At 39.6% G+C, this 144,179-nt stretch overlaps 3 protein-coding genes across 11 annotated transcripts; 2 read left to right on the plus strand and 1 right to left on the minus strand.

Moving 5' to 3' along the window:
* Positions 1-4,797: 4,797 nt before the first annotated feature.
* Positions 4,798-32,745, plus strand: LOC137298944 (glyoxal reductase-like). Of its 8 annotated transcripts, none has more exons than XM_067831337.1 (8): positions 4,798-4,910; positions 7,558-7,650; positions 10,105-10,308; positions 11,945-12,073; positions 12,571-12,678; positions 13,202-13,420; positions 29,948-30,095; positions 32,539-32,745. In XM_067831337.1, the coding sequence occupies exons 3-8, from the start codon at positions 10,109-10,111 to the stop codon at positions 32,596-32,598; spliced, it is 864 nt and encodes a 287-aa protein (XP_067687438.1). In that variant the 5' UTR covers positions 4,798-4,910; positions 7,558-7,650; positions 10,105-10,108; the 3' UTR covers positions 32,599-32,745. The 8 variants fall into 8 exon arrangements, with proteins under 8 accessions (XP_067687438.1, XP_067687436.1, XP_067687435.1 ...); XM_067831335.1 differs by having other exon boundaries at positions 4,855-4,910; positions 7,467-7,650; XM_067831336.1 differs by having other exon boundaries at positions 4,881-5,077.
* A 294-nt stretch (positions 32,746-33,039) lies between these two features.
* On the minus strand, positions 33,040-57,486 carry LOC137298715 (endoplasmic reticulum resident protein 44-like). 2 transcript variants are annotated; one of them, XR_010957763.1, is made up of 14 exons: positions 57,327-57,486; positions 47,868-47,931; positions 47,251-47,290; positions 44,362-44,431; positions 42,497-42,542; positions 41,399-41,583; positions 40,948-41,063; positions 40,362-40,419; positions 39,479-39,595; positions 39,098-39,209; positions 38,391-38,538; positions 37,218-37,329; positions 34,273-36,985; positions 33,040-33,415 (listed from the first exon to the last, which is right to left on the minus strand). XR_010957763.1 is itself a non-coding variant. In XM_067830994.1 (13 exons), the coding sequence occupies exons 1-13, from the start codon at positions 57,381-57,383 to the stop codon at positions 36,836-36,838; spliced, it is 1,275 nt and encodes a 424-aa protein (XP_067687095.1). In that variant the 5' UTR covers positions 57,384-57,475; the 3' UTR covers positions 33,040-36,835. The 2 variants fall into 2 exon arrangements, 1 of the variants encoding a protein (XP_067687095.1); XM_067830994.1 differs by having other exon boundaries at positions 33,040-36,985; positions 57,327-57,475.
* Positions 57,487-61,512: 4,026 nt separating this feature from the next.
* LOC137298067 (protein PTHB1-like) lies at positions 61,513-115,356 on the plus strand. Its single transcript, XM_067830118.1, has 24 exons — positions 61,513-61,702; positions 63,127-63,249; positions 67,014-67,173; positions 67,929-67,993; positions 70,360-70,473; positions 71,318-71,492; positions 72,323-72,401; positions 72,748-72,835; positions 76,533-76,628; positions 77,209-77,338; positions 78,722-78,903; positions 79,310-79,386; positions 79,864-79,920; positions 80,120-80,222; positions 80,481-80,585; positions 84,808-84,948; positions 85,358-85,453; positions 85,970-86,136; positions 86,835-86,987; positions 87,401-87,583; positions 92,549-92,738; positions 93,633-93,863; positions 95,106-95,238; positions 111,728-115,356. Exons 2-23 carry the CDS (start codon positions 63,138-63,140, stop codon positions 95,225-95,227), a joined length of 2,826 nt encoding a protein of 941 aa, XP_067686219.1. The 5' UTR covers positions 61,513-61,702; positions 63,127-63,137; the 3' UTR covers positions 95,228-95,238; positions 111,728-115,356.
* The last annotated feature ends 28,823 nt before the right edge of the window (positions 115,357-144,179 follow it).

Genomic DNA, 144,179 nt, shown 5'->3' on the forward strand with positions numbered 1-144,179 from the left:
ACAGTGAGCGGCAACTGATAATAACTGTGTAGATGTCATGCTGTGTCCTTTGTACATCGTCTACATGGGCGGATCCAGGAATTTTGAAAGAAGGGGGTTCAGTGGGTTCGAAGCCCAGTGGGTTCACACACACACTCACTCACTCTCTCTCTCTCTCTCTCTCTCTCTCTCTCTCTCTCTCTCACACACACACACACACACACACACAGACTAACAACTTGTCTCAAGTTCATAGTTAAAAGAAAAATAATATAATGAAATGGAGCCCTGAGACTTTCTTCATTTCCAGAAGCTGAGGGAATCTAGACTTTCCACAATTTATTGGATATATTTCATTTGCTTCAGGGTTTGTTCGACAGACTAACACACACACGGGCGCACGCACGCACACACACACACCGGATCCGCCAATGCGCCAGTGGTCTCTACTTGATAATGAACACAAGATATCAGGTATTATATACAATGTCTTGTGAACACACATAGGTCGCCGTGTCATGTTAGTCACGAATAGCCTGTCTGTCTCTCAGACACAAGGGAGTCGTCCAGTGTAGAAATAAGCCGAATACCCAGCCAGGCATGGCCGAAAATGGGCTTAACCAGATCAGACACCAAGATATGGTGAATTTACTCAGATATAAGAAACACCTAAGTTTTTACCTGACCATCGGGCTGGTTAGCTGTAAATTGAGACCGTCCGTCAGAAATCTAGCACGTCTTCGGCGGTCAAACAGGCTTTATTTCATACACTGGGTCTAGAATGATTTGAAAGTCAAGATGACCTCAACTGTATAAAACTAACGATTGTTCCCGTCTCGATTTGGATTTGTTTTGTAAATACCGGTACATTTTAATACGATAACTACCAGGTGATTATGCATTATATGACACGACGAAACAGTAGAATGCGAAGGTGAAGGTCATCTGTTGTCAATATGTTGTATGGCTTCCATGACAGTTCAGAACTCCTTGGCATCATCGCCAATCGGAACCAATCAGAGTAGGACGTTTGTCCCTGTAGTGCTTGAGCCAACTGACGTGATGACAGATATTGACAAAAATATCATATAAATGTTCGAATGGGTTTAGATCTTTCTGGAGGCGAGTACGTAGGTGCTTTGGTTCCTCAAAACGTCCGTTGTCAGTCGTGTCGAGTTATGTCGGGCGTTGTGTTGCTTGTTGCATTGGGGGAAGGACGTGTAGTAGAATAATTTCATCTGTGTAACTTCATATTGTTAGACTGGTCTGAACGTGTCTCAAATGTGTTCTAGCGGTATGGGAGATAAAGAGTTACATCGTCACAACATTTCCACTTCCTATTGGTAGATTCGATCCTACAACGTCTATAAAAATGTCGTCTTCAGTCTGAAGGGAGAAGGATAAAACGCGACACGTCTATAAACCAAACAGGTCTCCATTACTGTTTATGGGCATACTCTGTGTGCTTGACACTGTTGACGTCGTAGCCGACGATGTTGATGAACCAAAATGACAGATCGGACTGGTCGTCTCGAGCGAATACCTGCTTCGGCTAGACGGGCCATCTCTGTCTCTGCTGAAATCGTACGCAGTCCTGGCATAACTTTAGCTCTAGAAGTGGTCGTGGTGACACTTAAAAGAAGAACTCGTATGAACCTGTTCTGCCGAAGAGACCTTGGTACGGGTCACTTACTGATCGCTGCGTCTGATAACGGCACAATCAATGCTCTAACGTACAAAATTACTAGTTTAAACGGCAATTCCTAAAAAAATAATAAACAACAAAGTGGAGTCATTTTTAACTACCATTACATCAAGAGTTGCCTCTTCGATGGATAGAAATACTACACATCCATGGGCTCAGCAATCAATACAGCCGTGGAGAAAGGCTGGCCTGTAATGGTGCTTGACGAAAATAAACTGGGCCCGTACTCTCGAAACGTTTCTAGTTTTTAACTTTCAATGGGCTTTAGAAGTTGAAAGAGCTACGAATGTTTCTAGAACAGCTACCCAGGCAATTCAACCGTATGCGTGCAGTCGGCCAATGCCGTTGTTAAGTTGAGTTTCTGTCAGTCATGTATCCACTTTTCACCCTTGTATAATGATGACAGACAACGAAAAACCCACATTTTATGTCGCTCGTCATTGGCGTAACTATGGAAAAAGAAGTTGTATGCAAATAGCAACGGTTACGTTGGGAAGAAAATTGACCGCGAGCACGTAGCGCTCGAGCGTGTTTGACAGGTTCGGTGCATTGCGAAACGCTCTGAAATACGTTTTACTTCATTTTGAAACGTAAATTAGCGATGTTTTCAAGAGCGAACTAGCATAATCTAATCCAATTTTTTTCGGGAACCACTTTTGGGTATTTCTGTGGATATGTTAAGATGCTCTCAGTGTTTTCCTGACGTTTTATTTGACTGACACATTCTAAGACATAGTATATCCTGATTTATCTCAGTATTCATCCCTAAAGATAGATAGTACGATTAGTGATAACGTTCAATAGAAATTCAAAAATAACATCAATGTCCACAGAGACTGAAATGATATAGAAGTGTGAATCATCCAGATACAAAGTTCATTTATTTACTGCTCGGTGAACAAAACAGAAAAAATATTCAAACATTTTGAATGTACACGATGTCATTGGGTCAGCTGTCACGGCTTTGTTTGAAATAACTTTAAATTTATGTGTGGTTGCCGCTGCACGCTTCATTTTACTGACTCAAAAACAGAAACGTTGCACGTCCTCGCATTACGTGTAAAGGGAGGCAACTCTGTTGACACTGAGCATACTACTACAGTCCGTTTGAGTCAGAAACGGACCGATGAATTGCAAATTTTATGACTGAACAAAATTGCCACATAAATGTGAATAGTACGCATGTTTATCATTAACTAATACCCAACAGCTTTCTGATATTTGGAAAGTTGTTTAAGAAACTGTCGTCATTGAAAACGCTAAAGTTGTTATCTGTCACGGCGGGGTGAAACCGCAGAAACGAAATAGTCAGTCATGGTGGGGGACATCACAAACACTATTCCGGGAGACCTGTCGGTTCCTCGTCTGTCGGAGTGTCATAGTCACTTCCTCGCGCTTCCTCTTTAGTACCCTGAGAAAATTATTTCTCAAGCGAACAAGCTCAAGCTTTCGCAGTGTACTGACCTGTTCTCCCCCGAAATTTTCTTATAACGATACCCGAAAGAGTGTAAGAGTCCCCAGAGTGTGTACTTTGATACTCTGAGCTTGTGTTCTGATTCAAATTGTGTTCTTGGTTTTAATTTCAGCGATATGTATACGTTTTCAGAAGAGAGCTTGTGATTGACTGCCTTACAAGGGTCTTTTGAAAGTTGTCCAAATGTTTAAATTTGTGTGATTTTGACACGACCCTACCTATTTCGCATCACCCTCACAATGTTTGCGTTCCAGAACACTTGTCAGTAACCTTGCTCATACTCCTAAAGCTTTTGAAGTGCGCTTACGGAATTTATACAAGCATAAAGTGGTTTGCCCCTAACAATTTCATCATCAACTGTTTCACGTCAGCATTCAACTTCATTTTTCATCAGGCACGAAGAGATAGTGACTGGTCAGTTTCTGCGGTTTCACCCCGCCGAGACAGATATTAATAATTTTTACGTTTTCAGTGATGAAAGTTTCTAAAACAACTCTTTTGGTGGAGTCCGGAAAATGTTCAAATATCAGAAAGCTGTTGGATATTAGAAAATGATAATCATGTGTATTATTTATATTTATGTGGCAATTTTGATAAAAATTACAATTCATCGGTCCGTTTGTGACTCAAACAGACTGTAATGTAACAGCGGACCAGGTGACACCGACTTGTGACACTCTCGGTGGCCTTGTGAAAGGCCTTTTTTGCGTATCAGGGTCGAAACAATGCCAAAAAATACGTTGTTTGGGTAAATCATCATGAAAAATTATGGATTGACAAAATTGCACTTTGTGTAATAGAAGTAACGCCCATGCACTTTCATTCTACGTTTGGGTGTTTTGCGTTTCTCCCATTTTATCGGTATTTTTCGGTATTTTGGGATGTATTTTATTCCACCCACGCATATCACTCCCGTTGCATGCAGACTTGAGAAATGCATACACCCTTCAAAACAAACAAACAATCAAAGAGAAAAAGAAAAGACAGAAGATAATTTTAATGGTAAAAAAGGTGAAACTTCACACGTGTGTTTCTGTTTACTTGAGTCCAAAGATGGTGTCAAAGTCAGTGCTTTGTATGGCCACCATTGGTAGTAATTACCACTCGGTACCGTCTCGGCACAGACTTGGTAAGTCAAAGGAGTTGTTCTTACGGAATTCTTTAACACTCTTCCTGCAATGCGGGGGCCAGTTGTGGAAGTGTCCGAGACGTATTTGGGCCTCGGCTACCACAACGATCGAGTTCGTCCCATCATGTTCTATCGGGTTTAGATCTAGTGGTCGGCAAGACACCGACGTAAGAATTAGTAAGGTAGCGGGCCGTGACCCATACTGTAAGTGCAATAGCGTTGCTATGCTGGATCACCTCCCTCTGTCGGTCCACAGTCGGGGCATGTGAGGAGCAAGCACTTTGCTGATCTGCCGATTTGCTGTCAAATTCAGCTGAATCGCCTCTAATGAGATAGTTTTGAGCTGGATATCCCGGGTTAAATTCCCCTAGCTGATAGGTACAATGCATGAAGCCGAATTCGTTTGTCCAGCGCCCTGATATTGCTGGAACATTGTGTCTGAACTCATACTCACTCACTCACTCACGACTATTTTCCAGTGAAGCGCCAGGGCACCATATTCCAAGAACAAGTTTTGCAACTTTCGCCGGGAAACTTGGAGTGATGTGATATAAGGGACGTAACTCTGAATTACAGATCTAACATCTTCCTTGTCGAGTCGCTATCACCTGATCACAACATAGGTAAGACAGGCAGATGTTCACGTGCTGAAAATAACTGCTGCAGATATTGCTAGTCCAGCATATAACTAAACGACTTTGCACTATACCAAGGTGTGCTCGATGTAGGCCTTGGCTGAAATACGAGTTTATTCATATGAACTACAGATATTGCCAGCCTGGGTATTGAGGTACAGCCAGTATATTAATAACCATTTGCTGATTTCTATCTATCCTCTGCACTGTAGTTATGTAAACTCAGGATGCCAATGATGGTGTTGACTATTTGTGGTGACGTCATTCGACTCATTGTCCGTTGACCTTTGCCGAGTGGTTAGTGACAGACTCGTGCCAGTTATATTGGGCTGCTTGACGTGATTTCAATAGACTTACATGTTATGTCAGTCCAGGATAAATTTTTCTGAATTCAATGTTCTTAAGAGCCAAGAACATCACATAATTTCTGTTTATTTTTCCGTTGCTTATTTATGGAATGGCAACAGTTTTATCAGTATGTGTACAGTGCACATAACACCTTTAACATGGCAGCCTTTGAGATTGTGGAACCAGAATGTACAGATAAATGTTATGTCATTTGTTAAATAGTGGTCAGAGAATCCAGGGACCGTATACCGATATAGGGTCCCTGAAGAATCGAACTAAAATTATGTGCGCAGTGTAGAGATGATTTCAAATTTGCCTGTCAAATATAACAAGATCCTACATAAACAGTCAATTCATGAAAATTCTTTATGCTATACTGAAATAACATTTAAGCCAATGGAAATTAATTCAAGTGGCCGAATATAACTAGCACGGGTCTGTAAATCATAAATGGGGTCAGTCTGGGACCAATGCCATCCATATTTGGTGTCTGAGTCAGCGAAACATAATTTCTTGACGATACTGCTAGCACAACCATGCTTGATTGTGAATACATAATGCCATTTACAAAGTTTTCAAATATATATGAAATCCGTGAAGGTCATAGAATAGACCTTCAGCAACCCAAGCTTGCCAGGAAAGGTGACTATACTTGTCTAAAGAGGCAGCTAACAGGATTGGGTGGTCAGGCTCTCGGACTTGGTTGACACATGTCATCAGTCTTGATTTTTTACAGACTGCCACCATACAGCTGGAATATTGCGGAGTGCAGCGTAATACTTAACTCACTCATTCACTCACTCAAATATATATGATGATTACTGAGAAAGTGTAATCCCAACATGTGTTACATGTATTATTGCTTTCATATTCAAATGCAGTTATGAATAAGATTATTTGGCTTAATTCCAGAATTTTTAGGTGTACAAATGCAAGCACAGGGGCTTGTAACTGTAAATACTGCTATCAAGTTATATACTGTCATGGATGAGGTCGTAATACTATGTAGAATCATTTTGCATATTACTAAGAGTAAGTGAGTTTAGTTTTATGCCACATTCAGCAATATTGCAACTATATGACAGCAGTTTGTAAATAATTGAGTCTAGACCACACAATCCCGTGGTCTAGAGCATGAGCATCAATCTGCACAATTGCAATCTGCACCAATGACATGTGCCTGTCAACCAAGTCAGCGAGCCTGACCCTGACCACCCTATCCCGTTAGTTGCGATATCTATTGCAATATATTGCAAAATGCTTTTTAGCAAAAAACTGCTTTTTATCAAGTTAATGCTTGATTTATAAAGCAAAAGCACAACACAATCACTATGCTTGATTCAGCCTTAATTAAAATGTTACTCATGACAAAGTAACTATGTAACAATATTAATGGCACAAATGCAACAAGGAAAAAACTATTTATTATCACAGAAGCTACTAGTCTGAACCACTGTCTCCACTCTCAAAAAGGTCTTGAGGTCTTAAGCAGCAACTTGACCTGGTCAGGACAAAGATTAGAGATTACTGGTCACCCATGAGTAAATATTTAAAACAATCAGAGCCAAAACACTGCGAAACACCTGGACAAAAACTATGAACACAACTTCAAACAGACCTTAACAATCCAGTTAAATGTGATTTTCACCACAATTATTCCCAACACAATTACCACAGTTGCCATATGATGAAGATCCTCATCATCACCACCATCATCATCATCATCAGCAGCAGCAGCAGCAGCAGCAGCATCACACCATTCCCACAAACATCACCATTAATCACAATAAATATCACTATCATCATCAATGATCATCATCACCTCACTACTGTTTGTGTGAAAAACAGAAATATCCAAATATTTCCCTGTGTTACAAAGTTTTGCGACTGCCTGTCAAATACCGGTTTTTGATCTGAAGCAGTTAAACCGGTTGGTTATATTGCGCTGACCTATAAATGATAACCGTGTGATATAAATGCTGATATTTCCAAATTACAACCCTATTTAAACCCTATTTAAAACACACAATAGCAGTGCCACTCTTGAAACAGTCTTTCTGTCTATTGTTAGTTACATGAAATTTCCTGTTTTCAGTTCAGTTGAGTTCAGTTTAGTGAGTAAGTGAGTGATTATCTAGGTGTGTGATATTAGAGGCCATTATATGCATTTGGAATTTAATTTTACGCCGCACTCAGCAATATTCCAGTCATATGGCAGCAGTCTGTAAATAATCGAGCCTGGACGCAACAAGACAGTGATCAACAGCATGAACATTGATCTGCGCAGTTTGGAGCCGATGACACATGTCAACCAAGTCAGCGAGCCTGACCACCCAATCCTCTAGGTTGCCTCTTACGACAACCATAGTCACCTTTTGTGGTAAGTATGGGTTTCTGAAGACCTATTCTACCCCGTATCTTCATGGGTCTATGTATATGGAAAGTAGGCTTTGGGGTCAATCAAGATGGTAGAACAGATTTCAGTTATAAGAACTGATTTGAAACGTGGGAGTTGACAAGCCAGTGGAAATTATGTGTGCATGGGACGTTTAATCTCCCTAGGTGTACTTGACTGGTCTAAGTCCACGTATTATCACTGTATGTTTCAATTTCATTATGTCACTGAATTGTGTCTGTTAGCAGCATTTAAAAATTGTTATAGATGAACAAGACATTTTTATGGATTTCCATATGACTACTTGATATGGGTTATTTGTCATTTGCTCGGTCGTGCATCAAGGTGAAGTGCAAAAGTCGGCCATATAGGAGCACATGGCACATTACCCAAATAATGTCATCATTTGGAATGACATCAGGGTGTTTCAAGCAATAAAAATGAGTAGTTTTAGAGAATAATACCAGTGGATGTGGATATTAGAAGACATAAACTGGCAATAAATCATGATCAAAGCATCTACCTGCCAAGCACATCAGATTTCTTGATTAACTTTTGATGAGCCCTTGATAAAAGTGATGCCCAATTTCTATTCATTTTGTAAAGCCTACAATCATGTAACCATTGACTGTGTATTAACAATACAAGTTTCAACTGTATTATCATTAATCATGTAGTTAACAGTTCTAGTTTTTAACTTCACCTACACTGCACTCTTTCTTGTGGATTGTGATGTCACATGCATTGTCAGAGGCCCAGATAAGCTACATATCTGGGCAAAATACGCATAGAAAATTTCCAGTTACGCTTTGAAAAATAATTGTTACCAGTTACGTCTCTAAACTTTTTGATATGCAGAAAGTTTAAAACATACATGCGTACGTAGGATATTGATTATAATGGTTTGCATGATGAAAAAGACATTGATTGCAATCTGTCTGTAGTATTAGTATAGAACTAGTGTTGTACTGTCAGTATAGAACTAGTGTTGTACTGTCAGTATAGAACTAGTGTTGTACTGTCAGTATAGAACTAGTGTTGTACTGTCAGTATAGAACTATTGTTGTACTGTCAGTATAGGACTAGTGTTGTACTGTCAGTATAGAACTAGTGTTGTACTGTCAGTATAGAACTAGTGTTGTACTGTCAGTATAGAACTAGTGTTGTACTGTCAGTATAGAACTAGTGTTGTACTGTCAGTATAGAACTAGTGTTGTACTGTCAGTATAGGACTAGTGTTGTACTGTCAGTATAGAACTAGTGTTGTACTGTCAGTATAGGACTAGTGTTGTACTGTCAGTATAGAACTAGTGTTGTACTGTCAGTATAGAACTAGTGTTGTACTGTCAGTATAGAACTAGTGTTGTACTGTCAGTATAGAACTAGTGTTGTACTGTCAGTATATGATGAGTGTTATTTTATGAAATAATTTCCGTTATGTCAAAGTTGGCTTCTAATTAGATATGATTAAGACAGTACATGCCTGTTTAGTAAACATTACTCAATGACATATATACATAGGTGAGTATAATCGCTGAAAGTAGTGGGTAACAGAAAATGTGTTACCCACTCAACATGCATAATACCCACTCACCCAAAATACAGTGGGTACACTATGACCTGAATCTTATCTGGAGCTCTGCATTGTAATATAAGAACACAGTTGTCACATTATGGTGTGGATGTCATAGTGACAACTGTCACTTCACCTGATAAAGGTATCTGTTACGATCCCAGAACGTTGTGTGGGAAAAAATAAATATAGAAGCTTACATCCATTAAATATCTTGTCACTGAATTGTTAATATGTGCGGAAAAATAGCTGATTTCACGGATTTACAGTATGAAAATTCCTGCATAAAAATTGACAATGGACCCAATGAAAGAGATTAACGGGTCCACATGGACCCAACGAAAGAGATTAGTGGGTCCACATGGACCCAACGAAAGAGATTAGCAGGTCCACATGGATACAATGAAAGAGATTAGTGGGTCCACATGGACCCAACGAAAGAGATTAGTGGGTCCACATGGAACCAACGAAAGAGATTAGCAGGTCCACATGGATACAATGAAAGAGATTAGTGGGTCCACATGGACCCAACGAAAGAGATTAGTGGGTCCAAATGGACACAAAAGAAAGTCCAAATTTTTTAAATGTTGATCAAGTAACAATAAGTTATCACTGAGTCTGCTACTAACCGGGTTATGGTATCATTTGCAGTGTAATGATCATGATACACAATACAATAATAGTAACTGAATTGCAACAGTATAATGACATAGTATTAATAATAATGTTTAAGTGTCTATGATCCCCATTTTGTAGTCCAGGAACCCTGAAAATTAAGAGTGTGAGTCCCAGGGACCCTCAAACACAGGACTGTAGGTGGTAAATCCCTGTGGTTATATTTTTGTTAATGTTTTTTTGTCTTTCAGTTTGATGTCCAGAACTTTAAGCACAATGGTTACAATATGCAAGAACCTGTCCAGCACTATTACCCTGAATGATGGATATACCATGCCTATGTTTGGTTTGGGGATGTACCTCAGCAAGTCAGGCTCTGGTGCTAGTGCTGAGAGAGCTGTCACTTATGCACTGAAAAACGGGTACAAGTTGATAGACACTGCAGAATTTTATGGGTAAGATCCAAAACCTAAGAGACATTTATAAATCTGTCAGCATCTGTGAATGTTTATCAAAGTCTGTCTTTTGGTGCCTGGACAGATAGATGGTTATTGAATTTAAACTTTGTTTTAAAATATTTAAAATCCATTTACAGTAACATGATGGTAGTTATTCTAAGTTGACGAATACCTAAAGTAAAATCTTTCATTGTCATATTCACCTAACAGCAAGCATGTCAGAATTAGTTGCATGTACAAGGGAGTATATACCGAATATTACTAAAGATAAACAGACCCCCTAACTTGACCCTTAAAATCAGTGTCAGAATGGTATATTTGGTGCATAAGCCAACCTCCACTTATCACGGAGGTCCTAATCACAGCCAAGACAACTGACAATTACCATTTTGGATGTAAAATGTGAGAACTGAACAGAGGTTCAAAATTTTTTTAAAAGCGTCTTGCCACAGGGCAAGTGACTTCAAGAAAGTCACTTGCCCTGATTTTATGACACAATGTTTGATGTTAATGTTTACTGGACTATTTATCGAAGAATTTCAAAGAATGATAGCTCTAAATTACTATTATTGCGAAATGTAATAGCTACATTATGAGCAGATATGAAACAAAATCCAAGTTTATTGGCACAGTAAGTGGAAATTATCCAGTAGTCAAGTAAGATACTATTATTTGATTACCCAACATGAAAAATGACCGATCCGGGCATCGGGCAATGGGATTTTTGAACCCCTGCTGAACCCCAAGCGATCACTGTTGGTATCAACAACAAGATGGTAGTTTTCATCATAATGTTAAAAATGAATATTTATGAAAACATATTGCGTTTACTTACAGCTTGAAATGAAGTTCAACTGACACACAAAATGGACACACATGCTTTAAATCATGAAATTAAAGCCTCCCAAATTTAATGCAAATGTACAGATCATTCCTTTTCTTTTCACACTTGCTATTTACCACTTAACCTGAACTGAATCTTGTTAAGAAATAAATGATTTGAGCTGACAGTGTTTTGATTACACTGCCCTGTTTCATCACATGATTGCTTGCTTATACTTGTTTTATAGCAACAGTTATAAATGTCATCCAAATGGTTGGCAAAGACTCTGAAATGATCCTGCGTGATTGGAGACTGTCCGGTCTGGCTGAGATGCTTTAGTGACCTCAATCAGTGACCAGTGATTGTAATCAGTGATAGACACATTATGACTTGAGATATCTGTAATGAGGAAGTGACTCGGGTAGCTCAGTGTTTAAAGTGTTTGCCCATCAAGACAAAAGGCCTGGGTTTGCTTCCCCACATGGGTGCAAAGTGTGAAGCCCATTTCTGATGTCCCAAACTGTCCCAAATTGCTGGTATACTGCTGAAACTGGTGTAAAATTCTTAGCATCAGTTCATCACATGAATCAGTCTGTTGGTAGACTATTAATCCAAAACTGATATGTCTGCAAACTCATCATCAAGTACATGTTTTATGTTTTTCATTGACTGAAATAAGTTAGGAATGTTGAGCGGGGTTTACTGAATGATGATGATGATGATGTATTTTTAACAGAGGTTTCCGTTTGACCAGGATCAACTTACATAGTTTGTTTTGGGAACATATTTGAGGGACATATTATATTTTAGGAATGAAAGTGATGTTGGCCGAGGCATCAAGGCATCAGGACTTAGAAGAGAAGAGTATTTTGTTGTCACGAAAGTCTGGACCAATGGAGCAGACGTGTGTCGTTCTGCATTCACAACAAGTCTTAAGAAGTAAGTTTTGAAAACAAGAACTGCCTTGTAGCAGGATTATATGATACAATCTATTTTCATGCAATGATATCTAATCACAGAATACTTCTCAGTCATTATTTGAGAATACACCCATGAAGGTCTATATTACAACTGATCTTCAGTAAGCCATGCTTGTCGTGAGAGGCGAGTAACGGAAGGATCAGATCGATGCTTATGCTGTTGATCACTGAATTGTCTGGCCCAGACTTAATTATTTACAAACCCCTGACATATAGCTGGAATGTTGCTGAGTTCGGCATAAAAACTCACTCACTCTTTGAGAATAATTCATTACATATTCTTTCACCCAGACCACTTCACTTTTGTAATATTCACTTGTTAAAACACAAGCCACATGACAGTCACTGATGTCTGTTGTAGATAGAAAAGGAGTTCATTTTTTTCATCATGTTTATGTCAAACTTGTTGAGTATGTTTTAATTTGATTAACATTTGTTTTTCCCATGTTTGTGCAGGTTGGATATTGGATATATTGATCTCTACCTTATCCACTCTCCCGGGAAGGGGAAGATAGTTGAAACCTATAAAACCATGATGGACTTTCAGAAACAGGGACTTGTCAAGTGAGCCACCACACTGTTACTATTCACTTTGTTTGTTTGTTTGTTTGTTTCGTTGGTTGGTTGCATGACTGGTTGTTTGGCTGTTTGCTTGACTGACTGGTTGGTTGGTTGGTTGTTTTTTTCCTTTGTTTGTTCAATATTCTGATGTCAATAAAAGTGATAGGCAATCAAGTTTGACAGTTGCTTAGCTCAAATGTCATCCTGAACATTATTCCAGTTAATCATTTACAACTAAAGTAATTTGTTAGCCATCCAAACAATCACAATGATCTCTTACATAAATGGTGATTTGGGGGAACAGCTTCCCTTTAAGTTTATCATAACATTCAGCTGATACTGACAGGGTGGTCAGGCTCTGTGCTTTAATATATTGCATGTCAAAGAGCTCCAAAGGTTGGAATGTTTCACTTTCTACCAATCATTGTTTTGCCAGATCGAGACTTGATATTATCTGACAACCGTGGTGTCAGATATCACCAATGGAAACACTGAATTATGTTGACTCATTCACATCAATTATCAGATCAATTGGTGTGTCCAACTTTGGAGTGCATCACCTTGAAGGAATGAAAGCTGCAGGTTTGCCTACGCCAACAGTCAACCAGATCGAGCTCCACCCTTGGATGAAGAAGAAGGACATTGTCCAGTACTGTCGGGCCAACAATATTGCTGTCATGGGTTACTCACCCCTTGTGAAGGGTCAACGATTTAATGAGCCAAGTTTGGTGGAAGTTGCAGAGAGGTATGGAGTGTTTGTGTCCATTTCCTAATATTGTTAAGATGATGTGATACCTGCATTTTCCCTTGTATTTCATGTGAAATGAAGTGTATGATCACCAGTGTGATCCATTGCTGCTCATTTCTCTCTAAACAAAACAACTGGTTCAGATAATGTCACTAGTAATTAGGACTACCCGATGTTAACGATATATCACAATACACTTTTCAAACGATACACAATGCAATATTTTTTTTGAGAACCGGTATATTGGCTAAAGAACACATATGAAGTTTTTGTGCTTCTCTTTATGAATCAAAATCTACATAGATTTTCATTCACAACAAATATTTTCCTTTTTTATTCAGTGACAAAAACAGCATTCTGTAATACTATAAATTGTAAGACAAAGAAAATGGAATCATTGACTATGCAACCTTATTTTGAGATCGCTGTTATCAGAACTATTACATATATGTTAAGGGATTAATCATGTACAAAATAGGACTGACATGCACAATTAGTGTCACTCATTGTCAAACACTCAAGTTCCTAATATATAGCAATACAAGGACATGAATTGCAATAAATTGTGCTACAATTTATTTACACTTGCACAATCCTCATTATAATACACTTGTTAGAGATACAAAATATCTCGTCTGCAAGGAGACTTGGCCCATGTTCTAAAAAATGTAAGGCTGAAGAAACATAGCTTCTGATAGAAAGCTTACTTCAGATCGCTTCTACATACTATGATTAAATAGAGTAGTATAGGGAATGACAGTTCTAAAACACTTTCAAGAAATGTCTCTACAAAGCCTTATTTAGTAAATAAGGCTTTGGTTGGGACCTTAGCTCTTGCTACTATTACCCCTACTACAAAAAGGTTGGGTGTCTATGAAACAGTTTACCGTGTATTGGTTGGGGGTAACACTGTGCCGTACGGTACGATCAATAATTCTTCTCTTACAAACCCCCTACCCGGCCCACCCCTCAAGTAGTACAAGTTAGGTTCGTCGGCTTTCATATCCACTTTATCTATGTTGTAAGTTTTGACTGACCATATAGGATCGGTGGCTCGCTTACGGCTATCGCCCTCGTGTTCCCCCGGCTGGTATAGATACCTCACTTTGGCGGCCTATGTCATGTTTATATCGATGAAACAGTTTAACGTGAACCGCCTACGATCTCTTTGGTGTTCATAATAAAGGCTTGCTGGGCTTTTTGTATCCCCTGTTCTATGTACTTTTTTTTCTCGTCCTCGCTGATAGCAGACTTACGAGACTTGGACCGAATATCTTGTTTCATTCCGTTATATTTTTTGAGTTCAGATAGGATTGAACGAAACTCCTCTTCTGAGATCTTACTGTCAGAGAGTGCCGTGGAAATTCGCTCACTCACTGTGTTCAGCTTTGCTTCGGCCAGAACCCTGATCTCGTCGTGTTTCAATGCCTTACGATTAAGTCTGCGTGATACTAACTTAAGCGCCAACCCTGCCAACCCTGCCACCCCAGCTGTTATTTCAATACCTAGCACTATAGGTGCAGCCACGATGGTAGCTAATAATCCAACGCCTGCCGCCCCTAGTCCCATGCTGGTTGCCATAAGGGTAGTGTCAGCCCCGTCCACGATATTGAAAGCTCTATTGTACTTTTTACATAGTGCTTTCCGCGTGTCACGGTCTTGTTCTAGTTGACGTTTCACATCACATAACTGCCTCAAGCGGAACCCATCTACGGTTTCCAGCGTCTTCGCTACTTCCTCTACGACTGGGTACAGACCCATCCTATAATATATATTTTGAAAGATATTTTAATTGGGTTTCAGTTAATACTCTATTAATGTATTTGAAGTCTACAAGATCTAGACTACTACTCAGGGCAATAGGTGAGAGGTCAATAGACTTTCCTGTTGTAATAAAAACCCCACTGAGGCTTATTAAGCGGTTTATAGGACCCGTGGGGGTATCCTGTTGTATAACAATACGACAATATTGGTCTAGGTGTTCTTTATACCAGTGTATTGACACCCCGGGTAAAATTTGGTGTACTCTTGAGGTGTTTTCATTGTCTAAAACCCAAAAGAAGACTTCTATGATGAGTGTGAAAGGGGAGTATATATCAAGAGTTATGTTTAAAGAATACTTGATAAATACTAATTTATTTTTTACTACAGACCTTAACCTATTTTTTTCGGTATTAGTAGTTCCTATGAAAACCCCTTCCGGAATGAAATCCCCGATCCAGACACCGTTGTTCCTAATCTTAGAGATAAACTCATTTTCGTCTATTATGATATAAGGTGAGGCGAGTGTTAAGTTGATCAGCCATTTGGGCTCTTTTAAATCTGATAACGGCACCAGTCTGTACACGTTGTCTTTGAAGTGCAGGATGTATAATTCATCTTCCTCACCAGGCTGATCGAATCCCTCCGTATCTCCTAGGTCGTTAAGCGTAGTGTTGGGACGATGATTGGCCATTATTATACTATTACGATATAATTTCCAACTGGTTTTTTGATAATAATTCAGGGGTGAACTTCATACCCATGAAGTGTATGTTGTCAGGCAGGAAGATCTTGGTTAGTGATATCTTGTTTTCCACGATCACGTTGACCCCCTCCATACTGGTGTCGGCTCCAACACCCACCCGCATGTAAACGTTGCAAACTTGATACTGGTGTCGTTTCACCCACCCGAGTTTGATCCCCTTCACGATCTCGACATCATTCACCGATGGTTCCCCTAGGTAGACTTTGATGATCAGTGTTGAGTTTGCCGGTAGACTCTCTAGTATCTTGACCACGCCTTCGAATTCAGACACCAACTGCAATGTCACGTTTTGTATGGCCGGTTTACTCGATAGCATGTGGGCTGCCATAGTGTTGACTGGGCTGACGACTACGCTACGTCTCTGAGTTGGGACATAAGCCACAAGCAGGGTTCCATTGTTCACGACTTTATTTAGGTGGTTGTCTTTGTTATCCGTAAACACGTAAGGGGAGACGAGTCTAATATTGAGAAACCAGTCGTCGTTATCGGGTAACAACACCCACTTGTTATCTTCAGTGAAGACGAGCATATATGGTTTGTTTTGGGCGACGGTAGTGCTCTCAACATCGTCTAAGTCGAACAGTTTACCACCGAACGATGGGTATATTATCCAATTATTATCACCGGTGTTGACAAGGGCGTACTTAGTGTTGACTGTTGCTCTTGTGGTATCTATCATATCACTTAGGGTTCCACCGGAGGGGACTTCAACGCGTTTGTAAATGTTGTTTTTCAGTTGCAAGGCGTACGATTTACCATCTACTCCGGGAGCGTCGAAACCGCGCGTGTCTCCGAGGTCGGAGATCCCGATATTGACGCATTTTTTCACTCCGGGCCCTTGTGCGCTGGTCATTTTACATGAAGCGTTAAGCTGAGGTATCCTATATTTACAGGATTATGATTTATATCTAACACCGATATTGTCAGCTCAGGTATGTTGCCCTGGGTTAATCTCTTATACTGCCGTGGTGAAAACGACTCGGTTCTACCGTCGTTGTATTTCTCAGTTTTCACCGGCACTGCTCTCAGTATAGTGGAAGGGTGACCTCCTTGAATGTTATACGTTGTGCTCACCTGATCGAGATGAATGTACAGCTCTCGGTACGGTACTAGGTCGGGTAACTTCGTGCCTGTGACGGTTGTTGTTGGTTTTATCTCGTCAGGAGGCATACCGAGTATCCTCGCTAATGGTCGGCCGAGCCTCAAGGGGTTTCTTCCGTTGTTGATTAACACCACTGTACCGTTTGAGTCGTTCATCTTGAGTTCGGCTCCCAGGGGTTTGAAGACCTCGTCGTTTAGAGAGCACACGCTGTAGTAGCCGTCAGTTATCTGACTGCGAGTTCCACTGACGAACAGCTTATTGTTGCTGATATTAATGTTAGTCCATTGCGGTAGGTAGGTGATATCGCAGAGTGCGACTTCGAGTTGACCTGACGTGTTATCGATCGCGTGCGTCAGTTGAACGGCCTCACCGCTCGTTATTCCTGGAAGTGTTATGTACATGTTAGAGTATATATGCTCATTATATAATAGTTTTAAAATGTATTCCCCTGGTGTGTTTTACCCTAAACTGGACGTAGATTTCACCCCCATGAAGATCGTGGTTGCTCCTGGGTTGTATTTCAATGCCCAGCTTTTAGATGTGTTCGATAAGTATAAGCTTTCGGTGACTAACGTCAAGGCAGTCCACGCTTGGTTCAACAACCCTATGCAGTTCTGGCAGAATCAATTCAACTTTGCCGTGTGGTGCGCTACAACGGGGTGTGGTGTGACATTGACCGACACTCGGCGTGGACCGCTGAGTCAGTCTGTGTTCAAGTTCCACGTGTACTACCAGGTCAGACGTATCCTTAAAGAGATCAGCGTCCCCCTCCCACAGGACAAAGCGTGGGACGCAACAAACAACCCGTACGATAGACGGGCCTACAAACGTATTTGCAATGAATTCGAAATAAACCCGAAGACGGATTGGCGTTTGCCGGGGCAGAACCACGGGTTGGATATTCCTTATGATGGCGCGCGATCAGTGAAAGAAGTCAGTGATGATTTACTGAAACGAGATATACTACGCCAGGACTTTGCTTTGTCGAGTAATGAATGGAGGGATGATCGTATGAACTTTAAAGGTGGTGTTGCTTTCACAGTCCAGAAAGTGGAGCAGTCAACCGCAGACGGGTGGAAAATGTTCATGCTGGACACGTCGAAAGGATTCACTCGTGCCGGGGTAGTCAGGTTGAACGACTCGATTCGAACGTACGTGTGGGCGCTGTTGGGTGCGCAGTCTATGACGCGTTCCAACATCCTCGGTAAGGGAACTGCTTACGACGCTCAGAAACAGTTCGTTTCCAACGTTGAGGATGCTATCAATTCTCCAGTTGATCTCCCACGGGCCATCGACCGTTACCAAAACGTGTTAGAATATGCCAGATCGAAAGTCAATTACGTGTTCGGCGTGGGGTTGTACATGGCTCCGAGTGATATGCAACTGAGAATAAAAAAAGTGGTGGGTTATAACAACAAAATAGTCATAGCCACGAAGGATCAAAAGTTGGGTATCAACCCCGATATTAACACCCCCTATATCCCACACATCCCACCACGTGAAAAGGGTATAGTGGCGCCACCCCCGGAGTCTAAAGTTCATGTGCCCCCCACACACCCCCATATACATGGGGGGGTACCTATCAGCAGCATATTGATAATAAAACAGCCCTAGTGGTTGGTGGGGTAACTTTGGGACTTATTTGGTTAAAGATTTCTTAGCCGCTACGTACACCAGACCCGCCACGGCGACGATGGCTGCCCACAGGTTTTGACTGAGCCACATGGCAGTTTTAGACAGAGCGCTCAACAACCACGAGACGATGCTACCCAGGATACCGGGAAGGGCTTCGGCGGCTTTACCAGCCAGTTTAGCTAGGCCTTCCCCGAGTTTTTTTATCCAGTCTTTAACACCCCCACCGCCACTTGGAGTTCCCCCGCTGCCAGGTGTGGGGGTTCCTCCCACCAGTGACACCACCAGGGTTGATATAATGAAACCCAATGCAGTCAGAATGCTGGCGATGGTGATCCCTTGCTCCCGGAACAATATCCGAATCCTGTTGGCTAAAGTTGTATCCTCATTCAGTATTCTATCGATTGTTTCCCGAATACGACTGATCTGGGATCGAAGCTGTTCACGATTCGAGGAAGCGGCTTCCAATCGTGTACGTCTCTCGTCTTCTAAATCGCGTAGTCGTTCATTGATACGACGCTTCATATCATCGTTTTCAGTTTCGTTGAGTTTGGTTTTTTCCCTAGCGATGTGCTCGTCGATTTCGTTCAGTTTCCCCATGTTGTTCACGAGTTCTCCACGCACGCGTTTCACGGCTTTGTCTAAGCCGCGCAGTTCCCTTACCGGAAAGTCAAACCCCGGTAACGGTTTGTCCCAGTAGGTGCTCAACAGTTTTTCTATGCTGTCCGAGGCTTCTGTAGCACGCTGTGGTGTCATTTCATCTCTAGTGGTGAGGTGGGATCTGGTAGCTTGCAGATCTTCTTTAACGGCCTTAGGTATTGCACCACCGTAATCATTCATGTTTAGATGTTCACGGATAAATTCGACACCATGGCGGCTGGCTAGAGTTGACAAGGCCAGTGGTTTTTTATTGCTCTTGTTAAAGAGGTCAACCCCTGGGTCAGACTTAAGGCGTAGAACACCCTTTGTATCAATAAAAAAATTCTTATGGTATCGACCCTGTGGTTCAACGTAGGTTTTATCTCTTCTTAAACTTTCGTAACAATCATTTACCGTTGTTTCCAAGAGTTCTTGGTTCAGTGGTGAACTAGTAAATGAGGTCTCCTGCTCATCATCGAATGCCTGGGCACTAGCGCCCGGCATCTCCGTCATATCTATGTCTTCATCCATTAGTATTAAAAATATATTTCTTTTATATAACAATGTACGGTAGAAAATTAGATCCTTTCAGAAGATTGAGAGAGCCATTAGGAGCCAGAGCCGTGCGACAGTCGGTGACCATCACCAACAATCCCAGCAAGATAGACCAGAATCAAACTCTGCTGGTTAGATTTCCAAACCTTGGTGAGAATGACCTCATTGTACCAGGCACTGTTCGACTGGCGTTCAATATCACGTTGACCTCCGACAACGACAAACGCGAGCTAGTGCGTAACGTGGGTTGAGCTATCATCAAGAAAACGACCGTCAAGATCAGCGGTAACGAGGTGCTGAGCATCGACAACAGCGACGTGTTTCACTGCTACAGGGATCTCTGGAAAAGCGAGGGAGAACGAGTCAATGATGTGTACCAGGGTATCAGCAAATCAACCCGGGCGCGCATAGGGTATGTCTTCACGCAAGACCAGCAAGACAAGCTATCGGACGGTGAAAAGGCCATCGCTCGAGCATACGGGAATCGATTCTGCGTGCCGCTAGACTTCGAGTTGCTCACGGGACACGCGCCGTTTTACCAGGCCGCGCTGGGTGATAGGCTCGAATACGAGCTCACGTTTAACGACTATAGCAAAGTAGTGCGTACGCCGAACGGTGATGAGGCCAGTTATGCCATAGACAACATCTCTCTGGAGTTCGACATGGTCACTAGCCCGGAGCTGGCCAGGCAGGTTCGAAGCCAGTACTCTGGGAAGATGGCTATCCTGTACGATCGCGTACTGAGGCATAGATCAGTCGTGCGAGATAAGAGCGACACTGTGTGGAATATCAACCTGAACGTGCCGGCGCGATCGATGAAAGGTATCCTGGTCGTCCCCGTGGAGGATTACGATCCATTCCGGAGGGACAGCGAGAAGTTTTTCAACCCCGAGATTGAAAAGGTGGAAGTGACCATCGAGGGCGTGCCCAACCAGCTGTTCAGTCATGGTATGAGACCACACCAGCAGTGGGATGAGATAAAAAAGCTACCAGTTGGGGACTACATAACAAAGGACCTGGACCTCGGCTCCGTGCAGATCGGTGAATACCTGACCACCAAGTACGCCCTATGGTTGGACATGCGATCCACGGATGATGATAAACTGCACGGTAGCGGACGCCGTATAGATAACGGCAGCGAAGGGATAACCATCCAGATTACTAAGAAGGCTCAAACCGCTGGTAAGTTGAAATTATATCTGTACGTTATTATGGACGCGCAACTTAATATAGACAATGGGAGATTCGTGCAAGCCATCTACTAGTGGGGGAGACCCCCAGGGGTACCCACAACTACCCACTGACCCACACTGTGCCATAGTGTGCGGGCAGACTGGCTGTGGGAAGACCGTTTTCGTGTTGGATATGTTGGAGGGTTACTACAAGGATGTGTTCGATAACATCGTTATCATGTGCCCTACTCTGAGCATGAATAAAACGTACGCGCGACCTTGGGTGATGACGGACCCGGACGTACACAAAATCGACCCTGGAACACGCCTGCAGGACTGGTTGAAAGCTCTTCACGAGAAATTTAAAGGGGAACCGATGCTGTTCATACTGGACGACTGCAGCGCTAATCGCGAGATAACAAAAAAGAGAGACATGCTATCGTACCTGGCCTTCTCCGGCCGGCATGCAAATCACAGCGTCTGGGTGCTAACGCAGAAGTTCAACTCGGTGTTGAAAGACCTCAGGGAGCAGACGCGATGGGTGGCCTTATTTCACTGCAAGGACAGGGATTCGTTCGAGGAGTGTTTGAGAGAGAACGATGTGATGAGTAAATTAGAACGGGAACGGGTGAAGAAACAGCTCGCTGAAACTAAACACGCTAAGCTCGTGCTCAAGACCGACCAACCAGTAGCATATATAGTATGCTAAAGCTAAGCAAAGCTAAGCTAAAGCTAAGCAAAGCTAAGCTAAAGCTAAGCAAAGCTAAGCATATAGCTATGATATTCGAAGTGTTTGTCGTGTGCAACTTAACCTTCATTTCTCTGTGTTTTGTCTGCATCGGGTATTATATAGTTAAAACTAAATCTTACTTGTTATATTATAAGATGGAGTGTGAGGAATTGCTCGAACAGTTGGGGGGTACCCCCACTGTGGGGGATTCCCCCAAGCGAGAGAAACTGGTGGCGTTGGCTGTTGGCGGCAAAGCCAAACATTACTTTGGAGACTACACTCCGGATAAAATTCACAAAATGTCAGCCGAAGAAATCGATAAGCTGTATGCTAGATACGAGTCCCGGCTCGGAGCAGAAATGACAAAGACAATAGGATCGGCTATGACCCAGATATACACCGGTATTGTATCACACTTCCTTCCCATTCCACCAGAGCGCCGACTTTACCTGTGGGAGGACCTCGAGAAAGACCCTTTTATCGAACACGCCGTGAGCTCTATCAGCTGCGGGCTGTACCACAAATATGGTATGTTGTTGGCTCCAGTGACGGCGGCGATTATCACGGCAAAACATTGTCAATTTGAGAGAAAGAATAATAATAATAGTATAGATGGATGCTGCTCCCGAGGTGACGGAAGTGACACAGGAACCAGTGAGGGAAACCCCTCCCGAGGTGATACCCCCAACAGTGAGGGAAGTGACCCCTTCACAAACAGTAACCAGGCAGAAGAATCCTAAGAGAGTAGCTGCCGGTAAAAAATGGTGGTGTAACCAACATAAAGTGACCAACCCCCGACTGTTGTTGGCTGTAGGCGTAACTGCTGCCTTGGCTATCTCGTGGTTATATGTGGGGGTACCCTCCCACAGTGAGCCACCACCCAACAGTGAGCCCCCCACCCCCACTATTGACCCGCATATCATGTTATAATTTTAATATTTTATATCATATACATAATGTCTGAGGGGAAAACGTTCGTCAACGATGCATACCACGCCACAGTGGTCGCCAGTCTAGCCGTAGGGTACGCTCGGTTGACTAAAATGGTGCTTAAACAACCAACTATCAAGCTAGATTTCAACCTGCAGGATATGGGTATGCTCATAATGAACCTTGGTATGGCGATGGCCACAAAAGACATCCTAGTAAAACAAGGAATAATACCTGATAATATAATGAAATAAATATAGGGATGGCCACGATAGCTATGATGGTCGGTGGGGCGTTAGTGAATGCCCTGGCATTTTCCGGGAGTAATTTCCTCTTCTCGAAACTACGAGATGATCACGCGGCTGAAATACAAGAAGAAAGGAAGCGGCACGATCTCGCTACTGAGAAATTACAAAGGGCACAGGCCGAGTACGCTAAAAAACGCCTCCAGAGGATCGATTTTATTAACGAACAACTCCAGCGTGAAAACCATTCCGTTCAAACATTCAACGATGTTGATGAAGCAATGAAAGAATACTACCTACTAACTGGTAAACAATTGGAACCGCTCAATAAACCCACACTCGCTCAGTACTACACACCATCCAAGGGACAAATGAATCATGAACTGGGCTTCATAGTGTTGGGTATAGCAGCTACTGCGTTGGTTGCGAAGCAATTAAATTAAAATACCTATATAAGTAAACATGAGACCCGCTCCATACCGATGCGAATACATACTTATGGGGAAGACCGAGGCCTGTGGTAGGAAATGCAGGAATCAGGGGTTCTGTTGTTTCCATATGGGAAGTCCTAACTACACGTGTTCTGTGTGTGGTATCGGGGTTAAAGGACACTACTGTCTATGTAAAGCTCACGGAGCGAACGTAGTCAGACATCAACTCATCTACGAGAATAAAAAAGGCTACATAAAAGAACGTAGGCGACTGCTCAAGATAGACTCCAGTGCGTGAAAGGGTTACCTCCCTTTACTGTGAAGCAATTAGACATTGGTTCTCTTAGGTGTAAACACTATGTCTACTGTACGCGAGCTGAAGAGGGTCGCAAAACAGAGAGGTGTGATCGGGTATTCTCGAATGCGGAAGTCAGCATTGTTGAGATTACTAGGTTTAGAAGCCCCTCCTTCAGTAACACAATTAAAAGCTCAAGCAAAACAGCTTGGATACACGGGTTATTCAAACCTGGGGAGAGCCGGGTTAACCGCATTGTTATCACATGCCCCCGTAGCACGTCCCACTGTAAAACAACTGAAAGCCGAGGCACACAATTTGGGTTTAGGCGGGTATTCCCGTATGAGAAAACCACAGCTTGTAGAATTATTACGACAGAATAGAGCTATTGACCTACAGTTCGTGCGCACTGAGCGCGCTGTAGGCAACTATTTGAGAGGTTGGCGCATGCACGTTGATAGAAACATAGACATTACAGATATCAAACCTCTGATAGCTGATAAGGTCAACCAGGAACTAAATAACCTAGGAAGTATCAAGTTTCAGATCACAGTGAAAATGTCGCTCGATAAGCAGGTTGGGAGTACCACTGAGTATGTTCAGCCTTACTTCCGAGGTCAACAAGAGGTCGCCACACATACAGAGACCATTGATACATCAATCGATACCAGTTTTCAGCAGATACGAGAATACCTAGAACGCTACACACACTTGGGGTCCGGGTGGGCTGTAGATAAAATCGATAATGTCTATCTAGACATAGCTAACTACGTGCCGTTCAGAGGCGGGTCATACCTAGCCTTGCCTCCCTACTATAGGAACAAACATGCCATAGTAAACGTTAAGAATAGAGGAAACGATTGCCTGAGGTTAGCTATCAGGTCAGCCTTATTTCCAGCTGACACTAATCCGAACAGGCCTTCTAATTATCCTCAGGATGATGGGCTCAACTGGGATGGTATAGATGAACCCACCCCCATATCCCAGATCACTAAAGTAGAAAAACAGAATAATCTGGCTATAAATGTCTTTGGGCACGAAGGTAACAAAACAATAGTACACAGGGTCAGCCCGGTGAAGGATCGCCAAGTTATCAATATATTCATGATCCAACGAGTTGAAAAGTATCACTACACGTGGATAAAACATCTCAGCCGGTTGTTGCACGACCAGTCGAAACACGATGGGGAAAAACACTTTTGTGTACGATGCCTACACGGTTTCAGTCGAGCTGATTTATTAGAATCCCACCGGGATGATTGCCAAGGTGTGGGGCAGACGGCCATACGAGTCGACATGCCTAAGGAAGGTGATAATATCCTAAAATTCAGTAACCACAAGAACCAAATGTCTGTGCCTTATATCATATACGCCGACTTCGAAGCCTTAGTTGTGGGTGGGGATTCCCCCACACCCCCCAGTGGTAGCTTCACCCACAAGACACAAGAGCATAAAGCCTGTTCGTTTGGATACATTGTCGTCCGTTGTGACGGGGAAACGAAAGCTCCGGTAGTGTATAGGGGGCCTGACGCGGCTGAAAGGTTTCTAAAGTGTTTGCAGGAGGAAGAAAAAATTATTAGGAATGCATTGTATAAAATCGCTCCCATGCGTCTGACCCGAGTCGACAGGCTAGCCCACGCTAGTAGCACTAACTGTCACGTGTGTGACTCACCACTTAACGGTGATTCGGTGAGAGATCACTGTCACATAACTGGTAAGTATAGAGGCGCCGCTCACAACGCGTGCAACCTCAAGCTTAAAATCAACCCTAAGACAATAAACATCCCCGTTGTCTTTCACAACTTGAGAGGGTACGACTCACACTTGATCATGCAGGCCATCGCGAAAATCGATGGTAATATAACGTGCATCCCCAACAACATGGAGAGATACATCTCCTTCAGCTTAAACGGACTTAGGTTCATTGACTCGTTTCAGTTCCTCCTGTCGTCACTCGACAGTCTGGTCAAGGCCAACAATACCTTCCCTATCACCGATCGATACACAGACGCCGAGACTAGACCCCTGCTTATGAGGAAGGGTGTGTACCCCTATGAGTACATGGATAGTTGGGCCAAGTTCACCGAGACCAGACTACCCCCTATTGACTGCTTTTATAGCAAGCTGAATGAGGCGTCCGTCTCACGAGATGATTACTCGCACGCGACTAACGTATGGAATAAACTGGGTTGTAAGAACCTGGGTGATTATCACGACCTGTACTTGAGGACAGATGTACTGCTGTTAGCCGACGTGTTTGAGACGTTTAGGCGGACGTGTTTCAAGCAGTATAAACTCGACCCCGCATGGTATTACACCAGCCCAGGTCTGTCGTGGGACGCCTTGCTTAAAAAGACCGGAGTTAATTTGGAATTGCTCACAGATTACGACATGCACCTATTCATTGAGAAAGGCTTGCGAGGTGGGATTTCCATGGCATCCAAACGATACGCGAAAGCAAATAATCAATACGTGAAAGGTTACGATCCTAACAAACCAACCAATCACATTCTCTACCTCGACGCAAACAACCTGTACGGCTGGGCCATGAGCCAGTATCTACCTACAGGGGGATTCGAATGGGTACCCCACGTTGATGTTATGGGGGTTGCACCAAATTCGAACAAAGGGTATATCCTCAAGGTTGACTTAGAGTATCCCAAGGAATTACACACATCGCACAACAGCTACCCCCTGGCCCCCGAACGTATGAGGGTTAACCCAGACTGGATGTCTGAGTACCAACATAACTTGTCAGGTGGGCGTGTGACAGACGTTGAAAAACTCGTGCCTAACTTAATGAATAAGACCAAGTACATCGTTCACTATCGCAACCTACAGCTGTACCTGTCGTTGGGTATGAGGCTGACCAAAATACACAGGGTGCTCATGTTCGACCAGAGCCCATGGATGGAGCCCTACATCAGAATGAACACAGACCTACGAAAAAAAGCCACCAGTGATTTTGAGAAAAATCTCTACAAGCTCATGAACAACTCGGTGTTTGGTAAGACTATGGAGAACCTGAGGAAACGCGTGACCGTGAAGCTGGTTCGGTCGAGTGAGGAAGACAAGCTCAGGAGATTGATAGCCAGTCCGGCATTCAACCGTAGTAAGATATTCACAGACAACCTGGTTGCCCTACACATGAAGAAAAGCCACATAAAATTCAACCGGCCTGTTTACGTGGGGATGAGCATCCTCGATTTATCCAAACACCTGATGTACGACTTTTACTACAACGAGCTCAAGAAACAGTACGGTGACAGGTGTGAAGTGCTGTACACTGACACGGATTCCCTGCTGATGGAGATTCGAACCGAGGACGTGTACGAGGACATGAAAAAACACCTCGATTTATACGACACCAGCGACTACCCTAAGACCCATGCCATACACAGTACGGTAAATAAAAAGGTCCTAGGTAAGATGAAGGACGAGTGTGCTGGCACGCCCATAGCCGAGTACATAGGTTTGAGACCTAAGATGTACTCCATACTGAAAGCCGACAATAGTGAGATCCGGAAGGCTAAGGGGGTTAAGAAGTATGTGGTGAAACAACACATCAAACACGCCAGATTCAAGGAAGCCCTGTTCAAGACCCGTACCTTTAGGCATAAAATGAACACACTTAGAAGTGATGGACATAAGATATACGGACTGACTATAAACAAGACGTCCCTGTCGCCTATGGACACGAAACGTTGGATAGCTATTGATGGGATAAACACATACGCGTATGGACATGAAAAAATTTGTGGCTATTTACTACAGCCCGCGTGGGTACTGGAAAGGAGCTAGCGCAGTAGATAAGCTAGCTAAAATAGCGCGAGTACCCCCGGAGGAAGCCAAAGCGTGGCTTGAAAAACAAGCCCTGTGGCAGATCTATTTGCCGGCACCACGCTACGTGCCTAGAAGGAGGTTCGGTATTAACATACCTAATAGCGTTCACCAGGCAGACCTACTGTTCCTACCCCACGACAAGAGGTACAAGTATGCCTTAACCGTAGTGGACGTAGCCAGTCGTTACAAGGAAGCCGAACCCTTGACCACGAAAGATTCGGCCCAGGTAGCCAGAGGATTCGAACGCATATACAAACGCAGCCTGCTGACGTGGCCAACAGAGCTGCAAGTTGACCCCGGACGGGAGTTCATGGGTGCCGTGTCACAACTGCTAGCCAAACACGATACAAAGGTCAGGCGTGGCACAGCCGGAGCCCATCGCAGCCAAGCCATAGTTGAGAGATTTAATAGGACTTTGGCTGAGCGCTTGTTCGGCCATCAGTATGCTAGGGAGATGGTCATCCCTGGAAAACGATCGACTGAATGGGTCACGAGGTTACCCAAGGTGGTGTCGGCAATCAACCATGAAGTCACCCGTCTCAACGGTAAGAAACCGGCAGACGCTATCAAACTAAAATCAATAGTTGCAGAGTCGGCCGCTCCATTGCGTGGGAAGGAGAAACAGATACCAGATAGGGCCCTAGTGAGGTATCTATACCAGCCGGGGGAACACGAGGGTGATAGCCGTAAGCGAGCCACCGATCCTATATGGTCAGTCAAAACTTACAACATAGATAAAGTGGATATAAAAACCGACGAACCTAACTTATACTACTTGAGGGATGGGCCGGGTAGGGGGTTTGTAAGAGAAGAATTATTGATCGTACCGTACGGCACAGTGTTACCTCCAACCAATACACGGTAAACTGTTTCATAGACACCCAACCTTTTTGTAGTAGGGGTAATAGTAGCAAGATCTAAGGCCCCAACCAAAGCCTTATTTACTAAATAAGGCTTTGTAGAGACTTTTCTTGAAAGTGTTTTAGAACTGTCATTCCCTATACTACTAATAGCACTTCACATTATATTTTCATGTAGTTTTCATGTATGGTTAGTTGGTTTAACACTGCACTCAGCACCATTCCAGCTCTTATGTCTGTAAATAATCGAGTCTGGAATAGACATTTCAGTGATCAACAGCATGAGCATCCATATGCTCACTTGCATGGAAACTGATGACATGTGGCAACCAAGGCAGCGAGCATGAGCACCCAATCCCTTTAGTCACTTCTTACAACAAGCTTGGGTTACAGAGGACCAGTTCTAACCCAAAACTTCATGGGTGTATTCTCAAATAACGACTGAGAATTATTTTATGATAAGATATCATTACATGATGATAGATAGTATCATATTATGATCCTGATACACGACAGTTCCTGCAAGAACACAAAGATCATATCAGCTTCCAAAACTTACTTCTTAAGACTTGTTGTGAATGCAGAACGACACCTATCTGCTCCATTGGTCCAGACTTTTGTGACAACAGAATAATTTTCTCTTTTATGTCCTGATGCCTTGATGGCTCGGCCAACATTACTTTCATTCCTAAAATATAATATGTCCTTTGAATATGTTTACGAAAAACAATGCATATAAGTTCATACTGGTGAAACTGCAACCTCTGCTACTGCATCATTTTGTGAGCAAAATCATCATTCTGTAAATCCTGCTCAACATTCTTTACATAATTCAGTCTATGAAAAAATAATGGATGAGGACAGTTAACATGGAGATGGTTCTAAAAGTGAGATGGAAGTTCAGAATGTATGAAGGTAGGCGAGTGGTGTTCCATGTTTTTTCAAACATTAGTAACACTATATATGCAACAGTCTGCTACAAACCCTGAAAACTGTCATCTGCCTACAATGGATCCCAAGCCATGTAGGGATTATTGGGAACGAAAAGGCTGACGAACTTGCCAAGCAAGCATCTGAGTGTGGCCCTCTGTCATCTCTACCTAGTTTGAAATGCAGAGTGAAGGAAACCTCTAGTGATAAATGGTCAAATATCTGGCTCAATAACAGCAAAGGTCGAAAGTACTTTGAACTGCAGGAAAAACCCAACAGAATTTTCTACAAAAATATCAAAAGAACGGATCAAGTTACCATCTCTAGAATCCGACTGAACCACTTTCCCTGTCAGAGCTATCTAGCCAAATATCATCTGGCAACTGACCCCATTTGCACATTTTGTAATCAAGAAGAGGAAGATCTTGAGCACATCTTATTCAGATGCCCCGAATATGATGAAATCAGGTCAACAGCCAACAACAATCTTAAAGAAGCCCTTGAAAACAGAAATAATGAATGGGCTCAATTCATCAATATAATCAAGAGGAGAAACGAGAGGGTACATGCAAGGGCCACGACGCCAGAGGCATGCTCCACTACCTAACCTAACCTATATGCATAATGTTTCAGGTTGGGTAGGACGACGGCTGAAGTTCTAATCAGGTACAGCGTCCAGATGGGTTATATCACTATCCCCAAGTCTGACAAACCTGAGAGGATATTGGGCAATACCTCAGTGTTTGAGTGGGAGATTCCTCAGTTGGACATGGATGTCTTGGTAAATATCTGCACTATATACTCTAGTCCTCAGGCCCCCCTAAGTAATGGAAGGAATTATGGCAAATTTGAAGGAATTGCATCTCAAATGTAAACAAACGCAGCCCACTCGCAAAACAATTGCAGTGATATAGGTATTTTAGCGGTAATAACATAGACACAACGCCCCTATCGGAAACAATGTTGGTAATACTTGAAACACGCTCGGCTATCTTCGGAGATTTCTCGGCTCAATTCCGTGATTTGTCAGTCTCTGAAGATGGCCAATTCAAGTCAATTGTGTTCAAAGCTTTGACCAAGATATCAACACAGAACATGGGCAATTTTTTTTTAATTATTCTTATTTTATCACAGTGTATCAAATCTGTAAATCTGCTGACCCCAAACTTTAGAAAATAATAATAGATCAAGTGTATACATACAGGTCACGATGTCTGAACATAGGTCAATATGGGGTCTTTTGCATAGGGTTATTTTCATCACTTATGTCTTTACAAATGATTTGGTAAATAATGATAAATTCTAACAGAGGGCAATAAATCTTCTTTTGAAATGATATTTACAGTTGGCCCTTGTAGTGTATGCCATGTTTAAGCTTGCACTTTGTTCCAAAACAATTACATGTATGTAGTTCTGAAATTCTGAACCCCAACATTTATTAGTGTTTTTACTAAAATATTAACTCATGTGAAGAAATTAACTTGAAAGGCGCCATGATGAACTGTTTGCCATGACCTTTTATGTGTGAAAAATTCCCGATATCTTGGATAACATCACATCATGGAAGACGCAGCATCTGTGCTACTTCCCACAAATGAACTGTTCAATGTACAGTGCCATAGTCTTCAGTTATGTTGGAGATGTAATTTTCAAAATAATGGTGGATAGATGTTATTGACATGACATTACTGACAAGTGAAAACAAATATAGAACAGAATATACCAAGGAACTCAAGTCAGTCCAGTGAATTAACAGGTATAGTCACATCGGCAGTACCTTGGCAATGTCGAGTGATATTTCAAGATGAGTTTTTATCCCCCTTGGCACATATTAAAGTACCCTTTATCCATGTGTCCATCCATGCACATTTGTGTTTTCTTTAAAAACCGTTCCATATTTCTACACCGAACTTGGCACTCACAGAGATCTGGTGACCTTTGGTAGTTTTGCATTTCTGAATAAGACATTTTTTGCTTTTTCATGGCAACAGGTTTGACTTAGACTGAAATTGACATGTTCATGAATTCAGTTGTTTATGATGCAGTGGTATATTTACAAGACAAAATAAGATACTTAGAAAGTGCCCATGGATTTGTATGGTAAGAGGAAGATAATTCTTCTTTCATTCTGATTTTGAATTTACAGTGCACTTATCATTCATATCATAAAAGGGTTGTTGTCATGGCAACTGGCCAGAAAGTCCTGCCAAACTTCCATTCACTCTTTCAAACATTATCCACAATTTAGTTTCGATTTGCCACACATTTAGCACGGAGAGGGGGATGTAGTATTAGCCTCAGTCTGTCCGTCCGTACGTACGAATTGGAATGTCTTAAGAAACAGTCACTAGAATCTGTTCTTATTTGGTACCTAGGTTCATCATAGTGAACGACAGGTCTCAGTCAGGTTTGATTACCTTTACCTTCATTTCAAGGTCACAAGGGGGCTTTAACCTTTTACTCTTGTCAGCGAGATATCTCAAGAACCATTCACGGAATTTTCTTCATGTTCTACACCAAGCATATTCAAGGAAGCTACAGGGCCCAGTCGATTTTGGTGATCTTCACTTAATTTTTAAGGTCATGGCGACACTTGGAAGATTTCAGCATGTTAAGCTGCATGTTAAGTTTGTCAGTGCACAGGCAAACTGTAGCGCAAATGGGGTTGCGCAGCATAGAGAATATGACAAGTCTTCTTATATGCGAGCGAGGCACACATGAAAGAAGACTGGTCATTTTCTCTATGCTGTGCAACCCATTTGCGCTACAATTTACCTGTGATCAGTGAGATATCTCAAGATCCATTCTCAGGGTTGTCTTCACATTTGACATCAACATTCGTCAGGGGAAGGTGCAGGGCCCAGTAGATTTTGGTGACCTTCACTTAATGTTCAAGGTCATGGAGACACTGATGATTTCAGCATGTTCATGCTGTTCAGGTTAAGTTTGTCAACATGATATCTCAAGAACTGGTCACTGTATTTTTATATCTTGGGAAGGTGCATTGAACTTTATCTTACACTACTACCTTCATTTTCATTACTTTGTAAATTAATTTGATGTGGCGGGGGATTATGTCACCTTAGTCACAATGTGTGTTTGCTTTAATCTAAACAGGTTATATTTATAGATGAAACATAATATGCAAGTCATTTATTTCAGTTATGCAGTAGCTGTGTCATCACCTAAACACTATACTGAAGGCTCTGTGATCTAATTTACAGAATTCATTTCCTGAGAGTTCCTGCACCTGGAATCCATGTCTGTTTCCATGGAACGGATGATTGCAGCAACACCTAAAGTGTTTGGGGGAAAGACTGGCACTGTGTTCCTATTCCTATCTCAACAATTATCCTTAAAAAAGATGCTGTAGAAAGATTATTGTGCCATATGTGCAAGGGTTCTAGCCCTATAATAAAATATGTACATAATTTTATGATTTTCAGAATGATAGCAAATTCATTCTTGCATGCTCAACATCTGATTTAAGACATTGTCTTCGAAGCAAAGGAGTTACACTATCATTTCACATTTTGCATTTTTGGCTATTCATATGACTGATTCATCATCAAATCACGTCCCCATCGAAGGGGCACAAATGCAATCAGGTTTTGCATAAACCAGTAGGTTTTGGCTTGGTTGTTGTTTAATGCCACTCTCAGCAGTATATATTTCCAGATGTACATATATACATATATATGATCACAAATAGTGCAAACTCATGCTATTTCTTGAAAGATTTTATTAGCATTGTATGAAGTCCTCCCCATTAATCCATGTGACATTTGATAGAACAACACAATGCGTCACAAGACAAACAATAACTGATAGGACACATGGCCCAGCAGCAGCAGCTCATTGTCTGCAGGTTAGCTGAGGCACCATGATACTTCGTAGTGCCACTGATGATGACTACCAGTCTCATGGCCACGGGATCTTCATGTTTGATCCAAGTTAATCAGGCACAAGCTGACATCACAAGGCATAGACACGGACCTGTGTAACATGTCTGACTTTATTAAATGGAAACTGAATTCATAAACAATGAAGATGTACATTTACAATTGCATACACCAGGCGTATACACAAGTCTAAAAATAACTACCCCCCCCCCCAGCATATTTTGTACTTGCAGATTATGAAACTGATTTAGAGAGCAATTGGATATATTTAATCCTTACAGACATCTTTGTCAATCAGGACAAGTGGCTACTGTACAACTGCTTCTGTTGCCTTTGGTTTAGTTACCAGTATATTTTGGGGAAAACACTGCATTATGATTCAAAGTAAATTTCCCAGATGATGTGGTTGAGGAATATCTGTGTGGTAGTTTCAAGTGCACAACAGCATGATTCCAGTCCTTCCTGAACAAATTGTTTGATTCAAAATGGCAAGAGATATATAAATATATTTTTTTTATCCTGATCAGGCTATAGTGTATACAAATACAGGTATACAAAATTCATATCTAGCGACTAGTATGTAAATATCTCGCACAGTTATTTTCCAATGTAAAACAGTATCAAATAATGCCAGCTCTTAAACTCCAAAAACACCTGTATCACCAAAAACTTCAAGCCATAATTGGAAAGAAACCGCTAATTGCACACTACAAGTAATAACGAAATATATATACCAACGACCAAGATTGATAATGAAAAAGAATCCAAAGAAGTGGAAGGTTCGGGGCTGTATAGGTCTTGCTTAGTAAAATGAGACAATACAATACGCAGCATAGACGTTTTATGGGGAGTTTATTCAGAGAACCAATCATTCAGAAAATATTCGAACTTCATCTTCAGTAATGATGAGGAAAAGAACAACAAACCAAAGCAAGTGTGGATATTTGATACCTGTTTTCTTGCTCAATAAATACCTCGCTCTTTGAATATATACAAATGAGTTGCTGGGAAAAAAAAAATCAATGTTTTCACCACTGTATCCAAGCAAAGAAGAACCTGGGAGAGGACACACATGCACAGATTGTTACCTTAAAGGCTCCGGTATCCAGCTAAGTGTCTCAGCAAGGAATAGTGTTCATTATGTCCAAGATGAGGTCAATGAATTCAGTGCTCAAATTAGGGAGTGAAGTGAAACAAAAGAACATAGAGACAGGAAAGATAGAATCATACATTCGAGTAAGTTCTCAGAAACACACATTAGCAATCAGACAGATGGTGTCACGGATCACACGTTGGGTAAGGATCACACAGTTAAGTGGCCTCAGGCTGCAGTATGTACACCGAACTATTATGTCCAAAACTGTTTAAGTATTCTGCTTTGAGACCAGATGCCGTCGACATTAATCTTCTCTGAATTTATTTCACATGTGATGGCATATTTAAGTTCATAAATATTTAATACACATTATCTAGTTAGTTTCTCCGAGATATTTGATACTGACTGTACTACATACTACAACTCTGGCCTTGCAACAATTGCCTGCACTGCCCCATTTAAATGTTATATGTACAAAACAAATCTTCAACAGTAATAGGTAGTTTATGATTGATTATGATTGGTAACTTGGCATTAAACAAAGCATGTGTAGAACTACATCACTTCACACCATGGTATAAATCATGCTCCATTGTCCAGTGTTATACTGTTATTCTATTAGAAATACTGACATACTTTCTCACCAAAAGCTTCGTTTCCAAAGTTATGTCACAACTGCATTCATTGTTACCAACATGGCACAGAAATTCTCACCCTCATGCGACTGAATTCATTCATCTTTGAAATAAGTATCTGAGCAGATGTTCAGGAACATAACCTCACAGGATGGGCATGAGACAAATTTTTAGTCTGCAATTTCACCTGATCTCATCACTATTTGACATCCCTAGTTTACACTGAGGTGACGTACAACAGTGGTATATATGTTAATATACTGTAAATGCTTGTTTCAATAATAAGGGTCAGTTAGTGAGCATTCAGTCCTATGCCACTTTTACCAATATTCAAGCAATCTCACAACAGGGGTCACTAGAAATGGGCTTAGGTGTGACGAGCAAACACAATAACCACCAGGCTACCCTTCTGCCCCCAGTAATTAAAGAAACAGTAGAACTGAACATTGTTGCATTGTTGCATGGAAATATAATGAACTGGACAACCGAGGATGTACATAAATACACAGTTAACACAATTACAAGAATACAATGCCATGTTGATGATGCATTGACCTGTCACAACGTTTCACACCCATCAATATAACCTGCAGTCTCAATATGACGATGGACATTAATCTGTTCTTACTCAGCCATAACGTTCAGGAACACAGTGTGATTTCTTCACAAAGGACAAATACGCTGCAAGGAATTGTTTCATTCCTTAAAATACACATGGTTGGTGTTTACTGATAGAGTGAAAGCAAATTCATTGCTAAAACCTTTATTGAATTCTTCACTTTATAATCACCAATGAAACTGATAGAAAAATTGGCCAACTATCTCAATCTCATTGTATTTCATAACCATACACAACTGATTACAAAAACATGCTTCAACTTCAATATAACTGCTAACAAAGCAGCAACACAGTCTCATCTGAATAACAAACAGCATAACAGTATGATCCCCTGTTCATTGTTCATGCAACAAAAGGTAAAACAACATATACTACTCATCCATGTCATCATAACAAAACGGATCTTTACAACTTCAGGTCTGAATCATTTTATAAAAATTGAATAACAGGAAGAGCCATTTGAAGAACTCAGAATATATCCTTAAATAGCAGACAATACCAATCTGCTGGATTTCAGCAATTGTTTCCTCTTGATGCCCACTTACATTGACACCCTCAAATGACTTCGAAAAACATATAAGAATTATGATGAAACAACATAACACTGATGTACTCATGACTGGGATATTCAAACATCATGATTGATACCATACATGTTTCATATACATTTCTAATGCTAATGGGACTGAGAGTTGTCAACCAGCTCTGAGAGATGGGAAACTAACTTTTGTGTAATAAAGGCAACTACAGCTGCTACTTAATTCTGGCTGGGTATTACTCATGTATTTACCTGAACTGAAAAGTCAACTCCAGATAAGACAAACTTCAAAAAGATATTTACTTGATAAAAACAGTTTGTTGACGTGACGGGTGACTTAGATAAACGTGTTTATGATTTTAACCCGCCACAATATTCTAGGCCGGAGAATAATTGGTCTCAACAAAATTTCCATGTGGGGATTCAAAACCTGGGTTTTCAGCAAAGTCTGGCAAATCACTTCACCTTCAGTTTATTACACCTTGCTAAGGTTCGTCTGCGTTCATTATATCTGGAGTTTAAACAGCAGGATCTGGTGAGTCTGATAGAATTACATCAACATGATACACAGAAACATAGTGAACCCTTTACAGAGGGACACATAAATCATTAAATATGAATCCCCAATTCGTACATACACAATCAGAAGAATATATACACCCAAACTGGTTCACTCACTTTCATACAGACTTATAAAATCAGCTTTTTATTTTGAATGAGATTTTTATGATCTATAGCTCATCTTTGAGTATAGTATATCTGTTGCTTGAGGGGGCAAGCTTTCTAAATGTTGATTCCGGGGGCGATGTTGGTTTTTTAATTGGTGGTACTCCACCACTAACTGTTTCCTTTGGTACATGTTTTGTATCTCCAGGCTGTTCCTGAAAACAAATCACACAAAAATTAGTCCCGGGAACCCATGAAGTGTGTAAATCAACAAAAAAAAAAAAAAAAAAAAAAAAAAAAACATGTCGAATTTGTCAGCTAAATGTCAAATGTCAGATTCCTACTGCACAATTACCTTTGTGGAATCATCTGTCATTGACAAATAGACGGTAAAGTGAATTCTTCCTGAGTAAGCATACAGGGGAAACAACTCCTATGTATACTCACATTAACAATCTGGGCTGGTGTAGCCTCTGTGGGGTCGGGCCCATGGTGAAATTCTCGGTGAAGTTTCCCAGAATGAAGATCTTCAATGAACTTTTTAAGAAGGCCTGGCTTGCTATAAACAAAAGGTTTCAAGAATAAAACAACACAACCAGCAGCACAAAAGGAGAATGTAATGTTACATTGCTGATAGACAGCAGACGAAGAACACAAGCTTTCCATTATCCATATATTTCCAATTATTATATTCAGTTTATACTAAAGAAAAGAAACATGGACCCTGTTCCTATCAGGAAACCTAACACTAGTGCAAAAGACAAGTTGTATTACATCACAAGTAGTGACTTTATCTGCCTTTTCGTATTCGGAACAGTTCATGCAACAACAAAGTCACCTGTTTTTAATGATTTGAATTTTACATTAATTACATTTCAAAGACAGGTAAATATGTCTTTGAGATGCTGTACCATGACTAATGTCAAATGATGCTTAGCAATATTCCATCTATAAGATCGCAGCCTCAATAAAAAGTCAAGTACTGACTGCACATTTCACCGATTGAAATTCTTAAAAAGATCTGTTGTCATCAAGTTTCACTACAAGAACTGAGCTATTAGGATGCCAAACAAGCTATTAGGAGAGCCTATTATATCCCATATTCTCTACTGAGGTGAAATACACGTGACTTAAAGGACATGATTTCCGGCATCCTATACCCATTAAATGGACACATATAGTAACATGTCCACTGTGACACAGATAAAGTCAAAATACTTTTTTGGAGAAATTTCGACTGACTGGGTTATGGTATCATTTGCAATTTAATTACTACAACCATATGATGATCGTGATACACAATACAATGACAGTAACTGAATTAGGTACAACAATATGATGATCATGACACACAATACAATGACGGTCATTGAATTAGGTACAACAACGTGATGATTGTGATAAACAACACAATGAGAGTCATTGAATTAGGTACAATATCACAACATAGTATAAATAACAAGATATAAGCGTCTGGGATGACTAAATTTGTCCAGGACCCTTGAAAAAAAATGAGTATGAGTCTCAGGGAACCTCAAATACTGGCCTCAAGGTAAATCCCTGATATACACTGAATAGTTCAGTCCTACAAAGGATGAAGTATTTGGAATCTGTACGTACTCTAAATCCTTATTTACATCATGGGGGAAGAGGTACATGTGCCTGAAGCTGTCTATGGCAAGGACAGGCAGATCACTCATGGTCTTGCCAATATGGTGGAGAGGGTGGGTGAATTTACTCCCATCAGCAGTCAGGAAATTAACGTTTGCTGAAAAACAAATCAGTGTCATGTGACTCCAGTAACAAAGTTTTAAGTTATAAAAGCACCAGAAAACATCACAAACACCAAATAATTTTCGACAACATTTACATGACAGTATATGATGGATGCTTGCCGTCACCATGCAAGCACAGTGAGTGAGTGAGTGAGTGAGTGAGTGAGTGAGTGAGTGAGTGAGTGAGTGAGTGAGTTAGTTTAGTTTTATGCCGCACTCAGCAATATCCCAGCCATATTGCGACAGTCTGTAAATAATCAAGTCTGGACCAGACAATCCAGTGATCAACAACATGAGCATCAATCCGCGCAATTGGGAACCAATGACATGTGTCAATCAAGTCTGAGAGTCTGACCATCCGATCCCGTTAGTCGCTCTTACGACAAGCATAGTCGCCTTTTATGGCAAGAATGGGTTGCTGAAGGCCTTTACTACCCCGGGAACTTCACCAGTCCCATCCAAGCAAGAAACTAGACAACTGAATAATCAAGAATGCAATGAAACTGGCATCTGAAACTAGACAAGCAGATAAGTAACCGTGTAGATAATAACCTTTCTCATGCAATAGCTGTGTAGAAACTTCATGAGTAAACTTTTCCACCACAGCATGGTCATCAGGGTTATGGAAGAGTATCAGGAATGGTAAACCCTCCTCTGTTAATTCCTGACAAAGAAAATCATACATAGTCACAAAACAGACTCAATAAAAAGCAAACTTACTGAAACTTACTAAACTCAATTTAACGAAGCAGGTCAAACTGTCTGATCAAGATATCTGTTAAGCTCTTACTACCAATACTGCTGTAAGGGATTCGTTTTCTTCCCCAGAATGCCTAGAAGTAAAAACTTTGTGAACAGCATTCTTATTGTCCCATCATCAAATCATATAGATGACGTTTATCTGACTAGGTCAGCAGTTTTGAAGTTACAAACCTCTGCATTTTCAAAAGTAATCTCTCTGACCAGGGGCACGCACTTGTCCTGGACCCACACTTTCAGATTATCAAAATCAGTCAGGCTTCCCATGAACATCATGTCTTGTTTGCCAGTCTGAAGGGACAAGAAAACAGTTATTAAGCATTATTCCACAGTCTCAGCATCATGGGTGTCAACTTAAGAAAAAGTCCTCACAGATCATCAGTCAGACAGGTCCAATTCATAAAGAGAGAAAGAGTGACAGAGGTAGTCAAGAGTGACAACAGGCACACATAATTCAGCAGCTTGCTAAGCAGCCAGGGCTTACATGCACAAAGCAATCTTAGCGCTACAACTATCTTAAGCCCATTTTGGAGAGTGGGAATTACAATAATTGTAGCACTAAGATCGCTTTGTGCAAGTGGGCCCAGGATGCCAGTAGTCTCCATGGTGACAACCAACATCTGGGATGTGTTCAGGTGAGGAGTTTCTTTTGAACCTGGAAACAGGTCAGACAGAAACACACTAAAGTGGGCTCAACGACTATGAAAAGTGGGCTCAAACAATTTGCAACTCACAAACATGAAATATTCTTCACAAAATGAGGAAAGCTTCACCTAGACAATATTGGGACAGGGGATGTAAGTATGAAGAGGGGCATCTGGGGAATCAAGAATCATACAATGTACATAGCTGTAGACTTACCTCTGTTGTTTGTACTTTGAATCTGGATTTGGTTTCTTTTCTTAAATTAATTTTCCACTAAAGAGTGTAACAAACGACCCTTTAATATACTTATGGGTTGGGTTTACACCTTCACACAGGTACACAGTATCAACTTGGTTAGTTTTGCAATTGTTTATGTGGGTATTTAACTGTAAAAGTATCTCAGAATACTCACACCAGGCGGTCTGAACACAACACGGTCGCCAGAAGTCCTCTCAGCCTCAGATGCTGGACTGCAAAAAATAACATGAACCATGTCTAACTTGTCTGCTCTCTCAGGTTTAATGATAAATGAAGCAGTAATTTTTTTTTGTAAAGCAGTGTTTCACAAGACACCAATGATGCCTACAGTGGACATACACATCCGACTGGTCCTATCTCCTGGTGATGGAATATTCTTCGAAGTCCTGCCTTTTTTCAGTTCAGTGGGTCCCAGTTCAGTATGCAGGACTGCACAATTGTCTGTACCACCAAAACCTATTCTGCCTTAGACCACGTTGTCACCAACTAATAAAGACCATACACTATTATGTTTCAGTGGCGTGGAGATGCACCCTTCACCAGACCAAATCCACATATCCTCCTCAAAACCACTGTGTCCCTTTCCACTACAGACAAGGAACTCACCATGGGCCCCTCATTTCAGAGCCCACTGACCCCAACCTTTCACACAGATATTACTAACACCACAGAAGTTCAACTTAACAGAACATGGCTAAAAGCCTGTAAGAATTTCAGGACAATTTTCTCTACTGACTTACCCAAACAGTGCATGAAATTTGCAGTCATCTCTAAAGGAACTTGCCACTCTGGCAAATGTTTTGTATGTGTCAGAGTTCTTAGCCTCGAAGTAGCCCACAATGTGTCTCTTTTTGTTCTGAAACAGATTATTCACATGATTAATACACTGACACAGTGACAGTCGGTTGAAACATCAATAACAATATTAGAACTAAAAAGTATCACAGTATGTCAATATATTGCTTAGTATTACAAATGTAAACGCATGTATCACCACTTTTTGAAAGCACAAAATATTTGGAAACATCTCTCAAAGAAAATACATACATACATATTCACTTTCCCTGAAGAATATATGGAATGTTTTGGGTAATACAAGCAACTCCATACACTCGATAAAAGACAAATTACACTTAGTTCAAAGTTTACATTTGTGTTGTCAGTAACTCCTCTTGGAAAGGAGCTACTTACATTTAGTTCCTCTAAGGATTCAATGTCTGTGTGCTCCTCTGCAGGGTCGGTCAACTGATCCTTGATGAACTGAGCCAGTGAATCTGCAGACCTCTGACCCCTATATTCTTTCTTCACTACTTCACCATTACGGAAAAGTTTTAAAGTTGGATATTTGTTGATTCTATATGTTTGAGCAATATTCGCTGAAAACAAAACACAAAACAATACATTATTTGCCAGAAAAACATAATCATGGTTTTGATGGAAAAAGTTTGAGTAATTGAACAGGATTTGAAAACTCTTCAAAGAACATGCAGTGATAGAACCTACTAGAGAAGTCATGACATGCTTACATCATGCATCAACACATATCATGATCAATGATGATGGACAGGGGGGTAGGCCTGAGTTCAATTTCCCCACGTGGGTACTGTGTATGAAGCCTATTTCTTCTGTCCCCTACCATGATATTGCTGGAACATAACTAAAACCTATACTCGCTCATATACCAAGATCCTCAAGTCATTCATGATACAACATTTATCATGTTTCTGAATTGAATTGCTCTTTTCTTAGATTTTCCTATCACATTAGTAACAGCTAATAATGAGATGTAGCTTCCAATTTGTTTCAGTCATACTTGCACTTCTGATGAATTGAAGTTTGTTTTGACACACTTAGCACTCAGATCTAGCAAGTATCAATTATTGTAAAATATGGTAAATAATTTTTTTTATGAAAATCAAGACAGAATTAACATATGACTCACCAAATAAGTCCTCATTTATTACTGGTGAGTGATTGAGTGAGTGAGTTAAGTTTAACACTGCTTTTAGCAATATTCCATCAATATTAAAGCAGTGAACATCAGAAATCGGCTTTACACCTTGTACCCACAAGGTGAATGGGGAAATGAACCCGAGTCTTTGACATGAAGACCACTAGACTACCCCACCACCCCTTATTTGTTGCTAACCATGCTAACACAGTGCATAGTTCAACCAGTAATACTCCATCTGATCACAACTGGTCAGTGTGAACAATATTGCTGGGTATACACAATTTGTTAACTACTTGATCCAGTCAATATGTCTAACTAACAAATGCTCAACTCACTTTCACGATCACAGTCTACTTTTCCAAAAACAACCCTGCCAGGCATCTGAAACAGAAATCCCACAGGAAGGTTAAAGTTAATTTGTAAATCTCCCTGTATATACCCTGATCACACTGGAGACTACCCTCAGACAGGGAACCCTAGATATATGAAAGCAAAAAAAGTTTAAAATCTGAAACATATTTACACACATTGCTCATGCTGAAAAGATGAAATCTTGTGAAAGCTGTACACATGCTTTATCAAGCTGTATATAAGGACCTAAAAAGGAAGTAGGTGGAATGTAACTTGATACAAGCAGGAAGGAATTGTTAACATGGTTAATGTTTACTTATTATTGTTGACTTGTATCTTCACAGGAACAGTCATAACCTTTTTAATGAAGCAATGAATAGTTCATACATAGTTCTGGGCTAATTTGCAGGGACAAGGACGAGCAAAGCTGACTCATATAGAAAGTTTCTAAGGGTCTGAAGGGTAGGACCAATAGGTATCCTCCCAAAACACAGATCTGTAAAAAGACGTTTTTGTGGTTGGATGCATCTGTGATTTTAGTCTATTTATAGTGAAAACGTACCAAAGCATTTTCACTTTAAACAGAAATATAAATCAAATGAAGTGAAATTATGATTGTGAATCTTCATAATTTAACTCTCCAACTAAACATTTAAATCTAAAAATTTTATTCATCTTAGGACAAAGATTGTCTAATAAACAATCATAGATTCAAATTCCTGTTACTGGTTTGTATTACAAGGCGTTTGAACAGTGGAACAAATTCATTTGTGATGAGCATTAACTTAGGCCAGCCCTGCTTGTTCTCGGGGTTTCATTTTGCATTATCCTGTATGATCGGGGAGTGAACCAGACCTTTCACTAATAAGGGGTGACTAGAATGGCCTACTTAATTAGAGTGTTATTTTCACCTGTTTTTCATAAGGCTTATGTTACGGGTGTAAACTATCTAATGCCAACTTTACTATGTTTACTGCCAAATACACATTGTGTAAACCTTGAAAAATCACATATACTCTAGTGGGGTGCAAATACTTAAATCATGTATGACATCGTTATAAATGAAACCTCATCATTAAAGCTACTCATTTCCACATTGAATTACCTTAAATCAACCTTTTTGACAACACTGCACAATTCTCTCCCGCAAACAAAATTTCAACCAATCAGAGGGGCGCACCATCTTGGTGTATTGTAGGGTATACCTATGTGGGTCACTGTACATTTCTGAGGGAAGATTATTTTGTTTATAGGTTTGTCTAAACCTGTAATCGTGACAACTGTTTTGAAAAATGAATGCTTTATGTTTACACAAACTATTGTCATTTAATCAATGTCACTTGCCTTGCGTATTCTCCAAGATACAACTTATTTTCATAGACGATTCTGTCAAATCCCATGTTGTAACTTAGAGTTCAACACAATGGTGTTCGATTGTATTTGGCACTAAATGGGGGGACCAGCGGAAATCTGTGCACGGTGACACCATCACCTGACACTTGGGAGTAATTGATGGCAACACAACAACTCAGGAGGTCTTCGTTTACATTGAGAAATTAGCAAATTTATGAGGTTGTTACACACTTCATATACAACAACAAACTGAGAATCCTCCCTCACATGATATCACTGCAGTGCTCTGGCGACAGTTATGTAACCTGTCTGTGAATTCTTTGGCGGGTGAGAGTGAAGCAGACGACTTTGGGGAAACTTTTAATTGCTCAGTATTAATTAACCACACGTTTTTCAAGAATGAACTTGGTGTTCCGCGTAAGACTAACCACAAGTCTTTCATTTGTAACGATTATAATAGTAAAAAAAAAGAAAAGGTTATTTGTGTGCTACTTACAGGAAATGCCTCCCTCACTTTGTTAGATGCTTCTTCAAACACAGGTGTCAACATCTGACTGAATCGGCACCTGCAATGAAATCTGAATCACATAAAACACATGAAATAGGAATACTCTACAAATTGCAATGACATGAACCAATGAAATATCAAGATGGGGGACAAACTCTTGAGATTTCCATAATCACTATGTCTAGCAGACTTCAATCATGTGACAGTCCACAATCAATTGTAATGCAATTGTACTCTTCACTAATTCTTCATTCTCCTCACCAGTTTTACTAAATCTAACAAGAAATCAGACAGTACTCATGTAACAAAACAAATTAAAACATTGAACAAATGAAGTTATACACAAAGCAAAGCAAGTATCATATTACCAGCTAATAATCTGCTGCCTCTTCAAAGAGTCACCAGTAAATTATGCTGAGAGAGATTCAGGGAGGCATTGGTAGGTTTACACACTGACAGACAGTTTATTGTAATTTCATCTCATACAGTTGATATGGCCATTACACTAATAGATACAACATCCATACCTGTGACGAGCCAACTTTTACCAAGTCATGAGACACTCACAGAAACATTACCACATTTTAATATAACATGTACCTGATAACATTACAAACTATGTGTTACCAAGGATCTAACAAGTAACATACAAGAAAGATTTCCTCTTTCAAGAATATAATAGCAGATTTTGTCAAAAACGCAGGTCAACATGGCCCAAACATCTCATTTTCTCCACTGTGTCAGCAAATTCATCAAACCAGATGACTCAGTTTTCACAGTATGTCAATAATTGAACTCTTTCCATAAAATATATCAGTGTTCACCATACAATTCACATCTGTCAGTGAACAGACTGTTACATCTGCTTAGGTGTTATTCAGCATCAAAACAAGCCATTCCCTTTCACACATTTTTTTCACTGTCACTGACACACTATTTCAATAAATCAGAACATATATTGCTGCCTGACTCACTGACTGACTCTGTTTGGTTTTACACCACTTTTAGCAATATTCCAGGAACATCACGGCAGGGGACACCAGAAATGGGCTTCACACATTGTACCTATGTGGTTATTCTAATCCAGGTCACTGGCATGACGAGCCAACATTTTAACCACTAGGCTACCCTACAGTCCCCAGAATATTTGGAACCATTTGTATTAACCTTGACAGTGCATTTCATGCATATGCAACATACATTTGATAAGTAAGAAAGGTGAGTAAGCACACTATAAGGAGCACATCTGGTCAAAAGACGCAGTGCTCCTTCCATCAAACAGTTTTGAATAAATCCTAAGTTGTATCATAATCCTCTAGACCCGTGAAGGTCCCGGGGTAGAAAAGGCCTTCAGCAACCCATGCTTGCCATAAAAGGCGACTATGCTTGTGGTAAGAGGCGACTAACGGGATCGTGTGGTCAGGCTTGCTGACATGGTTGACACGTGTCATTGGTTCCCAATTGCGCAGATCGATGCTCATGTTGTTGATCACTGGATTGTCTGGTCCAGACTCGATTTTTTACAGACCGCCACCATATAGCTGGAATATTGCTGAGTGCGGCGTAAAACTAAACTCACTCACTCATAATCCTCTACTTCAATACCTTTATCTAAATCTGAAATGAAAACATGACACCTGAAACCCTATTATTTACAGACTGGAGGGCCAAGAACAAGATAGAATTGGAAATACATCCAATAATGTATCATTTTGTCTCCATGACAAGAGTTGCATGTAATTGACAAGATTTTCATTGTACTTCTCTGTAAAGTCTAATATCAGCCCAACCACCTGTTATTGTCAACACCTGCTGCATCAATATTCCATCATGAATTCACTGACAGCCTTATCAGCTGGATACAATGTCAGCTTCTGCGACAATGGGTTCCACACTAACAAGCCAGTATCTTCTTAAACATCTCTCAGATATTCATAACTGAGAGGGCAATATGGCATTTCATTAAGTTGCATTCTGCTGTGTAGCAAATCTAAAACTACAGACAACTGATCTGAGTGGAGAGTGGGTGACAGTTTGTTCAAATGCAAAAGGTGGGCAGACTTTGGAAAAGGTCACGCACTTGTTCATACATTCAGGGTTACTTTAACTTTGTCCTGTACTCCTTCCTTCATTGCACTATTGTATTTCTTCTTTCCTGGTCATGCTATCATTGACATACTTGTCACCTTACAACAATTATATCAACATGAGTGAGTAAGTTTAGTTTTATGCCACACTCAGCAATATTACAACAATATGGCAACAGTCAGTAAATAAATGAGTCTGGACCAATCAAATGATCAATACCATGAGCATCGACCTACGTAAATGGGATACCATGACATGTGTCAACAAAGTGAACCTGACCAACTTATCCCGCCAGTCGCCTCAAAATACATGCATGGGTGACTGAAGGCCAATATTGTAACCTGGACCTTCACAAGTCAAAATCAACATGAACTGGGAACATTTAAATTCAAACTGGCAGAACCCAGCCAACAGCATATATGCTGGAAGCTGTAATCAACAAAATATGAAAAACAACCACACTAGAGTTAATCACTTGTTCAATGTTAGATTTGGGTGAAATTTTGAATGAGTCCAAATTGATGAAAAGAATGTTTCTGGACCCCCTCCAATGTTAAATAGATGGGCAGATGTAAAATAGAGGGGGGTCCTCACTGAATTTGATGAGTCAAAACACTCCAAAACCCTCTCTTGAGCCAACACTGCTTGTTTGAGCAAATACACTATAACTCAGCTCACGTGTGGTATACTTTACTGTTTACATCATGGTATATAATATCTTCCTTGAGTGATTTATTTTGAAATAACGTCATTGATGTTAATGAAACGTAACTACTTCCTAATACGTACCAGTCAGCATAGAAATTCACAAACACTATTTCATGTGTGCCTGAAAAACAATACATAAAGTGACCTTTATACCAAGAATACCATACAATATCTAAAAAGCAATGTATCTGAATATATTTACCTCACAAATGATACACCATTGCTCAACTATGATGATAAACCCCTCTATTTCATTTCCAAGAGGCAGGTTTTAGAAGTCATACTGTATACAGATCTCACTTGCCTGACTAGTTCAGACATGCTGAATAAACATAAGTTTGGAGGAGTCATATGATTATCATATCCTTAAATATCACAAATACATGTTCTCTATACACTTAACTTTTACTACACTACAACTACAAATCTGAGACCATTTTCAATTAGAAAAGAAAATATCAAACATGTTCCTATTCGTAAAAGCATGAACTGTTCTTGCAGAAACCACCATTTAGACTAATTAAAATGAATTCATTTTATAAGTGCATTCTGCTCTTCTGTACAATTACATTTTACATACAAATGTGCATCAATAGTGACTGCCATGACTAAAGAATGAACCATGCTAAGTAGTGCACAACGTCAGGACACTGAGGAGGAAGGTTGCCACTTGACATGATGTAACTATGGTTACTCACCTAAAATACTATTGACATTGCCGTCATTGAGGGGCTGGACCTCTGTCTTGACAACACTCACCAGCTGGAAAATACACATGCTAACATTAACACATACTCAAGGTTGGAATCTGGACAGAAATTTCATGGAAAAATGCATTCCAGCTATTATTGTATCAAACAAGAAGCCATTTTGAAACTGTTATATACTTTGACAAAATATGGAAAAAAAATTCAAAATAAGTGGTTAAGTTGATTGACGATGATCTTCTCAACAAAATTTCATATTAATAAAAATGAAACAAAAGTGATATAGTGATGCCTTAATGTTGCATATGTGACTTGTACCTTTCAGTCAACAGAACGAACAATAAGACAAGGATTTGGAACATGTTTACTTCAATGTAGGTATGTAATCATGGTGACGACTTTGCACTTTTAAAATTACAGGTGTGACTTGTTTAAATGTGATTTGTAGTGCAGTAATTTGTATTCAGAAAACACTGAAACAGCCAATGCATACATACAAACAATCAATATTAAATATGTCTAACACAAACATTTAGTACATAAAATGCCAAAATATCTCTGGAAGAGAAAGAAATTTGAGCAGGAATATGCTTAAGACAAACTACATTTTGACAGTATCATGCTATCAAGTTTAGGAGAAATATTTACAATGTTTACGAAATTATTTTCCATCATCACAATGTTAAAATAACCTCAGAAAGACATTTTGAAACACAGTCACTATCTAGACTAATACACTGAGATGAGTTTGATGGGTAATGAATATGAATATTTATACATGGGTACTTGAAGTTCAAACTTTGCAGATTCTGATACCAACAGCATGCGATGAAAAAAAGCCCAAACTAAATCTGAGTTCAAACAAATCACTCATTTCATGAAAGTGGTTTCAACAGCTATGCTGCACTGCGCCTATGCGTACACGCAGCGTTTAGGTTCACGTGGCTTGAATCTTGAAGGTGAGCAGTAACAACACAGAGAGTGATGCCTGCAAGCATTATCTCTGTGGTCAAAGTTGGAGAACAAGAGGTGTTTCTAGTGATTACAAGCATCTTGGGTCTGAAGCAATAAAAATACACTGGTCCTATGCTTGGTTGCAGGTTTGTAAACCAAGTATTCTAAAAAGTGTAAGCACTAGAAATACTAATGTCATTGACAGAAAATGCTTAGCTTGAAAACTGAAATGTTTTAATGTCTATCGAAACAGAAAACTATCTTGATTGTGACAAACAGTCTCTGTCACAGACAAAACTCAATGTCTGTTTTATTGACATGCATGTGTCTGCCTGTATGTCTGCTAATGTCGATACGCAATACACATCTTCAATCATTGACCATGAACAATTTGAACTTAACACCTATCAGTAGGGGACCAAAACTCCCATCGCCTGACACCCAGGAAAAGTCAGTTTACATTTAAGGCAATCAAATTACGATATCTTACTTGTCTGTGGGCTACTAGATAATTTCTGCTTATGGCTTCAAACAGCAACTAAACTTGGATTTCATTTCATATCTGCTCAAAATGAAGCTATAAATTTCACAATGATAACGAAGTCGAGTTATCTTTTTTTTTGTTACTTATCACTTCTCAATAAATAGTCCACTAAACATTAACATCAAGTGCAATGCTGAATTATTCTTTTATAATTACATCATGATTGCATCACAAAATTAGGGAAAGTGGAAGATAAGTCAGGACAAGTCACTTTAAGAATCTTAAAGTAACTTGCCCTGAGGCAAGTGGCTTTTTAAAAGAATTTTGAACCCCTGCTATCAAGCTATAAAATTCTTCCATTTATGGCTCATGCACCTGAGCTCTGTCTCTGTCAAATTATGCAATTACACAGGCAGGCTCATACACATGCTATGTTATTATGTCTGCGAATTGCAAACAAACTGCATCCATTTTTCTCAGATGACTGGACTGGCTCGAACACAGTGCAAACTAAGAATAGTAAGATTGTCAATTTCAAGTCCTGATTGTGCTTGGACAGTTTCCAGTCATGCAGTAGTTCACCATCTCAGTATCTGTTGATTGGATCAAACACAAACGCAGAGAACATGTATTCACTAAACCCAACATCTCTATATACATTCTTTATGAATAGCAACTAGTGGTGCACCGATCTATCAAATAATTGGTTTATTGATAGGTTGACAAACTTCGATAATCAACTGAAAGAAATCCAATCGACATCATTGTTTACTATCTTCAAAAATAACATAAATGATTGGTGTTCATGCAAGATTTATAAATACTTCCAAGTAGGCTTGCGATCGCTACCCTAGTCAAGTTTTCTTATAGCTTGTCGAGGGAGCTGGGGTTTTACTGTTGTGCAGTTAGTGGCTTGCAGTATAATAACAGTTTTGGCAGGGATACATATATTATTAAGATCCATGTTTAATTACATGTTTGAATATGCAAACATTGATAAATGTTTCATAAATGTAATATATTACAAAAAGATGGTTCTAAAAACAATGAATACTCCTGAGAATACAACAATTGATCGAAACATGCAATTTGATGGGCTGGTCAGACGGTCAATAAAATGCCTGCTTTCCTGCACATGTCAGCTTCAAGAAAACATGTTCTGTTTGCAAGAGGCTCAATTCTTGTCGAATTCACAAAAAAAAATTGGAAATGGATTGCTTTATTAATATTTGTCACATCTACTCTTAGATGTAAAGCCATCCTATTCAGAATTCTGCATCAGATGACATGCAGATCTTGTGTACAAAGTTTCTCTAATTTCGCACACAAAAATAATTGACCTACGCATTGTTTAACATACGTCATATTTGGGATAACCCTTCCTTTGTAAAGTACAAACTCTAGTACTTTTTTGGGTTGAGTTGAACCCGCACCCTAAGAGTCAGGCACCTAATCGCCAGCACACAAAGTCAGCTGTCTAGCCCGTTCAGCCACCGTGACTTCAACACATTGTTTAGCTGTAAAAATGGTGTTCTTGAAAACATTTGTAGCCAAATACTCTCTGATTTTCCTTTTGTCAATATGTATTTTAATCCATTTCCATGAAGAATGGGTTACGATCTTGTGTCACATCATGTATCTTTTTTTTAAGTGATCATATAGCAGTCGACTTATCAGCTGTATGGTGTCATGTTCATAAATCCATACCTGTAGTCCATCGTTTGTCAATAACTGCTCGACAGAAGACATTGATAATAGATTATGGTTTTAAAGGTTGATTCCCAACACTAATATCACCTTCTTCTATTGTATATGAAGTGACATTCTGCTATGGATTCCTGTACAAATGTCACTCTTGCTTGACAACGGCATATTAATCCATACCGAAACACAGCATCTTATACAATAAAAGAAGTTGTTATCCATGAAGAATCTTACTTTCTTATTACTCACCATACTAAAATACCAATCATACAGATTAACTCTACATAAACACAAAAAGCCCTCAGCATATCAGCAAATAAACCAGCAATGATAGACTTTGTTATACTCAAGTGCACGCCCACCCACTCTGACTGAGTTCGGTCTCCCGGGTGCCTTGTTTCGAAGGAAGTAAACCCAAATACAAAATATTGCACATTTGATTCGCGATTGTATGCTTATGATTTTGTTAATTTGTGTTTTCACAATCAGCAATGTATATTATATGTCATGAATAAGTGATAAGCATGTTTTAATTATCTTTGTTTTGGGGGGTTCCATGTGACCTTTAAATATCATGGATTTAATATAACAAACGTGACTGAGTTAAGTTTTACAGCACAGCAATATCACATTGAGTGACACCTAAAATAAGCTTCACTCATTGTACCCATGTTGGGAGTCGAACCTGGGTCTTTGACATGATGGGTGAACACATTAACCACAAGGCCAACCCAATGCCCCTAAGAAACATGACGTAATCACTTGTGTTGAATCATTTTATAAAGGATGTGTTTTGAAAAGTAAAGCAAAAAAGCTGCTTCAAATCCACTGACAGAACTCGAGGGGACTTGGTAAAATGACATGATATTTTCCATTTTACATATCTCACTTTGATAAATAACAGATGTACTCCAAGTACAAAACACTTTATTTATTCAAGTCAAGTGGCCACAAGTAACACACTGATTTCATGATAATAATGAAATAACATGGTTCAGGAGCTTGTAAGAACACTCACTGAAAAAAAGCACTTACATTCTTACATTCAAACTTTTATCATATTCTTAACAGCAGGCATGTATCTATGCTCCATAACACACTTGATCACAATATGTCATACCATTCACTGTTGTTCACAGTCAATTATCATTCATAGCTGAGAATCAATTACCCGCTAAGAATCAATTGATTACAAGTGCTGATAACTGACATTCCCCACTCAAATCTCCATCATCGAAGCCTGCACTACTTGATGCCAATAACCAACTGACAATGTTCAGTTATGGGATTTTGCAAATGTGTCCTGATGACAATCCAAGACCCAGGATAATCTCATCAATAATCAGCACAGAGTTCACAAGTACCAACACTTATACTTTAAGTGAAAGTATGGTCCCACTGTATAAACCTATTGGCAAACAAGGACAAGTTGAGCACTGATCTAACAACTGACCCATGTACAAGTGCAGCCCACTGGTGCTTGCCATTGTGAGCGAAGGGGCCCCAGGCAGCAATCAAAGTAATCGCCACAGGCCCAGCGCTGATTGTTATTGCATCAGACTGGCAGTTTAAAAAATCTGCAAGTCCTTGTGGCCATGAGTAAATTTCACAACTGGAATCTTTCCCTTGTTTTTCCCCTTTTAACAACATTCAGGAATCATCCATGATCCATCATGTTACGATAACTTAGTTTCACTTCCTGGTATTTCAGCCCTTTGCACTAAAAATTCCACTCCGAACCACAGACTTTGCCAACTGATTTTGTAAAAACAGCAAGAAAATGTGACCAGTGCAGTCTATTTTGGTTTTATTGGTTTGCCTATAACAAAATGGGCCTACAGATTTCATATTGGGCCTGTAGATTTTAAAACCTACAGGCAGCAGCAGGCCCTGCTGTATTGCAAACACTGGCCCCAGGTTATATTACCGACTTGCTATACCAATAATGTGAGAGTCTTATAAGCAAAGTGTGTGCATCGACTATGGCTGCAATGAATGCACTATGTGGCGAATACCATACAAATACTGGGTAATGAATACGATTAATTAGTCATGAATACAACATTGTAGTTAAGTGATTCATGCACAATATGGAACCCCATACTGACAGTTAATTGGTCACAGTAATAACCAGTGGTCTGACATGACATTGAAATTTAGTATGTAATAGACTAAGAGACTTTGCAAACTAACATGACTTGCAATACTGCAAATCTAGTACACATTCCATTCTTGCGTATCTCACTTTGAAAAAGGACATTAGGCAATCTACCCCTGAACCAAGGATCTGAGAACATACTATTGATCTGACATGACATTGAAATTTAGAATGTAACAGACTAACAGACTTCACAAACTAACATGACTTGCAACACTGTAAAACTAGTACACATTCCATTCTTGCATACCTCACTTTGAAAAAGGACATTAGGCCTCAAGTAGAACAAACTTTATTAAAACAAAATGTAAATATTCATTCATATTAAGTTCTGGTAATCATGAATAACAAACTGAATTCATAAAGGGCTATGGTTCGATTCACCAAATATGCGTGTGTATCGTAACAGCCTCAGCATCCATGCATGGAAACAATTTCATGACCATGCAGCGCACATGCACTACCATACTTCTGCTCTCCCTTTCACAAACCAAATAGATTTCCTCACTGCAATACACTGCCATCTTCTCGTAAATGAGTTCTCTGCTCAGGTCCAACTTATCCTTATTTGCTAGAATTTGTGTCTCACAACCATCATTTCCATTGTTAAAGCTTCGTAAAGAACTAAATAAATTTAGTAATATCCACTTTTTAACGATGAAACAAAATCACAGAATTACAAAATTAACACACATCTGCTCATCCAAACGTAGGATAGCTGTTTGCCCTTGTGGGCAATGTCACCATACCAGTTCATTTGTTGTCAGATACTCAAAATTAATCATGGATCATATTGGTTGTACAGATAAATGACAAATGTCGACGTCACATGTATGACACAAGCATAAGTTAACTCAAAATGACACTTGGTCCAGAACAGATATACAGAGACTACTTTCATTACCACCATTCAGGTAGTGACTAGCCTAATGCCAGGGGCACTAATAACCCCAAATGGACAGTTCAATATATATTCAACGGAAAGTCCCTGAGGCAAATCTACACTATGTTTGAACTTCCTGAGATTCGACAGAGAGTGATAGCTTTTCTCAGGAACCTGGCACATCAAGAGATGACAGGGAGAGCTTATTAAGTTTACAATGACATATTTCATCATCTGGCCAAACCCTTCCTTCATCCAAAGGGTCAGAATTTAACATTTCATCCGAATCTCTTGAAATGAAAATCATTCATACTTCAGAAAGTAACTAAAATAAACACCACAAACATTTGACTTAAACATTCACGACAAATTTTAGCAATTTCTTTGATCATGCCTGCATTGATTCTACAATGAAGGAAATCAGAAAGGTATGAGTCAAGGTCAAACATATCCATGAATTAACAAAACAGACCAGCTTTCATTCTGAACTGTCAAAATGTGGGCCTATGGACTGCAGAAATATGGACTAAAGTCTAAATAAGGTATCATAGTAGACAAACTACTTCCTTGCAATACACATATCGTATTCGGATGCTTCCAATTTCACTAATAATTTAAAAGAAAAGCACATGGTTTTGTACTCTGATCATTAATATATTCATAAGTATCATCTCAGAACAGTCAATGACACATGCAAAATCATGGACCATTTTGGAGGCAATCTACCTCTGAACCAAGCATCTGAGAACATACTATTGACAAAAAACATCACTTGTTAATGTAATGAGCAAGATTGGCCACACAGTGCCTACTGAACCTTTCAAACACAAACGGATTCCTGGAGGCTGGTTTTGGTAGCATCTGAATCAAAATTGGTAAAAAATATTTAACTTTTAATTTTAGGGTTATGGCAAAGAGATCCTGATTTCATACGTAGTTTGTACACAGCCATAAATTCATGGATGCTTATTTCACTGTAATCTGTTGTCAAAACAACACTTATTTATTGGATATTAGTTTATTTTAAATTCTTGATCAACCTCAGCAGAGTAATGTCTGGTGTGTTGCATTGTAAAAATCACTATGTTCATCCTGTTTCTTTTGTTATGTATAGACCTACAATCAACACATGAAGTGACTTGATCCGTAAATCCAATTCACAACAGATGAAACTATATATTACCAATGAACCAGAACAGATGAACTTTGTAACAGTGAAACAAAATCAATATTCGATCTCCATGAAGGCAACATGTGGCCTACACTTGCTGACAGAAAACGTCAAGCCAGTAAAGTGAGATCCACAGCAAAATATTACACATTCTCTTAAGTTTGAAACATAAGGAAAGAGATGTTGTTGAAAGAATACCCTGGTTTATTACGTGAAAATCACTGTTTGAGGCCTAAAAAGTACCGACAGATAATTTACAAAAGTTCCAAACATCATAACTTCACATGAATTTACCATTTGCAGGATTTTGAAAGAGGCAGTCTATCGTTTTTACATTGAAACAATGTAATTGGAAACACAATATACATTTATAGCCTAAATATGTTGAAACCTCATAAAACTGAATTTGAAATGCAAAAAAATAATAAATAATAAACAAATCCTATAAAAAAATCTACTGTGTCAATAAGTACTGTTATGGGACTGAACATGAAAACAGTAAATGAAAATTAGTGAGTGAGTGAGTGAGTTTAGTTTTACGCCGCTTTTAGCAATATTCCAGCAATATTGCGGTGGGGGACACCAGAAAATGGGCTTCACACATTGTACCCATGTGGGGAATCGAATGCGGGTCTTTGGCGTGACGAGCTAACACTTTAACCACTAGGCTTCCCCACCGCCCCAAATGAAAATTAAGTGAAACAGAGTGAGTGAGTACATGAGTAAGTTTAGTTTTACCTAGGCTACCCCACCACCCCCAAGTGAAACAGAAGAGGTCACACAAAGCCATAGTTAACTCCTACCCTGCCTTAATCTTCCAAATCTTCATAAATAACTGAATCAGTATTTATGACCACAGTTCTGACTCAGTAAGCTTTTATTGCCAATATGATCACATGGTAAAAGGTTCTGGACTAGGAGTGAGGCAGCAGCTGGCTAAACTCACAGTCTTAAAATGAAGTACCCATCTTTAAGCTGCATTTTCTTGAAGACTAATTTTCCATATGGCATTAATGATACCAATATACTTTTCTTTTTAACAAGCAGATCAGCCTTATTTTTTCTGTTCTGTAGTCCTATATTTGGACAGATCTCATAAAGTTCAAATCGTACCAGTAGAATGTCTTCACATGCAGGGCATGCAGCATTGCATACCCAACTACTGTTTGTAAAAAATGCAGCAGATTTGCTGATGGTCCTAAAGAAGAACAAAATACATCAGGCCCAGTGGCCGAATGCATATTTCACAAGGACTTTGACTGAACTTGTTACATGTGACAGTTGCTTGTGGTTTATAAATTTTACATTTGTTAATAATTTCAATGCCAATTATAAAAAATGTTAACTCCGAAATATGTCTTTAATTTGTATGTGTCCTGTGAATTTTCAGTCGGTCAGACAGACATCTGAAACGTACAGGACCAAATGTCCTGCTACTGAACACTGCCCAACTGATAATATTACCTTCCACTCCATTTCAATAAGTGTTTTCAAAAACACCCAAGCATGAAGGGCAAATAGTGTCATGCGCCCTTGATACAAATACAAATGCTATTGAAATATAAGAACATGAGTGCATGGTCATATTTGCACAGGCACATATGTACCATACTGGATATATGTGATAAATTATTGACGCTACAGGTTGCTGTAGACAGATATCTAGGAATAGGATAACTTATCACCAATAACATAGGTATCACTCATTAAAAAAAATGAAAAATGAACTCAACATTTAGCCTTATATGGAAGAGATGATAATTTGAAAACACTATCACAATAATGAACATTATTTTCAAAATACTACATATAGAACCATGAACTTCAAAGTGCAAGTATTCATTATTTACTTGGTGATAAATTCAAAGAGGAAATGAACAATCATCCATCAATAAATGCTTCTGATAAGAGAACCAAATTATCCAATTCACATTAATAAACTTTATAAAGTTGGAAAAAGTATTTGCAACATGAAAAACCAGTCATTGAAGTAGGACATGCATAGGTAACAGAATGTCACGTTTTAGTCAGTTTGTTGACAGAGCGACAGGAGCAGATTTCGCGCGTGTGATCAATCAAATGCAAAATTTACTTACCCATGCAAATAGGATGCACAAGAAGTGCGTTGACTGTCTTCGTATCAACGATTTCATCGTTGCAATTATCGGCTGCAGACGTAAATACCCACACACCGGTAACCAGATGCTTTCAACACCTGAGTACAAACAAATATGGCTGAGTGTGTGCGTGTAATCTCGCGCAGATACTATATTCCACATGACAGAATCCGTTAAACGAGAACCTTCTCAAAGCGCGAAATTTGAAATTATGCGTTGACAAGCTGCTGTCGACATTGAAGATCTGGGAATGAAAACAATGCATTTCTAATGTTTATCTCGCAACAGATCTACGTTTTCGTTTATCTGTCTTTATGCGTTGCTATTAACTTATATTTGAAAGTCGACCACGGGAACATAGAAATGTTTGGTGCATGAAGTACCTCTATACAGATCAGATATTGAAAAACAATGTTTGGGATTGGTTTCATTACTTGCATTGTGCTGAGTGACTGTTTCAGCTACCTGTGTCTTAGTTACTTCCTGTAGCCAGTTTAAGGTTGAAGATTTGGGGCAGCGAATACAATTTTATCTGTAAGCAAAGACACAGATTCAGAATTGGCACGTTCAAATTATTTCTTCACCATTTCTAAACCATTATTCTACCAGGCATAATTTAAGTCTTCTAGTCTCCCTGATTCTACATACAAGCCTGAGCCAGAGAAATAAACCACGTTGATGTGCCCAAATAAAGACTGTACTGGAATATGAAGTAAATTCTAATGTCTGTGCCATAAAACGTTAAATCAACAGTCAGTGTCAAAGTCAATACTGACATATTTAAGTGCAATAAATGCAACTGTAATACACTTGAAGATAAATACTTTACTATCCCTCCAGTACTATCACATGTGCCCGTCGCGAACACCATTTAATCTACTATTTTTTAATCATCCAAAACATCACTAGACATCATGTGATATATCTGGACAGAAACCTGCCCGTTGAATGTATAATATAAGTATTAATATGGTATAATATTTGTCCCATCTGTCTTCCTGCTATAAGGACCTGTGAAGGTCCCGGGGTAGAATAGGCCTTCAGCAACACATGCTTGCCATAAAAGGCGACTATGCTTGTCGTAAGTCATCGGTTCCCAATTGCGCAGATCGATGCTCATGTTGTTGATCACTGGATTGTCTGGTCCAGACTCGATTATTTACAGACCGGCGCCATATAGGTTGAATATTGCTGAGTGTGGCGTAAAACCAAACTCACTCACTCACTTCCTGCTGTAGGGGCGGTGGGGTAGCCCAGTGGTTTGTGACGCCAAAGACCCTGGTTCGATTCCCCACATGGATATAATGTGTGAAACCCATTTCTGGTGTCCCGCGCCGTGATATTGCTGGAACATTGCTTAGAGCTAAACTCATTCACTCATGATTTCCTGCATTGTACTCTTAACCATTTCGCATCTGAGTAAACGTCACGTCTTTCAGTTGTTATGTGGGACTCGTTGAAGTAATTCACTTTGTCACTCCATGTGTGTGTCTTCCTCCTCCAAGCCCTGAAGTGCCCCGATCAACCTGACGGATACCATACGACCTAGTCTCTCGTACACAACCTGAAGCAAATATATCCAATAAAACCCACGTAGGTCTAGAAAACACGGCAATCTAGATTTCCTTAGCTTCAATGAAAATGAAGAAAGTCTCAGGGCTCCATTTCGTTTTATTACTCTGATTTTATTTTACAATGAACTATTTTTCAGGAAAATATGTTCATTCAGAGACTAGTTCTCAGTCTATGTACGGCCCGATACCGTCCCCAACGAAAAAGGGCAAACAGTACCGAGCGCTGTTGTAATTCAAGCTTTAACTCATTACATATTTCAAATATTGAACAATTATACCTTTTGAAGTTTATTTCATTATAGAAACACTCATCCATCTTACACTCAAAACACCCATTCTTTCGCTCCCTTCATTGTGATGTTGTAAGTTGGTGATACGTGATATTATCTCTATGGATGCATTGTGTATTTTACGTTTTAAATTGTTTTATTCAGCCTTTTGTTGTCTCACACACCTTTAGGCCTGGTACCTGTTTATGATACGCCAATTACCTTTTCAAGACCTCTCTATATACAACGTAGTGTAATCTAAGTTTTAAAAAATCTTCTTCTTCTTCTTCTTCTTCTTCTTCTTCTTTTGGTGAATGAACTATCAACCAACTATTGATGTTAGTACTCATGCTTTATCTCGCATTGCGAGCCATACAGTTCATACGGTGACGAGAAATCGGTGCGGTAGCCTAGTGGTTAAATTGTTCGCTCGTCACACTGTGTTCGATTCCCCACATGGGTACAACGTGTGAAGCCCATTTCTGGTGCCCCGTGATGTTACTGGAATATTGCTAAACGCAGTGTAAAGCCATACTCACCCACTCACTCACTCTTAAGGAGCGAGTTGCCATATCCAAAATTTGGGTACCGGCATCGAAAAAGATTTGTCCTTATGCCATCCTTATGCCTGCTTCTGACCTGCACTGTTCAGTCCCACACTGCCACGCAACGACCCGACCTTGCCCTGTTCTGCCTACTTTAACGCAAGTTCCGAAAATAAGCATTTTCATTTGATACCATGTATGTGTGGGAACAGGTCAAAATGGACACACAACAAAGTCAAAATGGCCACAACCCCAAGTCAAAATGGCCATACCAAAAAGTCAAAATGGCCACACAAAGAGGTCGAACTGGCCACACATTATTTCATTATTTTTCACTACTCATGACATTTGTGTTATTTGATATGGAAGTATAAAAATGACAAAATAAGATCAAGATTGTGATGACAAGTAACTGATAAACAGTACAAATAAACAGTAAAAAGGTGCTTGTACATGAAAAAAGAACGCACATAAATATGTTTGTTATTTGTTTGAAATGATTTGTTTATGTTTAATAAACATCAGGTTTTGTCTGATATTACTTCTTTTCTCATTTTTTACACCTTGATATCAAGTAATACAAATGTTATGAGTATTAAAATATAATATAATATAATATTGTATGGCCATTTTGACTTTTTGGTACGGCCATTTTGACCAGGGGGTTGTGGCTTTTTTTACTTTTCTGTGACTAGGACCCGTATGTGTCAGGTTTATATTCGTTTTATGTTTTGCTGTTTGAAGGGGGTGGAACAACTGAAATCAGATATCCCTAAGGAAAAAAGATATTACGATTTCATATAATAGTAGATGGTGACAGATTAGACAAGCAATTTTCATTTACTGGAAGACACAACGACCCCATAAACCTGTGGTGTAATAATAGATGTAGATCTTTTCGTTCAATCAGAATCGGAGTCATCTGTCTAGGACGACCCTTTGGCACGGAAGAAATGTTTGCTCGTGGGATCGAATCCTGATTCGCCGCGATATTGTTTTCTATAGGTTTTTCGGCACCAACCACGCTGTGTGCGAAATAACCTCTAACCCGTGGCTAGTAAAAATCCAGTCGGGTGGGTACATCTCCACTGTCATTGGCCCGACTAGGGCAATTTCTTTTTTCTTTTTGGTATTTAACCTATTAGTTTTGTAATCATTATGTTTTTGCTTCGTTTTTACATTCAGTTTGGCTAGTAATTATCAATTTAGTTTCACAATTTGGAAACTATTTCGCACACAGCATAGACGCCTTCGTTTGTTCAACAAACAGGTACAGGTGTGTGACCTAAATCAGAGTTTAGACATTCCCCAATGTTACAACTGGACTATTGTCAAAAGCGGATTAGTTACATCAACTTACTCACTCCGTGAAAATCAATAAACATTATGCACGTGTGAGAACATGTTTGTGAAGCATGTCTTTTGTACTAAAAATATTGTATTTTGAGACAACCTAGAAGACTGAAAACAAACTTATTCAATAGCTATATATGGTTTTCATCCTTTTTCATGAAAGCAAATTACATGATGCTGTTTTCACTTGTTGCAATGTTCAACGGAGCTATTTGGAAAACGTGGTTTATGTAATGATTTGTTGTACAACAAGTATTATTATTTTGATCTCGTAAAGGAGAAAAATGATGACGGTAATGCTTCAAGGATGTATTTACTAGGTTTAACTAAGTCTATTACATTCTTCATTAGAAATTACGCCCATAATGCAAAGATAATACACAGACAAATATGTTTTGGTAACTCTCGCGGTGTGAACTTCCGCTCACACATGCGCACTCCGACGCATAGCTGGTAGCAGAAATGTTTTGATGGAAACCAATTTGACTTCCGCGGAAACAAAATTTTATCATGTGACAACTAATTACCTAATGTGCCTCCATGCAGACTGGATTGTCTGTACTTTCCACGGTTTAACAAATCCACAAGTTTCAGAAACCTGTTGTAAAGACAAGGTAACAACAAATGCTATATTTTGGGACACGTGTTATAAATAATTGAATACAAGTAAACAGGTCGCAGACCGTATGTTTTGAATGGGGTTGTAAATAAAAGTTATGCTTATGAAAGCATAGCTAAATAACCATACGTCTATATTAGGCATTAAGGGGGACATACCTCAGAACACTTTTTTGTGTCATTACTCTAAAGACACAGAGTAAAGTGCCAAATATTTATGTGTCTGATACAGTGATGGGTGAACATGACTGTCACTAGTGTCAAAAGACTTCTGTTATAAGTATAATTAATACAGGTGTGAACAATGTAACATAATTTCTGCTGTTGAGGTTTGCTTTATAGAGAACATTTGAAGTGTCATTGTTGCCTGCCGAATATTGCATTGAAATTGTGATTGCCATTTCCAAAAGGCATATATCCTCAGATCATATTTGTGGTTTAATCCCTCACCCGTCAGTATTCAGTCTACGTCTGGCACATGTTTTGAGACATCAAATGCTTCTGGATGTCATATGTTAATGAATGGAAGTCTTTCCTTGCGCCATAATAAAGTGGGTTGTGTCACACAGATGTTGTAAATACTCAGATAATATTTTAATGGTACTTACAAAATTACTCCATCGTTCATTAAATTAATCAGAGAAAATTATTTGTGATGCATAATTTGTTATTGACCAATATGTCCAGCCCGTTCACTGCTGCTGATCGTGTTGTTATATAAAGCGGTGGAAGGGTATCATGGCAGAAGTGTTTTCTCGCAACTAACTGTTATCTCCATTTCAGAGTTTCTCAAGTCATTCATGTAATAATATAGAAATTTATATCATAAAGTAACCTTGAATAATTGATTGTGTAACTAATTGAGTGTTTTTACAGCAGACTGATACTAGTGATAGGGATTAATGACTGTTGTGAACTTAAACTTGCTGTTTAGATCGTATGACATCCCTCAAACTTAGGTATATTCTTATTTAAGGTTCATAACTTTATCTATAGAGATAATTAATCTCTTATTTTACTTGCCACAAAAAAATCTTTTGCTGTCCTTTATTGTTGTTAGATACTGAAAGAAAACATATTGTACTTATATATTGCTGGAACTGTGCATGCATGAGGCTGAGGCACTGGTGGTAATTTTTACTCTTAACTGTTCAATAGCCAGTGACATCTTTTACAATTGTTTATGTGGTAGACAAGAAAACCATGGATGATCTTAAGCATGAGAAACCTGTAACAATGAATGAATGATTGTATTCATTGTTTATCTGTTAAACAAGTTTATCATGAGTGTCATAACATTGGATGTTGAAAAAGCAAAGTGGAATTACTGGTAGTCAGAAGAAAACCAGATGAACACACAAATAATGCAACTGTTTCTAAACCAGTGCTGAAGCATCAACATTTGCATTGAATGTTTCAGTGTGAGTTGTGATGTCGTTGTTCAAGATCCGGGACTGGTGGTCCACTACAGTGGGAGAAGATGAAGAGTTTGACCAGGGTTGTCTGTGTGTGGCTAACATTGACAACAGCAGTGATGGCATAGGTCAGTAGATTACAGTGATAAAGCTTAAGGCGATAATGGGATTCTTGTAATTTGCAGATACAACATTTTTTACCTAACATGCCCCTTTCTCAACATGAGGTTATGACAAGGGTTCATGACTATCACCCTTAGAAGGGATGAACACTTAAACTTGGAACATACTGAAGTATGGATTGCCTTTTTCTTGAGAATTCCAAATTTGCTCCTTTCAGATTTGTGTTTGGTACTGTTCTTACCTACATGAAGCGACACCAATCCAGGGATAACCTGAAACTATTTTTGATAAGAAATATAATATGTCAGTAGAGTCTTTAAGAGTGTCAGGACAAACAATGTGCCAAGCACAGACATGTTAACCAGTTAACCCAAGCTGCCAGTGAGGCACTAGAGAGTTGACAGTCATATGATTATCTTTTCCCACCAGGTACCCATTCACTGCTAGGTGAACAGAGGCAATTTTGAACAAACTAACTTGTCTCAGGTGAGACCACATGTGTCACATGTGCTTTGTGGATGCATAATGAAGAGCTGCAGCCAAATTGATATTGTATAGATTCGTTGAAAGTGTGACATGCTAACATCCCTTCAGTGAATTCAAGTAAATGAACTTATGATACTCAGAGATAGCAAAGTCTGTCAAGAAAATGTGGATCTGGCAATACTTTATCATTTTAGTTTACATGATGATTTACCATTTAGTCTCTGTCACTAATTGTTGCATGTGCTGACATTTTGCATACTCATTATTTTCTCTGTAACAAAACTGGAAGTAGAAGGCAGCTTCACCCATTTGTTTTACCTCTGTGTCATTCAACACTGTAAAATGGTCACAAATGCCCAAGAATATATCCTCAAAGAATTTTGATGCACTGATTGATGAATGGATTGGATGAAGCCTACCAGAAATTCTCAAATATATGGAAGTATTGAGGTTATTGATTTAAAAAAGTAATTCTATTAAAGCAGTTATAACTGTAAGTATAGCACTTGAGGACGACTTAGTGAAATTGTTAGCTATCTTTTCAACTAGAGCAAGTAGATAATGTTTGATCATGTAATATCAGGCACTGCCATTGTTTGAGGAATGTATACAGTGGAAGCTGTCTAATTCGGACTCGACTGAGACCGACTTTTGTGTCCGAATTACGAAGAGTCCAAACTGGACTGGTGAGAGTCAAGACTTAGCTCCCTTGACTAGGAGATACGCATGCACGGTACTTTTACCATGGTTTAACATGTTTTCGGGGGTAATATTGGACATTATTGCATATCAGTAGATTATCAAAACTGTAACTCCGTCAATAAATATCACCTCATCTTTTATAAATAATTTATTGTTAGAATGCTCTGTCGTCTGGTGGCATCCAATGCAACACACATTTCATGTGACATACCATGTTTTCATGTTACTCGCTATTTCGCGGGATAACGCCCTTGTATGGAAGCGCTTGTGATTAAGTCTTCACTGAGTGAGTCGTGTCAGCTTGCTGAACTTCTTTGTTAATTCCTTTTGTCAATCGGTTATCATCACACCTGATAATATGGCTAACTACAAAGCACTTCCGCCTCAGACAGTCCCGCTAGTCAGAGTTAATCAGCGATGTTTTCATAGTAAATTACCTTGAAGGGCGGAGATTTCAGTCCGAAATCCGAGTTACATGATGTCCGAATTAGTTAGCCTATGTATAATGATAACTTAATTAACTTCTGCCGGGACCATCAATTCGGTCCGAATGTCAATATTCACCCAGGGCTCCAGATAACTTTTGTGGATGTGGGTGTAGTTACACCTCATATTGCAAGTGGTGGTGTACTAAGACCTTTGAAGCTGTACTGACACGTTTTTGTTTGATTGAGCTGATGATGTGGTTTGTTGTTTATAATATTGAACAACCTTTCAGCTATTAATCTTTGTTTATGTTACATATACAAAGGTATTTATGTGCATACATGTTTGCCCCTTATCTGTAGCCCTGTCTCCTGCTTCTTGTCAGTGTTCATTAATGGTGTTTCAGGGTATCATGACATTGCATCCTGTAAGTTTCAGATCTGATCAGTCTAAGTAAACTTAGCCTCAGTACATTTCGTTACATTGGTAATGTGACCTCCCATAAGGTTTTGTTAGACTCGGTAGTGGAGTGTAACGAATAACACTGAAACTATGTTTACTAAGACTGTCTGACCCGCTGAGAATTCACATAACCCAGAGAATTGAAATTAATCACACATTTCAGTTTTAACATTTCTTTTAATTGGCATTAAAATTATTAATGAATGTAAAGTTTACAAACAGCAGGCAAGTATCACATGTCACACAACAATCTCAGTCAATGTCATTATGAAATATACAGTCAGAGATAGCGGGTTATAAGCTTCTATTCGTCAGTCAACGAATCTTGCAGTGGGTTATTTCCACCTCTGCACTTTCAGCAATATTCCAATAATATCAAAGGACACCCATTGTATTCACGTGGGAGTCAAACCCGGGCCTTCGGTGTAATGAGTGAATGCTTAACCACTAGGTCCTTGATGACGTGTACATGTTGTTGAAAATGATTTTTTGTCCTTGAGGTTGCATACAAAATATCAAAATGTCAAGAAATTGCATAATTTGGTATAATTTAGTAATTTGTTTGCTTTTATTATTCAATATGTGGTTTTTTTTGTACATAAAGTTATTGTTAGGGTATTGATATGAAAGAAATGCAGGAAAATCAATTTTCAGGGCAGTATGTAGGACTTGACATACTAATTAACTTAAACATATATTGATTCATCAATGAAAAAATAATATCAAGATTTTTTTATGAAAATAGGATATCAACATTATCTCCAGTTAAAATAGCACACCCGGATTTAATTTCTTAAGGGAGATAACTATTGCCTAGGTTTACCTGAGGATAAATGCTTCTGTGGCCAAAATCTCATGGAGTATGATTAGAAGCAAGATAAAGGGAAATAACTGTGTAACATAAATATTCACTCCTCCTGTTACATCCAGTCACAAACGGTATGTGCACAGTATCCAACCTCTTTAACATTTCTCAGTAATTAAACTTGTACTTTGTGTGAAGTTATACATTTCTATTTTCCTTTAGGTGCTGCAGTTCACTATGCAGGTTACTTTTCAGAAACACATCATCCAGGATTTTAATCCATCCTCGATTACATTTCAGTTTTTGTCAGCAGTATCCCCATGTTCATGAGGTTCACCTAGGTGGTCAGTGTCGAAGACTTGTATTGCATTGGGCTTTCCTTCCACATGAACCCATGACTGTACATTGACACACCAATACTTTTTCTAACATGATACAAGTATTGATACATTTAAAACTGTATCAATTTTTAGTTTTGAGTGTATTGTTTTAAATATGTTAATGCATCGTTTACATTTTGCAATTGTATACTTTTTTATGTTATGAAAGTTGAAATCATTATTTTTCATGTGCAGTCATGGAAAAGTAAAACTTTCTAACATGTGAGAATAAAAAATATTGAACTTTTCATGGACAGTTCCCAAATATGAAATATCAATGTTCTGAAGGTAACTGAATTTATTCAATAATTCTACAATAATAGGCATCGTGATGCATATCGACTCACGACATGGGTATCATGATATGTATTGATTCATGAAACTTATGTATTGTGACATCCTAGTAATAAAACTGAACAGTGGCTAAAATCACTGTGTTGCTTGTAAACATTGCATTGATCAAATCACGGTTCATTAGAGATGCTCAGTATTGATATTTCTCTTTCAGACAAGATAATTTTGGGTAGTTACAATGGTATTCTACGGATCTTCAATCCAAGTCCAACAAAAGGGGAATCAGGATGGAGCGGGTATAAGGCTGAGGATGTCATGCTGGAACATGCATTCCCCAACCCAATACTCCAGGTGGAGGCGGGCAAGTTCTCGTCGTGAGTATTGGGAATGTCTTATTTGTGCTAGTATGCTTTTCTACAAACTGCAAAGGTGCTGTTGAACAAAGCAAGCACTGCACTTGTAGTGCTAAGGTTGCTTTGAAAATAAGACCCATTTGTCAAAGAGTGAGGATGGGACACAGATAGCAAGTCAACAAAGGCAATGCAATTCACTCGACAGAGTTGCTTCCCTTGGGCATCCAAAGCCATTATATCTGTGTTTTTCTGTTTGTCTGCACCAACCCTGTGCTGATGGGTGTGCTCAAGGGTTTCACCAAAATGTTAAACATCACAAACCTGCATCACTTTTGGTTTTCCACCTCATTAAGAAGTCTAATGAATGATTGTAAGTGTGGTCTGTTAAGTACCTGTGAACCTTGATAACGCAGGTACTTTTGTTGAAGATGAATACTGACACAAATTCAGATACTGTGATAGTTTTTTTCGCATTATTTATGTTTGACTGATGCAGTGTAAATTTGTATGCTTGAGCTATGACATAATGCAAGTTGAATAGTGTGTTAAAAGAAATGAATCTCAACTAACTATAAGATAATTTAGAGTTATGGAAAAACTTTCATGGATAGGTACTCTTGATAAAGGCCTGCAAAAGCTTTTACGATCTGTCTTCATGACAAGTTATGACAATTAATGACTGCTTACAGATTCATTTTGATATGGCATGTGTATTTTATGTTAGAGAGAGAAGTAAATTTTGTTTAACCAATGCAGTTATTTTGTTCGTTTTTCAGTGGATCTGAAAATCTGACATTAGCCATTCTCCATCCAAGAAAGATATCAGTGCTAGGTGTGTCAGGTAAGAAGTATTACAAAGCTTATTTTCTAACCCTGCCAACTCATTTGGACCTATGATGATCCAAGTCAGAACTTGTCTTCAGTAGCCTGTGTTGTATGAGGCGACTAACATGATCGGGTGTTCAGTCACGCTGACTTGGTTGATGCTTGTTATCGTATTCCAATTGCACAGATCAATGATCATGATGTTGATCATTGGATTGTCTGATCCGTACTTGATCATTTACAAACTGCCGTAATATAGCTGGAATATTGCTGAGGGTGGTATTATACAACCTACCAACTTTGTAGTTAGTGTCTGTATCATTTATTATGTTTGAGAATGGGATTGAGTGTTGGTTGTATGGTGTGACTGACACAGGGAGTGGGAAGCAGTGATGGGTGATGACTGCCTGGTGTCTGGCCATACTGTCCAAAACTAGTATACAGGCCATCCTGATGTATTGGAATATTCTAGATGTTGGGCTAAACATGATTCCCTTAAGAGCAATATTCTGTCATTTTTCCTTATCCTAACTCATGCTTATTTGCTTATCTAGCTCTATTCGAAGGTAGTGAAACACTTGAAATCCCTTGAAGTTCCCGTCTTTTGAAGCTGACATACAATCACAATGACCTTCTCTTCTATTACACTGATATCTGTGGTACCAGACAACTTACCTACAATTTCCCATTCTAGTATGTTGGACAGATCACTCACAACTTACAGTGCTGACAATCTGAAGACAAAGTCATTCCAGTACCAACATCATCATTACAGATGAAACGTGTACTTGTTCATACTACCTCACCAACTGTCTTCATGTATATTCAGCTGACTGAAATGTTACTTCAGTAACAAGCATGGCATATACAGAACAGCATCGCATTACCAGAAGAGTGGATATATCAAGAGGCATTTTGACTCATTTGTCAGACATTCGGATCACCGCAAATAGACCTATTTGCCACCAGGTTCAACAGATACCAACATTTGTATCTCCAGTACATGATCTTTTGCTCTCAGCATCTTGTAGGAATGAATGAAACGCATACGCATTCTCACCTCCAGTCTTACTACCCGGAAGTTATTGAAAAGATAAGATAGACGAAGGTACTGCAACTGACTTTGGTGATGCCTCCTTTCCAGTTAGAGAATGGTTCCCAGTACTCATCGAGGAAATAAGACAACTATCACTGAAACTCCCAGAATAGAAGAACCTACTTGTTCATCCGCACAAATGCTTGGATATCGTTCCAACTACACCTATGGATCATATAAAAGCCTGCTTGAAACCTCAAGGATATTCCGCTAGAGCGGCAAAGGCTTAGCTCTACATAGATCTACTCACTCCTCATACGATGATAAATGTCACCTATGGCATACTAGAGAACCTCAAGGTTCTACACTGTCAACGTATTTCGTGGCCCTCAGCTCTGTCATCACCAAGCGATCTGGGGTCAAGCCGACAAAAGAGCCTGTTTTACTCACCCTACTAAGTTCGTTCAAGACAGTTCTATGATGAGGACATCATTAAGAAAGAGTTGCTATAGATAGCTAATTGGAGGAAGAAACTAGTATATCTAAAATCTCACTTGCTGAGACCAAGATGGTCTGCGGAGTAAAATGGTTGAGAGTCCATGCGCACGTCTGGAACAGACTAGCATGAGTGATTATGACCCGGTACTTGTAATGAAGATACTTGTACATGGGAAGGGTCGCAACTTGATAGGAATCTTGACATACAGTTACTTTAGACACTAGCAGGATATTAGCTGATCTATATATCATCCGATTCCAGTCAGCATTTGCTTCACAAGAAGAGAAGTTTGACTGGATGTGATTACCCCGTTTCACTGATGAATATTGGAAGAACAAGACCAAATTACTGCCATTACAGTTCCCAGAGGGGGAAAGTACTGGGCGTGCTTATATGGCAACCAACAGAATCCATCGTGGTCTGACCCACTGCCAATTCCATCGGATTGTGTAAGCAAATAAGCATGAGTCAGGATAAGGAATAATATGGAATATTCTGAATAAATTGATATTTCATAATTATCCTGACTTGTGATGTCAAGCCCTCCCTACCGCCCCACTCAGACATGTTGGCTTCTCTGCAATTCTCATGTTGGGCTGATGGAATTATGGAGAGTGACAAACAGGGCTGGTCATGTGACCGATGTGGCTTGAAATGGTGAGGCTTCCTGTGGATGAGGGTGATTGTACGTCAGCTTCAAAAGAAGGGAACTTCAAGGGATTTGAATTGTTCCACTATCTTCGCACAGAGGGAGATAAGCAAATAAGCATGAGTCAGGATAAGTATGAAATATCAATTTTATTCAGAAAATTTCATTAATAAGTATTGCATTATTTTCCTTTGACAGCTATATCTGGCAGTGTTGGACATGGGAGCCATTATCAGATACAGCTTCTGTATGAACACAGTCTACAGAGGACGGCTTTCAACTTCTGTTTTGGACCGTTTGGTGGAGTAAAGGGTCAGTAGAACATTCATTTACTCTGTTGAAGAAACTGTTGCATACACTATCATTAGTATCAGTTTTTGTTAATACAACTACTTAATAGTAGTATTACCGTAAAGTATCACTTATCTTACCTGACAGGTAACTGTCGGTTTCTGATTGACTCTTCTATTATTTTCTATGTACCCTGCTTACAAGTAACATTTTTTATGGACCCCACTGGGAATGATGTACGGAAACTACCTACCTTTTGCTAATGTAAATCTGTGGAAAGGAGATAACTCTAAATCAGTTTTCCTTGTCTGCAAAATTTAGTGATGGCTACAAAAAGTTTTGTACCAGTGCTTCAAACAATTCAAAACTAACATTGAGATGTTTGTAAGTTAAATATGTTGTTCACTGGTCCTTCAGGTACCCATGATGTTTGTTTATGTTCCTCTTGTCCTTGGGGCTCAGGGGCATCAACCCATGGGCCTCTTGTGGCTCAGGGAACACAAAGAAACATCTAGGGTACATTAACCCATGGGCCCCGCGGGACCAGTGAACAACTTATAATGTACAATTGCTTGCCCTGATAAGTTTTTCACAATACCAGCAGTTTTCTTATTTTTCAATAAGCAACATTATTAACTTGGGAAAGTCAATACACATTTCCTTGCCTGACAAAAACATTGGACTGAGATGTCACACAAAAGGGGTTATTTTCTCCCCTACGGAAGTCTGGACGCAAACAAACTGCCCTCCACTCATATATGCCTCATGTTGGTCGAGTGAAACATCAGTGAATCACTAGTTAAACCCTATTTTACGTCAATCTGTCAATTTCCACTAGGTTCTTGAATGCTGTAATTTCTTTCAGGACGTGATTTTCTGTGTGTGCAATCAATGGATGGAACAGTATCAGTCTTTGAGCAGGAGAGTTTTGCATTCAGCCGGTTCCTCCCTGGCGCCTTGTTGCCAGGACCCATCAAGTACATCTCTCGCACAGACAGCTTCATCACTGTGTCCTCCATGAGACAGGTGGAGAGCTACAAGTGAGTCAAAGATGTACTGGAGTGTGATATATTGATTTGCCTTGAGAAAAAACTGAAATGGATCACAGAATCTTGGCTCTCATTTACTAACAGCTGTTGGCATCAGCTTTTTTTTTTTGCTTTAAAGTTGATTTTGTTGATTTTTATCATGTTAAGAGTTAATTATCCATGTGAATTCATAAATTGATTCACTGGAGGTAACATATGTTATATTTGTTATATAGTACAGATTCTAGTTCTTTCGGATTCAGATTCCCTCAGTCAGGCAGGCATCCTATCGCCAGTGCACGAAGTCAACCAAATAGCCCACTCATCAGTCGTCACTGGATGTTGTGTTATTCCTCATTTGTTTGTAACTGTTTACTGGAAAGAAATGTATGTGTTATGTAATTACATTATATACATGTTTTTGTGGTCCTTAGCAGTGTTTATGAATGGTGTTTCAAAGTAACAGGACATTGGGTCCTGTAAGTTTCAGATGTCTGTCTGACCCACTGAAAATTAGCAGGGCCCACAGAATAAAATTAAACACACATTTCAGATTTACCATTTCTCATAATTGACATTGAAATTATTAACATTACATAATGACAAACATTATAAACATAAATTTATGACAAGTGTCACATGTCACAAATAACATTTTCAGACAAAGTCATTTTAATATATTCAGTCAGACACTGGGGCCAGCAGGATGGGGATTTCTGTCTGACCATTGGCAAATCTGCCAGATTTGTCAGAGTGTCAAACACTATTTGTGAACACTGTCTTAGAGTATTTCAGCTTGTTGAGATGTTAACAAAACCACAATAAAATAATCTGTTGACCAGGTACCAGGTGCTGGCTGTGGCAAGTGACTCCAGCAGCAAGGAGGAGTCTCAGAACCTCAAGTCTGGCAAGAAAGTTGCTGTAAGTAACCATGGTAACACTTGTCATTTCACCTGTGATTACATGTTCTGTGTACTGAAAAGTGTTTCCTCATTATACTGACCCAGGTTTGATTCCCAACATGGGCACAATGTGTGAAGGTTATTTCTGATGTTCCTCGCCTAGATGTTGATGGAATATTGCTAAAAGCTCCATAAAACTAAACTCAGTCAGTCCATCAGTAATATTTCTTTCTTACAGTACATGCATATAGGTAATGTTTAGTAAAGGAAACAATTGTTAAAGACATGTCAGATACTTTGGTGTTGTTGGCCTGTTTGCATTTTGTGTACTGCTGTGTTTTCATGTTATACTTTATGTGTTGCAGATAGACTGGGCTTTCAACATTGGAGAGCAGGCTATAGACATATCTGTGATATCATTCCAGCAAGCTCCACCATGTGTGATGGTGCTAGGTATCTATGATGATGATCATAATGATTTTTCACGGATCTTTCGCTGAAGACAGTTTAAATATTTTTTCAAAAACAATTTGGGTTTAAAGTTAGATTTTCATTGGAAGTTTGAAGTGTCATGAGGAGTGAGGTGCAAGATATTTGTCATCTGACCAAGGTTGATAACAATATTCGATAAGTAAAATATCTGCAGTGGACTGAAGTGTTCCAGAAATCTAAGGCATGCTGTTCCCTGTGTAGACCTTCATTTTCAGTTTGGGAATTAGAATTCCAGATTCATCACTTTTATGATTCTAGTTTCTGCATCACCATACCCTTGCTCACAAGTTTTGCCAAAGATTTAAACATATGCAGACATACTGTGATATACCTGGCCTCACTTTCACAAAGCGATCTTCGCACTACAATGATTGTAACTCCCATTCACCAACATAGTCTTAAGATAGTCATAACCCTAAGTTCACTCTGTGCAAATGGGCCATAGAATAAAGCTCACTTGTGTAAATTCCAGGTCATTGACACATCTATATTTGCCTGTTCCTGTAATACCCATTCATTTTCAAAAGAGATCCTCCTTGGGGTACTTAAAAGCACAACTCTAAGCTTCAACCTTGTCACCCAATCAAGGTGATGGTTCGTTTTCTCTGGGTTCTTCGTTAAGGCAGGTACGTGATCGGATCGCAGCTGTTCTGCCTCAGGTGGTTGTGCCTTGTAGCCTGCAGTGTTCAGGCTTCTGAGCAAGGCATTGTTCCAAACAAGGTAGCTGAAACTCGGTTACATGTTTTGCCCTCTCTTATCAGTGAGGTCATTAATCCCCACCTCCTAGGTACGCATCCATGTTTTGGCTTACCAGAGTTAGATCACCGCTACTTGTTGGGGGAGGAGGGGGATGTTAGAACCACCGGTTGTGGACAACTACATTTATGTATCGGTCATTCTTGGTGACTCTGGATGAGAGCGTCTCTGGCTTCGGGCAGACAAGGTCAAAGGCTTCCTCCGTTTGGCACCAATAGTCAAGCCCTCAAGGTCGCATACCATATGTTCAGAATGCAGGTCAGCAGTTACCAGTGGTTATCTACTCAGCGTACTTATCAGTGCTCCTTCAGGAGCTTACTGAGGTCAATCAGACTGAGGATGAGTCGTCATCCCGGGTTCTCGCTAGTCAACTTATGGAGGTGCACTCTCTTCTAGCAAGGTACTACATTTGGAGTTGCGCTTGCCAGATGGTGAGTGCAGTCATGGGGCTTAGGTGTTTGTGGCTTTCAGTTGCTCATTACTCTCCTGCTACACAACAGGCTCTCCTTTGCTTACCATTCAAGGGTCTACATTGTTCCCTGGTGCCATTACAGTTGTCCGGCAGAGGTTGTTCTGCCCAGAACCCTCAGTTCTCTCTTCAGCCTATCCTCCCATCGCTGTGAAGGAAACTTGCAAGTGGTCTGTACCACTTCAGTCTAACTGGGGTAAGGGTAAAAGCAAAGGTAGAGGCAAGGCTTCTTCACAACAACCTTTTCCCCGACTTCTTCGTCTGGATGTCCCTGTAGGTGGTCGTCTTTCCCTCTTTCTTCAGGAGTGGGTAAAGGTCGAATCCCTGGGTCCTGTCCACAGTCAGGAAGGGCCACATGCCACAGTGGTCCTCCTGCCTTCTCTGGAATTTTTTTCACTCCGGTACCATTTTCTTAGGAGAAAGCAGATGTTCTCTGTGCCAAAGTCCAGTTATTACTGGACAAGGCAGCCATGGAGGTGGTCCCAGAGGGACAGGAAGAATTGGTTTTTACTCGACTTATTTCCTGGTCATCAAGAAAGGCAGAGGGTTCAGACACATTCTAAATCTCAAGGGTCTGAACAGGTTAATGGAGGTTCCATATTTCAAGATGGAGACACCGCGCTCAGTTATCTCCTCAGTAGAAGGATTGGTTCATGTCAGTCAACCTCAAAGACGCATACTTCCACGTTCCAGTGCACCCGGACTTTGTCAATATCTTCGGTTTTTATTCGATGGGAAGTGCTATCAGTTTTGTGTGCTTCAGTAATCCTCTGGTTTCCAGGTTTCTGGCTCAGAATTCTGTACTATTACCCTTTCGGTCAGACCTACTGTCCCAGAACGCAGCGCCACACCCCAATTCCAGGGTACAGTGAGTGGTTTGGCCACTGTCAGGAATTGCCTCCAAGGGAGGAGAAATTTCTGGAGCAGTTGCAGACACAATTCTGGCTTTGCTGAGGTATTGAACAAACTTCAATATGAGGATATCCACTTTCACTCCAGCTGTTAAGTTGGAAGGCAGCTTTTTTTTTGCCGGTAGCATCTGGTAGAAGGGTACATGACATTCATGCAATGTCTGTCAACCCTGAACTTACTGTCTCAAAGACGGTTAGTATTTGTCTACCAGACTCTTAGTGTCCCTTCTCCTTTCACATAACAGCACCTATTGAGCTTCCCGCTTTCCTTCAGCCTTCACCGCCTGGTACCTCATGATGATGTGCTAGATGTCTGGAAGACTCTCAAGGCTTATATAAAATGAACAGCATCTTCCGAAAGGATAAACAGCTGTCTTGCTGTTATGGCGATGGCAAGGCTGGTATTCCTTGCAGACCATTCCTAGGCGGCTTGTGTCTGCCATTTGTATGGGTGTATGGGGTACGTTCACAAAGGTCTTACTCCCCCTGAAGGACTGAAGGCTCACTCAGTTAGGGCAGTGGTCACATCTAATGCTTATGCGGCGGCCTTGCTGATTGAGGAAATCTGCTTGGCAGCTATTTGGAGCCAACCGAATGCTTTTATATGGCATTACCAACTTGATAAGCACTCTAAAGAGCGTGTGCAGTGTGGTCATGTAGTTCTCACCAGAGGGCAGGGTTATTAATACCCAAGCCTAGTGAGCATTCCACACTTCTCCTGCATTTTTCACTGGGTGAAGGTGTTTCATCGTTCGAATCCCTAGTGATGGTTTAGTTGTGGCTTTTTTGCACAACTTTTTAACCTTCAGTACGCTTTGCTTGCAGGGTTTATAAGGGTTTGTCGTTGACATGTCAATCACATCCCTTCTCCAATTTCATTGGTTGGCAGATGGGGTTTTCTGATGTGTTGCAGGCCGCTTAGGCCTATAATCTTCACAGTCACTCCTATACCCACCTACATCCCCGCCTGACAGACAGTGGCGCTCAGATGACAGGGTTAGTGTGTTTTTTGCTGTTTCAGTCGATTGGAGAAATTCTGCTTTGCGACAGGTTTGTTTTGGAAGACAGAAGACTGCCACCGTCTCTATGTCTTTGGGACTCTGTCTTATTCTTCTAAGTACCCCAAAATCTCTTTTGAAAAAGAATCTAACAAACCTGCAGCGGTTTCTGATTCTTTGAAAGAGTCCTCCTTTGGGTACAACCACCCACCTCCCCTCATTCTGTTGGCGTTAATTCAGCATGAAAAGTGAGGTATGAGGTTCAAGCATAGAGTTATCCACATTTGTGTGGGCCAGGTGGGGCCCTGTAGGGGTGGTCTCGAGACAAAAACAAGTTTTTCGTTTTGTAAATATTTTATTGAAAATATTGTTACAAGTGTTTGTTCCCCAAAGAGGATTCTTTTTCAAAGGGCAGAAACCCCTACAGGTTCATCAAGTTTTACCTCGTTAGACTTTACATTTCCATCAATATCTGTTGTTCACTTGACGCTGTTCCAAAATGCAGAGGAATTTGTGTTTTTCAGGGGAAAGGAATTTGTTCTGTCTGACTGACAATGGGAAGTTGCGCTACATGAAGAAGTTTGAATTTGATCCAGCTTGTTTTGTGCCTTACACCTCAAGTAAGTAAACAGTGAATGTTATTAGATGTTTTCACTGAAGATAATGATGATGAATGCTTCGTAACTATCTTATTATAAGCTATAACATTACCTTTGTTTTCAATTTTGACCATCTGAGATCAAGTATGTTACAAGGGTTACTTCTTTCTTGCAGTTCTATACGTTTTAATCATTGAAATGGGTCAGTATTTTTAATTCATAAGTCTTTCTTACGGTAAAGACTTGAAACAATACCTGTCATTTTCCTGATTTGTGTTTTTTAATCGTGACATTTATCTTTGTAAACTTGTTTTCCTTTCTCAAAGGGATGATAGAGTAGCCTAGTGATTAAATCGTCCGTTTGTCATGTTGAAGACCCAGGTTCGATTCCCCACATTGGTACAGTGTGTGAACCCCATATCTGGTGTCCCTTGCCGTGACATTGCTTGAATATTGCTAAAAGTGACATAAAACTGCATTTACTCATACTCCTTGCCCAAGGATGAACTAAGGCATTCGCAAATTTTAGGTTGTGGTAAACAGATGGAAAACTCAAGAAACGTAGAGTAGAGTTTAGAGAAATTGGTGTTTTTTGCTTTAGTAACAGAAGGAACCATCAGCTACATTGTGGGAACACATACCTCATCTTTGATGATCTACCAGGATGTCACCCTCAAGTGGGCGGCTAAGATGGAGCACACACCTGTTCATATATGTACAGGAAACATGAAGTAAGTAGAAAAATGCAATTGGTAGGGGATGAAGTAGGGCAAGAAGATGCTCTTCATATGTGCAGTGTGGCATGAATTATTTGACAAAGATTTCAATCACAAGAAATGAAGGATTATCTCTCTCTTGTAAATTTAAGTGTGTCTTGTTGAGCCTAGACAGAGACGTAATCCATAATGCCTGATGATTGCTCACTCATATTACCTGATTAGGTGAAATGTGTACATCTAAACACCAACAAGTTAATGTATACTGGATCACTTGTTTAACAATTATCAAATAGTTTCACTGTGGTCACTTTGGTGATGACAGAACTATATACTTATATTATTTAAGTGTGATCAACTTTTTGATTTATTGATTTGATTTATATAGTTACAGCGTTTTGGTATAGATTTTTATTCCATTTGCTTGAAATGCTTATAAGAAGCTATACCGAAATTTAAAAAAATTGATCATCCATAAAGTTTTTTTCTAGAATGACACTCAAAAATATTTCTCTATGGCTGGAATAAAACAGTGTCATCCCACAATGGGAACCAGCTTAACACTTGAAATGCTAAACCTAATTTAGACTTCATCTGGTTCCCATTGTGGGATGACACTGTTTTATCGTTTGAACAGTTTCATCACTGATATGCGTATATTTGTTTCAATGCACATGTGTCAGCTCATAGTCTTTGCACCCGTGAAGGTCTCTATTAAAATATTGGCCTTCAGTAAGCCATGCTTATCGTAAGAGGCGACAAACAGGATCAGGCGGTCAGGCTTGCTGGCTTCATTGACACATGTCATTGGTTCCTAATTGTACAGATCAATGCTCATGGTAATCACTGGATTGTCTGGTCCAGACTCAATTATTTACAAATCGCTGTCATATAGCTGGAATATTGCTGAGTGCAGCATGAAACTAAACTCGCTAACTCCTTTCTCAGTCATAGTCTTTGCTGGAAGGATTAAGTGTTGTGTGAATGTCCTACAAAGTTTCACACAAGATAAAAAAGTGACTAGCCCACCATTTGTTGTTACTCATGATCAGAACTCCTAGCATACACCCTCCTGAGTAGACAGTCATGTCAAATTAAGATTAACTGGTTACATTGTATGACCAAGCTGATCGTAGATGATCTTGTGCCAACACAGTCAACCATTGCGTGTGTTAGTTACTAATGCTTTACTTGGTCCAGATAATTTATAAAATCCATAGATAGAGCAGAGAAGTGTCTTACTGCAGTGTTAAACAACACTGACTCGAAAATATGTCAACTATAATATTGCATCCAATATTGCATCAAATATGCTTATGTATAGAAGATGACATCAAGGAGCTGGCATGCTATTGTATAAAACTCTGACATCTTATTTGTAACTGTCCTCTGCTGCAGAGAATTGAAGGGTGTGGTGGTGTCCCTCAGTGACTCGGGGCGGCTGGAATGTGGGTACCTGGGGACAGATCCTGCAATATTTGTCCCTCCCACAGTGGAGGCGAGGGAAATTAACTATGCCGACATGGATGTGGAGATGAAGAGACTGCAAAAGAAAATCAAAGATAATGCTCATAAATCTGGTGAGAAGTTTTTCTCGCTCTCCTGTACTAATTACTTGCTTTTGTCCTGTAGTCATCTCTGTCTTCTCAGAATAACTCATTTCTTCCCTGTTACAATTAACTACCTCAATTCCTTTAAACTAATAGCCATTATCCTGTAAGATTAAGTCATATCTGGCCACTGAGAATTACCTGTAAGAATACAACACCTCTCTCCAATATCCTGTGGGAATTACCTCTCGGAATTACCTCTGGCCTGTGGGAATTACCTCTGGCCTGTGGGATTTATCTCTGACCTATGGGAATTACCTGTGAGACTGCATCACCTCTTTCCACTGGTAATAAGTCAATTTGATGACTACAGTAGATAAATGCATATACTCACCCAAACCCTGTGGATGACAAAGCGATCATTTATGTGTTGCAGTGATAGTGCCAAACCTGAAGACAGATGATGACCTCACCATAACCGTCCATGTAAACCCAGCCTTAGATGACTCGTCGGTAAGTGCACACCATACCATTGAGCATGATGTGTGAGTGAGTGAGTTAGGTTTTACACTACTTTCAGCACTATTCTGACAATATCAGAAATGGGTTTCACACATTGTACCCACGTAGGGAATCAAACCCCACCACCCCTTTAGCATGATGAAGTCAAGTGGTGGATCATGTAACTAGTTTTCTGCTGATACATCCTTGATAATTTGAAGATAAACAGACACCTTTATTTACTGTTATTGTTACCAAGACCACGATGGAAAAGAGGCCTTTTTTATATGACTTGTATTTCATTAGTAAGGAGAAAATGCCTTTGTTACTGAGGGTAATAACATTGCGAAATACAGTATATCTTCAGAAGAATTGCTTTCTTTTTCTCATTTATCTGTTTTGATGGTATTTTCCTGACTAGCTGCAAACTTGCCGGACTCATTGTTAGTTTGTTTTATCACACATTCCTTGATTATTTTTCTCTTTTAGATGGCAACAGGAATAGAGATTGAAAATGAAGACACTGTGCCTTCTATAACAGCAAGGGTAAGCATAAGGAATACAACTTCCATGTTCAAAGAATTGAAACCAGTAATAGTCCAAGTTTGCATTGTCACACTTGTAGTATCACTAGTTCATCCATTTTAAGAACTAAAGTAATATAGACTGTAAATATTTAAGGAGAATGTATGAGAATTGAACAGCCATGTTCCTGGAGCCATCAGTATTGTGATTTTGTTATCAGATCCAGCTGAAATCTCGACTTCTCTTGGATAACATTAGAATGGAGATTCACACTAATTGGCCCCTAGCGGCCAACCAAACATCTTTCACAGTTCCTTCAGTGGGTGAGTGTTTCACTGTAAACACATGTCATGGATATTTCTTGGATTTAAGATCCCAGGAGGTACCTAGCACACCATAATTGTATGAGTCGGTTTGCCAAGAACTTTACTAATGCAATTGATTCTGATCCTAGCTGAATGCTATTGTGACTTTGTATAATATTTCACCCTCTGTGAAGTAATTGTACCGGACATTCACTTCAAAAGTTGGTATTACATGTTGCTGAATGTGGTTTCAAAATAACACAAATTGTCTTTCAGACCCAAGTAAGCCAACAGAGTGTTTCTGTGCGTTCTTCATGCGAGGTGCTGGCCTGCCTGCCAATCTCTCTGCAGAAGTATCAGCCAGATACACCAGCGCCTCAGGTAGGGTATCCATACAGGGTGCATTTCATGGTAATAAAATAATCAAGTTGGATTAGTGAGTACTCATTCAAAGAATGTGTACCTTCAGATTACATTACAAATACATAACGCTGTGCAGTGTTCAATATTAGTATCCCAGATAATGTTGTGGATATTAATTAAGGAATCCATGCATACAGAGAAAATAAACAAATAACCCTCTGAAGTCCCTTAATTCTCAACACTCAATAGGATTTAAAGTAAAACACATATTTTTCCTTATCCTGACTCTTGCTTATTGCTTATATCCTCTTCGCCGGTGAAGGTAGTTTAACACCTGAAATCCCTCGACTAGATTGAAGAGGTAGCAACGATGATTACCCAAGACTTTAGAGATGTCACGATGATCAAGTCCATTGACAAGTTGACAATGGTGCTCAAGCAGGAATGTCAGCATTACACTAACAAGTCCAAGTTCTCCAGAGTCAAGAGAATGAGAAATATGAAGTTTAATACCAGAACATCCAAGAGGTAAACATTAAAGATCAGGGTCGGAACAAGTGGTGTTTTCCACCCTCAGCCCTTCCCATACAACCGTCTCTAGTGGGTGAATGTCTTCAACTTGACTTGAAGAAGTAGGGAATTCTCAACGATGAATACATCACGAAGATTCTTCGAGATGACTGCAACATACCACTTCAAACTACACTTCCGATCACAAAAGATGGTATTATCTTCGGTGGAAAGTTTCTGACACATCTACCTGGAAGGCAATTTGTCTACATCAGCTTCAAGTGGCGGAAGTTATTTCGTGTGCTTTACTCATCTAGACACATGCTCGCCAAACACTATGGTTACGGACAAGCCTAAATGCTAGCAAGGGTATTACCGTTTGAACAAGATTTCACGATGGTCAGTTATCTGCTACAAGGGTGACGTCACGTCTACAATCTGATTGGTTCCCTGAAAGACAATGCCCTGTGCAGAATGTGATGTTATTTTTCCAGTGTTAGGAAGTCTACATTTGACCTACAGTCATTCAACGATGGAAAGATGTCGTTTACATGCTAGATTAGCAGTCTACAGCGTCATTTGATTGGTCAGACGGCATAGAGATCTTCTACAGCAGACTCAACGTTTCCTATCAGGAGGCTTGCAGCAATGAATGGCAGTTTCTGATCGGACAGCCAGCCAGCTATAAATGGACTTCCTTGGAATGTCAACAAGTTCAGCTTTGATGAACTGAACACGAAGAATGACGCATTTTCACGGCATACAAGCTCATCATGGGAGAATTCAACTCAGTCTACAGTTGGGCTTTACTATCAGGCTACTAACTCAGCTTGAATGACTTGAGAAGAATGACTTGAGAATCTAACTCCTCGGGATTTGATTCATCACTACGTTGAGATACATCGCTGTCCCAGGATCGATGGTCAGAGTTCAAGCCGATGATTAGAACAAGTTCTACTCTCTCCGTTATCACTATGTCAGTGATATTGTCTACTCATGACCAGACGAAGATGCATACTGCTACGTCTATGACAGCAGTTCTTGAGTCATGGTTTTATGTCCTAACCAATTTACAACTCTGGACATCTTGAGATCATACTTGCTATGGTAGACTCGTTAATAAATGTTTGCGCAGGAATTTACATATTAGAGTCTGCATTCTACAACCATCTTTAGATAGACACGTCTCTCCAAGGATGGAATGCCCATCTAAACGAGGTTGCAGCGGGATTCTGGAAGAAGGTAGATCGAGCTCTTCACATCAGCCAGTTGGAGATGAAAGTAGTGCATGTTATCCATCATTGGTCGACAACACCGAGAGACAAGCTACTGATGATCCAGACGGACAACTCAACAGTAGCCTTCTATGTAAACAAGGGTCAACTAGACCTCCATCTCTATTACACCTGATGTTTCTACTCTTCTACATGGTCGACAGTCTGAATCTCCAAATGAAAGTATCTCACATACCAGGAGCCTGCAACATCATGCATATGACAGACGCCTTACCTCACCGTCTTCGTCTGTCACCAAATATCGGATCACTGCAAATAGACTTATTTGTAACAAGGTTCAACTAACAGACAGCAACCTTTGTGTCATCAGTACCAGATCCGTTAACTTGGGTATCAGACGCTCTTGGCATCTCGTGCGAAGGACTAAACGCATTCGTGTTTCCCCCTCCAGTGCTGCTACCAAGAGTCATCGAGAAAATCAGACAGCTGCCAGGTCAACCGGATAGACAGTTCCGCATACCGTCCTTGCCTTCAATATTTGGACCTCATGAGTACTGAGACAGCTGAAGGGAACAAATCTGCTGATAGCAAAATATTTATGTCACTGATGACATTCCAGAGGTCTGAAATGCTCTACATTATCTACATACTTGGCAGCTCTCAGCTCAGTCGTCGCCATGGAAATGGAAACCAAGCTGACTAAAGAAGCTGAGCTATTTGCCTTCCTATACTCCTTCAAGTATGAAAATCAACAGCATGGGATCTAAACATTGTACTTCAACATCTCACAAGTGATGCAGATGAACCGCTTGATCAGACCTCATTTGAACTACTTATTCAGAAGACGCTGTTTTTAATTTGCCTTAGCTACAGCTGCATGCATGTCACATAAAAATGCTCTAGACTTCAACCGCACGAGCTGTGATGCAAATCATCAGCAGAGAGCTCATCCGGGTGTACAATGGGATTTTAATGCGGAAAATCAATGCCAGGTCAACTTCAATCCTGAAACCTCATGATACTCAAGATTTATCATTATGTCCAGTCAGAGCATTGAAAATATACATCATACGTACCAAGTCTAGAAGGGAATGTTTCAAGCGCATGTTTATCTCTATATCCACTAAGACACCTATGGAAGTAGCACGCATCACTATCTCAGTGTAGATCAGAGCTGTTATATTGAGAGCCAATAAAGCAGCAGGATTGGAACCTCAGCAAGCCTCCAACCCACATGAAGTCAGAGCCTTGGCCTACATGGGAATTGCTCACTATCAACTATAATGGAGAGCTGCTTTTGGAAGTCAAACACCGTGTTTGCCAACCATTATCTACGAGACATAGCTACAGAGGACATCTCTGACAATCATCAGTTTGGCCCTCTCGTCGTTGCTCAGCAACTAACAGTTCCGGTTTGTCAAGTGACTTGTGGAAGCCAGATGCTCTGCGGAGTATAATGATGGAAAGTCCACGCGCACGTCTTAAACAGACTAGCATGAGTGATTAGGACCCTGTTCTCATACTGAAGATACTTGTACATGAAGAGGGGTCACAACTTGTTTTGATTACAATATCTTGACATTTAGTAGCGTCAGAAACTAGCAGGATGCTAGTTATTATCGACGTCACCACATTCCAGTCAACGAACCCTTCTGTTGATCAGTTCAACTGGATGTGATCCCCCCCAGAATCTACAATGAATATAAGAAGAGCAGAACCGAATTATCACCATTACAAGTTCTCGTTGGGGGGAAAATTATTGGACATAATTTTGACAGCCAGCAGAATCCAGCATGGCCTGACCCACTGCCGTTTCCGTCGGATTCTGTAAGCAATAAGCATGAGTCAGGATAACTAAAAATATGTAATTTTCTGAATAAAATTGATATTTCATACTTATCCTGACTCATGATGAAAGTCCTCCCAGCCGCCCTGCACAGGCAAGCTGAATTACTTAATTCTCGTGTCAGGTGACGTACAAGGAGAGAGTAAAGAGCATGGCAGGTCACATGACCGGTTGCGTGGGACAGGGTAGGCTATATGTGGGTGCGTGTATTTTAGGTCCGCTTCTTTTAGAAGGGAACTTCAAGGGATTTCAGGTGTTCCACTACCTTCGCCGGGGAAGAGGAGATAAGCAATAAGCATGAGTCAGGATAAGTATTAAATATCAATTTTATTCAGAAAATTACATTTTCATTCAGACTGGGCAAAGTCAGCATGGTTCTTCAATTCATAATATATCCTTGGGTTTGCCTATTATGATTAGATTAACCACCAGATGCCATGATATGACTTATTAAGTGCATGTGGTAGTATTTACCTATCCATTAGTTGCCTCATCAATCTGAAACTGATCATGGATGCCAAATCAACTCCAGCTGTGGCTGTAATTTCACATCTTCCATATGGGGACTGATTGATCTACTGACTGTCTCAGATGTTAGAGGTGATATTTCCTTTATTTTATATTGATTTCACTGCCTCTGCTTCTCCAGGGGCACCACGAGTCAGCACAGCTAAGCTGAAGCTGCCCTTCAACCTAGTGGTGAAGCCAGTGTTCCCAGTCAAAATCGCCGTCCACAAGTTGACAATAGATACCAACAAGCCACCTGTCAATCTCAATGAACTTTTCCCAGGTTAGTCTGATGAAGTGTTAGATTCTTATACTGAACCCTGTATGGTTCTGATTTTCTACATTGGTCAGTCATCATTCTGCAGCAATGTTGGAGCATTTGTTGTCTGTTAATTTGGTTTGTTCATGCTTGTTGTGGACTTGATCAGTGACAGTGTTGTCAAGAGTTGTTTCCCTTAGATAGTTGAACGCTCACTTGTGACCTCAAATTCAAGATTTCTTTGAACTTTCATGTGAGTATTGAGCCTTCATAAAAAATGTAAAGGGATTTGTCACAGTGTGATAATTCAGTTTGGTTAGTAGTGAGTTTAGTGAGTTTGCCAGCAATATTCCAGTTATTGTGTTACTGAAGATCAATTCTAACCCGGATCTTCACAGGTCAGTTTGATCAATATGATGCCGCATTGTTCCAGATCTTCTAGGAGAGAATGCCGCAGGACAGGGTGCTGCTCTTGGCTTCCAGTTCTATGGAGGACCTGTTGTTACTGTTCTTGCCTCAAAAACATCACGTTAGTCTTCACAGATTTTTAACTCAGAAGTTAAACCCCTTACCATATGTTAATGATATTCTGGCAAAGATATGATGAAGGGTTCTGCAACTCGTCATCGATGTGGTTGGGGCATTTATACCCAGTATTTCTCTGTCAAATGTGAATTAACACAGACACTTTGCTAATGGTCTTGAGCCTGTTGTCAACGCTCAGAAGTCAAAGGCTCCCCATGCACATAACATCTTTTAACCAGTGATGTACTGACAACGTAGTTGGTTATGTACTACAAGATCAAGAGATGGATAATACTTTTAAAAACTGCTATCAGAATGATCGTTTCCTTTTTATTATGAATCATTATTTTTACTCTACCCATGTGATTTATACATAGTGTTGGATGTGAGACTGAGTCCTCTTGTTTGCAAGTTTAGTGTTTTGCAACTTCAGTGAAATTTGCTATCAAATGGTGTTATGTCCATAACATAAAAACCTTTATTTATTACCTTTATTTATTTTGTTGCATGGTTATTTCAGAACGATACAGATTACAGTGTGACCAAATTGAAGCATTATGGCTCCCGATGAGGGAGTTAGCTGGTCGACTAAACAACCACTTTAATCGTGCCAAAGACTTTAAGGTTTTCTTTGATGGAGCTTTGCCGCTTCAGGAGTACTTTAATTTAGTGGATGTTCACTTTGAGGTGAGGCCCATACATGTAGCTGTCTTGCTGTCACATTAGGAATAAATATTGCTTAGGAATGCTAAAGGTAAAATGGTCTGCTCTTAACTTGGTACGGTATTATTGCGGTACATGGGGTACATGAGATGCAAGAACCTTAAATTGTTTAATAAAACAGTATAACCATAAACTTTGTTATGTTGAATGAACAGAACTGTTATTTTGTGACTAGAGCGTAATGATGGTAAGAAAAGCCTATGCTACTTTGGATAGCATTATGGCATACCGAACTGAAGGCAAAATACTGTGGTTCTAGAGCGCGCTCTAAAGTTCTTGCATGCTCTTTGATAATAAAGGCTTAGCATTGCACTAATGCTGCTATTTTCTTCACCTGTCAGGTGTCCAGACTATTATCAGGTTTCAAACACTAGCTTTACTGATACTGGAGAAGTTTGTGCTAGTCAGTGTTTTAATATATATATGAAAGTTATAGGGCACTTGTCAGAGTTGATGGGGTCTCCAGATTTAAATGCTGTCAAAGAAGTTTTTTCACAATGTGTTGACATTTCAAAAATAGCATCATTAAAACAGTACTTGTACATTACATTTGCCACTCGGTAATATTGATCATAGTGTCATCACAGATTATGTAGAGACATTGTTGTTTCAATCTGTATTACAAGTTGAAAAATATTTTTTAACATAATTAATTTTTCTAGTTTCGGTTGAGTGCTGAGAAATGTAAGGAGGTTCTGGAGCAGAGAGCTCAGCAGTTCCGTATGATTCAGAAGAGACTGCTCACCAAGTTCAAGGACAAAACACCATCACCATTACAGAACCTGGACACTCTCCTGGAGGGGACTTTCAGACAGGTGAGTGTTTCTCATGGTTAGAGCAGCAGCAGGAAAGCATCAAATGGTCTGTCAATAATCCAATCTGGACCAGATGGTTCAGTGATCAACAAAATGATCATTAATCTGCATAATTGGATAAGATGACAAATGTCAACCTTGTCATCGAGTTTGACCACCCAATATCATCAGTCACTTCTCAGAACATAGCTTTCTGATGACCAATTCTAAAACGGATCTTCTCAATTAACAGTGATGCAAAGATCGTATTGCTGTGCCTACATGTTCAAAACAGCTATAAACACCTGGAACTGCATGTGTGTATATATGCCTTTGTTTTGTTTTCTCGTGTTAAGCTGAGATGCCTTAATATAACTGAAGTACTGTTCAAACTATCTATAGATCAAACTCTGTGACTGATTTGTTTTGTACAGATCATGGCTTTAGCGGATGGTGTAGAGGAGAACAAACGGGCCCAGGAGGTAGCAGCCACAAACCTTAGTTCAGCTACACACTTGCTCAACTTCCTCATCAAGATCTGGATGGACATGACAGATGATGAATTCCAGGTGTTAGAGTCAGCTATATCCCCCATAGTGAATGACAGCGAGCAACAGGTGAGATGATGTCTACTGTCTTTAAGTTCTGTGAACTGAGAATATCCATATGTGAATTACTTGGTTTTTCCTTATCCTGACTCATGCATATTTGCTTATTTCTTCTCTCTATGCAAAGATAGAGGGACCCTTGAAGTTCCCTTTTTTTGAAGCGGACGTACAATCACTCTCACCCACAGGAAGCCACTCTGTTTCCCGCCACATGGCTCACATGACCAGCCCTGTTTGTCCCTCTGTCCTCCATCACCTGACGAGACAGTTGGAGTCAACTTGATTCCATATATGAAGTGTAAAATATTCTTTTATATTTCGGTCCTTTATGCAAAATTTAGCAGTATGCGGCTTTGGTATGTATTAATTATCATTATGATATGATGTGGTGGATAAATTTACGTATTTTTTATGTTGTTGAACATGTATTTCACTCGAGCACCTTCAGCATTTCAACAGGAAGGGTTCCCTGCATGCTTCATCAGGAAACCACGAGTTACAGACTTGTCATCATCACTGGTGAACACAGATCTTCATCCTTCACTGGAGCATGCATGCATTTGCAAGTATTCTACTAGACCGAAGCATGCGTAATCAGCATACCAACATTCTCTGTTTAGCACCAGAAGTTTCCATCTTCAAAGAAGACAAGATGGTTTTATCTACTCTAGTTACTTCGAAGAAGGATCAGCAATTAATCTCCAAGCATCTGACACCAACATCAGGATGTTGTGCAACAGCAGCAAGGAATTCAGCTAGATTATTTCAAAGCTTCATGGAACCCAATTTCTACAGTCAACAATCTGTACCAATGTAGTGAAGGATGGGAAAGGCGTTGCAACATCAGTATACATGTGCTCACTCGTGTTTCTCCGAAAGAAGCCCAAATGCTAGTGAGGGAATCACCAACTGCACAAGATTTCACGATGATCATTTGGCTGCAACACTGGTGTCATCACATCTGAAATCTGATTGTCTTCGAAGGACAATGCCCAGCGCAGAATATGGCTAGTGTTCTCGTTTCAGGAAGTCGTCAACAGATGTAAACAGTCCCTCCATCGTTTGAAAGATGTTATTTACAATCCAGATAGCAGTCTACAGCAGAATTTGATTGTCTTCACAAGGTAAGAGGTCTTCTAACTTGCAGATTCAATCGTGTTTATCTTGAGGCTTCCAGTAACAGATTGCAGTTTTTTCCGTGACAGCCAGCCAGTTTTAAATAGACTTCACATGAATTTCAACTCACTCACAACTTGATGATCTGAAGACGAAGTGATTCCGGTACCAACGTCTTCATTACAGATGAAGCGTGTACCTGTTCCTACTACCTCACCAACTGTCTTCATGTATATTCAGGTGATTGAAACGTACTGCAGCAATGCACACAGAACGGTATTGCATCACTTGAAGATTACAGATAGGTCAGACTTTGATCTAACGCAAGTTCTACGTTCTGGGGAAGAAGAACCTTTGCCACATGAAAGTGTTGAGACAAGATTCAAGCCATGATACTGCCAGTTCTACTCTCTCCATTACCACTACGACAGTACCTCAGTGCAGCATTTGACCTGAAGGGGATGACTACAACTATGCCCATTACAACTTGGCACAGAGACTTATTTGACAGAACTGAACTGCAACAGTCATCTCTACATGGATCTCTATGAGGTTGCAGCAGGAAATTGGGAGAGCAACGAAAGCGCTCTGCATACCAAGTCTTACTACCAGACATCATAGAAGAGATAAATAGATGACGATGCTGCAACTGACTTTGGTAGCACTTACTGGCCAGTGAGAGAATGGTTCCCAGTACTCATCAAGGAACTAGGACAACCATCACGGAGACTCCCAGACTGAAGAACCTACTTTTCCATCTGCATACCAAACAAGCGCTCCGACATCATTCCAACTACACGTATGGATCATATCAAAGCCTGCTTAAACATCAAGGATATTCCGCTAGAGCAGTGAAGACAGTCACCTTAGTTCTACATAGATCTACTCGCTCCTCATATGATGGATGCGATTTGACACATTCACCAAGCAGAAGGACTTCACTGCAGCTAAAGCCACACATCCTCAAGTAGTGGACTACATAGTCACCTAAGGCATACTGAAGGTTCTATATCTATCGACGAACTTAGCGGCACTCAGCTCTGTCATCACCAGGAGATCTGTGGTCAAGCTGACGAAAGTGCCAGTTTTACTCAACCTTCAAGCTGGAAGACCAACAACGCAGATTGAAGGCGCCAACTTGGGACTTGAATGTTGCACTTCAACAACAGACCAGTGCCAATTACAGGCCTCAAGATCTGACATCCTCTAAACTGTCGACACAGACAATGCTGTTTCTACTTGCCATAGCTGTGGCAGAAATACGTGCTCTGGACTTCAGTCATTCACAATTCGACACCAATCATTGTGAGATTGTGCACCATGGGATGCGATGGGAGTTTTTATTTTATTTTACAGCCTGGACAACTAGTATGACAATTCCACAGCCTGGCATTATTGACAATCCTTGGGCTACGTGATACACAGGATTTATCATTATGCCCAATCAGAGCATTGACAATACATGTAAGTGAACTAAGTCAAGGAGGCAAATGTTCCAGCACCTATTCATCCCACTATCTATTGAGACACATACACCAGTTTGGGCCACTTGTTGTACCATGACAAACAAATGGTTCCACAAAGGTGTTGAGTTTCACTCACCCCATTCTATCAAGAGTTATGATGACCTTGTACTTGTAAAGGAGTTACTTCTGCATGAAGAAATTTTGCAACTCTATAATGAGGACATCATGAAGAAAGAGTTGCTATAAATAGCTATTTGAAGGAAGAAAGTAGTGTATCTAAAATCTCGCTCTTCATCACATGACTTGTTGAGACCAAGATGGTCTGCGGAGTAAAATGGTTCAGAGAGTCCATGCCCTTGTCTTGAACAGACTAGCATGAGTGATTATGACCCAGTACTTGTAATGAAGGAACTTGTGTTGATAGGAATCTTGACAAACAGTTGCATTAGACACTAGCAGGATGCTAGCTGATCTATACATCACGTTCCAGTCAGCAATCGCATCACAAGAAAAGTAGTTTCATTTGATCTGATTCCCTTCTGTACCCTCCTCCTTCCCCCACCCCCCTGCCATTTCAGGAATGAATGTTGGAAGAACAGGACCGAATTACTGCCATTACAGTTCCCAAAGGGGGAAAGTACTGGGCGTACTTATATGGCAGCCAACAGAATCTATCGTGGCCTGACCCACTGCCGAATCCATTGGATTCTGTAAGCAAACAAGTATCACTCAGGATAAGGAAAAATATGTAATTTTCTGAATAAAATTGATATTTCATACTTATCCTGACTTGTGATGTCAAGCCCTCCCTACCGCCCCACTCAGACATGTTGGCTTCTCTGCAATTCTCGTGTTGGGCTGATGGAATTACGGAGAGAGTGACAAACAGGGCTGGTCATGTGACCAATGTGACAGGAAATGGTGAGGCTTCTTGCTGATGAGAGTGATGTACATCTGCTTCAAAAGAAGAGAACTTCAAGGGATTTCAAGTGTTCCACTATCTTCGCATAGAGGGAGTCACAGGCAAAGTGAAGCGCAAAATGGGTTGCGCATCAGAACGAAACTGACCAGTCTGCGTATATGCGAGGGAGCAGATAAGCAAATAAGCATGATAAATAAGGATAATTATATATAAATTTTATTCAGAAAATTACGTTTATGCTAATCTGAAATGAGCATAACTTGTCTTTAACAATACCCAAGTTTAATTTTCAACATAGGTATGATGTGTGCAGTCCAACTTTTGTCTCCCCTGTAGTGATGTGGAAAATATTAGAAAATTGCTAAAGGTGGTGTTCCTTCAATCACTTGTAGGATGACAGGTGTTGGAGGAATAAACCTGGCTCAGAAAAGCTATGTGATAAAATCTCACATGGTATAAAAAACATTAGATTTTTTCAAATCTTTTGAGATATAACTGTTCATGATCCGAGTAGTCTTTAAATATTTTAGTATGGAATGAGATGGTTTCGTTAGCAGATGCTGTTTGGGAGCTTTTTCTGTACAGCGTCACACAGTGCATAAACAACACAGTACTGCGAGGTTCAGAGTTTGCCCTACACCATGCAGCTCTATGTAACAATGTTTGAAGTTCCATACCGGAAGTTATGTTTTGAAGATTAAAACCAGGCAGAAAGCAACGGGAATATCTATGACAGAACAAAATAGCAACAAAGCATTTCTCAGTAAAATAGATAAAACACTTTATTATTTGTAATCGTACAGATGAGCAGGATGTGATTTTAAATCACTGCAGATAAATTTGAGTGCCATTGTATAGCAATTGATGCGAGAAAATCGCGATATTGCGATATTGACTGGGGTTGTAGTCAGAATACAGTGGAAGCTGTCAAAACCAGCATCTGTCCAATTCATCAAGTTGTCAACACAGACAAAATCTCAGTCCCATCCATGGCTTGTACTTTTATCATCATCTCTACACCCCGACACATTGTTTAAACCAGATTATTTCTGCAGTCCCAATGAGTGCCAGTTTAGACAGCTTCCACTGTATACAGTGGAAGCTGTCCAAACTGACATCTGTCCAATCCAGCAAGCTGTCAACACCAACATATATCTCAGTCCCATCTGTGACTTGTAAATGTATCATCAGCTCTACAACTGGGCACATTGTTTAAACCAGATTATTTCTGCAGTCCCAATGAGTGCCAGTTTAGACAGCTTCCACAGTATACAGTGGAAGCTGTCCAAACTGACATCTGTCCAATCCAGCAAGCTGTCAACACCAACATATATCTCAGTCCCATCTGTGACTTGTAAATGTATCATCAGCTCTACAACTGGGCACATTGTTTAAACTGAATTATTTCTTCAGCCCCAATGGATGCCTGTTTATGCAGTTTCCACTGTATATGTGCTGGTGATTTCGCAGGGATGGCAAGAGATGGTAGATGCAGCAGTGACTCACCTACTGCGGACAACTTTGGCAAAGTCAGCAAAGGACCAGACTGTGAACCCCTCCCCACTCACTGTGCCACAGGACACAACCAAAGTGAAGAAGCACATAGCACTACTCTGTGATAGGCTTGGGAAAGGTGCACGACTTATTGAAGGGTTGGCAGGTAAGTCTGTGCAGGAAAAGTCAACAAACCATGATGGCCAGGTTTAAAAGTGCTTCCCATTGTCAATCCATTCCAGATTCGAGTATTTCCAGATGTTTGTCAGGTAGCTGGGAAACTGTCGAGTGTGGTGTGAATCGTCACTCTCTGTCTCTGTTTGTTTGTCTGTCAAAGCACTTAATGAGGCCAGATCGGTTGACTGAGGATTGCAATGTGCTATGAAGGATTATCATGCCCGGATCCAATCCTGATTGGTTAATATCACAGATGTTTCCTGATATGGCTACTAGGTCTGTCTGTACCATAACTATCTGCACAAATTAGGAAATTAATAAGGCTGTACTATGTGACGCCTTTCTCCCATTTTAAGCAAACATACAGTGAAATAACTGATCGGAGCCTTAAGGTTATGTGACCCATGAAGGTCCTAGGTAGCATAGACCTTCAGCAACCCATGCTGGCTATGAAAAGCGACTCTGCTTGTCGTAAGAGGAAACTAACAGGATGGGGTGATCAGACTCGCTGACTTGGTTGACACGTCATCAGTTCCCAGTTGTATAGATCAATGCTCTTGCTGTTGATCACTGGATTATCTGGTCCAGACTTGATTATTTACAGACCACCACCATATAGCTTGAATATTGCTGAGTGCGGCATAAAACCAAACTCACTCACTCATCGCTTAAGATTATGTAAACAACCCTCACTCACTGGATATGATGCGAAAATGCTTCATCGTTTTTTAGCTATTTTTCCAGAAGTGTGTAATGAAAGTGTAATATCAAATATCAGTATTTCTTTCTTTGCCAAGTGTAATTATATTAGGTTTATGGATTCAAGAGATTATAGAATTTGTCAAGGACATGATATGCATGATATATACGTTCTTTAATGTAGATCGTAAAGAGCGGAAAATGAAACTGCCTCCATCCAGCAAGAGCATAACAGAAAATGGAGAAACAGATTCCTTGATTGGTGACACATCTGCACTTGACTCTGTTGTGAACACCAAGTACAAAGATAAGAAGAAGAAGAAGAAGCACAAGCGAGATGCAGGGATGCAAAATGGCCGGACACTCAATGATCTAGAGCCGATTGGACTGCCAGCCATGAACAAACCTGATGCAGGTATGTTTACATTTTGTGCCTAGATCTTGACACATTGTCAGATTCCAGGTGTGCAGTTTTCTGTGCTGCTTTCAGATCCAAGGCATTTGTCATACAGACTATGACACACTTTTTAACGCTTCACAGGTGATATAGAAATAAGTGAACAATGCTATTAAGTGGGAAGGTGGCAGTTGTGGGCAGGTGGCAGGGATATGTCAAGGGCCTGTATGTGTACTTCTGCGAGGGAAAAGTTGATTGAAAAGAAGACGCATCAGACAGTTATTCCGGGAAGCTGCACATACTACTTCAAACACTGGATGTTTCTCTCAAATAGCCATTCAAGATGTACAATCAGGTAAAAGTTTTCTGAATGGATTATTAATGGAGAACACATTTTCACAAAATCCAATGCTATGAGCTCTGCTTAGTGAAGTTGCTGCAAGATGGTCAAGGAATCATGGCAAGAAATCCCAACAAAGATTACCATGAATTTACTTTTGAAATGTGGCATTTCAAATACGATGGATAGTTCAGAAGATCTTGTTTGAGGAATTCCTAATGACTGACCACAGAAAGAAAGACAGCAGTGTCCCTGTGTGTGTGACAGTCTGCAAGATAACTACAATTGACGAACCCAACAAGTTAGTGTGGAAGGAACTGGCTGGCACGGACAGCAACACTAAGTTAAAGGATTTACAGCCGATAAATTTTGCACAAAGAGTCATCGCTTAACATTATGGACTACTGCTTAATTGTCTAATGAATTGTTCTTATAGGTTATATTCTTGCTGGTGAATACCATTTCAAAATTAAATCAAATTTTGATTACAATCTGATGTAGAGGTAGCAATAATAATGAATAAATAATGGATGTAAAATCCTCTCCATATTTGCATGTTCCTGGTTAATTGTATTATCGGAACATTTTTTTATCCCTTACTGGTGACATTTGATATTTGCTTGGTAATGTGACCCATGAACGTGCGGGTTAGAATGTATGTTCAGTAAACCATGCTTGTCATAAGAGACGACTAATGGAATTGGGTGGTCAGGCTCGCTGACTGGGTTGACACATGTCATCACTTGCCAGTTTCTCAGATCGATGGTCATGATGTTGATTACTGATTGTGTGGTACAGACTACCACCATATAGTGGGAATATTGATGTGTGTAGCATAAAGCTGAACTCACTCACTCACTCTCTCACCCAGTTAATGTACTATAGATAGTAAAGCTGAGAAAACGCCTCTGTGTTGGCAGGCATGTCCAACAGCAGGAAACAACAACACATTGAGGACATGGTGCCAGACCTGGGAGATATGGATGGACCAAACCTCAGCAATGGCAATGATGACAGCAATGAGGTCGTCTATGCCTTGTGAGGATTTCAACTGTAAGTATAGCATGTCATGTGCTACAGTGGTTACCATGGTTATATGAATGTATTATGAACATGTCAGTTAGGAGATTAACATGCCATGTTTATTGCCAAAAGTTTTGAAAAAAAACTAAAGTTAAACATTAATTAATACAGAAGGATGCTTGATGAGGTTATAGCAAAGTTGGTTACATAATTTTGTTGATATGATTATTCAACACTACCCACAGACAGTGAGGCGTATAGTTCTAGTGGTTCTCAGATTAGCTGTTACAGTCAGACATTGTTATTCTCATTATTCAAAGTTCAAATGGAATGGAGATTAGTTTGAGTGCTTGAGGTGCCTGAGTGCCTGTGTCTGTGCCAGGAAAAAACTAACACAACACCCCTTTGTTTCTGCCAGCACTTCTCAATTTTGAATGACCCAATATAAAACTTCACACCAGTCTGAAACTGTACTTTGCGAAGCTTGTATATTTTATGAGTGTTTCGAAAAGGTTACTTTTCATACCCATGTTATTTCCCTTGGTCTGTACGTGAACTTGTCTTGTCTGTATGTTTAGGGTATACAACCAACCAAGAGATGATGTTAGCATCTCAGCAATAGAGCTCTTGGGTCCTCTAAATAAAGCAAAGACATGAGTCATCTTCTCACTGTTTGAAATTCGAAATTCTCTTCCTTGAAATCAGATTGGAAGTTTTTCTTTGGTTGTCATTGTGAACTTCCACATGCACAATCTGTTTCATGTTCAAGACAAAATCAACCTGAAATAATACTCACTTTCTAACATTTGCACTAAGTCTTTTCCTTTTTTCTTCACTCTTATATTAACAAGTATAATTATTGCAGAATGCAGTGGGATGGAATTTACTTCGTAAGCATACAAGTGAAATGTAGCATGTAGCCCCATGTTTATGAGTAATGTGTGTTGTTACTGATTTGAAACCATGGAAACCAAAGTTCTTAATTATGATTGAAACTGATTAAAAGAACACCTTAAGACCATGAGATGTGTATTTAACTCAACCAGTATGGTATTAAATTATCCAGTTGCACTCTAAAACAAAGAATTCCAGTGAGATTCACTGTATCCTGATGTTTTGCATGACAGTAAGAGCATACAGGCAAGTTAACAAAGTATACAGACACTGTATACTATCAGAGGGTTCAAGCATGGGTAATAGTAAGAGCATACAGCCAGTATTACCAGTTAAAATATTCAGGAAGCTTACCAGAACATATAGCCGGGGTTACCAGTTAGTACATACACACAATGTTAAGAGCAGATAAGCAGTGTAACAGTAAGGGCATGCATCCAGGATGAAAAGTAAGAGTTTGTCAGCAGGGTTAATAGGAAAAGATATAGACAGGTTAACAGTAAGAGCATTGGGACAGGGTTAACTGTCATAGCATTGGGACAGGGTTCAGAGTTAGAGCATACAGATGGGTTAAGAGCATGGGAACAGGGTTAAGAGTCAGAGCATGGGTAGAGGGTAACAATCAGAGCATGGGGAAAGGGTTAACAGAGCATACAGATGGGTTAACAGTCAAAATACACACAGGGTTAACAGCATACAAACTGTGATAACTAAGAGCATACAGAGATAACTATAAGAACATACACAGGGATAACATGTAAGAGCATGTAGGCATGGTAAACAGTAAAACAGTAAGAATATTCATACAGGAATAACATTAGAGCATAGGGAGAGGGTTAACAGTAAGAGCATGTAGGAAGGGTTACCAGAACATATAGACAGTGTTAACAGAGCATACAGACAGGGATAACTAAGAGCATAGAAACAGGGATAACTGTAAGAACTTGTATTAGTGGTTAACACTAAGAGCATTCAGACACGGATAACAGTCAAAGCATAGGGTCAGGGTTAACAGCATACAGACAGGGATAACTGTAAGAGCAAGTATGCATGGTTAACAGTAAGAACATTCAGTCAGGTTTTACTGTCAAAGCATGCAGTGAGGGTTAACAATAAGAGCATACAGACAAAGTTAATAATCAGAGCATACAGGCATGTCAGCAGTTAAAGGGTGCTGACATGGCTAGCATTAAGATTGTATCGACATGGTAAACCATCGAAGTGTATGTACAGTTAACAACCAGTGTACCGTTCAAGCTTTTAGATATCATAAACTGTCTGATCATACAGGCAGAAGAAAACTGTCTAGGCGAACAGGTTAACAATTTCAGTGGACAGAGTACTGACTGTTAACAGAGTATACAGCCACTGTTGGTGAACAGAGTGCACAGTTAGGGTCAACAGACTGAGTGAAATGTCGGGTAGCACAAGTAGTGACTGTTAACAGTCAAGAGTCCCTGACTTGTAAAAATTCATCATGACTACAAAATGATATGTTTGCAGTGGTCCTGTTTGCCAGTCATTTTTTAAAAAGTAAATCTGTGAGTATTAGTTTAGACCAGTGAAGCACAGAGAAGACCTCTAATTATTGTCCACTCACTGGTCATGTGGTATATTGGGAAATTTTGAAAGGTGTCCTTCCCTGAACAGAGTTAACTATGTGGCAAAGGGGATTAACAGTTTTAGTGTATCTGACTTAGTATGCAGAGCATACTGATAGAGGTAATGGTCAGAACAGGGTGGTAGGGTAGCCTAATATTTATAGCGTCTGCTCATCACGCTGAAGACTCGGGTTTGATTCCACACATGGGTACAGTTAGTGAAGCCCATTTCTGGTGTCCCTTGCCATAAATTCACTGGATTACTGCTTAAAGCAGCTTAAAACATCACTTACTCACTCACTTATGTTGAGAACATGGAGGCAGGGTCTGGTCAACCTAGTCTAGCAGTCGACATACAGTGGGGGCTAACAGTGTGAGAACAGGCTGCGCTGACAGTACTTGTTTACCTCCATTGTGAGCCACTTTGATTATCATAAATACAAATGGGTTATGTGCATTTACAGTCATGACATTTTCGAGAGAAGATAAGATCAGTTTTGAAAGTTGCATAATCATCAGAAAAGTTAACTCATGTTGTGATTCCATGAAATTATCCCACACACTTATCACATGATTTGATCTCAGATACCATGACGTCTGCTTGCAATTCAAAACACATTTGGGAATGAAAGATTTAGAAACCCAGGGAACTGCTATTAAGTGATAATTTTCTTTTTATTATGCAACAGGAAGTATTTCTCATGAAGCCTATCATTGCACCTCGGGTTTGGATAATTCAAGAGAAAGTCCCAGCACCTAAAATCTGTAAATCTCTTCACTCTTTATATCAAGACTATAATTCATGGCAAAGAAACAAGGCTTGTCCTGAGCAGGTAAAGCCATCTTTTCACCACAAAACTATCTTAATTTGATCTGTAACCCTTGTGCAGTACACAACTTCTGACTTAGAAGGCTACACGAGTGCAAATTCTATTCATATGTCCACTTATCGTCCATTGTTAGTCATTATACATTGAAAGGATAATCAATTAGAATTCCTGCAATAACTGGCCTTCTAGCCTGAATTAGCCTAATCTCCCATTAGATGGACAGATGAATGGATCACTTCATCTCTTAAACAGTTCAGATAAAAAAAAACTTGCCTGGCTCCCTGACAGAATAAGTTTCCCAGTAGGAGTAAAACTGATACTGTTAATTTGAACCACAATTGAAGTCTTTCTTCCTATTGTACATTTGTCACTACTCAGACCTGTACTTAGCTCCTTAAATTTCTCCATTCCCAAGGTTCAAGTTTCCCGGGTTGTAACCTGATACTCCAGTCTGTAGAAGTTAATTACAGTTTTCTGACATGCAAGTCCCTCTCAGAAACAGCACCGGGATCACAATTGTGTGAACACGAGTCAGCGACGCCCACTAAATCTTGCTAATTCTGGGGTACAGTTACCCGCAAATGTTTTTGCATGACATCGCTAAAACCTGTAACATTTTGTAGGGTAACCTTCTCTTGTTGATGTCTATGATAAGGGACAGGTTACTGTGTTTTGAGATGGAATCAACATGTTGTTATGGCAGTAGGTATAGTAAGGCTCTGCTGCTGATCTTTGGATACCAAGGTGTTTATGTATTCTGGGTTCTTTTCACTGAATTGTGATTATGATTTCTCTTTTAAAAAATCTTAAATAAACACCTACATTTTGAACAAGATATTGGTTGCAATGTTTTTTTCTGATTTCAGTTTTGATAAAAAAAAAAAAAGAACAAAAAATAAAAACAAATTCCATTTATTTAACAGCAACCATTTCAGTTCTTATGGTTTCTACTTTGGGGAATATTCAAAGCCATTTTTGTTTCCGTTTTCAGGCCAGTGGTTATGATTTTTTAACTTGATATCTGTTTGTGCCAGAATTAGTTTTTATGCCTTTCATGACCTTGTTTATAATTATAGTGTATTTTTAAAGGCATGCATCACTTTAGGATTTCCTCCAACATTAAGATGACATGCTGTGATAAAACTTGAAAATATCTGCATGTGGCCTCATACCTTACTGCCTTGAGATATAAGACAGTAAAGTTCCACTAAAATTACAGTTTAATGGGCAATTGGAAATTAGCGCCTTTCAAAATATAAATAAACCAGTCAAGTGATATAAAACCAGTCAGTTCTGTCTCCTCAAGATTGATTTCTGGCCAGTTGATGCAGGAACAACCTGTGACATATATAGATGTAGCCAAATTCTTTCAAGAACAGTTTTTATTACTAAGCATCTTGAACAAGCACTTTGTTGTGATCTTATGTTCTAACCATGCAGTTTGATCCATTAGGATTTTCATTCACTTTTACTTCAAGACGACTCCAGTGTGTGAAGTCATTCAGTAAATTTCATTTGGAATCAGGTTTTCATCATGAGATAGATGAGAGTTTAATGCAAGAAGATATCCAGCAATATTTATGTCTAAATACTATACCAAGTGACATTTTATTTTATAAAATATATCATAATGTACTGGAAATGAGTGTTCAATAATAGTTCATGTGTAATCCTGTATACGTACACAGATATGCAAAGGCATAAAATACAATAATAATCTTTATGTTCTGACATTATTCAATATAGGTATCTATCAAAGTAAAAGGAATAAAAAAATATGTGACAGCAAAAATGTTTTTTAGTGTGAATTTATAGAACTGTGGAATATTGAAACAATAAAGACCAATGTCCAATGGAATTCAAAATGAGTTTTATTGTAATCATCTGATCATTGCAAAAACAAAGAGGATAGAGTCATAGAAATGTGAACATGGTGAATCATTTGAGGTTTTCAGCAATGTAATGAATGCACCGTCATGAATGATATTATTGAGATTAAATGTTTTTATGAGTTATTTTCAGTTTATAAGAAGAAAAAGTGTAGGTGGTAACTTGGTAACTAAGTTTTGATTAATTTATATCTAAGTTCAAGTATTAAATTACATATGTGTCACTGTAATATCTGTCTACCTGACATATATGATAATGGTGTAATGTGATAATCATGAACCATTTGCCATGCATGAATCATGTATGTTACAAGTATCAAAATGGATTATTGTGTTTTCCAGTGTCTGCATTTTGAACATTGTTCTACAATGTGTACAGGATGACAATCCATTGTTATTACCTTATTTCTTTAACAGTTTGCTTTGAACTTTTAATCACCTTTCAGTGATATAAGGTATAAATATGTGTGCAATGGAAATACACAATTTTCTGAGAAATCTTTTTATGGTTGTTATAACCTTCACATTTCATGTATCCCCTGGCTGATGTACTCAAATAAAGCCATGTAGACTAATTGGCAATGATATTACCTACTTTTGAATATGTGAAGTAAACTTCATGTTAAACACGAGTAATCCAGGTATTAAGGGTAACACTTAAGGAAATATCAAGCCAGCTAACTAGAATGTATGGTCAACTGATCCAGCTCCTTGCTTTGGACAACCAGTGATTTATCGTTATGATATAAGCAGTTGTCACCCTTGAAGTATCATAGAATAACTATTTGAGTACATGACAGTTGATATATCATTATTGAGATGTAGCGATATACTGCTCCCTCAACTAAAGGCACTATTACAGTAAAGATGTGCGTGGTTCCAGTTAACCATCTCTAGATGTAACATTTTCATCTTTAACTAGGTGGTTGAAAACGAGTTTGTGAAAACAATTATTTTGAAAACAAAATCATCTATCCCTTGCGTATGCATGAATCAAAATTTTGTCAGAGCTGATAACCATCTATGACTGTTGTTGAATTAAATTTAACGATAAATGCAAACACGTTTGATATCCCAAATGTGTGACAGATCAGATTTTGGTGACAGATATTTAGAGACATTCATTAAATATGTGGAGGACATGATTCAACTGAACACACCATCCATATAGAAACAGTATGTAAGTTTAGATGCTAAAATCCCATAACCTTTCTTGTCTGTTTCAAGGATCATAAAAATTAGACGACTAAGTTATAACAAAAGTCTGGAGTGTTCAGATGATTGTAGTCAGTCCTTTTGGAGGTAGTGCATTGATATTATCCTTAAGGTATTCTAAAGCATACACAAAAGCGATTCAAGACAACAATTTTTACCATGACTATCAAATGCCATAGGACCTTTTAGAATATAATTAACAAACCATTTGTCTTTTGTATGAGAGTAAATGGAGACTTATGACTTTTTAGTGCTAGATTACAGGTATATTATGTTTCCCTATCAAAGAATCTGTGTGTGTGTGTTTAAAAGGAGACATTGTTGTTCAAAGTTGGTTTTGGTGTTGTGTTAGTGAGACAGGTAGCCTTCATTCGACGTCACATTTTAAAAGGAGACATTGTTGTTCAAAGTTGGTTTTGGTGTTGTGTTAGTGAGACAGGTAGCCTTCATTCGACGTCACATGTATCATCATTGACATTGACCTTCTATGAGTGTAAATGTAGCAGAAACAATCTTCCACAGGATCATTTTTGCCCTTGCAACTGTAGCTGTAACAGTTGTGTCTGATAGCTGTTGGGAAAGTTGGTGAAGTAGTGCTTTAGAAAAACATTACATAAGTGGAGAGAATAATCATTGTGATTATGATGAAAATGATCACCATTAAACAACGTGTTATGGATCCCCCTGGCAAACTTGTCCTCGGTAGAGACATGACAGAAAACTGGAGAAGGTGGAAGGGACACTTTTTGTTGTATCTGGAGATATTGACAGAGAAAGATGATGTTACTCAAACTAATCACCTCTTGAATGCCATTGGCAATGAGGCACTTAATGTCTACCACAGCTTTCACTGGGACAGAAGGGGACATGGAAAGGGTGAGTAAAATCCTGGAGAAGTTTGACTCCTACTGTTACCCCCACACCAGCGTGATGTATGAGAGGTACTTGTTCAACATGTGTTGTCAGCAAGAAGGGGAGAACATTGATAATTATGTGGCTGAACTGAGAAACATGGCTCGGTCATGCGAGTTCGGAACATTGACAGAATACCTGATCCATGATCGAGTAAACTGTGATATCCTTGATGACAAGGCGAGAAGCAAGTTATTGAGGGAGAAGGACCTCTACCTAGGTAAAGCTACTGAGATATGCCAGGTTGGAGAGCAAATGTCCAGCAATGCCACTTTTCTCATGGCCCACAGCCCCATGTCCACTGATGACCTTCACTGTGAAGACAGCAAGGTCAGTCCAAGGGATGACATACTGGGCCATGTTACTGAGAGCAGACCTCAGGAGAGCAAGACCGTCTGCCACAACTGTGATGACAAGCATAAGAGGTATGAGCACTGCCCGGCATTTGGCCTTGTGTGTCGGATCTGCAACAAGTGAAACCACTTTGCCAAAGTATGTAGAAGAGAGATTCTCAGACAGTGTATGATGAGAAAGCCAAGAAGTCCTCCTTGAATTGATGTATTTGCTACAGACACCTTAGAGATTTATTTCATGCATCAGGCAAATACAAAAGTGGATATCAAGGGTTATGAAAACCATTGGATAATGGTGGTCATGTTATTCTATGACTGGCAGTTTGTGCTCCATCATGTTGGACTCAAAATGTATAAGCAATGGTAGCAGTATGTACTATATCAAGGATTTGTTTGCTTATTAGCAACAGATGTTTTATGAAATGTAACTTTATCTAAAACTGAATGATGTATGTGAGATAAGTTTTATGTTCATCAATTTGCTCACTGCTTCTGTATATTAAATCACTGGAAGCTGACATAAAGTCTGACATAAGCTATTCCTTGAAAGATTACTACATGGTCCATGAAATATCCAAATGGCCAGCTGACCAGAAGTTTGTATTATTTGTGTTTGATTGATAACCAGTTTGGTTTTGACAAGACAGACTCAAAGTGGAGTTTCTTCAAAGGAAGTTCAACCTTGGAATATGCTGAATGAACTTTGTATCCTTGAAGTGTTATGTATGAATATGCTATCAGTATTGTTATATAGGCATGTAGATAGATGAAAAGCATTTGTCAAAAATCCCAAGTGCTACTACAACATATACAATGTGCTTGCTATTCATGAATGTCAGTTTATCACAGTTTATGACCATTTTATGCCATGATCTGTACAGCTGACTTTGTTAATTTGAAATAAATCATATATTTGATGTGTGTCTTTCATGGATGTTCAGTACAGACCATACTCGTTATTCAAAGCTATATTGAAAAGATGACATTAATACTTTAATGAATCATACCCAAGTTGATTTGATTACAGTGGAAGCGATTGCCTCAGGGTTTAAGCAGCTGTTCATGATGCAGAAGACCAGGGTTCGACTCCCCATAGGAGTGTAATGTGTGAAGTCCATTTCTTGTCTCCAGCTATGATATTGCTTGAGTATTGCTAAGACGAGCATAAAACAGTATTCGCTCACTCACTGATTACAGTATTGTTGATGTTAGGAAAGCATTAATGGTTAGACTTTGTCATTAATCCAGAAACAAGAGACAATATGAAATAGTTTTCTTATTATCAAGTTATTTTACAGAATTTAGCTTAAATTGTGCTTGGACTAGTTGGATTTAGTGTATATGAGCCTTGTTTGTAGTAAACAGAACCTTCCGTATCATACATGGGAATATCCTAAAAGGAAAGAATTTTGTTTACCTGTGAGACATTGACTAATGTCGTGTACAGCTTGTAATGAAGTATGTACCTGCGTGTGGCCAAACACATCAGCAAGTCAGCTGCATGGACATATTTTACTCAACCCCCCAAAACAGCTTTGTTTTCTCTAACTGAATGGAAGATTCGTGCAAGTCATAGCAGTTGTCATGTCAAAGTAACATTTGTTATTGGACCTTATTCACATTTGACAAAGTTAAACCAGTCTTTTCTCTCCAAGCAGATCCTAATCTTATGTGAAAACTACAGTAAAGGTTCTTGATTCAGCCTCCTATAGAATTCTCCAAAGCATAGCATTGTGGTAACCACAGATTACAGAGGGGAAGGTGATATTGCGTAGGGACCCACTAGACTAGGTCTCAAGGTAACTCTTTACAGCTTAAGTATTACAACATAATTGTGATAATGATTGCACTCAGTATCACACCAGTGATGGGGCTTTTGAATGTTTTTTATTACCTCTCAACCAGACTTTTAGGAGAGTTGGGTTCATCTTTGTGAAAATAAAATTCACCTATTACAGGATATTCCTAATGTAGTACCTGTGTCATAAAGATTATTTTAGTTTTATTAACATTTTTCTCTATGATGCAAAGAAATCTTTACATTTGTATGTAATATTAATAGTTTCATTGACAGTGGTATAGTGTGTTAGTTGCACATGCTAAAATTTTTGTGAAAGGACAATTAAGGAAAGACATGAACATCATTTATGAGTTGCATTTATGAGCTACATAAAAGGGGACAAAGCTCCCCTTTCACCTGCAAGTATTAGTACATCATTGCAATGACATCTTTAGATGGGGCCTAGGTATATGCTTACTTTGTGATATTTCTGGAAAATACAAAATGTAAAGAAATAATTTTTTACATATTTTTGTTTTTCACTTTGTAGTTGGTCATTCTGTAAATAACACTTGATTTGGTCTAATTAAATATAAGAAAAATGGTGGTTGTCTCATTTGAGTTTACAAACAAAAAATAATCAAAATGAACCCCCATCTGTTTGTATATGATTTAGGTAAACTCTTTACACATTTTTAGAGTTTATTTCCTTGTTCACACTTCTCAAAATGCAGTCAATAATCTTTTAATGCTACATACCAAAAAGTGTATATCTTGTATCTTTTGAACTACTTAAAACGTCAAGAATCCCTGTACTGGTAAGATGTACAACCCCATAGAGGTAGACATCCCTCATTATGCCTGAACTTACCATGGGTTGTTGCTTTTTATGAAATAATTACTTTTTTGGTCAACACTAGCGTGTATGTACATGAAAGAACACATATTTGCCTAATGTTGACGCCTGTCTTATGTTAAAATATATCCCAATGTGCCTCAAGACGGGGCTTACAAATGGGAAAGGCAAGGAAGATGATCATCATAATTTACTGCCTCGTTCTGTCTGGTTAAGTGTCTTCAAAGTGGTGTCAATGATAGGCCGACAATGACGATCATATCTCTCATGATTTAAGGTGATCAGGGATCCCCTCTTTTGCTGCAATTTCTATTCAGGTCGCTACACACCTGCATCTTATCACAATCCATCTTGCGTCATGTAAGCTGTGATCGTCAGTGTGCCCTCTTTTCTCCTACTCTTGGTTAACTATGTTGACAAAAATCTATCATTAAGGCTTAAAAATTGTTTGGACTCTTGTGGATGCTTTGTTGAAGGTGTGACTGTAAGATTTGAATGAAAACATTGACGCATTCTGTGGAGATGTACGGAAAACTGCTTTGTTGTTGGACGGGATGCATTTTTTGTCCCATCATTTCATGTTTGTTGGTTATGTGTGGCCTGTATGTTGTGATAACTAGATGGGTAGAAGCATCAAAGGCTTCATCACATGCTTTGCCATGATTTCCATGGTTCAGGTTAGCATAATTGCTATAAAAGTTATTTGAAGTACCCCCAATTTGTTAAATACGAGCTATTCCTGTAAAATTACCAAATGGACTGCTTTGTATTTACAAGAAATATTCTGTAGTAAGGGTTTTTAATGTTACTTTGTTATGTTAAACTAACGCTCATCCTATGACAGGTTCGCTCCAATGGAACATAGAGATTGTCTGAACAGAGCAGTTTTTCCCTTTGGTATGATAGTATATGCTCATACGCAGTCTGTAGGGTAGGTTACTGGTTGTGTCAGTTCATCATGTTCTTAACTTCTGTACTATGTATGATGCTAGCGTAAAACCTGACCCACACACTCACTCCATTAAGCATTATCAAACCTTCATGCTACAGACTTTACTTCAGGCTAGTCTAAAATGTTGTAACGTTGCTAATGTTACAGACTAGAGATACAGTGTAAGCTTGAAGCATAAGAAAATTGTGAAAATAGCATTCTATCATTCTTGAGTCTTCATCAAGATGTTAAAATGTTGGAAACAAATAATTGTCAAGAAATGGAATCTGCTGATGGGACTCAGTGATTCACCTCTTGTATAATCCTTGATCTGTCAGCACCTTAAAGATGTTCATGGATTTACCAAAGTAATTGTCTGGAACATGCTTCACTTAGGGATTTTCTTGCCAATGGCATGATCTGGTTGAAATTGTGTTATTGAACCCAGTTCACTCACTCCTTCTGCGACATGGTGTAGATGTGTATGCATGATTCCTCGGCCAGGGTGATTGGACGGAGAAAGAGTTAACCAGACGGACAGTTTGAGTGACTTAATATGTGTGTGAAACTGGTGTCACTGACTTGTGAGTAATGTCTTGAGCAGGGTATGCATGTAAGCGTGTTAGACAGTCATCATATACGGGGTCCAACTCATGACCCGGGCCTGCTACACGATAGTCTTTGAGGTAGATCGGGAACAGTGCAGCCGGAGAGATTGGGCAGCCTGAAGAGTTGCACAAGGGAGACAACAAAAGGCGCACATAATCTGAAACGTAGGGAGCAGATGAGGTCTGTCAGGGGAGATCAGATGTGCTAGTCTGGAGGTGTAGATTCCCCTGATACCACAGCAATTAAGATGGTATTGTTATCTCTCATTTAGGGGATGGGGAAAAAGCCATGTTCTGCGAATGTAGTGACAACACTGGAAGTGTGGATTTATGTGTGCAGATCGTAGGCGATAATTTGTGAGGGAAGTTCTATCACGAGCAGGACCTGAAAGACTGATACTTCGCCTGACTGCCCCCATGATGTTTTAAGTGGTGGGCTCACTGTGTTTAATACCCTGTAGTCATTCACCATGTTCTAGCCATACACTTAGCTGAAAAAAGTCAACCGCAACATATGAGCAACTGTATTCAATTCTTAGTTTCTCCATGAATGAGGGAAGGCAGATGGAAAATTTGAAGTAGTAAAATGTAATACTATGTTTCCAAGTCTGCACCCTCCTTGATGGGGTTTGTGATGAGAGGTATTCATCGTGATCACTCAGTCCTCCCATTTCATGCAGAGGGAAACATTCACAGCCCGGTACATAGTTGCACATTTCGTCCCATAATCAATCACAAGTTCCAGCGTAAATTGAGCGGGATGGTGTTTGGTGATGCAGTATTATGCCATTCAAGATTAGGACTTGCTTTCTTCAGTAGCTAGAAGTATGTAAGTTAGTATTGAGAAAAGTCGGTGAAACAGTTAGGATGTCTGGAGATAGATATGTGTGGAAGTCAGTGGAACTTACAGCTATTGTGGTGATGCATTCGTATGGATCATCTTCAGGAGTGGTTTGAAAATTATTTTCTGCACCATTTCTGTTCTTTTTAATTTTAAATGTTCAAGATTGAGATGCATGTTTTTTTGAGTGTTGCTTATTGTTAATGTTCATACCGTATTTGAAATATTAAGTGTCCAGTACCCAAGACTTGAGCACCCTTCGACCACTCCGTGAGGTTATCTTTATTATAAGCAGCCCCTACTAAGACTGAGAATTCCCATGACAGTGACCATTTTCTTGCGTATGTTATGTCTTATGTATATTCTTTCTGCAGTTGCTTGTCGTAAGAGGCAGCTGACATGATCAGGTGGTCAGGCTCGCTGACTTGGTTGACATATATCATCATATCCCAATTGCGTAGATGATGATCGTGTTGTTAATCACTAGATTGTCTGGTCCAGACTTGATTATTTACACACCACCATATAGCTGGGATAGTGCAGAGTTTGGCTAAACTAAACTCTCTCACTCACTCTGCACTGCTGTTGTTAATTTTTTTTGTGTTCTTATACTGGTAGTTTGTGTTTGGTAAATATGGTAGCCTCGTAATTGTTATTGCATCCTTCTAAGCAGCCACTCAGTTTATTGTGGCAAATACAGTAACTGTAAATCATTACCATCTTTTGTAAAGTCATGCAGATATGAATAACTTTGGCCCATAATAAAGATACTTTTCACAAATTTCATTGCCAAGAGTTGTCATAATCAAAATTTCATGCTGAATCTCAGGGACCGCTAAATTTCATATTTGGAGAAAACCTGCAAATGATTTTCTTCTATTTATTAAAAGTGTTTCTACACTTCGCGACTGCACATTTTTCTTTAACAATTCCAATGTTTTCACTTCCAGTAAAATAAGATTTGTGAAAGTCACCTATTAGAAATAAGACCATTGCCTTCAGCTAAGGTAATCTCGAGGCAGATGATTTGTCACTTACTTGCTGGACATTTGAAAAATCCCTGCTTTATTTCTTCTTTTAGGATTTCTGTATTTTTAATGCATTTAAGATGTAACTCTCTGCTTCATGTCCTTAAATGTACATATTCGCTAGCACATAAGAAAATACTGCTTATTGCCTATAACTACTAATCATGTGTGTTATTGCACTTTATTAAAGCCTTTCTCTCCACAAACATCAACAAAAAAGTCAAACAATTTTGTCTTTTTAGCAGAGGCCTTTGTCTTTATTTGATATGTCACACAACTCAAGTGAGCTGTTGTATTTTCTGTCAGCTGAATTGGCCATCAAGATATGTAACAGTGGTATCATAGGGATACTTGTTGCATGAGTCATGGGAAATCCTGTAAGACCCTTTTGAATTTTGTTCCCAGCTACAAGTTCAGATGGGTTCACAACAGATTATATGATTAACTGAACTTCAAAGGGTGAACCGACATTAGAGGTACCTTTGGGTATCTTCATGCACTGAATAATCTATGACACCACACATGGTTGTGGTTTGGTTGATTCTTTAAGTGATACTATTGTTTCATTTTGCTAACAGTGGTAACATTTTCTAAGTATGAAAAGTAAGAACTATCACATTTAAACACTCTGTATACTTGAGCTTGCTTTTGTATTTTGAAGAATGCAAAGCCCCCACTCATGTTTTTGCATTTATTCTTCCATAAATGTATAGTGGGATTCAACTATACTGTATTAAGTGCATTCACTGTTTTTTTTGTGTGTCATTTACATGTAAAAGTGCAGACAGCTATGTGTATTCAGTGATATGGATGAGCAGGGGTGGTGTAGAACAACAGAAAACCCAACTCTGTTGTCAGCCAGTGTTGTCAGAAACACATACACTATCGGCAAAGAAGTTAGGGAACTAAGAAATTGAATGCAGCAAACATTGAGGTGAATGGATGCATTACTGTAGCGCTGCACCCAATGACAATGAAATTCCACATTATGCATTACCAACATGTGATGCACATGCACACAGAAGGTAACCCCTGTAAATGTATCAATCACAATCACTAGTCACAAATGCAATAGAGTTGAACACATGCTGAAAAATGCCTTCGAGGCAGTATCTCAGTGAACAAACAAAATGGAAAAATGTGTGGATGATAGTTCGGTAAATTAAAAAGTGTAATTTCACACCTGTGGGACAAGTATCATCAAGCAGGTGAGGTAGCAATGAGACCTGTTTGTGGTAGACCAAAATATACGACATGATGATAGAATCGTCTCGTTACGTTAATGGCCCCATGCAATATGTTCTGATCAGCACCTGCCATCAATAGGGAATTCCATACACTCAGTGGGTGACTAATTTCACACTCAACTGTTAAAAACTGTCAAGCCTGTCTGAAAGCAAGGCGGCCTTTCAAGGGTGTTACCCTCACAGCGCACCATAGGTGCCAACAATTGGCATGGGCTAGGCAGCATCAGGGACGGTCTTTGCACTATTGGTGTTACACCATGTTCTGACATGGGTCAAGGTTTTGCCTCAGATTCACAGATAACAGAAAACGTTGGCGTCATAGCAGTGAGTGGTATGCTGGAGCAGCAATTATTGACCATGATCGATATGGGGATGGTATTCATGACAGGCAATCAGATCTGGTCAGCGTTAATGGATCCTTGACTGGTCAGCGTTATGTTGACGAAATTTTGCGTCCTGTCATGCCTCCACTGGCTGGCATCACTGGCAGGAATTTTGAATTCCAAGATGATAATGCCATACCACTTCGGGCCCAAATCGTCAAAGTGTATCTCCGACAAGAGGGCATACAGATATTGGACTAGCCCTCTAAGTCCGCAGTCCTGTCCCCAATTGAACATCAATAGTCAACATAGTTGACATTCAGGGCAATTTCACATTCACTGTCATTTCATCAGTTCCCATATTTGTTGTCAGGTAGTATAGAGGAACATACCGTACATGTCATCAAAGGTCACATAACAGGATGTCAGCCCACAAACCATGGTTGTCACAGATCACATACCATGTCACAGGTCATGTATCAGGATGTCATATGTCATATACTAAGATGTCATAGCCCACATACCATGCACAGGTGATGTACCAGGATGTCATAGGATACCATGTCACGGGTCACATATCAGGATGTCATATGTCACATACCAGGATCCCGTAGGTCACATACCAAAATGTCATAGGTCACATACCGGAATGTCATATGTCACATACCAGGATCCCATAGGTATACCGGGATGTCATAGGTCCCATACCAGGATGTCACAGATCACATACCGGGATGTGACAGGTCACATGCAAGGATGTCACAAGTTACATTACCAGTATCTCACAGATCACATACCAGGATGTCATAGACCTCGTGCAACAATGTTATTCTGCATATGCTGATTGCATTTTGATATGAACTAATAGTTCAGCTTGAGTTGCCCAAAGGGCAAACATGGGCTGGAGTTTTCAAACTGACAAGTTACCCAACAAACTATGGTTTGAGTTGCCCAATAACCAAGTTTTAGTTGCACAATGATTGCTAATCATACCACGAGACATCACTACACATAAATTTTCCAGTGAATGTTTTGTTCTGGTTCTGATGGTAACCTGACATTCTTTACATTGAAACATCACTTACAATTGTGAAAGGTACATCATGACACACCCAGTGGACAGTCAGCCTCTGGCCTTTGCCTTGAGAGTATATGTAGTACATGCCACCTGTCATCTAAATTTTGATCTGCCATGTAACTATTTGTTTCAGGTGATAGATGTGGACGCTTGACATCACCTCAAAGAATATGTGCCAAGATATGAAGTGTCCACACAAAGAGCAAAATGGTTATAGTGACAGCTTATGATCTCATCAGATTATTGTGATAGAGTGTATGGTCTCTGGTGAAGATCTTGTCTTGTGACCACAGTATTCCATTAACCACAAGCCTGACCAAGTTTGTTTTACTGAAAGCTTAGCATGTGTAATATGGTTTGATATTAGAAGCAGAACTTGTGCTTTCATCACATATTGGAAACCCATTGCCATTTGCAGTTGTGAAGTTGTGAAGTGAATTGACTTTAAAAGATTTGATTTTCAAACTGGTAGACACAGTTTTAGATAATTTATCCACCTAATGAAGGGCAAGGATTTGGAACTGTTAGCCATTTGTATAAATCTATGTCTTTGCATCTGTGGGTACCTAGGAGCTTTGTGGTATCCTGAAGCACAGCTTCTCCTTGTGGCAATCAAGCACATCTCAATTTCATGACATTATGAAATGGCAACACACATGAAATTTAAATGTATGCAAATTGTTACAGGTAATCATTTTAGAGGTGAACAGGACAGTGTTTCAATCTTATGTGGTGTACTTCATGTAGATCTTCTAACTTCAAATCTCAAATATTAGTTCTTTATTTGCTGCAATGATCATGTTTAATATATTGGCAGGACCAAACCGGAAACTTGAGGTAATCAGTAATCTTTGACTACAGTAGTTCTTGGAGATACGTACCTCTTTTTTCATGTACACATGTTTTTGTGTTTTTTTAAATACTAGAATATCATAATGATTACTGCTCCGATAAGGATAAATGGCCTACTGTCAGCTTGTGATCATGATGCCTTGTAAATTCAAGATGATTAGATCAGTAATGATGTAAAAACAGGAAATAAAATTCAAATTTGATTGATAGGTATATAAAAGGTTCATTATTTCAAACTCATTTATCTTAATCAGTCTTATTAAAGAGCATTGAAATTGGACCATCATCGTTAGCAATGTCATTACTCAGAGAAAGAAGCATTGATGATTTCACCGACATTTTCTTTATAACAAGCTGTGTAATTTATCACATGCCAGGATTCTGATCAGAATCTGGCTACAGAGATATCCGTCCAGAATTTGAGTACATTAGATCTTCATACCATACTGATGTTGGTTTTAAGTTACTGATGTTCTCATTGTGCTTATATTGATTTTGTCTTTTTCCTAAAGGTGATGTTAGAAGATAATGACAATGTTATCTTTATGATATTTTGTATCCAATTACACAATGTATATGATTTGTTTGAATATTTTTGCTGTCACAAAACTCACCTTTTATAGGTTCTTTTTTTGTATTGTGAAACGTTTTTTTTTCTATTCTGAGTTTTTTAAAATTATTTTGTAGGTTCTCATTCCCTATATTCAACTACAATTTCCAATGGCTATGACATGTATATATTGATCACTGAATGTACATTTTGTATAATGTCACAATTTTATTATATTTAAAGTTGGAGTGTATTTTCATATGTCATATATTGCTCTTGGTTGTTAGATCATGTAAATAAGGTGCATTATGTGTGTATTTTGTTGTGAGAAATCTTTATGGAGTTTACTGGTGAACAGATGGTGAAGCAGGGTCTATGATGGAATATTTGTTTCAGATTACTAGTTTTTGATGAACATGTCTGTAGGTCTTCAGATGTTTCTGATGCTTGTATCCAATTCTACATCCACCTCATCAAATGTCTTATACCAAGTCCTCTGATCATATTTAGTTAAGGCAACCAACATCACACTATTGGGGACTGGTTTGAAGATATTTTAACTTTGGTTTATTCAAGTTCAAGGTCACCAGACTACTTCCTGTGCATTTTCAAGTCTCTGTTGTGAAGAATCTCTACATTTTTGTATCATGTTTCATGTGTTCCTTTTTCAGTGCATAATCTGTGACAGTGCAATGGGTATTGCTCTGATTATAAACAGGATAAATATAATGTACCATTCATTCTAGTATAACTTTTCTCTTTATCAAAGATGAAATAATTTTTGTATAACTGTGCATAAGAATAATGTGTACCTTTCTTTAGTTGAACATTGGCATGAGGTGTTATATGTTTTCTCTAAGTTCCTATTGATAGTCATGAACTATTTATGTATGTCATGTATTGGTCACAAGTGTGCAGTTTGTTTTTACACACACAGTAGTAGTGTAATACTTCTTTGAGTGGCATTTTAGAAGTTGGGTAGTACAATATGAACACACTTTATGGATGACAACTACTCATATTTCATTACTGTGACATTTTGATACAGATTCTTGAAGAGTTGTCAAGCAGGAATGACAACCAACAAGGATAAGAATCAAAACGTTGCCATCACGAAATAAAAGAAGTTGTTATCCATAAAGTTTGTTCATGTAGCATTGGTGTACTATTTTCAGCAGAAATGCTAATATTTGGTTTGTTAACATACACAATCTGGGGCAATTGTCAGTGAAATGATACAACAGATTTCAGTCTCTGATTTACTTTTATTGAGAAATAGAATGTCAGAAATGGTTATTCTTACAGAAAAGTGTATCAAGTGTGAGTTGGTATATTGTTACTTTGAGCAGTGTTTGTTGTATGACAGACTCAACTGTATGTGGAGACCAGCAGATCTTTCAAAATACATTCAAGAGTTCGCGTTATGCCCTACCAAGTCAGTATTTAAAAACAACAGTAAAGTACAGTAGTAGTGCATTACAAACTCATTGATGTCAAAGAGTCAGTTACTGTTGATACAAAAGGGTTGAAGTAACATATGTAGGGTGAACAAACACGTCTTTATGAAATAAGTATCTTCCCAGTTTCAGTTTATAGTGACAGTTATATTCTCTGAAAAATGATAAGACAGATGACTTTTTTCACGCCCTTTAGCAACCTTTTTGCGTAATTATGCATTACATTTTAAACATGCCTGTTAACATTGTGTTGGTAATGCAATCCTGACAAAGTATAGTTGAATATTGCAGCATGTGTATGTGCATTTATGCAGAACTATGAATGATGCATTAGAATATGTTCATGTATCTTTGAAGACAGTTTTCTGAAACAGTAACCAACTGTTATGTTGTATCTGTGGTAAGAAACAAGTTACTTTGTTATCTGACAGGAAGAAAAGTGAGTTGCCAGTGGATTGTGCCTCACTGAAATACCAGGTCTGAGAATCTGCGAATAAAATATGAGGTAATTATAGAAAGCAACTGAGGTTTCATTTGGGAATGTGCTGTGTATAGCTGATCTAAGTTAACACTACATGTAATTGTCAAATCGAATGCCGTTGTTGCAGTCACACATTAATGAAACTATTGCCTTGCAAAAGGTCACGATGAAGTATATCCGTGGATCTGATCTGGTTGTAGATAATATACCACTGCTATAGCTATATTTTGTCCCACAATGTCTTTATCTAAAAATATAATCAACTTTATTTCCTTGTTTAAGAAAAATATTCTTTCCGAACTGTTCCTCGTGTAGATATGATAACGTGTATTATGTGCGACCTCTGCCGTCCATTTCACTTGAACGTCTGTCCAGAACTTCAGGACATTATGTTCATGTACTGAATAAAACTGTTATACAAATTTCTCATTCCATTGTTGTCTGTCGATCTGGATACGTATTCCATGTGCATCTACGATGTCGGTTCCAGTCAGAAATAAGGTGAAATGCGGTTCAACGCCGCACTTACAAATATTTCGCAATATGACAATATGCATATGTGTGTATGTGACCGCTTGTACTAGCCCAGACTTAGTTGGTATGAAGTGCAAGTTCTCTGAGATACCATGTTAGAGTTAAGCATGAATACCCCACTCAGACACATCATACTGACTCCGAACCGACCCGGGGCCCGTTTCACAAAACTCTCGTAAGCCTAAGGTCTCGTAACTTTTCTCGTAGCCTTTGCACCTCCTATGTTACAGTATACTGGGTACAAATGCTACGAGAAAAGTTACGAGACCTTAGGCTTACGAGAGCTTTGTGAAATGGGGCCCAGTCCTTGTACCCATTAATGCTTAGAGGGCCAACACGTACCAAATTTTAACCTCTTCTGGCATGACAGGCCAGGGACCCGTTTCACAAAACTCTCGTAAGCCTAAGATCTCGTAACTTTTCTCGTAGCAACGAGAGTGCTAAGATACTTTCGTGAAACGCCCTTAGCGGTGTATCGTAAGACATATCGTAGGAGTTACGAGACCTTAGGCTTACGAGAGTTTTGTGAAACGGGCCCCTGGCCTGTGACCTTCAGCTCTTCGGGACGCTCGATCCCTCCCAGAGTTGTCAAATAGGTCATACTTGTAGATGCTACGTAAGACGGTTGGTCAGGCCCAATGACGTATAGGTGGTGCCTGTGTTCCATCATGACTGGTCAAATGCTTAGAAGTTCAGGCGTTCAGTCACTCTATTTTATACGCCTCTATAGGTTGGGACCCGTGAAGGTCCCGGGGTAGAATAGGCCTTCAGCAACCCATGCTTGCTATAAAAGGTGACTATGCTTGTCGTAAGAGGCGACTAACGGGATCGGGTGGTCAGACTAGCTGACTTGGTTGACACATGTCATCGGTTCCCAATTGCGCAGATCGATGCTCATGTTGTTGATCACTGGAGTGTCTGGTCCAGACTCGATTATTTACAGACCGTCGCCATATAGCTGGAATATTGCTAAGTGCGACGTAAAACTAAACTCACTCACTCACTATAGGTTGGATTCTGTTGGCTTACGTAATTTGCATTATTCTCTCCCTTCAGAGTGTATTCACCTAAGGCGCTCTCCGAATCAAAAAATCCCCTTTAACCAGTATATTCAGGCACAGTAAATGGTGATTTAGTGTGCTAGCTGTCTATGGAATGTGGATCGTGTTTTACCAAGCAGTCATCTTTAGTCATTGTACATTAGTAAGTTTTTGTCTTCTTTATGCACCTGCCGATTCTTTAAATCCGCTCCCGACTTATGACAACTGCCGTAACTAAGAACAGCCAGGACGAACCAGTGATTGATAGTATGAGTGAAACGCCGCTGGAGTAGGATGACCTGCAAATAAACCGAGTCCGACCAGTCGGTGTATGTACCGTACGATCACCATAGATTTGTCAGGCCTCTTCCTAAACGAATTATCCGTAGGGGGTCTTGGTCTTAGTCGTGCAGATGTAACCGAGTGATTTGCAATATTCTTCTGCTTTATGGCATTGACCACTTCCACTTCCACGGGTTTACTTACAACAAGTCTAATCATACATCGACTATGCTTGTCGTAAGAGGCGACTAACGGGATCCGGTGGTCAGGCTCGCTGACTTGGTTGACCCATGTCATCGGTTCCCAATTGCGCAGATTGATGCTCATGTTGTTGATCACTCGATTATTTACAGACCGCCGCCATATAGCTGGGATATTGCTGAGTGCGGTGTAAAACTACACTCACTCACTCACTCACACACTCTGATCATACATATTCTTTGCACGTTTATGAGAGGTTGTCGATCGATGCTCATGTTTTTGGTCACTGGATTGGTCACTGGTCCAGACTCGATTATTTACAGACCGCCGCCATATAGCTGGAATATTGTTGAGTGCGGCGTAAAACTAAACTCACTCACTCACTTGTATGACTATGGATAAGATCATCTACCTGCTACTTCCAGTGATCAGGGCCAGGTTTCATCTATTCTCTATTCAGATTCCGCGCAGATATGCCGAACTCTCATGACAGCGGTTTAATAACATAACTCGCCCTAAGTCATCCATATCTCTCAATGATTTCACTGCATTCTTGTGTAGCTCTATGCGCTTTGAATGTGACAAGGTTTTCATACGACTGCTCACTTGAGGACTTCAACGTTAACATGTGACCGATATAACCGGCAGATTACTCAAGGTCTTCTGTTTCTCCTAAATTCCCTGACCCCTCGCCGGTGTTCCTTTAATGTCCCGCCAACCCCTTTAATTCCACGTTATTTGGGGGCAATATATTTACGTGGGGCGACAGTGAGTCTCCTGTCGGTAACGTTGAAACATCAGTGTCAAATTTTGAGAGTGTTCGCTCCCTACAGAGACCCAACTGTCGTTCAAGACACGACTATCGTCCGTAGACATCTCAACGATACAGAAATCTTGTTAAAATTTGCCGACTTGCTATGGCAGATAATCAGACACAAAAGAAATGTCATCTCCCCCCAAATCAGTTATACACAATTGCGCCCCCTTCATACGCTTGTCTGCAACATTAGAAATACATCTTGAACCACTTTGAGAAGGCAGAGAAGCTTATTAATATCGCTGAAGACGACTTTACTCATCGCGGTTGAAGTGTAGCAAGGGTGATCTCTTTTTCCGTTCCTCCCTATACACTTTACAGATACTGGCAAGGTGTACGGGTCATGGCGCTTGGTGGTCGTCTCAAAATGTATTTCTTCCTACAAAAAACTCTTAAAACAGTATGCGGTTACAAATTTGTAATATATGTATCTCTATTGTACCTTTAATAGCTGAATGGTTTGTCTGTGGAAATTGACCAACGTACCAAATGCATTGATTTCTCACAGACAGTAAATCCAATGTTTATTCGTTCACGTAAATGTATTTGAGAATCAACCATAAGATAGTTAGTTGAGTTCGCTAAGCATGAATACTTAATATAGACCACACCAAAGTTATTTTATTTCATCGGCATTCTAGCAGTTGGTGATTGAAAAATGAAACATACAACTTTATGGATGATGACGTATTTATTGCATTAAGAGACGTTTCGGTGTAGATTCTCACAACGTTCTCAAGCTAAAAGTAATCTACATCGAGACGTCGCTTAATGCAACAAACAATAAGTTGTCATCTATAAAGTTGTAAACAGTAATAATTGAATACACCCAGGTATACAAGTAGTCTATACTCAAGAAAGACTTTACAGACAATGAACACACATCATTTGAACTTTAATGTTTCCAAACAATATAGATATAAGCAGAAATAGCATTTCACTCAATATGTATTTTGAGGGATTAATGGAAATTGTATTGCTATTTGATATTTAATCTGCATTTCGCAAAGGACCACTAAATGCAGAACCCACAGAATTCTGTTCCAGTATTGGAATATAAGTCTCCTCAAATGCGTATAACCACAATCTCAGATAAGCGATCAGAAATGAGATGGTCCCCTCAATTATAGGTAATTTTCACAGGTAGTGTCCGTGCAGCCAGGCATACGGGATTATCTCCGACGGTCGTGATGTACTGATACACCATAATAGTCCGCTAATCTGGGCCCAGTATGCACCCTCTGCCCTTTACCAGACAGTTGACGCGATCCCCCGTCAGGATGGACATTGTGGTCGTGTTTAGAGAAGAAATTAATATGGGCAGTGCGTGAAATTTATGCAAAATGACATACAGGAGTGAATGTTTGGCTGTTAGCTTTTCATATACGAAACGTCCTAATACACTGAGGAATATCCAGTGACGTAGATTCTGAACTCTGATAAGATGTCATGTGTCTAGTGTTCATGGCCTCTGTTGATCTGTGAATGAATAAGGAGCCTTTGTATCCCAAGGAGCGTCCTAAACATTAGTTTAAAGATATATAAAACGTGGGAAATTAATCAATAAAATTTAAAGCACAAAATCTGAAACAACCGATGACGCCATATTGGAAACTTTGAATGTTTTATATGTTACAAAACGTTTGGAAATGGAGGGGGGTTTTTTTCAAAATATTTCCAAACTTTGAAACTATTTTCCAGTATTGGAATCCGAATTATGATCGACCTCAGCTGTCTGCAGTTTCATTCATTGTCAGACTAAATGAAGATTTGACAGTGATGACGCATCTATTTGTAGATCTTGGTCCTTACTTCTGATGAATCTACTTCCATGGCATGGCATCAGGTGATGATTTGTCTGACAGCGTGTCATCGTACAGCAGTTGTCGGGGAGTCTGTTACCACACCTGGGCCCGTATTCTCGCAGCGTTCGCAGCCCTAGGAATCCGTATCTTTGATCGTAGCCCATGTGTTAAGAATGGGATTAAGAAGCTCGTGGCGCTACGAACGTTTCTAGAATAGCTAGCCACCTTGTAATATTCGTCGTGCGTATTGACAATGCATTAATGGTTAAAGCGTTCGCTCGTCACATCGAAAAGCCGGGTTCGATTCCTCACATGGGTATAATGTGTGAAGCCCACATTTCTGGAGCCCCCGCCATGCTATTGTTGAAATCTTGTTAAAAGCGGCGTAAAACAATACGCATTTACCGACTCTTTACTGACAGCTGTTCTTAGCTATTCCTTTGACGAAGATGAGTCATGTTGCTATTGCTTTGTTTGTTGGTAAAATTGTACCAGATCATGCCATGATGTAAGGCCTTACGAGTGAGTTAAGAATGGGATTAAGAAGCTCGTGGCGCTACGAACGTTTCTAGAATAGCTAGCCACCTTGTAATATTCGTCGTGCGTATTGACAATGCATTAATGGTTAAAGCGTTCGCTCGTCACATCGAAAAGCCGGGTTCGATTCCTCACATGGGTATAATGTGTGAAGCCCACATTTCTGGAGCCCCCGCCATGCTATTGTTGAAATCTTGTTAAAAGCGGCGTAAAACAATACGCATTTACCGACTCTTTACTGACAGCTGTTCTTAGCTATTCCTTTGACGAAGATGAGTCATGTTGCTATTGCTTTGTTTGTTGGTAAAATTGTACCAGATCATGCCATGATGTAAGGCCTTACGAGTGAGTTACGCCACTTTTGGCAATATTCCAGCAATATCGGAATGGAACGTCAGAAACAGGCTTCACATATTTTATCTTTTGGAAACCAACTCGGGTGTTTCTCGTGACGAGCGAACACTTTGACCACAAGACTGTCCCACTGCCCCCAATGCGAGATTTTAGGACTTAGATTGCTTAGGACAGTACCAAATTCGATGTCTATTCCAATCTCATCCAGTCTGAAGGATTCTATTCCCGGCCACGTTATGCCGAACGTTAAAATATGCTACTTGTTGGCCCCTGCCTGACGTTAATGATACAACAAGGTTAAGGACAGGTCGGCTCGGAGTCAGAATAACGTTTCTGAGGCGGCTATTCGTGGTTATCTGCGCAATGGTACCACTATATATCAGACCACTATAAAAACATCTTAAGTCCGGGCTAGTACAATCTGCCACATATACACACACATGCAGGTCGTCATATGGGCGAAATATAATTAAGCATGACGTTAAACCTCACCTCACCTCACCTCACCTCACCTCACCTCACCTCACCTCACCTCACCTCACCTCACCTCACCCCACCCCACCCCACCCCACCCCACCCCACCCCACCTCACCTCACCTCACCTCACCTCACCTCACCTCACCTCACCTCACCTCACCTCACCTCACCTCACCTCACCTCGATGAAACGGTCTTGTGCACCAGTTGTCGCCCTTGGTCAACCAGATCAACGTCCAGGTCAACCAGATCAACGTCCAGGTCAACCAGATCAACGTCCAGGTCAACCAGATCAACGTCCAGGTCAACCAGATCAACGTCCATCAGAAACGCCACGTGTCAGTCGATATTGAGATTATCACCTGCTAATTCCTGCCTGTGAAACGTTATGAGAATGAGTCAAAACACCGCGCCTTTTAACAAATTCCAACTCATAGATGCACGTAGTCTTTCCTGACATGACAGACGCCGCACGCCAAAAGCGGGTATTTGAGTTTTAGACATCACCAGAATAACGTTCAGCCTGCCTTTATCACCGAGAACATCTCAATGTAAATTTTGAAATTTACTCCGACCACGTTCACGTGCACACAATGAAAAACCTCTTGGACGTACTTGGCATGTTGGCACGAAATTCAAAACACTTTGTGGTTGGAATAACCTTATTCTAAATCCATGCAATCATACATCTTTGTTCCCAAATAATACCCCCCAAAAAGAGAATGACACAACCCTTTTATAAGCGTAGTTTCTTGTCTTCCGCCTCACCCGCTCGCCTACTTACTCACATGTTAAACCGTAAAGATCCGAGATTAGAACTGGTCTTCAAGAACCCATGCTTGTCGCAAGCGGAGGTTAACGGGAACGGGTGTGTTAAACCTTCTCGTGTTAAACTACTAGTATCCAGCTGACGTTATCATCTGTGCCTGCTGAAGGGATGTCGATGACCGTTGACCGCATCACTGGGTATCAGCTGACGTTATCATCTGTGCCTGCTGAAGGGATGTCGATGACCGTTGACCGCATCACTGGGTATCAGCTGACGTTATCATCTGTGCCTGCTGAAGGGATGTCGATGACCGTTGACCGCATCACTGGGTATCAGCTGACGTTATCATCTGTGCCTGCTGAAGGGATGTCTATGACCATTGACCGCATCACTGGGTATCAGCTGACGTTATCATCTGTGCCTGCTGAAGGGATGTCGATGACCGTTGACCGCATCACTGGGTATCAGCTGACGTTATCATCTGTGCCTGCTGAAGGGATGTCGATGACCGTTGACCGCATCACTGGGTATCAGCGAGTGAGTGAGTATTGCTGAACGCCGCATCAGCAGTTTTGCAGCAATTCGAGGCGAGCTGCAGCTGAGTGTCAGTAAAACACGAGGTGTGGCCACAAATAACTGTTTCCTCGATTAATTGTTTCACACATGTTCCTAGAATAACGATGGAACACCTGTCATAACATTGAATATATAAGGGGACAAAAACACTTTCTTATTAGAAGTACAGTTCCTCATTGTGGGAGTCAGGGACCACTTGCACAAAGTGATCTTAACGCTACAATGATCGTAACTGGACTTAAAGAATTGTATCACTATGGTAACTTTGTGCACGTGGGCACTGGCTTCTAAACGCAAAGACGGAAACATGTATTTCTGTTATGAAGTAAACATTTGAAATGGTTTAACAAGTAGTTTAGAGTTTAACCCTTGATTTTCTTATTCTGCTTCGAAAGGCAGGGACGGGACATGCAAAGTTGATGACCATCTAAACGTGGAATCAAACAGATCTTAAGACTCCGATTAAAGGGGGGTGGGGATCAAAATCAACAACAGGTCAATTTAACGATATTTTTTCAGTTAAGATGAAACACGGCAACGCGTAAGCTGGGTTCTGTCTTTACATGCAGCAAGTTGTCGCAGTGCACATTGACTCGGGAACCAGATCGGAAGCGAGCAGTTGGACCTTCGCTTATATCATTATAAAAGGAGAGTTATTGCCCCTCGCAACAAAAAGATCGCCCATTTAGAGTATCAACAGAACATTTGGGAAAGATAGCTGCATTCATATTCACATCCGCCGATGTAAGTTACCTGGTTTATTAACAACATAAATGTGGGCACATGAGTGTTCAGGTTTATTGTGCTACAGTGTCTTCTGGGCCAAGTGTATATCCTTGTTTTCTTTGACGTTGGTGGCCAAGACCACCAAGACAAGTCAACGGCCAACCTGTCCCAGAAAATACCGAGACTGGCTGCGACAGTAAGTCGTGAGCTTCGTTTCGCATAAATTACACACAATCATTAAAGAATACAGGTTTTAGATCTACCCATCAACTAAAGTAAGCATTACAAATCTGCCCTAACTCAGGTTCTCCAAGCAGGAATTAAATCCCAGGGATCATACCCTTATTATTAAAGGAGCCTTGTAGGATATCACGTGATTAGAACAATTCAATTGGAAGCCCTTGGGCCCCTGCTGGGCCTTATATAGTGTTGATACACTTCGCAGCATTGGGTCCGACAATCAACATGCTTATAAAGACGTGTGGCGTTCTCCGGTCTCGCTCCGCCATTTTGTGCTCTGTCTCAGCCGACGAGAGCTTTATGTCAAATTGTTATTTTCCGCTTGGTTGAACAGCTTCTGTAAAGGCCGATTTTTTGAATTTATGTATTCAACAGGTGGTAATTAAATTTGGAGGGTAAACCAGTGCGATTTTCAAACTTGAAAATTTACTTATGCTTAAAGGGTAAACGCGAAAGGGTATTTTTTTGATTTGGTAATTTGAACACGCTTTGGTGGTTTTGAAAAGGTTTAATTAGGAATATTTACCGACTGGTTGTGGTTTCGTGAGGAATATTAAATAACGCATTGACGCATTGTGACCTTGCCGGGTGAGGTTATGTGAAACCACTACAGTAATTAATTGTGATACACAGGGCTAACCAAACACGTGTAATTGGTTATTGATGAACTTACTTGTTACCTGGTTTCAGATGAGCAATTTGAATAGTGAATACAAACCGGCAGACGTCTGTACGCAGCCATTCAGGGCTTTGCGGGGCATCGCAACGTTGCGCAGCAGTGACATGTTCCTATGTCAAAACACAGATTTGTTGACGAGTCTGTAGTACGCGATATTCGAAACGTCCGTGACACCTTGCCATTCGGCTTGTGAAAAATATAGAGTTTAGTTGGGAACGTTGATAACGCTTAGAGGATAGGGAGCCTGGTTAGAATTAAGAGATTGTAAAAAAATGTTAAAGTGTGGGGTCTACTGACATTAGTAATGACCACCACATTAACACAAATGGGCTTTTTCAAGTTTTTAATTGTAAATGAGATCAGCTTCAATTCAAAAGATTTCCTGGTATACTCCATACGCTTTTTTATAAGTGCTTAGATGGCTTAAGTGAAATAAGTAAAACACTATTGATTTTTATATATTGATCTTCTATAGATTTTGTCTATCACAAGTGATGGCGAAAATCTAGTTCATTCTGTTTCCAAAAGCAAGATATTTGCCTACTTGTTGAAGAAAACCGACGTTTCAATGTTATCTGCGTAACATTTACAGATAGCATGGATCTGTGTATTTGTACTGATGTATGATATATTAATGTCATTTGATGTATGAATATATGATGAGCGTCATTTATTGCTCGTATGTCCATTTTATTCACAATAGCGCTCTTTGTTCGTTCAAGATTTTATACGATGAATCCAACTAAATCAAAGTTTAATCAGTTGCTTGCAACAAAGTAAAACATATCCTAAAAGATATTGCAATTTATTTGTAAATATATTTACCTGCATAAACTGTAAAGGTTTTACCTGACCATGCGCCATAGTTTGTTCTCTCTTGTTTTTCTTTCACTTATGCACTGTAGTAAAGAATTATATCTCATTCAGATGATGATGATAAAGAAGAAATAAAAGCTATATCAGTTCTATTTCGGTCTGTTTTCGTAACAGTAAAAACAAACGAGGTGGATAGATGGTTTGTTTTGATTTTTTTTTTTTTTTTTTGTTTTTGAGGTCTTTTGTTTTGTTTTTTGCTTGTCTTGTTTTTTGTTTTGTTTTGTTTGTTATGTTGGGTTTTTTAGTGTTTTGCTTTGCTTTTGTTTTGTTTTGTTTTGTTTTGTTTTTGTTTTTGTTTTTGTGATGTTTTTTGTTGTTTTTGTTTTTTGTTTTGTTTTGTTTGTTTTGTTTTTTGTTGTTGGTGGGTTTTTTGGGGGGTTGGAGTCTTTCTTTTCCCTGATGAAGAATATGATGAGTTCAATAATTTTCTTTCAATAAGTTCTAGGTTTATTAATGTATTCCGCTCATTAATTCAACTGGCGCAATACTCATCAAATAAAGTAACTATTACACTTGTTGTACATCCAGATGTTGTGTTTTTGTGGATATGAGAAGACATCCCTTAATGATTTTTTTGTATGTATTACATATAACATATTGGCAATGCATATTGTTTTCACTGAACATGGGTCTGAAGTAAACATATGTACAACAAAGACAGTAAAGATATGTTCTGACTAGTAATTACATACACAGTTATATATTTTATCTCAGGCGGAATTCTTAGTTAAGGACTTCAGAAGAACATTCATTTTCGGAAAATAAAAGTCAGAAACTGGACAAGTTATGTGTTCTTATGGAGGTTTTGCGCTCAGAGTACTATATTCTCCTACATACTGACAAACTGGAATTATGCAGAAGGAAATCAATGGATTAGGTTTTCCAGAATACGCTAATACGAGGTCAAATAATGATAATTAACATGTGAGATTTGATCTTTGCACTGATGTATATAATTCATACATCCGATTTTCAGAAAATGTGGGTTTATGTGAGTGGGCCAACACAACCTCTTCTCAGTTTGCCTGTCAGCTCTTCACTGAGATTAACACCTTACTCATAGTTTTATTGTTCATTTCATTTTTCCGTTCTATTTTTGCGTTTCAGAGATGTCACAATAGTAAATGTCGGCAGTTATATCAGGGACAACCTACAGCTCTTGTTAGAGTCTACCTGGGTATGTTGAGAGTTAAACAATGCTGTATTCAGTAATCCTGTAGTCATTATCTGTCACGATGTCAGACCGGAAGTGACAAGGATGTCTGAAGAGCGTGTATATAAAATATTCTTCTGATATTGATAAACTCCGCGTCAACATCAAATTTCCCCTTGACGTCAACATAGGTCTAAGGTGGCATGTCAAAGCGGAGTAGTAAAACCACTTAAAGGGTACTAATCGGCTCGTCCCAACCCAGACAAATAAACAGCAATTACCACGCGACATAATCAGACATTACACACAGCCGTCAGACGGACAGCTTTTAGCATTACTACGCGGAACGGTTAACGCTCGGTTACTATAGTGGCATTTCGTCTACGATAGCATCACTCGTAGTTTATCGCAATGCTATGAAGTATCGCTTACATATATTTGTGATACATACCTTGTCTATATCTGATACATAACACAGATATGGAACGAACAGAAGATTTATTGTTTTCGCTGCCAACGTACGCAGTTCGACCAAGCATTTTATAACAGGCGCACCTTCACCCGGAGACACAATCTGTTCGGAATAATTTCAAAAATAATCCTGTCAGATCCTCATGGAGATTTGAGTTTTACAGCCTTAAAAGGTTTACGTATGATAATTTAACTTTTATGAGAAAAATAATGTACCCCAAAATATAGTAATCTATCGCACTATCTGGTTTGTTTACGGTCGTCTCTCGACGTATATGCATGTATCCGGTCACGATCTTAAGCGGGTGGTTTATATGGCACCAGCATATGCATTATGTGTTTGAAGGGGTTGACCCTTTAATACAATGAAACTAATAAACACCAGGTGTTCGCGAAAAGCTTGAATTGTCCTGCCCAACCGGTAACTCCCGCCTTTAAGACAATTATACCTGACACGCTACGTATAAAGCAAGTGTAAACATTGTTTACACAACAGTCTCGTTTCCTGGTGACTTGCTTCCGTCGTACTGCACAATTTAGCACAAAAACCAGTCGAGAATTTTGAAGCCAACTCATTCAGCTGGAATTATAAATATTAATCAGTTTTAGTTGATACATTTAACCACCTGTACATTGCATCACTACGGCTGGCTTTTGAATGTTTTCTCCGTTTTCGTCAATTACGAAGTAAGCCGTTGGTTTGTGCCATAACTGACGCAGGGCGAATGAACCAATTGTTTTCACCTACATGGAAACTACTCTTAACTGCTATGTTATTTTCAAGCAATATGTATTAACAAGTACTTGGACAAAACCTGCAAGATCTATGACTGAGGTCGAGCCTGGACCAGCAATCCATAATTGGCATGGTGATTATCAAAGGCTTTTTTATTTTACATACCGTCGCCATATAGCTGGAATATTGTTGAGGGTAGTGTTAAACAACCCACCAAAATTCAATGGGCTTCACACGTTGTAGCCATGTGGGTAATCGAACCCAAGGCTTCAGCGTGACGAGCGAACGGTTGTACCACTAGGCTACCCTACCGCACGTTTTCCATGACTACATATAGATATTATATTTTCCTGTCTTCAGAGCATGATCGTGAACAGAAACCCAAACTAATAAAACCGGTGTGAGGTATAAAGAAGAGCTTAATTACAAAACAAGCTGACAAAACCCTCAAGACACAATCCTCAAACTGCACCACGTGCGGCCAACCCCCTGCAGTAATCTGGTGTTTAAAGTCTTCAGAAATGGAAAGGTTCTGTACTGTGAAACTTGACGCTGGTTTTATCTTATCAGGGTGTATTGAAAGATACACAACAATTTCTTAGATACAATTTTATCTGTTTACACGTCGTAATTACCTGTAGGTGAATCATAAACAACCGGGCAGCATGAAATTTCAACTTTCTACATTAATCCAAATGTCGAAACTAACACCGCAGGCTTTGAATCGGTGATAGCGTCTTACTACTCTTTACCTCTTTAAAGTCAGTCATGTAGGAGGGAGCCTTTCTGTGTATACATGGTGAGCTCCGATGTGATGGATGTTGCTGTATAAAAAGAAAAATATCAAACAAATAATTTAATTTAATCAAATAAGTAATGATATTTTATGTCGGTTAGACCTAGGTTTTAGACCGGCAGCGTATCGGTACATTCGTTTGGTTTTACGGCACATTTCGCAATGTTCTAGCAATATAATATCATCTCAGGAGATACAAGAAATGGGTTTCACACGTCCCATGTCGGGAATCGAACCCGGATGTTCAGCTTGACAATCTGACGCTTTAACCACTAGGCTACTCCACCGCCTTGCAACGTGAAGATGACAAACATGTGCATATTACTTCTTTCTTCCAGAAAAGTGAATATTTTATGGAACAAAAATGATTTCGTCAATTATACATTACTGCAAAACTATGAACTTCTTACAAACTATGTTAAATATAATTTTTAAAAAACTTACATGATCGCATGATATTATGTTGTATATGCACTCGCAAAATCACAGTATGAAACTGCACTAATCATTTTTTAAAGCAGACTGAACATAAACAAGTGACACATTCGGTCTCCGAGGAATCTGTCGGTACATTACCTTCCAAATCAGTTCCCCAGACCCACTTTTTTAAGTTTCAAGGAAAATCAGGGTGTAAATATGTGTTCCAACACGCCTCGTCTATCCTTTAGCACGAGGAACCATGAGTGTTCTTTAAACACGATGCGATACTGAAATAGATCCAAGCCTTCAGGGTTTAATATGGAACGCATTGTTTTACGGGGACGAAATTAGCCATATCGTTCTTTTATGCCCACCAAATGTTTCCGGAAAATTACACACATTTTGTAAGTACCATGGTTTGGGCAGAATGTAGAATCCTTGTTAGTAGCCGTCATTCCCTGCCAAATACGCCCCATGGCAGTCAAAACAAAAACATGATCACCTATGCAGGCCGCCGCTCCCTAAATCCCCATGTTCATAGCGTACCGTATTTAGATCCCCAAAACAAGAACAGAGAAATGGAAGCTCCCCAGAGGAATGCAACGATATGACGATCGGTGGTGAGGGCTGTACTGTGCAAGTGTGGAATATATGGCAGCCATTTCAGAGGATATAGTCATTTAACCTTCTTACCTCAACAGAATTCGGAACATTAATTTTTTGCATTTCCGTAATATGGAATTCATACATCAAGTCTCGAATAAAACTTTGCAAACTGAGCATGGTTCTTGATGCAGTTATAAATGGTTCGGACAGAGAAGTGAGTGAGTGAGCGTAGTTTTAAGTCGCCTTGGTCAATATTACAACGGGGGACACTGAAATGGGCTTCAGAAATTGTACCCATGTGGGTAATCGAACACGGGTTTTCGGCGTGGCGACCGAACCATTCAGCCGCGATGCTACTCCACCGCCCCCAGACAGAGAAGGGTTGTCGTCACTATTAATCTTCAACTATACACTGAATGTAGAACATAAAGTGTATAATATACACACTGGTAAGTTATTGCGTCAGTCTGTGTTATCGTCGTATACACACTGATTTCTGAGAAATATCGCAACTCAGTTTTTGTTACACACGTATCCATTGCTGCACCCAACATATGCATTAACCAGATTTTCGAAAGGGGTGATTAACTCGAAAATCGGGTGATCAGTCACTGAAATCATTGCCAGAAGACCGCGAAGATCAGTGTTACAATTGATCTTCACCAAACCATGCTTTTCGTAACAGACGACTAAATGGATGGAGTGGTCAGGCTCGTTGACTTGGTTGACACACGTCATCGTATCCCAGATGCGTAGATCAATGCTCATGCTGTTGATCACTAGATTTTCTGATCCAGCCTCGATTATTTACATACCACAGCCATATAGGTGGAATGTTGCTGAGTGCGGCGTAAAACTAAACTCACCCACTTTTCATGCTATCATCGTCGAAGACCAGACTATTGTTACGCAAGCCTTCGAATTTCGAAACACGGTACATCCAGGATATAAACATACACAAGAAGAAAGACAGGTCCAATATCTGCTCCAGGAGACAATAAAACGAATAAATTCAATGCGTTGTTCAAACTCTTCTGTTGTCAGTATCCCACTTCAATATACTCATAAACCAATACACTCATTGGTCACATGGCAATGGCACCGACGTCAATCAACTTCTGAAAACGGCATCTAACGTTCTGACGTATTTTCCAGGTCGAGGTCAAGCCCGACTCTCACATCAGTACGACTTGTGCTCGGTATTTAAAACTACAAGCCACGATCTTGAGTTGAATTATTTGAAGGTACAATAATCTTCTGTTGAAGTAATAAAGGAAACATGAGACATCACTGGTAAGCAAAGGAGTGTCTGAACATGGTCTTACTCTACACTAGTGATAAAGCTGTTATACTCGTAACAGAAAATGCCTCGAACAGCTGCATTGCATAGAATATAAAAGGCAAACTGATGAGGCAACACAGACTCACTTACAGATTTTACAATAGTAAAATACTGACTCCTAGTCGACCAGTCTTTGTTGTACCCATTAACACCGAACTCAAGGTAGGGACCAAAAAGTACATTACATTATAATGTTGACGATAAATAACACTTTATGTTTGAGATATAATATATAACGATCCTCGTCAAAAATATTTTAAAAGTATGCAAGTGTGCATCAATAACCATTGCTTCATTAATGCACGTTTTTTGTAAAAACGTTTTACTTGCTACGAATTGTGCAAATTATGTAGAAGATGTGCTTGTATAAGGTTTATGATATCTGTAGTGCATGCTTAAGATTGAAGTATTATCATGTGTTTGCACGTGGGCTTTTTTCATGAAATAAAATGATTGACTGAAAGGCGAACTACTAATGATCAATGAAACAAGTAAAGATACTGGCATTTCACAAAAAAATATACAAACATGTCTTGAACCATGTCTTGAACCAAAATTGCTGAAGTCAAATTAATATAGTAAGATATGGTGCCACCACTGAATAATATTAACATACGCTGACCAATATTTCAGGGTTAAATACGGTAGGGTTTTTCTTTGTTCTCAAGTCTGCTAACCGCATTTGCTAATTACGTAACTTCACCCCCACCTGACGCCAGATGCACACGGGACTTTAAAGAGCGGCTTCGACAGTTGTTTGTTGACTTTGTTTATTTCGAGGATCATTTACAACTCTGTGACTACAGGTTACGACTGCGACGACAAGTGTATCCAACTTCGTCGACAGCAGCGGATCATGCCGGATCCCAGAGGGCGAGCTGTAGTCTGTGAGCGGCTCCGAAGAGGCAGTGCATCTGTTTAACAATTATTATGTGTGTTTGGATGAGGATGACATTAACTTAAAATAACATTTGTTTGGAAACTTTTTTTACTTGAGCACTTGTTGATGAACGCGAGTTGAATAGTACAAGGGGGTACAGTATTGTATCGTGTAAAATCACCTAGATTTCTACATTAACGTGTGCTTAAATATTTAACTGTGGTAAACATATGATGAATATCCTGGTTCTGTGATCGGAACGGGTCCTGCATATATTTCGCTCATATGACTACATGCATGCATGCCTATGTGTGGCTGCTGGTACTAGCCCAAACTGGTTTTAAAATGCTAGCTCACTGAGATGCCATGCTGTAGTTAAGCGCGACTACCTCACTCAGACACATTATACTGTCTCCTAGTCGACCAATCTTTGTTATACCCAGTAACACCGAGCGCAAGGCAGGGACCAAAAAGTACATTTTATTGTCTTTTGGTATGTCGCGACCGGGAACTCCCAAGGCGACCTTCCCCTCTCAAGGCGGACGCAGATACATTTGAAATGCATTTATGTTGCGCGTGTAAACCTGATGATGACGACAAGCTCGAGGCAGTGACGGTGGGAGACGTTTCCCAGTTTGGGTTGGTCCTGACCAACCAAGAAAGATATCACAATATCGATATGAAGCAATAAGCACAAGATCCTTGCAGAAGAGGGACGCAACTCTGCACTATAGATTGGGTCACATTTAGACCACGCGGTCTGACGTGCCCCAAGGTCAGGTGAATGAGTGAGTTTAGTTTTATGCCGCTTTTAGCAATATTCCAGGAATACCACGGCGGGGGACACCAGAAAATGGGCTTCGCACATTGTACCCGTGTCGGGAATCGAACAAGGGTCGTCGGCGTGACGAGCGAACGCTTTAACTACTAGGCTACCCCACCGCCCCCGAGGTCAGGTAGATCAAATGTAACAATATGCATGATTTTGTCATAATACACTGTATGATATGTCCGATAGAGACGTCTATTGTTTTATATTACTGCTTTAGCAGAACAAGGATTCTATTAAATCAAATTCAGCTCGAGCGTTTCAGGGGCAGTTTGAGTGAGTGAGTGAGTTTAGTTTTACTCCGCAATCAGCAATATTCCAGCTATATGGTTGCCGTCTGTAAATAATCGAGTCTGGATCAGACAATCCAGTGCTCAACAACATGAGCATCAATCTGCGCAATTGGGAACAGATGACATGGGTCAACCAATTTTCTGAGCCTGACCACATGATTCCGTTAGTCGCCGCTTAAGACAAGCAGAGTCGCCTTTTGTGACAAGCACGGGTTGCTAAAGGCCTATTCTACCCCGGGACCTTCATGGGTCAGAGGCAGTTTGAAATGGGAAATGATGTTACGATAGTTGCAACATCATACTATCGACCCCCAGGTCGTCTTCCCAGGCTGAATGACATACAGGAAGCATAGGTGCAACTATAAAATATGTTCGTGACGTAAAACAGCATTCTCATACTCTTGATATATTGAAGTCCATTTCTGGTGTTCCGAGTCGTGATATTGCTGGAATATTGTTTTAAGCGAGGTAAAACCTCACTATGAAGTATTGAAGTTGGTCCAGCACGAACAGCAGTGGAGCTTTTTCGTGCATGTACGGCTCTGAATGTGTTTCAGTGTTCAGGGAGACTGACGGAACAGTCCGTGAACGTGCCATAGGAGGTGCCATTTTCACTCTAAGGGATAGGCAAACATTTCATTTGATATGCCTTCAAATTCTTCAACGTTTGACTGGCATGTGAGGAATTTGGCGCGTTTTTGTTATATACAGCGTTAGGCTGTTTCACGAATACATCACCGTTCGTTTTCTTCACCGATTTCATGGTATGGTAAATACTTTATAAATCTCGTCTAAAACGCGCTCAACGCGAGCAACCTTAGGCATTACATTCATGGAATCTAATATATTCCTGTGCATGCCCCACCGGTGATGTCTCATTTATGGTAAACTATAATTAATCATATAATCTGAATTAACTCCCCCAAATCCTTCTAAAACCGGTGGAGAATAGCATTTCAAAACAAGAAATCACATTTGATCGATATGGTATGCAAAAGTGTCTCTGATTTTAAATAAATGCCGAGTAAAATGGGGCTTAAAGGCTTATATACATCATTCCCGTTATCGCTTTAAGCAGTTTCACAATGCCGCCCCTCGTATTTGATAATCCCCTGCAGCGTCGAATCTGCGCATGGGCAGTTAAGGTCCGTTCATACAAAATGACGTCTCGACGAACTACAATGCCTGTCTGACAATGGAGTCTGGGAAACGCGCCACCAAGGCTACTTGCAGCGTCCGACTAGAGTTATTAAAGTCACCTTATTCATGATAGATCTATAGACAGAAGTAACACGTGTCTGTTTCACTCTGTGCAGAACCCATAGCGATGAGAGCCTGTCTCTTAGTTGACAGTTGAACTTGAAATCTCCTTGTTCTTTAAAAACGATTTCTCATAAGTGTCTGAAGGCTTCAGATTTGAAAGCTATCACTCCGTCTGTTTGCATTAATAATCATCAGGCTTGTTAAAACAGAAATTACTTTTGTCGTTTCATGTTTGACAATCGCGTTTAAGATATTAGTTCAAATGGTTTCCTGCGCACTAATGGGGTTTAATCCCAATTTAAAATGCAATAAAACTGGTGTATGAAAAATCATTTATAATTTTAGTCGTGATTATATCTAAATTTTCTCGTAAAACACAAAAGAATGTTTACAGATGTGAAGTAATAATGTTTTCATTGAAATAGGTGCACATTAACGTATTTGTTTTTTGTTATATTTTACCATCGGTCCATGTGAATTATTTTTAACCGAATTATATACTCATTGCGTAATTTGTTCCTCTTTGAAATGACTCATAAAATATTAATTTAACCAGTGACAATCGCCTTGAAAGAATTTGAATCGTGAGAGTTTACAAGAGAAGCCAAAGATGTTTAGCATGTTATGTATATTCATGGGATAATTTTCATTTATTCTGATATTATATATTACTACAGATATGTTTCATATTCCTAGATTAATGTTGCATTTCACGCAATTCAATCAAAAGAATTAAATTTATTCCCAACAAGTTCTTAATAATTATTGTATATTTGCTATTTCCAATAATCAGTTGTTGTAGCAAAGGCAATATATTACTCAACATCATGTTTTCAAGACACTACTTGTCACAGATCCCGTTTGTCGTTCTCAGGAGAGACTTAGTACTGTAGACATGTCCACTGAACACAGATATGTACATCGTTCATCAAATCTCTAGGTGTTCAAAACACTCATCACCGACTTTTGGTGGTATGATCAGATGATTGTCTCAGCTAATTTTCATTTTACGCCAAATGGACTCAATGATATTGAACAAACTTTATGCTTGACAACGGTACAAGAATCTGTATGGAAACGTCGCACCCATGAAATAAAAGAAGTTGCTATTCATGAAGTGTGTTCAATATCGTAAGTCCCAACTTCTATAATGCCATTCATTAATAATTTTTGGATTTTATTTCTGCCGATATTCGTCAAGTGATTTTTGTTGTTGTTGTTCTTTGTTTTTGTTTTTGTTTGTTTGTTTGTTTTTGTTTTTGTTGGGTTTTTTTTTTATTATTTTGGCGTTACAATCTTGAATATGTAAGCACTGGATCAATAATAGGTTCAAAGTGTTTTCTAGAATTTGACATTTTATTTTTCAATTCAGTATTTCTTGTGAATGGGATGTTTTTATGGTCTTTTCAATTTTTTTCAAGCGACAAATAAAAAATATGCATTCTAAGATGCAAAGTAAAAAAATACAGTGTCATCTGGAATGTAAATTCACATCCTCATGCAGCAATACATTCGGCAAATCGGAAAATTACGTCGCCCACTGAAATATTCCTTCCGTCATTGGAATACATCAGCAAACCGTTCGTTGAACTATAAATCATGGCCACGAATCGATTAAATATATCAAACATAATTAATACCTAATTGCAATATGAAATATGGTCTAATATTCAATGAGACAAATATTTATTGTCAACATGGCAAAGACAGTATACATAAGGTTGAAGTGGCGGTATCTCCACACAGAGCAGGTAGGCGCCGGTAGTCTTGGGAGAAGCCCCCAGTCGATTGTACATACACCTGTCTCAATAACAGAGCAAGCTAATATTCTAAAATGAGTTGTTTCTGTTCTGGGGGGAATGGCTTAAAACTGATAATTATTTGGAACAGCTTATAGTGTGTGAGAGGGGGTGGGGGGGTGGGGGGAATCACGTGTGAATGAGCGTGTGAGTAAGCGCATGCTGGGCGTGCGTGCGTCAAGGGAGATAATGTCAGTGTGACGTAAGGAACTGGTCAAACAAAAACATACCTCATACTGCATAGCTCACCATTCTACTGTATATGTCTATGACGAGGGTCAGAATCAGAATCCGGTCGATGCCTTTATTTAAACAAAACCATTTTTATATAAAATTATAATACGCCATCTGATCCCCTAAATACATATGTGTTCACTCAGGGCAAATACATTCTTGCCATTCTGCCAATCGAGACTGACTGACAGCCGAGCGACAGTATTAGAGATTACTTTACAATCCAGCCTGACAGGGAGAGGATTATCCCCATAGGTAAATACAATTACAGCCTTGAACCAAATTAGTTTTGAAACATATTAGTCATTAGTCCTGCAAAACATTTGCAAAGATTCTGAGAAAACATTATAACATTGCTGTATTGTTTCTGCGGTAATATAACAACGTTATTGCCTAGTTTCTGCGCCAGTATGACAACGTTATTGTATCGTTTCTACGGTAATGTGACAACGCTATTGCTTAACTTTTTTGACAATAAGATAACGCTATTATCGATGTAAATGAGTTTCTATGGTAATATGTTATAGCATAGTTTCTTAAGTAATATATCAACGTTATTGCTTCATTTCGGAGGCAATACCACAACACTGTTACCACACACGCTAATATGACAACGTTATTGCATAGTTTCTTCGGTAACATGATAACGTTTTTGGATCATTTCTCGGGTTATACCATGGCGTTGTTGCGTCGTTTCGTTGGTAATAAGACAACGTTGACTATTTTCTGTGCCAATGAGACAACATGACTGCGTCATTTCTGGGGCAATACAAAACAACATAACTAGGTTTTGTACTTCTACTAAGTATAGGTAGGAGAGCTGAGTACAGTTACAGAGCACATCCTCTAAACATGGGTGAATGATAAACAGACGGGTGTGTAAGCGAATTGGTAAGGTGCCGAATATTGATATTTGGAGTATGTGGGGTGGTAGCGCCGACACGATGTCACACCAACACTGACAGCCGCTTTTCGGTGTCGCCAAAGCAGGGCCTATATTTTCAAAGCTCTCTCACCACTAAGATATTCGTAAGTGCAATACTATCTTAGCGCTAAGAGAGCTTCGAAAATCGAGACTCTGGGTTTTAGACTGCGTTTGAATAACGTTTGTCCTTTAACACCACTATATAAAGTGTCTGCATCGAGAGCCTGTAGTGCACGACGCAAAACAGAGGAGCGCAGTTGTAATGCGCCAATACAACTCCCGTTCTTCAAAAACATTGGTGCGTAAGTCATTCGTTTTGAATAATATGAGTTATATATATGACAGATGTGAATGCGAGCATTGTGGAAGCCCGTCGTTAGATGATTCCGCAATCGTTTTAAGACAACTCTTCCTTTGATGTCAAAGTTGACAAGGTAAGCTGGTATTATCAAAGTGAAAATTGAACATATTACACACAAAGGCTCTTATCAGCTAATGTTTATGTTCATGACTTCTTTCTCATAAACATAAATTACATAACATTTCAAGCAACAAAGTGCGTTAAAACGACTAAATACTAATGTTTGATAGAAAAAAAACGAAAAGAAAGCAGTCATGTTATCGAGACGTGTTGACGTATGAAACAGTCAGAATGAACCACGTTGGAGCCTAAATGTCTATAACATGCCCAAAAAATATATATGCCGATGTCTTTACACTGGGAGGCCATATTTTTCTGAAACGTGGGTGAAGTCTGGAACAGTGTACGTACAGCCATAAACTACAACACGTAGTCTGACTGACGCTTCCCGTGCATTCGAATACATGGAGCTAGTCGTCAGGGCGACGTGATTCTTTTTCTGAACATGAGCTCAAAGTAAGCGAGACAGAGCACTATACAGAACCCATTCATACGTTCATGTACAAAACCTGCAGGCTGTAATCAAATTGTCTCCTGGTGAACGATGTCTCCATTTGCTGTCGCCGTCGCGTGCAACCCGCATCAGGGCACTAGTTCCAGACAGGGCTATTAATTATGAAATTAATCAAATATTGTCAGTCTTGAGTTGATGATGACATGATCATCTAGTATGATGTTTGAAGACGTATGTGGTATTCAATTTTTCAAATTAAATTTTATCTCTATTTTGAAATACTACACATAAATATTTAATAATGGAATATATTTACGTGAGCCCATTAATGCCTATGCTGTTATCACTACCTTTCGTCAACAACCTACTGCTGCTTTGTTGCAAAGTTGACAGTGCGTCCTTTCAAGTAGAGCTCCTTATTGTATTTATTGTAGACCTAACCTGGATAGATAGATATATATATTTTTCTGTTACGTTTGGTTTAAAAGCATACTAATGATGCGAATTCTCTGATATAAGACCTTCCTGCGATTCCAACGATGTCCAGTGTGAATAAATCGCTCTGTTGCCAGATGTTTGCGAGGATATACTACCCTACTGGAGACTCCCCGTCACATGCAAACACATGCAAGGGCACGTGAACGTGCACTTGGACAAACACGGGATCAAAATGGGGAATTGCATAAGATATTTGGGGCAGTGATATGTCAACCTGGGAAATGTCCTCATCCCGTAATGAGTTCAATTGCCTCATTAAGGTCTAAACTGAACTCTGATCAAACAACTTTTGCTCAAGAGTTACATAACATTCTTTCTAATCTTCGGAGAAACGACTTGCTCGTTTGCATCCCAAAAGATGACACCAAAGTTTGAAGCTGATGGAATATTGTACGATATAGAGAGAACCCTTTGAAAGTTTAAAATCAGCAGAGAAAGCTTCCAGACACATATCCCAATATTCCCAATGCATGCTGGAAAGCATATACATTTTATACATTACGCTGTCTTCCTGTAATTTCCACTTCTAGGGTCAAAATCATACTGAGTGTTGCCGGCTTACGCTTTATCAAAAGTTAAATATGGGAGACATTAAAAGCAAACCAGGGCACTGTTGCGTCATACGGATGCCGTAAATATGTGTTGACGTCAGTACATAGACACTTGAAGGTTGCTGTAGCTAAAAGACGCGGCTCAAAGCGTGTGTGGCCAAACATATTGCAGTGAGTGAGTGGGTTTAGTTTTACGCCGCAATTCCAGCAATATCACGGCGCGGCGGGGGACACCAGAAATGGGCTTCATACATTGTACCGATCTGGGGAATCTAACCCGGGTTTCTCGGCGTGACATGTCAACGCTTAAACCTCTAGGCTACCCCACCACCCCAGATTGCAGTGAAAGAACCAATGCTTCCTTTCTGCAGGACACCCTTTTATGATTGCCTCTATCGTTGCTTAGCTACCCAGAAAATGTGTCAAATGAGTATGAAACATTAAAGTGAGGAGTGAGTGAGTTGAGTTTTACGCCGCAATCACCAATATTTCAGCTATATGGCGGCGGTCTGTAAATAACCACGTCTGGACCAGACAATCCAGTGATCAATAACATGCGCATCGATCTACGCAACTGCGAACCGATGACATGTGTCAACCAAGTCAGCGAGCCTGACCACCCGATCCCGTTAGTCGACTCTTACGACATGCATAGCCGTCTATAATGGCAAGCATGGGTTGCTGAAGGCCTATTCTACCCGGGACCTTCACGTGTCGAAACATTAAAGATTAACAATGCAACATGTAGAAGAAGAACAATACAAAAAGAGTGAGTGAGCGAGTGAGGTGAGTTTTACGCCGGTTTTAACAATATTCCAGCAGTATCGGGACACCAGAAATGGGCTTCACACACTGTACCGATCTGGGGACTCGAACCCGGGTGTTCGGCGTGACAAGCGAACGCTTTAACCACAAGGCTACCCCACCACTCCGAAGAATAAAAGGAAGAAGCAGACGATGATTACAGCATGTTTCATAATTACATGTGAGTGATGATAACAATGACAACGATGATGACGACGAGGAGGACGATGATGATGATAATGCTTATGGAATCTTAAAATAAAATAAACAGCCACATACAAATGTTGTAGCCATGCCCAAACAGGTGGACAAGGTACTAAAAGTAGGATCAAACACCCAATTACCAATGCCCAACTGACCAATAGAGCATTTGTTACCGCCTGAATGCATCCGTCGGATTAAAAGTAACAAGGCAAGCCTGGCCCTAATGCACAAATTGCAACTCATTTCAACGGCAACCGGCTGTCGCTTTAAGGCTTTGAATCCACCAACCCATCTCTCTTCATGGCCGCGCAGTGAAAAAGGATTAAAGATAAATAGCTATAATGTCACACCTTCTCCTCAAGGTATGGCCATTTGGGAAACTGACAGTTGGCTTCCCTTCTAACCAGAGATGTTCTCTGGTTTCGTCCTCCTTTTATACCCCTGTTACTAAGATACACTAACTCCTTCAAAAGTGGTAATTATCAGACAGTCTGGTATTGACAATACAGCCCCACGTAGAGATACCGTAACATAACAACCAGTCTCCTCTCAGGGAAGAAGCTACCCGAACGTCATTATTCCTTCCGTCCTGTACTCCTTTCCTAAGCTCATAATTACAGTGCCAGAACTCTAAATGGAGATTTAAGGGTTTAGAGGGTTTTATTCTCCCGGGACCGTTGTGGCTTTCATCAAAATTGAAACAGATCCCATCACTGGTTGACAGTTTCGATCTATTCTCCTTGCGTTCATCTCTTCAAGAATTAACCTTACTCTAATTTGAGAAATTTAGATGCTCGCGAGTGGCATTTAACAAGTTTATCATACCATTAAATCTATGAAAAGACTATCAAGGTGCTTTGGGTATTTATGGTTTACTGTCGAAGGGTGCATTATGAATGGTTTTATGAAGGCAAACATGTGTACCAACAAACAGTTTTATCGAGAACCATTTCTGTTTTGAAAATGTGTCATTAGCATGGTTTTAAAGGGAAATGAGACAGCTCGCATGTATTGTTGTTGAATAGGTTTATACATGTATTGTGGTTTAAACAATATTTTATTTTCTTCAATATGGATTTGTCAACAGGAGCAATGACTATTTGAAGACCTCACCGACAACAGGATATTTATGTAGCATGAACTATGGATAACAAAAGGTTCAACATGCAATATGTACAAGCATGTCTAATACGTCATGAATATTGAACATCATAGAAAAACAGTCTTAGCTGTCCCCAGAAATATTTCCGTTTCGTAAAAAAAGAACCCATAGTTGTGGAAATTATATAAATAGATCTCTGAAAAATTAGTGATGACACCAGGTATTAGCGAAAAGAAAGGCAAGTCCAGACCTAAAGGCAGTACTCGCTTTTAAAAACTTTTTAGTTATGTTTATATTGTCCAGGTACGACAAACAAAGTTTGACTGGTATTTGCGTCATGTCCTGCCAATGTGTTTATCGTCAACTTGTAATTCAGAATGTATGTCTTTTTTGTTGTCCCTTTGGTCATCATTCCAATGCTATAATTACATTTTGTAGTTTCATGTTTAAATAGCTGATAATGTTTGTCCAACAATGAACACAAGTGTGATGTTTATACACTATATGTACACATTAATGCTATAACAAGAGCATATTACATTTTTGCCATTAGGTAACATTACTAAATTGAATTCAGTAATTATACAACAACCACCCAAATGCATATGTAAAGAAACACAATTTATAATGTTTGCCCCTCCTTAGAAAGAGGAATATATTCTGGCTGGTGCATTAAGTGTTTCTGTAAATTCCTCAATATCTAGGTAGTGTATCACATCCACATGTCTGTGTCAGGAACGTTTGCGAGATGTTTGACGTCATGAGCACTACTTTTTCCTTCTTCCCTACAACGAACACGATGTGCATATTACCTGTACGATGCTCCAATACAAGTGGGGAAATTCAAAGTGAAGTGTTTCTGCACATCTGTATCGTTTTCTTCCACAAGAAGACACCAGGAACATCTTATATGCATGCTGCATTAATACAAGTTCAAAGGAGCGAATGCATGTAGTTGTAATAAAGACCTGAACATTTATTTGCAGAATGGCGTCACAGACCTGCACATTAATTTCTACAAAAAGTTTTAAAAATGAAATACAGAACTGTTTAATAGATTTCAAAGAGCGTGATGCGACTTTTGCCTAAATGTAATTTCATCGGGCATACAACATTTAGACCTCAAAAAAAAAAAACTTTCAAAAGGCTTGTTGTAGACATTTTGAGGGAAATGCAAGATTTCAGGCGGCACCGACAAAAATGTATATGATGTACGCCCTTGTTTTGACTTGTACGAGATGTTTCTGTGTTTTTCAGGGGAATATTTGACTCGCCTTCGCGTGTATTTGTTATTGGTACTACCAATTTTTCAAGATGCGCTATAGTTTTAGGAAAACCATCACTATTTCATTGTGATATAGAAACACGCGTTGAAAGAGTCACATTAGACGTTTTTATTCATATCACATGAGAAACCGGAAAGAATATTTTGCAGGATGTCATTACACATTAGACGTTTGTAAGTTCACAAAAGATGCGTATGAAAATAAATAGAACGCCAGCTAACCTTCAGGTAGAGCATAGTTCCCTATTCAGACATGTTTCATGTGTATTTCGAGTTATACCCTTTGTCTCCCTCAAGTGCGGGACAATGTAAGCAACTGGTGGTGTCGAAACTTTTATTATTACAATAAAGCCCAAGGACGACGCCAGTGAAATACATATATTGCTATGAAGACTCTTTCATTTTATTTTTGTTTGTTCAGAGTATAACGGAATGGGGAGAATGTGTTCCTTCTCTGGATGAAATATACAACACTACATATACACTAAACAAACAAATGTTCAAATCAGCACTGAGATTAATATATACATGTTTAGGCATGTGTGAATGTACGCTTATATACAAGTATTACTATCCATCAACATATCCGTCATGCTCATAGTATTGTTATTTAGTTTCTTGTAAGTTGATGAAACCAAACTCACCACATATTGTTAATGTGAATATTACATCATATGATATATGGATTATATATGGATCATACTCTGCTCAAATGAGTGAATGAGGTAAGATTTATAGTCACATCGGCAATAAATCAGACGTATCGTGGCTTTAAAACTTATAAAATAAATAATAAATGCAATTAAACTATAAACACCTGTCGACGAGGGACCGTAAAATACCAAGCTTATCACAGATAAGGAATTAAAACTGGCATGTAACTGCAAAATTAAACAAATTTTATGGACAATACAATATAGAAACGGGCTGGAGACCGCTAGCAAATGAAGGCAGGTCACCATACTAAGGACCATATGGACATTTGATAACTGCATGAGCGCCAGTTGGACTTAAACCACCCCTTTCGCCACTGGTTATTGGAGAGAAATACAGTCAAACATTATAATCACAGATACTCTGTTATCAAAATTGTGGTAAGAGGACATATACTTTGAACCTTTCGGGAATTAGGTACCCTCTCTGGGGTAGAATATTTTTGGAATGCTGTAATGTATTTGATTCAAAATGGCATACGTCTATTTACAAATTTTATTAGAATGTTTAAATTATTTTTTTGTCTTGAAATCATAATTAAATGGAAATTAATAGTAGTAATAAGAATCTTAAATGTTTTATATTGGTATATGAACAGTCAAATCCTGATGAGTCGAAGCGCTGGGGACCAAGTAATAAATTCGAATTATGAATGTATTCGAGACTAAGGTTATGTCTATGATGGTAGAAAAAATGGTCGGGACCGACAGGTACTTCGAGTTATGCATAATATTCGAGACGTCGGCATTCGACACATCGGGATTTGAATGTATCCCTTGTGATTGAGAAAACCAATACAATTAAGCAGGATGTCATCACAAGAAACACAAAGCAGCTGATCCTGACCATATATCAAGTATTTGCATGTATATCTAGTTTGGCTAATGTGACATCGTCGCATACTGACATCCTCAAATCTCGACTGACAATGCAAGGAAGAGTAACCAACTGTTGGTTTTATTTGATGTAACTTATTAATACCTACCCGACTGTGCCACTTCCTTTGCATGGGATCACGGACGGATGTATGGCCTAAGCCCTACTTTATAATCAGAGTATAAAGTGGCGTTGCATACGTGTTTAATGTTGCTAGAGTGTATTACATTTACTTTTTAATTGATTAAATTCTTGATAATACTGTATATGTACTAGGTCAATGCCACTAACAGAAAGGAAGGATTTTATTCTCATTCCTTGAGGCTAACTGACAACCGACTTCGTGTTGTACACAGTTAAATGCAGGATTAGACTCGTTAGAATATAGTTTTGTGATATGCTGTAAAGATAATTTTGCACGGAGTTGGTTACGAGATGGCTCATAGGCCTCGACTGAGAGACTGTCTAACAGGTTCTTAAAGACCCAAGACAAGTCCTACACCTAGAAGGTTGACAGAATCTAATAGTTTTAAGTTGTTTTGCAGGCTTCACCATATACGATAGAGTGGAGCGGGACAATGATCTGTATAGGTGTAAGAAGGTAGCCTGATTCTCTTCCTACCTTGAATCAGAAACGACTGTCAATAAGTCCAGTGCCTATGGGGATTTATTTTTTA

The sequence above is a fragment of the Haliotis asinina genome, chromosome 10, assembly GCF_037392515.1.
Source record: "Haliotis asinina isolate JCU_RB_2024 chromosome 10, JCU_Hal_asi_v2, whole genome shotgun sequence".
Classification (NCBI taxonomy): Eukaryota; Metazoa; Mollusca; class Gastropoda; order Lepetellida; family Haliotidae; genus Haliotis; species Haliotis asinina.

Excerpts from the sequence above, each read along its gene's own strand:
- LOC137298944 (XM_067831337.1), top strand. The coding sequence starts at position 10,109 with ATGTCCAGAACTTTAAGCACAATGGTTACAATATGCAAGAACCTGTCC. Across the intron at positions 10,309-11,944 it reads GACACTGCAGAATTTTATGG|GAATGAAAGTGATGTTGGCC; the intron begins GTAAGATCCAAA and ends ATTATATTTTAG. Across the intron at positions 12,074-12,570 it reads TTCACAACAAGTCTTAAGAA|GTTGGATATTGGATATATTG; the intron begins GTAAGTTTTGAA and ends ATGTTTGTGCAG.
- LOC137298067 (XM_067830118.1), top strand. The coding sequence starts at position 63,138 with ATGTCGTTGTTCAAGATCCGGGACTGGTGGTCCACTACAGTGGGAGAA. Across the intron at positions 63,250-67,013 it reads CAACAGCAGTGATGGCATAG|ACAAGATAATTTTGGGTAGT; the intron begins GTCAGTAGATTA and ends TTTCTCTTTCAG. Across the intron at positions 80,223-80,480 it reads TTTCACAGTTCCTTCAGTGG|ACCCAAGTAAGCCAACAGAG; the intron begins GTGAGTGTTTCA and ends ATTGTCTTTCAG.
- LOC137298715 (XM_067830994.1), bottom strand. The coding sequence starts at position 57,383 with ATGAAATCGTTGATACGAAGACAGTCAACGCACTTCTTGTGCATCCTA. Across the intron at positions 47,291-47,867 it reads CAATGTCAATAGTATTTTAG|GCACACATGAAATAGTGTTT; the intron begins GTGAGTAACCAT and ends ATTGTTTTTCAG. Across the intron at positions 41,064-41,398 it reads AATCCTTAGAGGAACTAAAT|AACAAAAAGAGACACATTGT; the intron begins GTAAGTAGCTCC and ends AATCTGTTTCAG.